At 43.5% G+C, this 129,261-nt stretch overlaps 8 protein-coding genes across 19 annotated transcripts; 5 read left to right on the forward strand and 3 right to left on the reverse strand.

The window, feature by feature from the left end:
- Positions 1-294: 294 nt before the first annotated feature.
- Positions 295-46,691, reverse strand: LIMD2 (LIM domain containing 2). Of its 6 annotated transcripts, XM_075846982.1 has the most exons (7): positions 16,825-16,945; positions 4,743-4,821; positions 4,157-4,186; positions 3,544-3,588; positions 3,227-3,366; positions 2,191-2,355; positions 295-458 (listed from the first exon to the last, which is right to left on the reverse strand). In XM_075846982.1, the coding sequence occupies exons 2-6, from the start codon at positions 4,782-4,784 to the stop codon at positions 2,193-2,195; spliced, it is 420 nt and encodes a 139-aa protein (XP_075703097.1). In that variant the 5' UTR covers positions 4,785-4,821; positions 16,825-16,945; the 3' UTR covers positions 295-458; positions 2,191-2,192. The 6 variants fall into 6 exon arrangements, with proteins under 6 accessions (XP_075703097.1, XP_075703101.1, XP_075703098.1 ...); XM_075846986.1 differs by lacking the exon at positions 16,825-16,945 and adding an exon at positions 46,616-46,691 and having other exon boundaries at positions 295-2,355; XM_075846983.1 differs by lacking the exon at positions 16,825-16,945 and adding an exon at positions 31,312-31,613 and having other exon boundaries at positions 295-2,355.
- RNF113A (ring finger protein 113A) lies at positions 31,415-40,281 on the forward strand. The gene is made up of 10 exons (XM_075846972.1): positions 31,415-31,597; positions 32,640-32,725; positions 33,260-33,361; positions 34,194-34,301; positions 34,637-34,746; positions 35,878-35,984; positions 36,495-36,584; positions 37,875-37,968; positions 38,298-38,404; positions 40,135-40,281. Exons 1-10 carry the CDS (start codon positions 31,447-31,449, stop codon positions 40,206-40,208), a joined length of 1,029 nt encoding a protein of 342 aa, XP_075703087.1. The 5' UTR covers positions 31,415-31,446; the 3' UTR covers positions 40,209-40,281.
- On the reverse strand, positions 43,411-58,953 carry STRADA (STE20 related adaptor alpha). Of its 4 annotated transcripts, none has more exons than XM_075846967.1 (13): positions 58,889-58,953; positions 58,215-58,274; positions 55,932-55,989; positions 55,131-55,159; positions 48,330-48,435; positions 47,939-48,060; positions 47,162-47,270; positions 46,616-46,739; positions 45,844-46,015; positions 45,634-45,738; positions 45,300-45,532; positions 44,546-44,588; positions 43,411-44,023 (listed from the first exon to the last, which is right to left on the reverse strand). In XM_075846967.1, the coding sequence occupies exons 2-13, from the start codon at positions 58,224-58,226 to the stop codon at positions 43,871-43,873; spliced, it is 1,266 nt and encodes a 421-aa protein (XP_075703082.1). In that variant the 5' UTR covers positions 58,227-58,274; positions 58,889-58,953; the 3' UTR covers positions 43,411-43,870. The 4 variants fall into 4 exon arrangements, with proteins under 4 accessions (XP_075703082.1, XP_075703083.1, XP_075703084.1 ...); XM_075846968.1 differs by lacking the exon at positions 58,889-58,953 and adding an exon at positions 58,768-58,873; XM_075846969.1 differs by lacking the exons at positions 55,131-55,159; positions 58,215-58,274; positions 58,889-58,953.
- A 23-nt stretch (positions 58,954-58,976) lies between these two features.
- CCDC47 (coiled-coil domain containing 47) lies at positions 58,977-70,764 on the forward strand. Of its 3 annotated transcripts, none has more exons than XM_075846964.1 (13): positions 58,977-59,035; positions 61,750-62,038; positions 62,947-63,057; positions 63,253-63,427; positions 64,321-64,442; positions 65,115-65,180; positions 66,851-66,952; positions 67,037-67,147; positions 67,230-67,315; positions 68,196-68,254; positions 68,340-68,449; positions 68,561-68,728; positions 69,543-70,764. In XM_075846964.1, exons 2-13 carry the CDS (start codon positions 61,763-61,765, stop codon positions 69,621-69,623), a joined length of 1,467 nt encoding a protein of 488 aa, XP_075703079.1. In that variant the 5' UTR covers positions 58,977-59,035; positions 61,750-61,762; the 3' UTR covers positions 69,624-70,764. The 3 variants fall into 3 exon arrangements, with proteins under 3 accessions (XP_075703079.1, XP_075703080.1, XP_075703081.1); XM_075846965.1 differs by having other exon boundaries at positions 59,001-59,058; XM_075846966.1 differs by having other exon boundaries at positions 59,002-59,022.
- A 5,410-nt stretch (positions 70,765-76,174) lies between these two features.
- DDX42 (DEAD-box helicase 42) lies at positions 76,175-90,683 on the forward strand. Of its 2 annotated transcripts, none has more exons than XM_075846960.1 (18): positions 76,175-76,262; positions 78,214-78,435; positions 78,808-78,955; positions 79,900-79,961; positions 80,668-80,704; positions 83,586-83,738; positions 83,820-83,924; positions 84,020-84,139; positions 84,219-84,395; positions 84,548-84,676; positions 86,286-86,385; positions 87,303-87,350; positions 87,507-87,604; positions 87,716-87,992; positions 88,353-88,579; positions 88,670-88,780; positions 89,203-89,304; positions 89,385-90,683. In XM_075846960.1, the coding sequence occupies exons 2-18, from the start codon at positions 78,221-78,223 to the stop codon at positions 90,237-90,239; spliced, it is 2,964 nt and encodes a 987-aa protein (XP_075703075.1). In that variant the 5' UTR covers positions 76,175-76,262; positions 78,214-78,220; the 3' UTR covers positions 90,240-90,683. The 2 variants fall into 2 exon arrangements, with proteins under 2 accessions (XP_075703075.1, XP_075703074.1); XM_075846959.1 differs by having other exon boundaries at positions 76,255-76,276.
- A 3,153-nt stretch (positions 90,684-93,836) lies between these two features.
- Positions 93,837-103,123, reverse strand: LOC142666780 (parathyroid hormone/parathyroid hormone-related peptide receptor-like). Its single transcript, XM_075846963.1, has 13 exons — positions 102,850-103,123; positions 99,290-99,410; positions 98,502-98,612; positions 98,224-98,348; positions 97,904-97,998; positions 97,344-97,515; positions 96,999-97,152; positions 96,768-96,828; positions 96,149-96,215; positions 95,770-95,864; positions 95,381-95,522; positions 95,083-95,124; positions 93,837-94,533 (listed from the first exon to the last, which is right to left on the reverse strand). Exons 1-13 carry the CDS (start codon positions 102,910-102,912, stop codon positions 94,258-94,260), a joined length of 1,524 nt encoding a protein of 507 aa, XP_075703078.1. The 5' UTR covers positions 102,913-103,123; the 3' UTR covers positions 93,837-94,257.
- Positions 103,124-106,260: 3,137 nt separating this feature from the next.
- On the forward strand, positions 106,261-107,823 carry LOC142666254 (E3 ubiquitin/ISG15 ligase TRIM25-like). The gene has a single exon (XM_075846245.1). It carries the CDS (start codon positions 106,261-106,263, stop codon positions 107,821-107,823), a length of 1,563 nt encoding a protein of 520 aa, XP_075702360.1.
- Positions 107,824-117,914: 10,091 nt separating this feature from the next.
- Positions 117,915-125,667, forward strand: MYL4 (myosin light chain 4). Its single transcript, XM_075846611.1, has 7 exons — positions 117,915-118,077; positions 120,934-120,961; positions 122,419-122,568; positions 124,252-124,425; positions 124,563-124,640; positions 125,141-125,179; positions 125,508-125,667. Exons 1-6 carry the CDS (start codon positions 117,964-117,966, stop codon positions 125,167-125,169), a joined length of 573 nt encoding a protein of 190 aa, XP_075702726.1. The 5' UTR covers positions 117,915-117,963; the 3' UTR covers positions 125,170-125,179; positions 125,508-125,667.
- Positions 125,668-129,261: the final 3,594 nt, after the last annotated feature.

A 129,261-nucleotide genomic window follows, 5' to 3' on the forward strand; every position in this document is an offset into this window, starting at 1 on the left:
GTAAGGTAGACCGGGCTTTAGGGGGCCCCGCATCTATCTGACATATCCTGTGGATATGTCATAAATGTTTCTGATCTCTCCTTTAAGGGAAGAAAACATTTTTTGTAGCATAACTAATACACAGACATAGGAATAAATTCACTCCCACCGAGTGTCCAAACACGAGGAGATACAAGTGTCCCATCCACCACACAAGACAAGGACTGTGATCCCAGCAGAGGGAGTCAGGGACCATTTGATGGCAATACATTCAGGACACCCACTGATCAAGAATCAGACAGAAACACAGAACACTAAAGAAACGGAGGAAAGATTTTATGTAATTACCCTGTATTACAGAACAGTCACATTCTGGAGTGATCCTTGAGTTTGGGGTGATTGAATGCGTCGGGGGTGTTCCGTACCCTCAGAAGTAAGATGAAGGCCATTGGGTGCAGGACAGGGCAGAGGAAGAGATGCTGCAAGGTTATAACAGATGTGAAGCAGATACTGAGCCCTGAGATTATAAAGCTGCTGAAACTGGGGCGGACACGGAACCATAAGACATATATACGGTTGCGGGGGGGTTGCACACTATGGAGGTCTTCAGATGTTGGCAGTAACTTTGCACCACTGGCCACGTGCTCTGATGATGAAGGCAACAACAAGCATTAGGCCTATTGTCTAATTCTGGTCAATCTGTCGTTAGAATAAAAAAAAACCTAATGGGGTTTGTTCCGGTTTTTGGCAAGTGGTATACAGAATAAATCTGCATTCAGATCACTGTATCAGCAAAGGCTTTTCCCAGATGGGATCTGCTCCCTCTTTGGAAAGAAATATTCAGCATTACACAGACTATCGACAAGGACCTCCTGTGAAGCCGCCTAACATTGCAAGGTCTGTGGTAAGCCAAGTGCTGACCTAAATCTCCCCGTATCTGGCCAAATGGATCAAATACCCTGTGCTTAACCCACCTAGACAATTCTGAGGACTTTAAAGAAAGCACAGAAGTCGCCAATATTCATACACACTATTATATGGCATCCTTGTCCTTTAACTGCAACTTTGGAGACCCCCCCCCCCCCCCCTAAGGTATTCAACAATAAAGTGGAAAATAAAACACCACAAGTCAACGAGACACAGCAAAACGTACTACAACAGGAACAGACCTACTAAAGCCATCACAATAGTCCTACGTGGGGGCGTCTCCTTCTACGTCATAAAAACTACAGAGATCTGATCATTGCTGTAACTTGTTATTGAGGACCCAGTTGGACCCTAGTTCAGGATAGGAGTGCAGCAGAAGGTTGCAGTGCATCACTACAAACACAAGAGGGCGCAGGAGATCCTACAGAGGCTTTTATTGTACAATCAAGGCTCAGGGATATGTTAAAAACAGTCTGTAAACAAAACCTAATCCCAGTGCAGAGTATTGGTAACTCTTCACTCGCCAGAGTCAAACATCCTTGGCCGGCAGTGAAAGAGTTAAGGAATGTTGCAGGTTCTCTTTCCAGCAAAAAGAGAAAGTGGTGAAGGTTTTTTTTTTGAAAGGTCTGAGGGAGGTTAATGATCGGGATCGCCAGGTGCCACTCTGACATTGGGAGCATATCCCCTGAGGTTGCAGAGCAGAAAAAAATGAGAGGGCAGAGCTGTCGTGATCATATGCGCCCTATCACTGGCAATGCCAAGTCTTCATACCAACCTGTCCTAGCAAAGCTGGATCCCTGGGGAATAAATAATCAATGGTCTTGCTGTGCGATGGGTACCACTTAGCTCCCAGCTAGCCCCCTGAGATTTGCAAATTAAAAAAGGCAGCAGCTGTTAGGGGACCCCCTAACCACTGAAACATGCCCATGCAATAACCTAGCACTTGCTGCTGTGGATAATGTTGTTACTATCAATTTGCATACCCGCCCTCACCCACCAGACACATTTAAGAAGCCACCTGAGCCTAGAATTTAAAGGGACGACTTGTCCACTCAATGGGATTAAGTACGGCTATCCTATTAAGAAATTCATGGCCCAGATGGTGTCTTTACCATCTTGCAGTTACACTCTCCCACCACTAGGAGGGAATAACTGCTCAAAGTGATCATATAGAAAGTGCCTTTATCTGCAATGACCCCCCCCCCCACTGAGGCACATCAAGACTCCACCCCAAGTGCATTGTGGGTAAAAAGCTAAGCCCCTAGTGAGATAAATATTCCGCACCCTCAAGGCGCCTTGTCTCCAGGAGCTTCGTGTTCTTTGTGGGTCCACAAATCCTTATGAGGTCGACGTCCAAAGCCTTCATCGTAGTTCCCTTTGCTTTTAAAGAGTTGCTGGAAGTGAGGCTTGCAGTAAAACTCTCCATGAAGGGCGGCATAGGAGCCCAGGCTATGGGAGAAAGAGGCGGCGTTATAAAGATTCCTCAGGAGTATCTTAGTGCTCTGCTATTTCACAACCAGGTATTAAATCTTGGACAGCCCCTTGAAGTACAATGTGGGCGGCCATTTTATTTGCTCGGAGGCTTTTTATCAGGGACTAGTGCCTTATAGGTATGTAGTCTAGGTATCTTCAGAAGTCTTTGGACAGAAAGGTTTGACTTTAGTTACCCTCCAATATCCCCCTCCTCACCTGTCATACTCACTGAGATCCAGGATGCTGAGATATGAGGAGCTGTTTGATGGGGACATCACACTGGAGATGTGCTTTAGCTGTCCCTGTCAGTAGTTTTCTTTCCTTGATCAACATTAAACAAGTAATCCCCAACCTTAGCTCTCCAGTACAACTCTCGGCCCGTTGGGAGTCGTAGTTTCACAACCACTGTAGAGCCACTGTTTTAAATATTCGGATTCATGAAATAAATTCACTGGTGACTACCGAATTCCCTTCATGTAATGCCTCATATGCACACGAACGTTGTGCCACTCGGGCCGTTTTTGACGGCACCCGTTCACTTTAAAGGGTCAGTGAAAAATGGTCCGAGTCTCCGATCCGAGGAAAGATAGAATATGTCCTATCTAGACTGGGACGGCACACTCTGTCATGTGCATGAGGCTTAAGAGGTACTCGCTGCTGAAGCAGCTCGACCGCATAAGGATGCTACCAGACAGCACCCCATATCTCAGCTTTCTGGATGACTCGCATTGGATCAAGCCTGAACCTTAAAAAGTTCTACATTGAACCCCACTGTAAATCAGTCATAGACGAGGCTGCCATCAAGGTGTAAACGTCGTGACCTCCAGCCAGAATACCGCGTACCCACCTCAGTTTGGTGCTGCAGTGTTTACAGCAAAAGCATCGGTTGTGGAAGATGTGTTTGTCGGCAACCAACCTCTCCATGGGATAAACGGTCGTCTGGCAGGATGAGCAGATTTCTTTAGCCGCAGGCTTCATACTAAAAGACTGAGGAGACGCGACATTTATTACTATTGACGGAATGGACGTCCCAATGATACACAGCTCAGCTACGCTGATGATGAGATTTCTAGCTCTGGGGGTCGTATCCCTCTTCTTTACTTTTACACTCCCACTACAAACATATATAGAACATATGAGAGAAAAGGGGAAACTTTTGCTCACCTTTGACCTTTGTACGACGCTTGCGGCCGGGCTGCAGGCAGAATCCTAAAAGAAAAGAGATGAAACACAACAGAAGCAGTGGATTAGATGACACGTACTTCACACACATCCTGTTTCCTGCTTATTTTGCATCGGTTAAGAATTGTTCAACTTTTGAAAAACTTTTCTTAAAGTGAGTGTCCACCTTTTAACACTATGTTATTTTCAGGTCCAAATTTGGGTGGCGATTCCATTCTTAAAATAATTTTATAGTGGTCAGTTACATTTTTCTGATCTGGAACTCCATATCCCTGAACTAGAAATAGAGCTAATTGATACAATTCTCATTGCCTGCAGCCGCCACTAGGGGGAGCTTTCTGTATGCGGTTTTATTACTGTTCAATGTATAAGCCTCATAAAGTAAGCTCCCCCTAGTGGTGGCAAAGGACAGCCCGAATTTTCTCATTTAGCTCTACTTCTAGGCTAGAGATTTGGATCTCTGTATTATTTTAAAACTATATTTTAGACTTTTATAGAAAAAAAAAATAGTGATTAAATGGTGGACAGTCACTTTCAAGGTGACAATGGACCTAAAAACAGAAGAGAAAGAACAGAAATAAAGAAAATACTTAACTGGTTGCCAGTCTGCAAGACTTTGTGCAAGCTGCTGAAACAAACAAACAGTCTTATAGAAAGCCAGCAGAAGAAACAGGGGTCCGTCTCCTCCTGATTCCCCTCCATCTTTGGTTGGGGATCAGGATAGGTAGTGGGGCTTAGCTAAAGAGGAACGGGTTTTCCTTGCTTGGTCACTATTGCAGACAGACAATGGGGGAACGTTTCGGCTTCCAGTCAGAGACAACGCAGCCTTAGCCCCCACCCTTTGTCCCAAAATTGCTTGACATGCACTAGCACTGGCTGGGGGGCATAATCCCACCTTGGATACAGATAGTCATTTTTTTTCGTCACCCGTTGGATTATGATTTGGGGAATGACACGATCTAGGAACAGGAGGGTAATATGATTGATCTGAAAGGATTTCTTACGCTGCCCTATACAACATTGTGACATTTGAGTTTTCTGCAGCCGGATCAGCAGTTCTCATCTGTAATTTAGGTCTAAACTTTACAAAACAAAAGGTCATTTCCGAGCGGTATATAAAGTCACTGAACAATAATGTCTTGGTCAGCGGCGGCTCCAGTGAATGGACGGACTGTACTTACATGGCCTGTGGCTGCTGTGGTGGAAATTTTAGCTTGAAACATCTGTCTGGATTTCTGCTCCGCTTTATTTAATTCTCATCTATAAATAAAAGGTCAAAAAAAAAAACGTTAAACCCGGCAGCTTGTAAGAAGCCATTTTGTAAAGTGTCATCAGGTGTCCCCAGAAAGCCACTGTACCCTCACTAGGCAATTCAAGGCGCCACGTTCATGGCCGCCCCCCAGTGGTCTACACAGGATACACGTCCTCTGCTGTCTCATGCGTTCCAGAGAAAATTCTCTACCACTCTGTCTCAGGGAAGTAGTTCTGGCCAGAAGAGCATGAAGGGGTTAATGCAGCTCGTCAAAGTCACCTCTGTCATTTCCCGTCACCCTGTGGCTTTTGCGATTTCCTGACAGATTGCACCATTCTCATAAACATACATTCTATACAACAGACCTGTATTACATCTGTGCCCTCCTCACCCCAGATTGGTATTTAAAGAGCAATTCCATCCTACATTGAAATTCACCCTGGTTGGTGCGCAATTCTGTCACTGGAGATAAAATGTCTTCCCCGCTCGTGAAGTGACAACCACTCAGGGCACCGGTTTGGAGGAGTCCAGGGTAGTCACTTCACTCCCACCACACAAAAGGAGACTTGCAAGACATGAGACCCACCCAAGCTGGGATATGGATGTCACTTCCTTTCATAGACACATTTGAGGTGGACTTGCCCTTTAAGGCAGTAAATAACCATAATCGTACATGCCCGATATCCACCTCCAAGGCATATTATATTTAAATGTAACTTATTTTCAGATTCTTCTTCATCATGTGCAGTGTGATATGAAGACGCGACTGTATCAATACACACTATGACGTGAATATACACACCGTTTGGTTGTCCTTGATTACAGTCCTATGCAGAAGTGAATGCCGCCCATGTCCTTACATGTGATGGGAGTGGCTGGGCTGATTAGAGACGGTGGACAACATATGTGATTACACTAATTATTTTCCCAATTATGTATTAGGACATCTATGCGGCAGTGAACATACATTTGATATATTTAACCCCAAAGTGGCAGCTTTTAGTTTGCAATTTCATGGCCGAGCAGATCTTTGAGATGCCCAATGTCTGGAGGATGCGCATGGACGTTCATTCGACCCGCTGCTTACATTAAAGTCTAAATACAATGCTAAATAGACATGTATGTGTAATCTGGCACCAATCAGGTCCCATTATGGGATTTTAACTGCATATGGTTCAACAACTGAGAACCATGTACCCAAGAGCTAGCAATCTAAATGCTAACCAGACAGATGTACTGCCTGCCTCTGCTGCCATGCTTCCCTAGACAGCACCCACAGAACTGCCATCCTCTCTGGAGATCCCTGTGTGCCCAGATGGCATATTCTTTTCACATATAAAAATAGCTTGTGGTGTGCCCAGAACTCGACCACCCACCGACTGAAAGTGCCAGACACGGGAGAAATGGGAAAAGCAGCGGATGATAATAAGCAGGGGGTGCAGGGAAAGGGGGAGGATAGTTAGTGCTGTGACCCAATGAAAGATATAAAGAGAAGAACTCACTGCTGCAGGGCTCCCGGCTGAAGAGCAGCTCTCCTGACACTGAGGTTCGAGAATTTGGAGAGAGGATGTTTCTCCACCCCCTGGTACATCTGTGTGTACGTCGCCTCCCTTGGGGCACACACAGGATGTACACATCAGACACAACAGAACTTCCTGGAACCGCTGTGTGCACACAATTCAGTGCAAAGAGACAATATCACAGCAATGACAAAAATGCGGCCCCTTTGTAGGTGCTGCTTGACACCACCACACATCTAACCATCCGTGACAGGAGGTCCTGGTGTCCCAATACCCTTTACATTTTGAAGCGACCACATCCCTCTACAGGTTCCAGCCACCCATTAAAATGTGGACAAGATCATCCCGGAGTTGGCCCCCTCTCTCCAGGGTCGTTATAGTAGCTACATGGACTGCCGCTATGGTTCGTACACACAAACAAAATGACAAATAATTAAAAAGAAAATGGAAATCAACCCGAGTTAGTTGTCGGCAGCCATTACTCGGCACCTGCCTTCTGGGATTTTCCAGCGCTCACGGTTTTCTGGTAAATGCCAAAAGGCTCTGTTCAGTTTTGCATCGTGGCTTTATGTTGCCAGATCCATCACCTGACCGACCCCATAGTCTTATAAGGGGATCGGTCGGTGGTTTCCATTGTTTTGACGGCAAGAATAGTGCGCTGTATGCTGGGCTATCCTTACTGTCAAAAGTGACTGAGCAGAGCCTAAAGCCGACAATGTTTAATTCTGAGATTTCTACATAAACAAAAGCCAAAAATAAAACGAGTGTAGATTCATCCACTACCATCTCAGGCCTCGTTTACATCTGCGTTGGAGGCTCTGTTAGGGGCCTCCATCGGATATTTGGCGGACAATAGCAGAAACAATAGCGCAGCATCTTATGTTGTTGTTTCCAGTAAAACCACGGACACCCCGACAGTAACCCAACGGTACCCATTAATGTCAATGGGTTTCGTCCGTCGGTCGGTCTTGCAATGGAACCGGCATTTCCATTGTACTGCTCCTCTGACAAGGACAACGGCCGTCACACGGACTCATATATTTCAATGGAGCGTGTGAAGGGTCCGTGAAAAAATAGGACATATCCTATTTTACTGTGTGACGCTTCCCACCATAGACTCTAATCTATGGGGGATCCGTGACGACGCTTCCCGCATGGGAGCACCTCGGACGTGAAAAACTTTAGTTTTTCACGTCCAAGGTTGCCGACGCTCTTCTGAACGTAGCCTTAGGGCCTGTTCACATCACTGTTCGCTTTCCGTTCCGGGGTTCCGTCGGAGGTTTCCGTCGGGTGAACCCCGCAACGGAAAGTGAAACCACAGCTTCCGTTTCAGTCACCATTGATATCAATGGTGACGGAAACATCGCTAATGGTTTCCGTTCGTCACCATTCCGGCAGGTTTCCTGTTTTCCAACGGAATCAATAGCGCAGTCGACTACGCTATTGATTCCGTTGTTAAAACGGAAACCATTAGCGATGTTTCCGTCACCATTGATATCAATTGTGACTGAAACAGAAGCTGTGGTTTCAGTTTGACTTTCCGTTGCGGGGTTCACCCGACAGAACCCCGGTACGGAAGGGCAACGCTGATGTGAACAGGCCCTTAGTCTGTTTTATGATAACTTAAAAGGGAAACTTCACAGCAATACTTCTAGGGAGAAGGCACTTCATATCAGTCATCACATTGAAGAACAGTGTTATCTTATCTGTATATGCAGTGCAGTATAAGTGCCCCTTTAGTAAAGTGCTCAGCATTGGTATGGATAGCAGTCAGTCACCCTGCAGCTGCAACACAGATACAGAAGCGATGAACGAGCAGCTCCTCCATGTGCGCCTACTTTGCCTTGTCTTTACCCCTCAAATCAAGCCATCCCGCTTTTACCACTCATCATTTCAGCCAATCATCATCCCTGATTTTCAGGCATTAACGCGGCAGAAGCTAGAAGAATGCTGTTCTGGCATTCATAAGGGCACCTATAGGGGTAACTCTGGCTGGCACTTATAAGGGCCCTGGTTGTCTTGTAAGGGGGCACTGTGGTTTACGTTTTAGTGCCCGTCGTTTATATCATAATGATAGAATAGGGAATTCCTTACATCTTCTATTCTGCAATTTTACTTTTTCTTTTTTTTAGGCAAGCTGGGTGACAACCACCATAGCCACCATTACAGCTACCCCAGCAGTGGTCACCCAGCTTACCAAGATTCCTGAATAACAAACAGTGCCGCGATACAAGCTCAGGGAATGCATCGCTATAGGAAGATGGGTCATTCAGGAGCGACAACCAATGTTACACGGCCTAATGAGTGTGGAAGAAGAAAAGGAATGAAGAAGGAGCATTAGATGAACAGAGAACAATCTTAGGGGGATTCTCTTTCTTCTAAGGTGCAGCAGACTGGGCCCCATCTGACTCCTTTAATTGAAGGCTTTGTGGTTCCCCCACAAAAGCTCATTTCTGCATGCACTATATTAAAACAAGAGCGAATCGCTGCTGCCCCCTCCCCCCTCCCGCAGCCACATATTTGTAAAGATCCGCATCTTGTCTGCATGTGTTCTTCCAAGACTTGTTTGTTTTCTGATGACCCAATGTCTCCTCATCAAAAAGGGATTTACAAACATCTGACTTCACAGCAGTCCAGCCTAAATACTAAACACTTTATGGTCATTTATCAATGCAGGTTCGCGACCTGATACGAAGGGGGAACCTTCATTAAAAATTTACCAACAGTTCCTGTTATAAAATTTCTTATAATGCCGCAAAATGGGGCGACTGACATGCCCCAAATGTACAAAATGACAACGCTTCCAACCAGAAACACCCCTTTTCATGCAAATTTACATAAGCCCCGCCTCTGACTGTTGCCACGTATGCATAGCTAGCCCACATTTGACAATATTCCTTGTTCCTGCCCTTTCCCCATTGTCTTGAATATTTTCTATCCTGAAGTTGCGTGCGTAAACCTTTGTTTACTGGCGCCCAGACGTAAAAACGAGCCTGTGGTACAACCGGATATAGGAAATGGAACTTTCAATAACTATTTTAATTAATGGAGCTGCAAGTACTGAAGTAGTGGTCACCTAGACAGTAAGTCAAGTGGTTGCTAGGCAACTTAAAGCACTACAGCCTGCAGAATACATTAGAGGCGGCCTGAAAAAAGCCAAACCGGTTTCTACTAAAGATATAGAATACTAATTATGCGATATATATGTATGCAGCTACTGTGGTGGATCTTTATAATATAATATACTGGATAATTTCACAGTGGTGTAGACGGTATGCCACCTGTACCACAAACATGGCCCCGGAATAGGACGTCAAGTATAATGTGATCCACATCGTGTTTCTACAGGGTTGTTCTTATGATGAATTATTTAGAAGTATCTCTTCCCATCACCGGAGATCTGCTTAGGCTTCAGATCACCAGTACATCACATTAGAGACTGGACAAGACCTCCGAAAACCTCTTATAAAAATAGGGCAGATGCCAAGCCTATTCCCCAGGGCAATCATGGTGAAGTAACGTCTTCCTGAAGCCATGCTCCGATATTACTGGAATGTCTCGTTTGCTAAAGCGGAAATCTAGATCTTTTCTTCTGGCTGGCTGCATCGCCGGTCGTCTCCCCGGCCGTATGTCTCTTTTTCGGCTTGTTAATCTGCTTCTCCTGACCAGCCGACCTTGTAAAAAATGTGTTCCTAGAATTCCTCGTCTCTTTGGCTTCCTCATAAAGAAAACAAGCCTGAAAGACTCCACGAAGCTTTGTCTAGAATGGGCAGAAATTATTTGACCAGGACAACCCCACTAAGACAGTGGGGAGAATTACAGCCATTAGCACCTTTATATACGGCCCAGGTGACAAATCGACTCGACGCACCCAATATGGATTTTTTTTATGTAGTCTGGAGCAAACCAGCACTAGTCTGTATGGGTTATCATCATTAGACCACCCCTCTCCATATAAACCTCAGCCGGACCCCTGGTGTACATGCCTTAGACGGATAACCATCAATGCGGAGGGAAAATGATCAGTCCCTGCAGCCATACCCTTCTGATCAGTTAGTTGCAGGGTCCCTACTTAGGGGTTGTCCACTGTGATTCCCTATGCTATACATACCTCTCCACCTATGGATGATGTAGGTCACCCAAAAGATTCCTCCGTGATAGTTTTATAAGGATCTGGGGAGATGATCGGCTGCAAACACCTCAGGAACCGCTTACTTTTTCCCGCGATTCCACCATAAACATGTCTGTTGCGGTCAGCTAAATGAACATGTTATTATGGTGGGGCTTTGATAAGTGGCAAGCTGACACTTCTGCCGCCACTTATCCTGGGGAAACAAACTCTCCAATCACCTTTGAACGGGCGCCGGTAAACGATCTGCCAGTCACCGTAATAGATAGGAGATGGTTACTGGCTTTACATATGTGTTCGGAGATCCAGCCAATTTTGGTGCAATCCAGATTGTCAGCAGATTTTATGGAAATCGACTGTATCTGACAGCAGACCACAGATTAGGATCAGGCTTACGGACAGAGATTTGTTGTTGAATCTCGATGAGATCCAACAACAGTCTCATGTCTATGGGGACAGACATCTCCAGTTATGGGAATAAGAGATTCAACAGTTTGGATTTTAACCAACTGGTTCCTATTGTATTCCTCGAGAGAAGTGGTGCCTGGCAGCTGCTTATCTCCCTTCTTAAATAACATGCAGGCTCAGTTGAGCAGTTTATGGGAGAAATAGCTGTAATTCTGACGATTGATGGTCATCTTAACCATCGTTACGTCATACTCTCCCTGGACAGAACCTTATTTTTTTTCCCCCCTATCCAGATGTTCATGACATCTCCCATGTCCATTACCCTTCATAATCCCTTCCTACGATTCCCTGATAGGTAATAAATCTCTAAACTAATTTCAATAAGTAATGTGAGACGCTCCCAATCTGTGACTTCAGCGAAGAGAAGAACGTTACACCGCACGATATAGTAAGTTTATAAATGAGTTTCCCCTTTAATAAACGCTATGTAAGACATCACTCCCATGAGACGATGACCTGAGAGGCTCCAGCTGCCTTATTACACGGCGAGAACAACATCGTGACTTACAGGAAAAACATGCTGGTCCTCGTGCCTAAACAGTGCAGACATAAAATGGAGACGTTGTCCATAGCAGCCAATCAGATTCCAGCTTTCATTGTTACAGAGCTGCTTAGGAAATGAAAGCTGTGATGTGATTGGTTGCTATGGGCAACTGTTCCATTTTAAATCTGCACTGGTTTTTAGATATGAGGCCTACTTTTATTTTCTCTGTATCGTAAACCTTGCTGTAAAATTTTGTTTAGGAACTATATGTATGCTGGTTGACATCTATCTTTTCCATACTCCTGAACAGTAAATCTCTGCAGAAATAATAGGATGCATCACTATATAACTAAGCAGATAGCATCCCTTGTGAGAGTGGCAATGGCGGCCATGACAGTTGTCACCCAGCTTTTCCAGGAATAGATATAACTAATAAACAGCAAACAATAAAATGTTTGCGGCTTTACGGATAAGGACGACTCATGGCCTTGAGTTGAAGAGTTGCTATTTATATTTTAGGGGAAGATTCCCTATGGGAGGTCCTCAAACCGTCTATTATGTGCACAGACTGTGGTTTCCTGTAGGTTCGGCAGCGCTCGCTGCTTATCTTATTAGAGGGCGACTGGAAATTCACAAGAAATATCAATATTGATCACTACTGCGGGATCCAGTTACAAGAGCGCTGTACTATAATAAGGGTGCGCGGGCCGAGCACTGGTGACAGTAGCAAATAAAGAGATATCGGACTCTGTTACATGTTTAGAAGGTCGGAGGATAAAGACGTATAAACAAAATAACGATCCTAGTCACTAGAATACAAAATTCCACAAATATCAATGGCCTATGGCCAAAATAAAGTCCTGATGCCTGTCTTAAAGTGATCCACACATCAATAAAACACAGATAGAATAGCCATATATACAGATTTGTGACCCACCAAAAATGTTACGTGTGTAGGGCCAATATCCCTCTCTCCGGTATCTCCCATTGGATGAAATTGGGTCAGACAGATTGTATTTTATCCTTTATAGTGTTTTTAACTCGTGGGATAAGCGGCATGAGATATGACACATAAGCTCACCCAAGCTGAACATGAATGTTTATGGGGTAGTTTGGTGGACATAGCGGGTGATCTGCTATAATATGGGTATAGGAAACTATTCTAAAAACAGCGTAGTGTTTAAAGGCAATAATTAAACATTATGAGAGCTGCCATTTTGTAGGGTGGGCAAGTGACATCATTGAGGAAACGACGATCACAGATTTATTAAAAGGGAAAAAAGTCCTTGAATCGTCCCCTGCTGTCAAATTAATTTAAAATCAATTCATTTCGTTTCTGGGTCGTCTCAGCTTTCCCAGGCTCCTGAATGTCAAATCTACAAAGTTAGACACCGATACTTCTCCTGCCATGTAACTACAATTTTTTTTAAATTAAGAAACCTGGGTGATAACCCAGGTAAGAGCTGTAATAACGGCCATGCAGGTTGTCACCCAGCTTTCCTAGAAACAGATATCATCAAGGAATGGCTGAATAGCCGCATCTCTGCATAGGGAAAGAGCGGGACTTCCCCACCACTGCTCTATCGGACATACCTGCATAGGGATTAACCATGGGAGACCAAACAGGTGACTGCAAGCGTGCGGCTGTAGGTCTGGTTACGAAGGAACCTCTGTCCCATTATAAACTATTGGCCAATATATATCGATTTGGGATTTTAAAGGGCCGGATTCACTAAAGCGTACGTAACTTTCCCACCTCTCGCAGGAGCTCAGGTTCAGTGTATACATTACACTCGTACCGTTTCTATATTTATGCTCCAGACCGAGCAGCCGGAGATTCAACGTCATTATCATAGAGCTTGAAAAAAATGGGATTACGTCTGCAGTAATGAATCTGAAGATTAGGAATATATTACACACACACAAGCCCATATAATCATATACACATATATATATATATATATATATATAATCTCATAGCAACATATACAACAGCACTGTCCAATCATAAAGACTCTTAACCGTCGCATGTAACAAGGCAAGAGCGCAAAGTAAAGGACCCTGGATGTCATTCAAAATGAATGTGAGGGTGTAGCAGCGCACATCTGCCGGCACGCTATATCTGTACACGTGTCGCTTATTACCATCTGTGTTGTCAAGGGTAAAAAAAATAAAAAAAATACCACAATGACGTATATATGCAAACACAATACAAACTGTGCCGATGACTTGGCTCTACAATCTTGTCTACTTGATGTAGCAGGAGCCAGTTTGTCAGATGCAGCAGAGACGAATATGTCAAATATAGTAGAGCCTAATACAGTTGTAGTCATAAGTTTACATACACCTTAGTCGCAGTCAATAAAGGGGTTATTCAGGCGTTTTCAAATTTTTCAGGAGGGCAGGGGAGAGTACAAAATAATTAACGAACAAGTACTCCCCCGTTCAGACGCCCCCGCTACTACGCTGACATCCTTGTTCGGTGCAGTCCCGGTCCCAGAATCTTCGAGTGCTGAGGCCAGTGATTGGCTGCAGTGACATGTGTCAGCTCCTCGAGCTTCTGGTACCAGAGCGGCGGCGAACAGGGTGTCAGCGTTGGAGCGGAGGGGGGGGGGGGCATTTAAAAGGGTGAGTACCTGATAGTTTATTTTTTTTACCCTCCCCTCTAAAGGGGTTCGTCCCAGAATAAGAAAAATGTCAACTCTCCACGTTAAGTGATAATTTTCTGGATTGCTGGGACCCCCACCGATCGCGATAACGAGGGTACCGATCCCTTGTTCCTTCTCACCACTCAACCACAAAAAGTAGAAAATTGAATAGAGCGGCATTCCAGCGCTGCCGCTCCATTTAAAACTTATGGGACTGAGTCAAGTACAGCGCTCGACTGTTTCCATCATTCTCACAGACAATGAAGAAAGTGGTGGGCGCATGCTCGACCACAGCTGCTCGAATTAAGCTCCTCCTTACTGCGGCGGGTGCAGCGAGGATAATCTAGGGGTTCGGTAACCCCCGTATCGATCGGTGGGGGTCCCAGGAATGAGAAAATCACCTATTTTGTGGATAGGATATTTTTTTTCTTTCTGGGACAACCCCGGACATTTAATCCTCGCACACAGTCCCTCTCTCAGGTCAGTTAGGATGACTACTAGATTTCCAGAACGTGAAACGTCACGATAATCCTAGAGACGATGATTCATTTCAGCTTTTCTTTCCTCACATTCCCAGTGGCTCATAAGTTTACATACACGTGGTTAGTATTCGGTAGCGTTGCCTTCACATTGTAGAACTTGGGTCAGACGTTTCTGGATTTTGGTCCATTCCTCGAGACAGAACCGGTGTAGCCGAGTCAGGTTTGTCGGCCTCCTCGCTCGCACGCGCTTTTTCAGTTTTGCCCATAAATGTTCTATAGGATTGAGGTCTGGGCTTCGTGATGGCCACTCCATTACGTTCACTTTGTTGTCCTCCAGCCATTCGGCCACGACTTTAGAAGTATACTTGGGGTCATTGTCCATTTTGAAGACCCAATTGCACCCAAGCTGCAACTTCCCGGCTGATGTCTTTAGATGTTGCTTCAATATCGCGACATAATTTTCATTTCTCATAATGCTATCTATTTCATGAAGTGCGCCAGTCCCTCTTGCAGCAAAGCACCCCCACAACATGATGCTGCCACCCCCGTGCTTCACGGTTGGGATGGTGTTCTTTGGATCCCCCTTTTTCCTCCATCCATTATGGCCAAAAAGATACATTTTTGTTTCATCAGACCAGAGGACATTTCTCCAAAAAGTAAGACCTTTGTTCCCATGTGCAGTAGCAAACTGTAACCTGGCTTTTTTTATGGCGGTTTTGGAGCAGCGGCTTCTTCCTTGCCAAGCGGCCTTTCAGGTCATGTCCATATAGGAAACGTTTTACTGTGGATATAGATACTTTTATACCTTTTTCCTCCAGCATCTCCAGGTGGTCGTTTGCGGTTATTCTTGGATTCATTTCTATTTTTCGCACCAAAGTACGTTCATCTCTAGGTGACAGAACGCTTCTCCGCCCCGACCGCTATGACGGCTGCGTGGTCCCGTGGTGTTTAAACTTGCATATTATCGTTTGGACAGATGAACGTGGGACCTTCAGGCATTTGGAAATGACTCCTAAGGATTTACCAGACTTGCGGAGGTCCACAATGCTTTTTCTGACATCTGGGCTGATTTCTTTTGATTTTCCCATTATGTCGAGCAAAGAGGCAAGTAGAACTTGAAGATCGGCCTTCAAAATACTGCTACGGGTACACCTCCAAATAACTCAAATGGTGTCAATGAGCCTATCAGAAGCTATTTAAAGCCACAGTCAACTTGGTGTATGTAAACTTCTCAGCCACTTTCTGTGATGAAAGAAATAAAAGCTGAAAGAAATAATTGTCTCTTATTATTCTGACATTTCGCATTCTTGAAATATAGTAGTGATCCTAACGGACTGAATGTGTACTAGTATTAAATGTCAGGAATTGTGAATGTGTATGTAGATTTCTGACTTCAACTGTAGGTCAGATATAGGTAAAGGGGATGTTCAGTTTAGAAAACCCATTTTCATACACCCCATTAGTGAATTCTCAGTTAATAGAGGGGGGTCCTCGGTCCAGAATCCTCATCTCTTGGCCAGAGTGTAGAGCGGTTATAAAGAGCGTCTCTCGCTCTGGAGGACCTGTCCTGTCCTGCATTACACAGACATCCCATTGATATGAATGGACACTGTGTAATGCTTGATTTCTCCTGTGGTGGCGCTGCAGGGAGATTCAACACTTACTGCCAGGTTTCCCCACAGATAACAGCTGATCACTGGGGGTCCCAGCAGGGGGATAGGGTGATCAGCTTATTGTCAAGTGACCTTTCTAACAAGTTGGGATTGTCCATAAGCAAAGTTAATCGGGTATAGAACAACAGTTAAAACCTCAACTCGGTGATATATCCCCATGGGAGTTAAAAGACCAATTCAGCCCTGCTACATCTGTCACTGGCTAGATACATAGATCTGCTATAAGTACAGTTTGTCATAGTAGTATTACGGATACAATTTTTTTTAGCTTCCTTATAGACATTATTGCGGTTTATGTATAGTTGCTGGTCAGATCATGTTTTATCACATATGCGTATTGTATTTTGCTTTGCATTTTGTCCTATAGCTTTGCATGTTGGACTGCTTTAGGTGGTCCTGCTTTGCATGTTGGACTGCTTTAGGTGGTCCTGCTTTGCATCGGAGGATACTCTCTCCATTATCCCATTGTTTGCTTTGCTATGATGTTTGGTCTCTTATTGTATTGGTCTGTATATGGCTGCTCTCTCTACCGGTACATTCCCTGTATTTTTTGGATACATGACTGCATATTCCTTACTGCTGTGCATGCAATGCTCATTGCACTCACCTCATTCCTGGCCACCCTGGCTCTGAGATGCCGCTTTCTGCCCGGCTTGATTTTCCTCTCTCTTTCACAACCCTGGTCCTTTGTGTGCTTGTTTCATGCTACAGCCTTCCCCCCTCCCCCTCTTATCTCGCTCACTCCATCCCCAGCCACCCTCCCCCATTGCTTTTTCTCAATACTCCTTCTCCTCTTCTATTGGACCCTCTGAGCCTTGTCCTCCTCCCCTCCATATTCTCCCTGTCCGGTTTATCTATCCCTTCTGTCTCCTTATCCAAAAATAAGGCTCTGACATCCTGGAGGTTTCCGATCCCTCCGTATGGTGAAAAGAATCACTTTAAATGCCATTTTATATTCTATATCATCCATTTATGTTATAATATATATTTTTGTAAGGCAAGATGAAGCCATTGTGTAACATTTTGAACCATAGATTAGTCGTACAATGCGTGGAGTTGAAGGCATCTGCAATGATACAACTATCCAGTGCTAGAATGGGATGGTTAGGCAGAGTAGGTAACTGCCTAGGGTACCATTTAGAGAGGGGGCACAATGTATGAAGACAATCGGACACTTTCTAAGCGGACAGACACAACATGTTCAGCAGAGCCAAACGGGCGGGCAGGTTACTGGATGAATCAGGATTGACCGCCCATTTGACAGCTGGTATACTAAACTTTAGAGGCCGAGGATGGGAGATGAACTCTGAAACCACTACCTCGGGCACCAAGACAGAAAAGGGGTCTTTGGCCCTTTCACAGGTACCAGGGCGAGTACGTCGGCTCCCCCTTTAGCTCCACCACTGTACAGTACTTTTTCTTCACTTACATCCCCTTACACACGCTCATGTAACACATCAACCTCACTTCATTGCTCAATTTCCATCCTGTCCTGCAATACCGCGCGCTCGGTGCCATTTCATTATCTGCAAAGAGCTTGCAATCTATAGGAAAACCGCAATTGTACAGCACACAGGCAACACAGAGAGGACTATAAACTAATGAATGGTAGAAACGCTGTCGTCTGGCTGCTCTATGTACAGAAGGGGCAGCAAATGCTTTGGTTTCCATGGAGATCAAATAGATGCTCCCATTATCCGGAGACCGTTACCATGGAAACTGAGGGTGGCGCTTCCTAGACAGGTGTATGGATGAGAACGGAAATAAGGGCACCAGGTGACTGGCGATGATTCACGTTAGAGCAGACGTGCGGCAGCGCTGACTGTGCACCCCAGGCAGGACTACAAGTCCCAGCGTACAATATGTGATGGGAATCGGGGGTTACCGGCAGTTTCCTCACAATGCTTCCCCTTAAGTACAGTATATATGTGCCAATTACCTGATAATCTTCACTAGTGGTTAAGTTGCTTGTAATTTATAATAATTCTATCTTTAGATCAGAGCTGCAGTGTAAAGCATGAAGGGACACCCTGTTAGAGACTTTGCATTGGGGCCCAGGTACTCCATAGGGCGACAGCGAACATCCACTTGCCACCAGGATCACAGCATGCAGGCTATGAATAGATGAACTACAAGACTATGTAAGGCATCTTTGTAAGGTTTGCTTAGTGGGAAGAACATTAAAGGAAGGTCAAATGATTCGTTTATCAATCCGACACGCTCAAAAACCACAAATATAATCCACCGATTTTGCGCTCCCCAAACAAGATGTCTATGAAACGGTGAAGTCCACCAACGTCTGACATATATTGAAATATACATGTACCGTCACTTTAAAGAAGGAAATTTGGTAATTGATCTATGATGAAATAAAATTTAGCGCCTTTGAACTTAGGTTTACCCAGTTGCTTGTGGTCACTCCCACTGTAACCCGCGCCTCCTCATACCCACTGCAATATCTACCAACCCTTCCTCTTCAGCCCTCCTTTTCTTCACTTCTGCTTTGCACAGCTCCTTACAAGACACATGCAGACACAGTGTGAATTCTTTTTTTTTTAGAAAAGGGGAACTATTCAACAGACTGCAAGAAAGTTTTCCCAGCCCAAAAAATTTAAAAAAAGCCATTCTCCACCTAAATTTACGTTCTCAGAAAAATGGTTAAATGATTGTCCAGGATTAGAAAAACATCTCTGCTTTCTTTCAAAAACAGCGCCACTCGTGTCCATGGGTATTGTCTGCAATACCAGACACAACCCATAGACAGGTGTGGCGCCGTATTTTTGATGAAGGCAAACAAGTTTTTCTAATCCTGCTATACGTGCCGTCAAGCCTCCGTGCCCATAACTCAGTATCTTTAGAGATAATTTTGGTAAAGACTTTAGAACTATGAAACCAACTGGCTGCTTGGGCTGTGCTGCCTGGCAAACACACTGAAAGGCTTTGGTTGTTAAGCAGTGTATCCCTAGCAACCAGCCTGTCAGACATGTCACACACTCCTTTAGCACATATCGGTCTTACACGCAGCCGACAAAATTCTCTTATTTGGGGTATCAATACATGTTTATATCTGCGCTGCTACAGACAAGCCTCAGTCGCATGGGAGACTGGATCGATGCTGCCTCAATGGCGCCAGGTAACCCTGCTGTGCACTGGGATAATCCAGGTCAACTGCATCACGTCTCTGCTTCACTGTGCGGCACATGGTTAGTGAATGGGCAACAATCGGTGCAATGAGGACCAATATCTTATAATGCTACGGCCCTTTTACATCGGCGAACGCTCGTTCCCGATCATTGCACTGTGTAAACAGCGATCAGCAACGCATACATTCAGACGATTGCTCCGTTTGAATGGAGCAGACGAGCGCCAATCGAAAGGCTGGACCGTTAATCAGCGCTCGTTACCGTCCAGGAAACCTGGCCGTGTAAAAGGAGCCTAAGGGGAATTCTCATATGGCCTTATTTAGGGTCTGCGTTACATCTGAATATTTCTTGCTGAAGTAGATCCCATCAGTGGACAGCCCTACATTTTCTACTTTCCTCTAATGGGATCAGCTCAGGTTCTGTCAAGAAATATAAAGATGTAATGATGGGCGCAAATATAGCCGATCGAATGGTGCAAATAACTGAGAAGATAAATCAGGCCTTGGTAATGCTATAGTAAAGTAAGATCAATAAAGCCAGGGTCCCACAGCACGAAAAACAAAACGTAGACGCCGTAATCTGCCATGTGCACGGAGACGAAGGCAAAATAAAGCGGTTTTAACAGACGTGTGAACCCAGCCTAAGGCCACTTTGCACACGGCCATGCCCGTGAGCACGGCTGGCCGCCGACTGCCGTGGGCCACATTTTCGTGCCGTGCTCCCGTACAAAGTATGGGGGCACGGCCCGTAAGGATCGAAAAGTAGGACATGCTCCATAATTCCTGGTGACAGACTCCCTTTAAATACAGAGCACAGCAGACAGGATAGTCTTATCCAAGAACAATATGGGCAGCACAGCAGAACAAAAACCTCCAGCGTATCAGGGTGCAGGGATCAGACTTGTAAATACCCAAACGGAAACAAAAAAATGGAAAAAGAGACAGCACTCCAAAGATCGTATCAAATTAGATTAATTTATTCACCCATCAGTGCAAAACGATTAAAGTATCTAAGCCGATCATGCGATACTCTCTGTTGGTCCCTGTATCTAAGCCTATCATGCGATACTCTCTGCTGGTCCCTGTATCTAAGCCTATCATGTGATTCATTTATTCACCCATCAGTGCAGTAGGCTGCAACGTTTCAGCTGCTCAATGCGGCCTTTGCCCAGCAATATAACGCAGACGGTCAGTGCATTTATACAGCCCACAATGAGGAGTGATCATCAAAATTTACATCTGGTAAAAGTTAAAGTTTAAGTGAACAATCGACTGATCCTACATAATCCATAGTGTCCGTGTCCTAATATTTGTAAACGTATATATACACGTGAGAATGTAAAAAAGAAAGTGACAAAAAAAAACAACCTCACGATTCTCTAAATCATAATCCATATTATATAAGAGCTGTAGACTTCATGTGTATGGAAGTAACGCAACTCATATGTAATCACCGACACTCACCCGAAACGAAGGAACATAGCGCTCGCGGGTATAATGCGTCACACGAACAACTCGGCGTCTATGAAACCTGAATGCGCATGCCTAGTAATTGGTCATGTGATAAAGGTATCACATGATTGGCTGTCAAAACAGCCCAGTGTTAGCGTCTATCGGGACCACTAGCAACCCAATGTAAAATAGGCCGCGCGTGCGTAAACGAGAGCCGTAGGTAAGTGAAGACACTAGAGGAAAGCACAAGGAGATGAGCGGATGGTCATATCGTATTCTAAGTCCATCACCATCATCGGATTTCATTGACTCGACATTCAATGCCCAACTAAGGCGCAAGTCTAATATCCTAGCAAGATACAGCGATGAGAAACTCGCGCTATAAAACTTATGCCGAGATCATAAAGGGTTCTACTGATCCGAAAGAGAAAGGTGGACAAATCCAAACAGATCTAATAATATCACACGTGCAGCCCCATAATAACCTGATGAAAACGGGATGATAATCAACATATAGGTCCGTAAATATAACCCTCAACTCAAATGTATCCCTCGGCTTGGGCCAGTGTTCAGCGAAGTAATCCAATTCCAATTAGATGTAGACAAACCTACAGAATAAAAAATAATAAAAATTAATAAAAAAGAATAAGTAATCAAAAAAGGCGTAAGGTCTTAAAAAGATACCATATAAAAAGTCCAAGCCAGTGTACATAAACCCCTAATAAAAAGTACAATAAACCTTACTACTTAAGGGGACAATGTAGAATAATGTCAATGAATGGTAATCCGGAGAGTAACTACATCCCCCGTCCGCCAAGAAAAAACATCCTACAAAAACGCTTTCAAATTATACTCAAAATTGAGTCCATTGGGTTGTAACGTATTGAGTTTACTAATCCACTCAGCCTCCCTTCTCTTGAGCAATTTCTCCCTATCGCCACCTCTCCGGAGTGGGGGTATATGGTCAATAATCCAGAAAAGAGGCTGATTAACCCTATGGTGGGCTTCACAGAAGTGTCTGGGAATCGGTAGTTCGATCTTATTTGTATTAATGGTAGATTTATGTGTATTGAGCCTAATCCTACATTCAGTGGTCGTCTCCCCAACGTATACAAGTTTACACGGGCACATAAGAATATAAATAACAAAATCCAATCTACAGGTCAAGTAATGCCTAATCCTATAGGTCCTACCAGTAGTTGGATGTGTAAAGGAATCTCCCTTACACATCAAGCCACAGTTGGCACAGCCCAAACAAGGATAACATCCACTACGGGCGATAAAATCCTGCCTATCGGACCTACCACTGCCCTTCGGGCCTATATCAGTCTTCACCAATCTGTCCTTCAAATTAGATGATCTCCTATAAGAGAATACGGGGGATTTTAAATGAAGGAATATCATAGAAATTTCCCAGCATGGGCCAATGTCTACATATAACTTGCATAATTTGTGGGCTATATACATCATAAGTGGTGACACAAGGAATACGCTTTTCCTTATTAGAACATGTGGTGTCCCTTATCCTGTCCTTCAATATTCCTTACTCTGGCAATGTGAGATCTAATTAGTTTATCGGGATAACCCCTAAACCGGAATTTCTCTCCCATATCGTTCAACCGATCAGTCATCGTGGACTCGTCATCGACAATCCTTTTAATTCTCAACATTTGACTAAATGGAAGAGATTTAACCATTCTTCTTGGATGTTGGCTCGCATACCTTAATAGACTATTACGATCTGTACTTTTTATGAAGAGATCTGTCACTAGACGGTCATTTTTAACAAAAACAGTAGTATCTAGGAATTGTATGGACTCAGTAGAGCTAACCATAGTGAATTTAATATCATGGTCCATTCTATTCAGATCCACGAAAAAATCTTGTAGAAAATCCTGTGTCAGTCCAAACGAGGAATATGTTGTCTATCGCCACCATCCCAATACATTAGAAAAATGGTGGGGCACAAGAGACGACAGATTCCTCAAGGTCCGCCATATAAATGTTGGCATAAGTGGGGGCCATGTTAGACTCCATGGCGGTTCCTTTTAATTGAACAAAAAAATGATCCCCAAATAAAAAGTAATTGCAAGTAAGAATAGTTTCCATAGACCCAGAGCAAATTCCTTACAATCGGGAGAGTAATCTGTGGTATCCAAGGCTTTTTTGACACTCAATAACCCCCTCCCATGATTAATGGAGGTATATAATGAAGTCATATCAAATGAAACTAAAATGGCTCCCTTCGGTATAATTGAGTCATGAATTTTAGATAAAAAATCAGCTGCGTCCCTAACAGAAGACTTGGCTATCGTGGCTGAATTCCTTAGGAGTTTATCCGAAAAAATTGCTGAAGGACTGAATATAGAATTTCTTCCTGATACAATCGGACGCCCTGGTGGATTATGCAAATCCTTGTGTATCTTCGGGAGGCAGTATATAAGGGGGGTAACTGGATGTTTAGGTAATAAGAAATCATGTAACTCTTTATCTACCAGGTCAAGTGCATAAGCGTTATCGACTTAATATTTAAAGTCTAGCTAAACGTTTGACAAACTTCTGACATGCCCTGGTGACATGTCAGAAGTTTGGATTGGTGGGAGTCCGAGCATTGAGACCCCCACCAATCACTAGAACGAAGCAGCTGAAGCACTCGTGTGAGCGCTCAGCCACTTCGTGTCTATTCAGCTCTTTCCGGAAAGCCGATGTATCGGAGTACGGGCTAATAGACGTTCTATTGAGTCTGTACACGATACATTTATTTCCGGAAACAGCCGAACAGACACGAAGCGGCGGAGCGCTCACACGAGCACTTCAGGTGCTTCGTTCTAGCGATTGGTAGGGGTCTCAGTGCTGGGACCCACACAAATCCAAACTTCTGGCATGTCACTAGGACATGTCAGAAGTTTGTCAAACGTCTTGCTACACTTTAAGCTTCCTCATGAACTCAAATTTCGGGTCTCCATTAACTTTCCTGTAAAGTTCAGGATCATACAGCTGTTTCTGCAATTCATCAACATATAACTGACGGTCCATAACGACGATCCCACCGCCTTGATCAGCGGGTTTGATAACAAGATGGTCGTTATGGACCAGCTCCTGCAATGCCGCAATCTGTTCTCGTGTTAAATAAGGGCGAAACAAAGGTTCAACATCGTTAAACGCGCTTGTCTTTAATGTGCAAATATCTTTTTTGACAGAAGAGATAAAACCGTCTAATACATCAGAATTAACCACAGGTGTAAAATCGCTCTTATTAAAGAGCCCACATTTCTTTAATCAGAGTTCAGGTGTTGGTGAAAACACTAGATTCGAAGGTTGTTGTTTCTCAGAAAACCACAATTTGAGTTTAATCGACCTAAAAAAACAAGTGTAAGTCAATGTCAAGTTGACACCAGTCCGTGACGGACACTGCACAAAAGGAAAGTCCTTTACCCAATAGGGTCATTTGTGTAGGGGATAAAGTGCGCAAAGATATATTTACCACCAATGATCGCATCTATTTCTTCTGTGCTCCCACATATTTCATGGACCTTCCGCTTCTGGTTTTCTGACTTTCGGCGGTGGCGTCTCCTGCCCCTTCTGGTACGGCGTTTCTCTCTGACATAACCGCCATTGGTACGTCTAAAAAATCAACGGTTGTTGACTGATTAATCTTCTTATTTCTAGTAGATCTTTTATTGCCATCGTTATTTGTTTTCACATTTTTATTATCGTTGGCCTGCCAGTTGTAAACATGTCCAGAGTTATAATCCTCATGGTCACGGCACCATTTATGTCTTTTGGCCTCTTCCTGTCCAGATAGAAATTTGGCCATCTGTTGTGTTACTCGATCTTTATAACCGAGTAATTCACTCGGTTTCATAACTGACGTTTGCTTCTGTTCACACTGGTTGAGTTTAAGAGCAGTAAGCCCAATCTTCTTCTGTAGAAACTCAACATTTAAAAGTATTATGTCCAAGGCGAATTTGTTAGATAGACCTTCAAAACTAAAACAAAAATCTGATTTTTGTTCTCGTTTTGAAGGTCTATCTAACAAATACGCCTTGGACATAATACTTTTAAATGTTGAGTTTCTACAGAAGATTGGGCTTACCGCTCTTAAGGCTCTGTCACCAGATTATAAATGCCCTGTCTCCTACATAATCTGATCGGCGCTGTAATGTAGATAATAACAGTGGTTTTTATTTTGAAAAACGATCATTTTTGAGCAAGTTATGAGCAATTTTAGATTTATGCTAATTAGTTTCTTAATAGACAACTGGGCGTGTTTTTTACTTTTTACCAACTGGGCGTTATACAGAGGAGTGTATGAGGCTGACCAATCAGTGACCAATCAGCGTCATACACTTCTCATTGTAACAATGGGCTGGAACAATGAGAAGTGTATGACGCTGATTGGTCACTGATTGGTCAGCCTCATACACTCCTCTGTACAACACCCAGTTGGTAAAAAGTAAAAAACACGCCCAGTTGTCTATTAAGAAACTAATTAGCATAAATCTAAAATTGCTCATAACTTGCTCAAAAATGATCGTTTTTCAAAATAAAAACCACTGTTATCTACATTACAGCGCCGATCAGATTATGTAGGAGACAGGGCATTTATAATCTGGTGACAGAGCCTCATTACACTCAACCAGTGTGAACAGAAGCAAACGTCAGTTATGGAACCGAGTGAATTACTCGGTTATAAAGATCGAGTAACACAACAGATGGCCAAATTTCAATCTGGACAGGAAGAGGCCAAAAGACATAAATGGCGCCGTGACCATGAGGATTATAACTCTGGACATGTTTACAGCTGGCAGGTCAACGATAATAAAAATGTAAAAACAAATAGCGATGGAATTAAAGATCTACTAGAAATAAGATTAATCAGTCAACAACCGTTGATTTTTTAGACGTACCAATGACTGTAACGTCAGAGAGAAACGCCGTACCAGAAGGGGCAGGAGACGCCACCGCCGAAAGTCAGAAAACAAGGAGCGGAAGGTCCATGAAATATGTGGGAGCACAGAAGAAATAGATGCGATCATTGGTGGTAAATATATCTTTGCGCACTTTATCCCCTACACAAATGACCCTATTGGGTAAAGGACTTTCCTTTTGTGCAGTGTCCGTCACGGACTGGTGTCAACTTGACATTGACTTACACTTTTTTTTTTAGGTCGATTAAACTCAAATTGTGGTTTTCTGAGAAACAACAACCTTCGAATCTAGTGTTTTCACCAACACCTGAACTCTGTTTAAAGAAATGTGGGCTCTTTAATAAGAGCGATTTTATACCTGTGGTTAATTCTGATGTATTAGACGTTTTTATCTCTTCTGTCCAAAAAGATATTTGCACATTAAAGACAAGCGCGTTTAACGATGGTGAACCTTTGAATCGCCCTTATTTGACACGAGAACAGATTGTGGCATTGCAGGAGCTGGTCCATAACGACCATCTTGTTATCAAACATGCTGATAAAGGCGGTGGGATCGTCGTTATGGACCGTCAGTTATATGTTGATGAATTGCAGAAACAGCTGTATGATCCTGAGCTTTACAGGAAAGTTAATGGAGACCCAAAATTTGAGTTCATGAGGAAGCGTAAATATTAAGTCGATAACGCTTATGCACTTGACCAGGTAGATAAAGAGTTACATGATTTCTTATTGCCTAAACATCCAGTTACCCCCCTTATATACTGCCTCCCGAAGATACACAAGGATTTGCATAATCCACCAGGACGTCCGATTGTATCAGGAAGAAATTCTATATTCAGTCCTTCAGCAATTTTTTCGGATAAACTCCTAAGGAATTCAGCCACGATAGCCAAGTCTTGTGTTAGGGACACAGCTGATTTTTTTATCTAAATTTCATGACTCAATTATACCGAAGGGAGCATTTTGGTTTCATTTGATGTGACTTCATTATATACCTCCATTAATCATGGGAGGGGGTTATTGAGTGTCAAAAAAGCCTTGGATACCACAGATTACTCTCCCGATTGTAAGGAATTTGCTCTGGGTCTATGGAAACTATTCTTACTTGCAATTACTTTTTATTTGGGGATCATTTTTCTGTTCAATTAAAAGGTACCGCCATGGGGTCGAACATGGCCCCCACTTATGCCAACATTTATATGGCGGACCTTGAGGAATCTGTCGTCTCTGTGTCCCACCATTTTTCTAATGTATTGGGATGGTGGCGATAGACGACATATTCCTCATTTGGACTGACACAGGATTCTCTACAAGATTTTTTTGTGGATCTTAATTGAATGGACCATGATATTAAATTCACTATGGTTAGCTCTACTGAGTCCATACAATTCCTAGATACTACTGTTTTTGTTAAAAATGACCGTCTAGTGACAGATCTCTTCATAAAAAGTACAGATCGTAATAGTCTATTAAGGTATGCGAGCCAACATCCAAGAAGAATGGTTAGATCTCTTCCATTTAGTCAAATGTTGAGAATTTAAAGGATTGTCGATGACGAGTCCACGATGACTGATCGGTTGAACGATATGGGAGAGAAATTCCGGTTTAGGGGTTATCCCAATAAACTAATTAGATCTCACATTGCCAGAGTAAGGAATATTGAAGGACAGGATAAGGGACACCACATGTTCTAATAAGGAAAAGCGTATTCCTTGTGTCACCACTTATGATGTACATAGCTCACAAATTATGCAAGTTATATGTAGACATTGGCCCATGCTGGGAAATTTCTATGATATTCCTTCATTTAAAATCCCCCCTATTCTCTTATAGGAGATCATCTAATTTGAAGGACAGATTGGTGAAGACTGATATAGGCCCTAAGGGCAGTGATAGGTCCGATAGGCAGGATTTTATCGCCAGTAGTGGTTGTTATCCTTGTTTGGGCTGTGCCAACTGTGGCTTGATGTGTAAGGGAGATTCCTTTACACATCCAACTACTGGTAGGACCTATAGGATTAGGCATTACTTGACCTGTAGATCGGATTTTGTTATTTATATTCTTATGTGCCCGTGTAAACTTGTATACGTTGGGGAGACGACCACTGAATGTAGGATTAGGCTCAATACACATAAATCTACCATTAATACAAATAAGATCGAACTACCGATTCCCAGACACTTCTGTGAAGCCCACCATAGGGTTAATCAGCTTCTTTTCTGGATTATTGACCATATACCCCCACTCCGGAGAGGTGGCGATAGGGAGAAATTGCTCAAGAGAAGGGAGGCTGAGTGGATTAGTAAACTCAATACGTTCCAACCCAATGGACTCAATTTTGAGTATAATCTTAAAGCGTTTTTGTAAGATGTTTTTTCTTGGTGGACGGGGGATGTAGTTACTCTCCGGATTACCATTCATTGACATTATTCTACATTGTCCCCTTAAGTAGTAAGGTTTATTGTACTTTTTATTAGGGGTTTATGTACACTTGTTTGGACTTTTTATATGGTATCTTTTTAAGACCTTACGCCTTTTTTGATTACTTATTCTTTTTTATTATTTAATTTTTATTATTATTTTTTATTCTGTAGGTTTGTCTACATCTAATTGGAATTGGATTACTTCGCTGAACACTGGCCCAAGCCGAGGGATACATTTGAGTTGAGGGTTATATTTACGGACCTATATGTTGATTATCATCCCGTTTTCATCAGGTTATTATGGGGCTGCACGTGTGATATTATTAGATCTGTTTGGATTTGTCCACCTTTCTCTTTCGGATCAGTAGAACCCTTTATGATCTCAGCATAAGTTTTATAGCGCGAGTTTCTCATCGCTGTATCTTGCTAGGATATTAGACTTTCGCCTTAATTGGGCACTGAATGTCGAGTCAATGAAATCCGATGATGGTGATGATGGACCATCCGCTCATCTCCTTGTGCTTTCCTCTAGTGTCTTCACTTACCTACGGCTCTCGTTTACCCACGCGCGGCCTATTTTACATTGGGTTGCTAGTCATCTCGATAGACGCCAACACTGGGCTGTTTAGATAGCCAATCATGTGATACCTTTATCACATGACCAATTACTAGGCATGCGCATTCAGGTTTCATAGACGCCGGAGTTGTTCGTGTGACGCATTATACCCGCGAGCGCTAAGTTCCTTCGTTTCGGGTGAGTGTCAGTGATTATATAGGAGTTGCGTTACTTCCATACACATGAAGTCTACAGCTCTTATAGAACATGGATTATGATTTAGAGAATCGTGAGGTTGTTTTTGTTGTCACTTTCTTTATTACATTCTCACGTGTATATATAATGTTTACCAATATTAGGACACGGACACTATGGATTATGTAGGATCAGTCGATTGTTCACTTAAACTTTAACTTTTATCAGATGTCAATTTTGATGATCACTCCTCATTGTGGGCTGTATAAATGCACTGCCCGTCTGCGTTATATTGCTGGACAAAGGCCGCATTGAGCAGCTGAAACGTTGCATCCTACTGCACTGATGGGTGAATAAATGAATCACATGATAGGCTTAGATACAGGGACCAGCAGAGAGTATCGCATGATAGGCTTAGATACAGGGACCAACAGAGAGTATCGCATGACGGGCTTAGATACAGGGACCAGAGGAGAGTATCGCATGACGGGCTTAGATACAGGGACCAGCAGAGAATATCGCATGATGGGCTTAGATACAAGGCCCAGCGCACAGTATCACGCATGATAGGCTTAGATACAGGGCCCAGCAGACAGTATCACACATGATAGGATTAGATACAGGGCCCAGCAGACAGTATCACACATGATAGGATTAGATACAGGGCCCAGCAGACAGTATCACACATGATAGGATTAGATACAGGGCCCAGCAGACAGTATCACACATGATAGGATTAGATACAGGGCCCAGCAGACAGTATCACACATGATTAGCTTAAATACAGGGCCCAGCAGACAGTATCGCACATGATAGGATTGGATACAGGGCCCAGCAGACAGTATAGCACATGATAAGCTTAGATACCATGCCCAGCAGACAGTATCACACATGATTAGCTTAAATACAGGGCCTAGCAGACAGTATCACACATAAGCTTAGATACAGGGCCCAGCAGACAGTATCACACATGATAAGCTTAGATATCAGGCCCAGCAGACCGTATCACACATGATTAGCTTAGATACAGGGCCCAGCAGACAGTATCACACATGATTAGCTTAAATACAGGGCCCAGCAGACAGTATCACACATGATTAGCTTAGATACATGGCCCAGCAGACAGTATCACACATGATAAGCTTAGATATCAGACCCAGCAGACAGTATCACACAAGCTTAGATACAGGACCCAGCAGACAGTATCACACATGATAGGCTTAGATACTTATCCTCCTCGCTGCTGAGCCAGGTCCTCTTCATCACCGGGCGCAGCGCGAGTCCTGAAGTCTTTCTTTATTACGACGTTGTGCGCGGCACACATAACGTCATGATGATGATAAGCGTCTGGACCCGCGCTGCGCCCGGACCGGATTCAGGAGCAAGGTGGGTAAGTATACTGATACTGGAGTAAGGGCGGATACGCTGTGTACTTTTACGCAGTGTATCCGCCCTGTGTGAACAGAGCTATAGGGTCCGATGGAACAGGCCACAATTTTTTTAGTACGAAATCCTTGCATTCTAAACCGGAGCTACGGAGAAGGCGTCCTGCACCACTGTGGAAGCTCTATGGTCACGTTTTCTTATATTTGAATCAGTGTAAAAAATAAACACCCCAAATCTGTCATTAATTTCTATGGAAATCAGAGGCATTTTCTCTCAGGACAGATTTTTCGGCTCGCTGAAAACAAAAACCGTCCTGATCTCTATGGGGCAGATTCTGCTCTTGAACCAATTAGGCTATGTTCACACGGACTATTTTGCAGGCGGAATTTCCTCTCCCTGCGCGCTGATTTTCGCTGCGTTTTTCACCCGCGGCCATTGGGCGCTGCGGGCATAAAACACCGCGAAATACGCTTTCTCTGCCTCCCATTGAAGTCAATGGGAGGTCAGAGGTGGAAACGCCCGAAGATAGGGCATGTCGCTTCTTTCTCCCGCGAGCGGTAAAACCGCCCCCGCCTCCCATTGAAATTGACGGGAGGCATTTTCGGGCCGTTTTTGACGAGCTTTTTGGCACGGTTTCCGCGTCAAAAAACTCCGTGTGAACTTAGCCTAAAAAAAAAACAACAAACGCTAGCAGATTTTGCAGATTAATTTAAAAAAAAAAAAATACCTCAAAAGCAGCCTCCAAAATCATGAAGGGAATTTGGAGGCAAATGTTTCCTGTTTGATGAAAGCCAACATACAGCTTTGTAAAAAACGGAGCCATAATACGGCCGTGTTCATGAGTCATTGAATATGGGACTATACAAAAAAATAAATAAATAATGTGACAAAGTAAATAAGCAAAAACTATTCTGCTGATAATATTTTTACTATATAACTGGTACACAGTAACCTCTTCCTCAGTCATAAATAAATACATATAGAAAAACGCCGTCCATGCAGCTCTACCTGCGTTTGTCCATGCTTTGCTTCTTCCAGGTTGTTGCAATACTAGCAGCCTGCAGATGTCGACATTCTGATTTCAGTCTCCTCCACTCACTCTATCCACCTGCTGCTCTATGGTCCCGTGACGTCACTAAATCCATGGTAGACACACCAGACGGTGCTAGAAACGTAAAGATGGCTGACCCGGGCTCCCCGGTAACGGAGGATTCTAAGACCCCGGTGTGCAGTTTTGTGTTTAAGAAAACGACTAGAAAATTCGCCGGACGGAAGCGGAGAGACGAGGATAGGGGTGAGAGTAACGGCTGGAAACCTGTGTCAAGGGATTCTGGGAAAATACAGGAAGGGGGCGCGCGCGCGCCCGGCCTGGTTTTAAAGGGACCTAGAAATCCTTGATTTGTGATCTTGTCAGGCTGTGATTCTATACGGTGTGTCATTTCTATCCGTTTCTTGGAAAGCTGGGTGATAAACAATATGGCTGCCATTGTGGGTCACACAGTAGTTGTCACCCAGGTTTCAAACAACTCCGAATGGCAAATTTTTCTATGACTTTGCATCTTCCTATTTCTTTATTGTTTCAATGTGCAGATCTAATCCAGGGGTCATGAAACTACAGCTCCCAGCATGCACTTCGAGCCAAAGGCTTTATTATACCCGCGAAAGACTGTCAGGGCATGCTGGGAATTGTAGTTTTACAACAGCTGGAGTGCCGAAGGTGGTTGACCCCTGCCTAATACTCTGACAACTGAGGGTTTGCTTCAATTGTATCCAGTCTGGGCCTCATGCCCACTTCAGTTTTATTCGTCAGGGTGCTATCCGTTTTTTCAACGGATAGCACCCTGACACATTCATTTCAATGGGGCCATGCAAACTTCCGTTGTTTTAACGGAACCGTGTGACCGTTCCGTCAAAAACAGCTCCATATTTTGAGACGTTGTTTTTATTTTGTGTGTGCACATACCCTTAGGTACCTCTAACGGAACCGCTTAGCGGAAACGAATGGTGATGTGAACAGGCCCTTAGTCTCCTGTCCAGCTTGTTACAATGTGTCAGGCATAATGTATCAATCTGAAGACTAGGTTGTTTTGCTTAGCCTGGATGCAATTGTAACAAAGGCTCAGCAGTTAGAAATATGAGGTCGGGATGTAAAGGTTACCGTTCACTGACTGCAAGCAGAAATGTTGAAAATGGTAAGGAACTGGGATTTTCCTTTGTTCTATATATATATATTCTGGAAACCCCTTTTTGTGCTACATATATGACCCTCTTGCTTGTCCTACACGCTGTCGCTTATATCCGTGCTGTATCTGACTATTTTACCATTGTCTCTGCAGAGAGCAGCGAAGAAGAAAAACATAAGGAGGAAGCGTCTGTGATCAGGAGGAAGAAGCGGGAGATAGTCAATCCAATGGTGCAGAAGGTAGCGGGACCCCCTGTTATCCGCTTATTTGACCTGGGACCCTTCTAACAAAAAACGAATTGCTCTAAGCATACAACACATTTTATATATAAGCCCAAAAAAGGAAACCTTTTTAATAGCTTACTCCTGTGCCGAGTGACTTTACATGGCTAACCTGCAGTTGAAGTACTGCTAAGTCATCATGGCAACACTACCTGTCATGTGGTTATTTTGTGGCTCTAAATCACCATCTACATCAATGTATACACATAACTGCTCTATTCAAGCCAGTTAGGGCGTGGACATTGATGTGGATGGTGATTTGAATCTACACAATTTTCCTATGACAAGGCCAAAACAGGAAGTGTTGTCGTGAGGACCTTGTAGTCGTTCAATTGCAGACCTGCCGCATGGAGCAAAGATTACTCATTGCAGCAGTAAGCTATTAAAACACTCCGGTTTTAAACGTGAACAGGCAGCAGGATGGTAAAAAGCGTGGCCGGTTTAGCACTTTCATTGTTTTGTAGTATTAATTACATCTCCTTCTTTTTCCAGACAAAGCAAAGAGTGAAGGAGGCGGATTCAAAGGCGAGCAGCAGCGATGAGGAGAAGTCCTCCAGCTCCATAAGTGTGACTTATAAATCGACACGGTCCGCGGTAAGATCATCCTCACTCCTATACACGGTCTATTCTACCCTGATATCTCACCTAGTAACATTCTCATCCTGCCCACATCTGACCATTTAAAGGGAAACTGTCAGTAGGTTTGGAGCCACTAAACTATCAGCATGTTATACAGCTGGGTTTTACCCTTCCAAACATGCTGCATCAATACTGTCAGTTTCGGCAATAGTTAAAGCACTAAGGCCTCATGCACATGGCCGTGCCCGTAATCACGGTCCGCGATTATGGGCACGGCTGGCCGCGGGCAGCCAACCGCATTTTCTGCCCATGCTCCCATAGAACGGTCCGTAAAAAGCAAAAAATAGGACGCGTTCTATCTTTTGCAGGGGCCTTCTACGGCCCGAACACCTTCCCGTAAATATATGGGAAGATGTCCGTGGTCAATAGAAGTGAATTGATCCGTAATTACGTTCTGCAATTACGGACAAATTCTACAATCTGGTGCATGTGGCCTTACAAATTAGCAAGAGGAGTTCAGGAGATGAGCTCCCCCTAGTGGTGGTTACAGGCAGACAGAATTTTATCATATAACTGAATGACTGTGTGAAGAGGATCTCGAACAGAAAAACTCAGTAACAACCCCGTAAAAACATTTATTATGATTGTATTTGGTATATATTTTTATTGTGCCTCTTGATTGATTTAAAGGTACAGTGATTTTAATATGGTCTTCCACCTCATCTCTTATTCTCTGGTATAAAGTGGCACTTTGGCTGATGTCCTTTGCTGACATGTATGTGAGATTACTATTGAGTGCATGTACGAATATGTTTCATTAAACTATTTTTCTCTGTTTCTATTGAAGAAACCTGTAGGTCCAGATGACATGGGAGCAACAGCCATCTATGAGCTGGACACCGAGAAAGACAAGGATGCACAGGCCATATTTGAAAGGAGCCAGAAAGTACAGGAGGTGAGTCGAAGCGCTTGCCAATGCAAGTGAAGCTATGCTGCCTGTGCCTTACTAGGTAGGTGGAACTACAAACCTCAGCATGACCGGACAGTGTTCATCTGGTGTCCTTTGTTATCAGATCATGCTTTAACTTGTAGTTCATTGCAGCTGGGGAACTGCTGCTTGGACAAGGCATTCAATGAATATGTATCTGTCTATTGATGTCAATGGCCAGCAATATTTGGAGAAATGTGTGGATATGGAAAACATTTCCTCTGATCATCTTATCTATACGTTAGCTGGAGCTGTTACTATTTATTACTTCTGTCATTCATTCATTTATTTTCTCACTTTAGGAAATTAAGGGAAAGGAAGACGATAAGATCTATCGTGGTCTGCACAATTACCAGAAGTTCATTAAACCTAAAGACACATCATTAGGGAACGCATCTTCCGGCATGGTCAGGTACCAATGTTCATGATGTTTCACCTGCTGAATGATACATCTAAAGTACTGGGGCGAGTTTTCGTAGTGGTCACTATTAAGATATCCCTCAGAACCCTATTCTCACTATTGGGCAGTGCACTGCTGTCTCCGACCAACTACCTAGTTATAGTTAAAGGGGCTTTTCCAACAATAACATTTATTGCTAATCCACAGGAGATGTTAGATAAATGGAGGTCTGACTGCTGGAACCGTGTTCTTACTCCCATAGGGAGTAGTATGGAGTAATGGCCAAGCACACACGCACGCAGTCCGCTACATGTAGGTCTATAGGATATAAGGAGACGGGCAATGGGGCGCTTGCTTTGCTGTTTCCATATCTCCCATAGACCTGTATGAAGCGGCAGCATACGTGATTGGCCACAGCTTCATACAAGATCTCCTCACTGCAACTGTCCTAGTGAGGAAAGACAGGGACCCTTATTATAACCATTGGCGGGGGTCCCAGCAATCAGACCTTTATCGATCTAACATTTATTGTTGACAAAACCCTTAAAGGGGTTTTCCAGTTTCTGACAACTGATGACCTATCCACCGGATAAGTGATCAGTACATGATCTGTGGGGGTCTGACACCGGGGCCCCGCAAAGATCAGCTGGTGTGGTGCCACCGTGCACCGGATGTACAAGCCGGAAGCAGTTCGCTCCGGCCACGGAATAGCGGCCGAGCTACAGTACTACAGCTCTGCTCCTATTCAAGTGAATAAGAGCAGACCTACAGTTCTGCAGCACGGCCGCTATGCTATGTACAGAGCCAACTGCTTCCGGGCTCCGTACATAGCATTATGTGCCACAACATCCGGTGCCCGCAGGTCACCGGAGCGGCTTATCGGTGCGTGGTCGGCTTGTCAGACCTGCACCGATGACATACTGATGACCTATCCGGTGGATAGGTCATCAGTTGTCAGAAGGTGGACAACCCCTTTAAATCATTAGTAGTTCTTAATGCATGATAAAGGGATCAATGAACACCAAATAGAGAATCCCTGAGTCATGCAGCTTCCCCCTCAAGCCCTGCCCTAGGCATAACACAGTGGATAGGTTTTGACCGGGGCGTTCATTTAAAGGTTTACAAATGTTATTTTCAACACAGGAAAGGGCCGATCAGGGCCCCTGAACATCTCAGAGCCACAGTGCGATGGGACTACCAGCCAGATATTTGCAAAGATTACAAGGAAACTGGATTTTGTGGCTTTGGAGGTGAGTGCCGGCAGCTGATGGTCTTCAGTTCTGAGTCTCATGGTTTACATTTATTGCTTTACTGTATTCAAAAATATACAGTAAATTTCCTTTAATCTGGCATTCAATTTATATAGAAAATCTGATAATCTGGATCTTGTTTTCAGCATACACCTGTAATATAATGTGTAAATCTCCCGAGACTGAGCAGCAAGAACCAATTAAGAAATTCCTGATTTAAAAAACAAAGCTACAGCAGATTTTGTGACAACATTTTGTCTTTCTAAAGGTGCTTATCTTTTTTTCATTCTTTTCTATGATGTGCTTATCGCACATCATGTCTAATAATTCAGTCATTTTGGTCCCTTTGATGCCAGGTTAAAGGAATTTTTCTCTTTGAAATGTCCAGTATCTTCACATTTTTATAAAATATCACCACCTAGAGGGTGGATCAGGTAATGCAGCTAAATAACATTACAGAGATTGCTCTGACAATCAATTATAGTGTCTTTTACTTTTTTTTTCTTTCAGACAGCTGTAAGTTTCTTCACGACCGATCTGACTACAAACATGGCTGGCAGCTAGAGCGAGAGCTGGAGGAGGGACGGTATGGTGCCAATGGTAAGTGGTGACTTCACTACACACACTTATAATATTGTACATTTTACACACACCCTTTCCATGCCCATTTTAAGTAAATAAAGGGGAGATGAATTGACCCCCTAACAGCATGGAGATGACGAACAAAATTAGAGAATCTGAAAGACCCCAAATAGTATAATTACTGCAGAAAACGGATGTCTTCTTTTAAAGGGGTTGTGTAGTTTAGGAAACTCTTTCATATACCCTATTAGGATACTCCGAGTTAATCTAGGGGATCCAGAGTGGAGAGTGATTACAAAGAGCATCTATCTCTCGGACCTGTCCTGTATTACACAGACAACCCATTGATATGAATGGGCACTGTGTAATGCTTAATGTCCCCAGTGGTGGCGCTGCAGGAAAATTAAACCGTTTCAGACAGGTTTCCCCAGAGATTACATCTGATCCCTGGTGGTTACAGCAGGGGGACACTTCTAACAAATGGAGATTGTCAAAAGTGGAGTACCCCTTCAACTGATTTTAGGCCAATCTGTCTGTGCCGCTGTAAAGATGTCATATTCTGTATTTTTCTGGGCCATATACGTAACATAGCTGTAGGTCAAACTAGCCATCTCCCCTGTCTCCACCAAACCAGCCATCTCCCCTGTCTCCACCAAACCAGCCATCTCCCCTGTCTCCACCAAACCAGCCATCTCCCCTGCCTCCACCGTAATGTTATCTCTATGAGGGAAGAAAGTAAGTGGCTGACAGAAAATTGCTTCTGCTTATCCTGGGGAAATAAATAGGATCATATGGTTTAAACTGCAACCCGTCCATTCCCTGTCTCCGGCCATAGTGGATGACATGCATATGCTGCCAGAAAAACTTCATGTCTGTTCTAGGCAATAACCATTTTCATCAAAGGGGTTTCCAGAAGGCGTAGGACCTGCGCCAGCGCAGATAAAGGCTTAGTAATAAGAGGAGCTCATATCCTGACTAGCACAGGTCCTGGATGTCCAGATAACTATCGCTTACACAGTGTGTTTCATTGGATGGGTCACATCACATGACCCTCCATCTCCGGCCATTTTCTGGATGGGAATGGCTTGCTGTCAGGGGAGAAAAGCTTTGCTAACCAGGAAACGTGGCTTCACAGCGTTAATAAACCGCGCAGAACTTCTAAAGAGTATAGATTAGTAAGTTGTTGGGTTTCCCACACATTTGAAAAGATTATACATAAAGCGGACAACCCCTTTAAAAAGTACTACAATGGCTTTCTACTGGATGTGTTAACCTCAGAGCTGTATTGCATTGTGGATTATTTTTCAGATGAGGAGAATTATGAAGTGAGCAGCGGTGATGAAGACCTGCCCTTTAAATGTTTCATCTGCAGAGATTCCTTCAAGAACCCCATTGTTACAAAGTAAGCGACATAGGAGAACCCTGTATGTACAGTCCAGGGCCGTCTTCTAGAATAGTCCAGTATGAGAACAAAAAGGATCAGGGGGGCTCTACGGGCTCCCCAGGACTTTAACCTACTCCCCTCCCATGACGTTGATCGTTTTTACATTCTCTCTTTACGCTGGGAGTTGTAGTCTCACAACAGCTGGAGTGCTGCAGGTTGGACACTACTGTATTATATAATAAAATCTGTAGCTGATATTTCCTCATACCACTCTAATATAAAGGGTAATCTATTATATGGATTTGGCTCATTTCCTATGAATTAATCATGATTCTTTACCTTTCCAGGTGTAAACATTATTTCTGTGAGGGTTGTGCCCTGCAGCATTATCGCAAATCCCAACGTTGCTATGTGTGTAACACGCAAACAAATGGAGTGTTCAACCCAGCTAAAGGTATGTGCGCCTGATAATAGAATATGTACAAGAAATCCATGGCTGAATAGCATTCTCTTTACATAGTAGAACATAGTTTAGGCAACATTGTAATCTACTGGGCACCATGCAATCCTTCTTGTCTCCTGTGGTGGTGCTGCACTGTGAATTTAAACACTTGCTGCCAGATTCTCCCAGAGATCAAAGCTGATCACTGGGAGCTCCAGCAGGTCGGCAACCCTTCACAGAAAAAAAAAAAAGAGGTTGTCCAAAGCAGGGAATAGTGTCAGGTTCACCACTGCAGTCCGTACAATGGAGTGATGCTTACTCACTATTTACTTTCCTCGGCGTTGGCTGCACACAGATAGGATTAGTGACTCCAACATAGTTGCATTGTTTTGTTGGAGTCTGAAATCCATCTCCTGTGTCATTAGTGGCTCATTCTCCCAAAGCTGACACTCCACTCTTGCCGGCCAACGGTCTTTTGCCACTGATTTTGGCAATTAACCCCTTAAATGCGGTGATCTGCGCATTTTAAGAGTTTCTAGCACATCGGCAGACCCCGCTCTGAAATCACAGGGTTTGCCCATGGTTAGCATGGCAACCGGAGGCAAAACAAGGGCATCCGTGTCTGCCATGGACGAAAGCTTAGCACACTTCCTGTCCCGATGCACTGTCCCCGACAGCTGACACTCCACTGTTGCCAATCAGCGGCTGATTTCGGCAATTAAACCTTCAAATGCAGCTATTGATTGTGATCGCCGCATTTAAGGGGTTTGTAGCACATCGGCAGTCCCCATGCAATCGTGGGGGTTGCTATGGCAACCGGAGGCCAGACAACGGCCTCCGGGTCTACCATGTATGGAAGCCTATGAGGACCAGCCTCTGGCTGGTCCTTGTAGACTTACTGTCAGTGTGACTGACGTCACACTAACAGTTGGAATACATTGCCCTACTAGGTAGTCTAATGTATTCTAGCAGCGATCAAAGCTGCAGGTAAAAAAAAAAATAATCTTATTATAGGAAAAAAAATTAAACCATTAAAAATAAGTACACATATTTGGTATCCCCGCGTTCGCAACGACCCAAACTATAATAATATTTTTCCATCACAGTGAACACTGAATAAAAATGAAAAACTATGGCAGCATCGCTATTTTTTGGTCACCACCCCTCCCAAGATAGAATGAAAAGTGATTAAAAAGTCGCATTTACCCTAAATTAGTACCAATAAAAACTAACACCCGCCCCGCAAAAACAAGCCCTTACACAGCTTTTTTGACTGAAAAATAAATAAGTTATGTCTCTCAGAATATGGGGACACAAAAAATTGCAGCTAAAGTTCTAAGTCTTGTAACGTCCTAGAAAAATAAAAGGAAGTGAAAAAAAACGATGCCAAACTAAAGTAGACATATGGGGGATGTAAACTAGTAACTACTTTGTGTGATATTACTATCGGTTTTACAAGTAGATACGTTAAAATTTTAGAGAAAATTTGCAAAAATTAGCATTTTTCTAAATTTAACGTATTTCACAAATAAATATTGAATTTATCGAGCTAATTTTTTCACTAACATAAAGTACAATATGTCACAAGAAAATATTCTCAGAATCGCTTGGATAGGTAAAAGCATTAAGCGAAATCTCAGATTTGGAAAAAATCATCTGTGTCCACGAGGCCAAAACAGGCTGCGTCCTAAAGGGGTTAAAAACGTAGTTACCCTTTTAATAAACAACATGTTTGTTTTTAGAATTGATTGTAAAGATGGAGAAGCACAAAGCCGAGCAAGAAGACAGTGACACCCCTGAAGAAAAACAGGGTTAGCAAGAAGATTTTCCAGCCCGCTTTTTTTTTTTTTTTTTTTTTTAATTCAATAAACTTTATATACAAATCTAAATGTTGTCTTTTTTTGTAGTGTTAAAAAAATAAATTAAAAAAAAATCACTTAATATATATAGAATTCCTATAGGACAGGGGTCAACAACCTTCGGCACTCCAGCTGTTGTGAAACTACAACTCCCAGCATCCAAAGGCCTTATTATTCAAACCAAAGGCTGTCAGGGCATGCTGGTATTTGTTGCGTCACAACAGCTGGAGTGCGAAGGCTGCGGACTCCTGCTCTAGGATATTGATTGAGCTATAAATATAAGGTGTAGGAGGGTGGTCAGACTTCCAAGGACTTTATGCCAACACACACAACAGTATTTCAAAGCCAAAAAAGAGGTGCAAACCTTTCCATTATACCTTTTCTCTGTGTAGGTTGCACTGCTGCTTTTGGCTTCCAAATACTGATTGAAAATACGGACAACTGACCAATACTAATTCTCAAGTACTGAATGGCACCGGGAGCCAATACTGCTCATGTTTTGCAATGTGGTGTTTGGCCAGAGAGCTTGTACTGGTTGAAACCATCAGTTTTACTTGTACAAGCCGTGCCGTCAAAAACTGCATTGGCAAAGGCACGTGACATACTACCCATGCCATTCGACAGGAGACTGAAACCACAAGCGGAAGCAAACAATTAACCATACCTCACTAAACCGGCCATGCTGCAGCAGCCAATGAAAGTTCTGATCACACCGATCACTATGCACCACCTGCACCTTAGCGAGTGATACTGCGGATCCAAATCTAGTGGAGGGATCTGTTGCTAGGTAATCGCCTGAATTGATTTGGATGTCCCCTACCTAGCACAGAGGAGTTAGCAAAAATGATTCAGCAGGAAAAGTTTTTAACACTTTTTTACCCTTTAAAGTGGTATTCCCATCTCAGACATTTATAGTATATCTTATGCCTGATAGATCTGGGACCCACAATCATCTGGAGAGTAGGGGTCCCTGCCTAGTGAGCTGGTCGGTGTTCCAGAAGCAGTTGAGCTACACTGTTTCCGTAAAGCCCATAGAAGTAACTGATGCTTACAGAAACAGTGTAGCACAGCGATTCTCCGCCTTGATGCGGCGGCCATCTCACCAGATGGGGTCGGTGGACCCCCAATCCATACATGCTGGTCCCAGAGCCAATCTATCAGATATTTATGGCATAGTCTATAGCTATACATATCGGAGATGGGACTACCCCACATCTTGCAGCAAAGTCACTATGCTTCCCAGTGACAATGCCTCACCAGTAAGGGGTTAGGTAAGTAACAGACATTGTTTCGGTTCACTCCATACATTATATGTTACTTTCCTCTAGTGAAGGTACCTGAGGCATGACAAACGCCTGCTGGTCCCGGAGAACCCCCAGTGAGTCAAATGCTTTGGCGTAGGGGGATCACAGTCATCGGAATATTCAAGGGACTTCTTACGAGACAGAGCAGTGCACGCTGCATCCAGACTAGTCCTGCCCAGACAGATGTGCGCTGTACTATACTCCGAGCTCGACAAACGTAACAGCTGTGGATTGTACTCAGGACATCAGAACGCATTATGTGAAATAGTTGAATTTATTCAGTTTGGCAACAAAGTGCATGTAACACAATACCTCCCGCTCGTCATGTCATACACCGGACTATACGTGTTTGTGCACTACCTGTACAGGTCAGAACTAGTCAACCCAAGTTAAAATCGTAGACGTCTCCTGGTGCTGCTGTTTTTTTTTTTAAAGGGGTTGTATGACTTTTTCAGAAATGGCACCATTGTTTTCCACAGGCTGTGTGTGGTACTGCAGCTCACCTGAATAAGGCCGAGCTGTAGTACCACACTTGGCCCATAGGCGGATGATGTTGCAAATGTCTAATATATATATATATATATATATATATATATATATATAATTAGTGCAGACATAGAAAATGTGTAAAGGAAATCCAACAAGCCCACCTCTTGTTATGTCATGTACAAAATCTAAAATCTGGGGAAGGACTTTCTCCTTGGAATGGACTAGAGCTATTTGCAATATGACTGATCAACTAATGAATGACATCAAATGTAGCTAAATACAAGAAATATCCTGCTTTATATGAAAACAAAAGATTCTTCTGCAAAAAAAACCCCACCACATAGAATATAGGCAATGTTACAATTCACTCAGCGCTTGGATCATGTCCTTGTATATATGCTACAGGAGGAAGGATACCAGGACGATGCTATGCAAAAGATGAACAAACGCTTTAAAGGATTTAAGATTAAAAAAAATTGGCTAAGCTGCAATACTGGACACAGCCCATGGACAAGAATAGCGCTATTTATATTATACATTATTGTAATAGTATTAAGAGAAATATCCTAATACACGTCTTATTTTAATTGCTCTCTTAAGAGACCTTTCCCACTATAAAAAGTATCGCTTGGATCTGATAAGTGGGGAACGGACTGCAGAAACCCCACCGATCCTCAAAATGGTGTATTAACCAGTGCTGCGGCTCCTTCACAGGTTTTACCTGTGCCATGATGCAGCCACCCAAACTGTATCATAGTGCCATTCACTTCCCTACCCATCAGTAATGATATGAGGTTGGACCCCCCACTGATGATGCCATAACATTTAGGATGGGAATACCCCTTTAAGAAGTGATTCTATTCAGCAGATTCCAGCTGTCAGCAACACCTGTATTCTGCTGATAGTGCCTGGCAGAGCAGCAGTCCTCCTCTTATACTAGATGTGACTAATAGTAATAATAAATAATGGCTCATAAGGCAACTCTCTAATACACCAGTTGTGGCAAGTTTTAGAGGGTCATAACATGGGTTCCAAGACCTGGACCCCTGCGGTTATACTAAACCAAACTTACTACACCATAGATCCCTATAATAATCCAAGTTTGGTCCAGTGAAACCACTGGAAGATCAACATACACTAATCCACTATTTCATTAACTCTTTTCCTATAAACGTCATTGTGTCATCCTGCTATGGTGCAATCACACAGGGTTGTGAGGTCAACCTATTGGTTATTTCAGGTGGGAAAGCTATAAAAATTAAAAAAAAAAAAAAAAAAAATCACATGTATATCACCTTAAAAACCACACAAGTATTACTGCTCCCATCGAGTGCTATTATAAGACAATGATTGTGTCACAAGAAAATTGTGGAAATAAACAGGATTTATCAAAATATTACAGGAGCTTACTAGCCATGAAGAGGCTTCCCAGGCGTATTTGCCATATTCTCAAGCCGAGGACTGTGACACCTGAGCTAAACCGGGGTGGTCTGTGCCCCCAATGTCCAGTCATTGCAGTTCTAGAAAAAGAGTGGCTGGATCCCGACAGGTAAATAAACAGTGATGGGTTAAATCTGTACAGTGCTGACCAGGTTAACTAAGCATTGATAGTACAGCTTCCAGCATAGTGCGCCGGCCGCCATGAAAAGAAACACATTAACGTGAGAGGAGAACGACGCCAACACCAGTGCCAGCGTCTACACTCTTTTTGGTGGTAGGTTTCCTCATGCACCTACAATAAGTGAGACCCCCAAATGGGGCCCATGCTGTGTAAACATTAACAGGATTTGTATCCTCCCCATCCCGCGCCCAGTCCTATTTTCGCCTTAAAAGTCCCAATCGTCCACATCCAAGTGCTCCAGATCAGAAGCCAATTCCATTACACCCTGGAGATCAGAGTTCCTCGCTCCCTCAAAATTGGTGATCGGTGACACAGGACGGAGTAGCTCAGGGAGGGCTTCTGACGCTCTGCGCTTTATCTGGGAGAGATTGGAAAACTTTTATTAAAAAGGACAAACTTTGTATAACATTTTTAAATCTTACATTTGAAATATATCTCCTCTTAAAGGGGTTTTCTTCTTTGGGTAATCACTTCGTGTTAGAAGCGCGCCCCCCCCCCATAAGCCAATTACAGAGTGTCCCTTTGCCGAGACCCCAAGCGATCAACTGTAATCTGCGCAGAAACCCAGCAACAAGTGTTCAATTTCCCTGCAGCGCCACCACAGGGGAAATTAAGCATTGCACAGTTCTCATTGAAATAAATGACGTCTGTGTAAAGCTGGTTATACACTTTCGATAGCTATCAGGCAAACAATGTTCCTCTCGACTCCCCGCATACTCTCTTCGGCCGAGCGTGCATGTGTTTTCAATAGGGAGAGATCCAATGCCAGACTCTTAAGTTATTTCTAAGCTAATACAGTGCCCTTAAGTGTATATTTGGCTTGTGCAGGTGTCTGAATACTTCACATACGTTGTGCCCATAGGCAGCGCCAGGCTATTACCTGTTTGAAGAAGGAATGATTGAGCAGTGTGCCAGCATTCGGCCTGCAATAGAGAAAGATGAGGTCATGGCACCAGTTTAAGAAGTAAAAATTTAACCCCATCCTTCCATCCAACATCATTGCTGGCACATGAATCTCTAGCTAAAAGACCACTATCTCATGACAGCAGCACTTTTAACCCTATACAAGTCCAGTGGGCGGTCCTGCTCAGTGATTGGCACCCTTCTCTGTGCATGAGCGTGCTGTCAATCACAAAGTAAAACCACCCACTGGACTCATAAGTGCTGAATGAGAAAGGATTTAAAGGGGCATTCCAGTGATAAACATTTATTAACTAGGTGATACATTTTAGATTGGCTAGGATCCCCACCGATCGCTAGAACTGCACTTCCGTTCAGCCGTTTTCGTTATTGTCATAAAGTTTCGATGGAGCGCCAGCTCACATGCTCGACCGCCGCACTGGTGTCTCCCTTTCTAGCGATCGGACCACCACCTAGCTAAACTGTATCACCTATGCAGTGGATAAGTGGTAAATTTTAATGGTAGGAATACCCCTTTAAAATCAATAAATTCCAAGTTCTACTGAATCTTTCCCAGGAACTATACATCAATCTGCTCAGCTCCTCCTGATCTATAACACAGGGCAGCATGTTCAAATCGACAGGTTCCCTTTCGCTCTTGATCGGTTACTTGTAAATAAACCCTATGATCTATGCATGTAATACTGATATAAGATGTGGCTTCCCCTACTGACCTCAGTTCAGGGTTCCTCTGCAGACACAGCTCCACTAAGTTGTGGAAATGAGGAGAGAAGCTGCGATTGTAGGGGTGCATACTTGGCTCCCCATTGGACGGGCGACAGGAAATCCCTTCTCCAATGCCGGAGTCCGCTCCTGAGCGGGAGGTCATCATGGTGAGTTCAGAGGCCGGGATTGTAGCGGTGTCAAGCAGGCAGGGTACTGTGCCATTCAATTTCTCCAGGAGCATCTAGGGGAAAGAGAAAGGACCCGTGAGGAGACATTAAAGGAGTTGCCCTGATCCTGGACAGCCCCTTTAATTCTGATTTCTAAGCCCTTTTCCTTCCTTACCTGTGTCGCTGGCATGTCCTTAAATGGCACATGACCATTAGCCAATTCACACGCTGTGATTCCTACACTGTAGATGTCAGACTTGGCATCATATCCCTGTAAGTTCTTGGATATAAAAAATATATATATAGATGAATAAAAATCGAAACATATCAATGCACAATAAGATAGGAAAATAGGCCACCTGATAAAAATGTGCTATCCGCTTACCTGCTGCAAGACCTCTGGGCTAAGCCATGGGAGGACCCTGGAGCTGTGCTTGGGAAAGTCGTGCACAACTTTAACACGCTGCCCGTGGTTTATCATACTAAGAATGCTGCGCAGACCTGAAAGATAAACTTTACCATCCACAGAGATCAGGATGTGACTGGCCTTCACACTCCTAAGGGGAAGAGGTTCAACAATGAATTCTGAGAATTTACAGCAGACCAAACAACTCAAGGCAAGAAGCATGCAAGCAACCCGCTGTAGTCATGTAGTCAGTTAACCTCTTCAGGACTCAGCCTTGTTTTGGCCTTGTGGACACAGATGATTTTTTTCAAATCTGACATGTGTCACTTTATGTGGCAAAAATTTGCATTTTTCTAAATGTAAATGTATCTAGTTGTAAAAGATAGTAATACCACACAAAATAGTTACCATTTCAAATATCCCACATCTGCTTTATGTTTGCATCGTTTTTTTTCACGTCCTTATTTTTCTAGGACGTTACAAGGCTTAGAACTTTAGCTGCAATTTCTGACATTTTCAAGAAAATTTCAAAAGGCGATTTTTTTCAGGGACCAGTTCAGTTCTGAAGTGGCTTTGAGGGCCTTATATATTAGGAACCCCCAATAAGTCACCCCATTTTAAAAACTTTTCTTTTTACACTTTTATAAAACATTTTAACGGCCCATCATCGGTCAGCATGTTATCACCTATCCTGGGGTTAGGGAATAACATTTAATCTTGGGACAACCCCTTTAAGGTTTTCTAAAAATACCTGTGCACATATCCCATGTGATGAATATAATCCAGGGCTTTCAGCACTCCCAGCAGGATGTAAGCGATTGCCAGCTCACTCATGCCGTCCGTGAAGTGTGTGCAGATCAGATCTTTGGCCGATCCTGTAAGAAAATCAATAACCGGCATAGTCAGAAACTTGTAGCAATGAATACTCCTCCACCTGTACCGGTAATGATTTAGGGCATGTTAATCCCTCCACAAATCCGCCAGTTTTAAATTTCTTGCATCCATTTTTCAAAATCCATTTTCAGACTTTCTAAATCATTTCAACGTCCCCTTCTGATTGACAGTGATGTAAGTAACAGGGGTGCGGCTGTGACCACCTCTTTTATACCACTGTCTAATACAGTCCTTCTATGAAGTCCATATGCATTAATGGGTCATATGAAAAGAGGCTGTCCTGAGTGGGCAACCCCTTTAGCAGGCAAAATAAACCCTGACATTACAGGAGCGGACTGGTCCTCATGAATGAACCTCATGGCTGCTTCATTGCGCCGTCACATTTGCGTCTCATTCTACTCACCATAAGCCATAAACGGGGTGACCACCCACAGCTCGTTATCAGAAATGAATGTAGCTCTGGAAGGGAGGATGTTGGGGTGATTGAACAGCTTGGACACGTGGAGTTCAGTCTGCGAAGAAGAGACAAGGTTAATGGACGGAGAAATTTACCGGTAATCCACAGCTATGGGATTAGGCTGTCCGCACATACAGGTTGACAAGAGCTTCGCATCACTGCTCATTTACTTTGGTCTCTATGTGACCTCCCACTTGCCCAAATTCACTTTTTCAGATCCATAACACTGTTCCAATGTCACACGCAGCCCTGTCCTTTCTACCAATCAAATCTTGAACCGTTTTCTACAACAACAAAAAATTCTGTATGTATCCGCTTAAATACTCTGTTCTGCCATGGACACTGCTTCTCCCAGCGCTCTCACTTGTCACCATTCTATTTCTCACATGATGACACTGCCACATATAGCCATGTCCTAGCTATCAATTACCTCTGGAGCTCGTCCTACATCACTATTGGTGTGCTGAAATACTCTGTGCTGCTGAGGACAATTCTTCCATTGCTCACTAACTTGTCACCATTCCATTTCTCACATCATGGCACTGCCACATGTAGCCCTGTCCTAGCTATCATTTACCCCTGGAGCTCCAGCTTAATCACTAATTATCTGCTAAAATACTCTGTGCTGTTAGGAACCCTGCTTCTTTCACTTGAGTCCTCGCGCTTGTCACCATCCTACCCGTCACGTAAATCCCTGTCTACACTAACGTGTGTACACCTTACCTGCAGGAAAGCAACCATGTCATTGGTGCAGGACTCCATATTAACCCTTCTGATACAAACATATTCTCCAGATGGCTTATAACGCGCTAAATTGACTGTCATCAGGTCCTCAAAGCCTTTTCCTAAAATTATAAAAAAAATAAAATAAAAGTAAACACCAATAAACAAATGAATATAAAAGTAGACTTTCTGGATTATCAGATGCCAGATTAAAGGAATTTAGATATGATTAATGACCTTTTTTGATTGGTCTATTCTCCTTTTTAACCAGCAACATAATCAAATAAGAAAAAAGAGAAATATTCTGATAAACAAATCCTAGTATTAGTTTATGGGATATAAAGTGAAAAGCAAGAACCGTCAGTACCCTCCCCCGCCCTGCCCATCTTACCTATGACAGTGAGCAAATCATAGCAATTATTGTCCGGTGTATATATCCCCATGGTGTCCGGACCGCGACAGGAGGCTATAGACTCGACGCTGGCTGCTTCATCCGTCTGGTGGTGAAGCACAAAGAACATGAGGCCATTAGACTCGTGGGATGTAAATGGCTGGAGACGTATGATGTCAGGCAGGTGAGGATGTATGACATAGTTATTAACTACATGAGAACGACTTAAAAAATGTAAATATTATCAGTTCTGAGAAAAAAAAAAATATATAAAAATGTCAACGACAATATGATATTCCATGAATTAAGATGCCGTAATAATGGAATGAGGATTAAAACGTGTCCATGGATTAGAAGATGCGTTTTGCTGTAGCTCAGGATGGGCAACATGTAGTTAATGGGAGCGACATGTACAGTCTGTGTTATAGCCCTGAGCTGCATACATAATTCTGCAAGATTCAGAGCTCAACTGTTCCAGCATCTCCTGCTTGTTCAGCGTCTTGTTCTGGTGATTTACATTATGGGAAGTGGCATCTTTACACCAGGCACTCTACAATGATAAAACGTAGCAAGAGCCAACCCTCCCCCTGCATCATAGGAGCGGAGCCAAGTTATTAAGGGGTGTCCTCACAGAATCCTAAATTCTGTTTCCAGCAGAATAGAGAGCGCAGCTCTGGAGTATAATACAAGCTGTAACTTAGGATCAGTACGAGATAAGAAATGTAATGTATTCATGTAGATTATATCTATTTAAAAACTGTAAAATGGTCCTGGAAGGTAGATATACCCTTACAAGTCCTATATACCCAAACACAAAAACAGGGACCAATACACATGCTTTAAACCAAACGCAACCAATCAGAATCGGTAGCCATAAGAAGGTATACAAGACTCACCCCGTAAAGTAATGCTCCTGAAAATATGTGTCACTTCTATATAGGATGTTTTATGTTTACAATCTTACGGAGAACCGACCACGTAAGAAACGGGTCGCGAGGATACACATGCAGTAAATCAAAGAAGGTACACAACCCACCTCCTATCAGTTCACCACGCAGACATGCAAGACTCACAGAGCTCCCAGAATCCATGTCCCTGCTTTCTACAAAGCAACATTCTTGAACAACTCCTTCCTACAAAAATCAGTATTCATCTGCTGAAATGCTCTGTGCTGCTGAAGGGAGCTCTCACTTTTCACCATCCTTTGTCACGTCACAATAGAGCCCTGTCATAGTTACGCATTCCCTGTGCCACTCCTTTATATAACATCAGTATTTATCTGCTGAAATACTCTGCACTGTTAGAAACGCTGCTTCTTCCAATTAAGCCCTCTTGCCTTCCTCACATAACAGGGGTAGTTTGTCCAAAATGGATAACAAACTATGATATCCTTAGCCAAAAAGAAGAAAGAAAAAGGATCTGTAATCTAACTGCATTTATTGTAAAGTGATAAATAAATTCTCCTACATGGAAACCGACAGCAAGATGCTGTTGACTGATCTGTTTTTCTTATTTTGTGTCTAGTTCAGTGTTTCCTAACCAGGGATCTGTTCAACCTAGTTAGGGTTTCCCAGGAAGACAATAAGGGTCTGTTCACACGGCGGATCCTGCCGCAAAATCGGCCACGGAATTATTCCTGCCATCGGCAGGAACATTCCTCCTCCCAACATCATCAATGGGAGGTTCGGGCGGAATCCGCCCAAAGATCAGGCAGGACGATTCTTTTCCACGCTAGCTGAAAAAAAAAAAATCAGCTAGCGGGAAAAAGTAGCGTCCGGCTCCCACTGAAATGAATGGGAAGTGGAATTTTGCGGCGGAATCCACCACAAAATATCCGCCGTGTGGAAAGGGCCTAAGAGTGTCACTTTACACTATGAATGGTGGTAGGAGCAGCGAGTATTACTGCTGTACTTAGTACTTTGAGTGCTCAGGGGTGTTCTGTTGTGTACAGGCTGATTCCATTATGGCCAACAATATCATATACCCTCACCCGTTACACCATCATTATTGGTAATTACTATATACTTAGATCTTAGGCCCCTGACTACAGGTACTGTCGGCCGCTGGCAGCTACCCGCATCTGCGGACCATGCTCCCATATAGTATAGGAGCACGGTCCATAAAACGTAAAAAATAGGACATGTCCTATCTTTTGCTGAGCCTTTCTAAGGCACGGATACCCTCCCGTAAATATACGGGAAGGTGTCCGTGGTCAAAAGAAGTGAACGGGTCTGTAATTACAGACCATAATTACGGATGAATTCTACGGTCATAATTACAATTCGTGATTATGGGCGCGGCCGGCCGCGGACAGCCATCCACATTTGCGGGTCGAGCTCCCAATATAAAGTATGGGAGCACGGTCCATAAAATAAAAAAATAGGACATGTCCTATTGTTTACGGAAGGCGTCCGTCGGCCATAAAAATGAATGGGTCCGTAATTACGGACGAGATTTACGATCGTGTGCATGGGGCCTTAGGCCTCATTTACACGAGCGTATGCGTTTTGCGCGCGCAAAAAACGCTGCGTTTTGCGCGCGTATGCATGGCGTATGCACTGCGTATACGCAGCCTTGTTGCGTTTTAAACGCGCAAAAGGCATTTGACAGCTCCGTGTGTCATGATGCGCGGCTGCGTGATTTTCACGCAGCCGCCATCATAGAGATGAGGTAGTCGAGGCCCGTCACTGTCCAAGGTGCTGAAAGAGCTAACTGATCGGCAGTAACTCTTTCAGCACCCTCGACAGTGAATGCCGAACACAATATACACCAACCTGTGAAAATAAAAAGACTTTCATACTTACCAAGAACTTCCTGCTTCCCCCAGTCCGGGCTCCCGGCCGTTGCCTTGGTGACGCGTCCCTCTCTTGCCATCCGGCCCCACCTCCCAGGATGACGCCGCAGTCCATGAGACCGCTGCAGCCTGTGATTGGCTGCAGCCTGTGCTTGGCCTGTGATTGGCTGCAGCTGTCATTTGGACTGAACTGTCATCCCGGGAGGTCGGACCGGAGTTATCGGTAAGTCAGAACGTCTTTTTTTTTTTACAGGTTCATGGATTTTCGGAGCGGAAGTCACTGTCCATGGTGCTGAACCAGTTTAACGCTTTCAGCACCGTGGACAGTGACTGTCTCCTGACGTCGCGTACCCGAACATTTTTTACCGGTTTCGGTCAAAACGAGTTTGGCCGAACCCGGTGAAGTTCGGTGCGCTCATCTCGAATTTGACACTCCGTTTGGATGTTTGTAACCAGAAAAGCACGTGGTGCTTTTCTGTTTACATTCAGGAGTTTGACAGCTCTTGCGTGATTTTCGCGCATGCAACGCAGGACCGTCAGTGTGGCATGCGTTGTTTTCACGCACCCATTGAAGTCAATGGGTGCGTGTTGCGTGAAAAACGCAAGAATATAGAACATGTCGTGAGTTTTACGCAACGCACTCACGCAGCGCAAAATTCACGCATCGTCTAAACAGCCCCATAGACTATTATAGGTGCGTACGACACGCGTGAAAAGCACGCGCGTCGCACGCGCGTATAATACGCTCGTGTAAATGAGGCCTTAGGGTGAGGTATACACACAAACACCCCCACATTAGCCAATCTATTACGTTTCATTAAAATAATCTGGAACGTTTTTCCTAAAAATCCATTAACCCCATTTTTGCCTAAAAAGACTGCGCTGCAATACATGCTTCACACACGTATACAGAAACACGCACACAATTCCTTTATATGGTTCCATATTATTGTGTCATGTACAAGCAGAGCTGCAGTGTAAAGCACGGTGGAGAGCGGCAGGCCGAGAATATCAGAAAACACCCTTATACGCGCTGGAGTCACTTTGCATTAATGGAGAAGATAAAATGTAGCCGGAGTCAGACTACTAAAGAAAATGAATAGCAGGTAAGCACCATCCACAGGATAGACTATATCATTTTAAAAATCTTGTTCTTTTTTTACTATCCCTTTTTGTTACCAGGGACCCCCAATTATAAGCTGATCACAGGGGATCCCACTGCTGGAATCCCTAGCGATCAGCTGTACTCAATAGAGGAACCTGGTTGCAAGTGTTCAATTCCCCTGCAGCGCCACCACAGGTGAAATTACACATTACACTGTTCCACTGAAATCAAAGATCTGTCCGTGTAACAGAGACCTGTCGTGTATTGCAAGAAGCTCTGGCTTATAAATAAGGATCCCAAACAGGGGACCCCTCTATTAACCTAGAATCCCCTAATAGGGTACATGAAAATTGGTTTTCTAACTTAGAGCCTCCCTTTAGCCTGAATCAATAAGATTTATTGGAAATACAAGTTAGGGCATGGCCACACGTGGCGGATTTCCTCCGCAACTGTCCGCATCAATGCCGCACCTAATCCGGGTTGCGGATTACGGCTGCGGATCTGCCCAAAATGTGCAGAAAATTGATGCGGACTAGCTGCTGCGGACTAGTGCAGGATAGAGAGAAGGGACAGCACTTTCCCTAGTGAAAGTAAACGAATTTCATACTTACCGGCCGTTGTCTTGGTGACGCGTCCCTCTTTCGGCATCCAGCCCGACCTCCCTGGATGACGCGCCAGTCCATGTGACCGCTGCAGCCTGTGCTTGGCCTGTGATTGGCTGCAGCCGTCACTTAGACTGAAACGTCATCCTGGGAGGCCGGACTGGAGACAGAAGCAGGGAGTTCTCGGTAAGTATGAACTTATATTTTTTTACAGGTTGCTGTATATTGGGATCGGTAGTCACTGTCCCGGGTGCAGAAACAGTTACTGCCGATCGCTTAACTCTTTCAGCACCCTGGACAGTGACTATTTACAGACGTCTCCTAGCAACGCTCCCGTCATTACGGGAGCCCCATTGACTTCCTCAGTCTGGCTGTAGACCTAGAAATACATAGGTCCAGCCAGAATGAAGAAATGTCAAGTTAAAAAAGCAAGACGCATCCGCAGCACACATAACATGTGCATGACAGCTGCGGACTTCATTGCGGAACTTAGAATCTCCATTGAAGTCAATGGAGAAATTCCGCCATGAGTCCGCCACTGCTCCGCAACAGACAGAGCATGCTGCGGACACCAAATTCCGCTCCGCAGCCTATGCTCCGCAGCGGAATTTTACGCATCGTCTAAACGAACACTGCTAAATTAAAGTGGAAGTCAATGGACAAACGGCTCCGCTGCGGATTAACGCTGCGGAGTGTCCGCAGCGGAATTTAAGTGAAATTCCGCCACGTGTGAACCCAGCCTAAAAGGGACTTTGCCCCCCTGTACTTTAACACAACTCTCATACCAGTCTGAGGCTTCGCTCAAGTACTAAACCAAAGCGCAAGTGTTACACAACTTTAAAGGAGTCGTCCAGGATTAGAAAAACATGGCTACTTTCTTTCAAAAACAGCGCCACACTTGGATTGTGCCTGGTATTGCAGCTCAGCGGAATTCACTTCAATGGAGCAAAGCTGCAATACCACACACACCCTGTAGACAGGTGTAGCGCTGTTTTTGGAAGAAAGCAGCCATGGTGTGTTTTTTTTATAACCCTAGACGACTCCTTGTGGGTATAGGTGGCCAAAAATAATCTAACCCCGTGTCCTAAGGAAACCTTTCCCACCCTGGAAGGACATGTGAGCGCTAGATGAAGACATCGATACCCGAGAGATCGGAGATGCTGAATGTGATCATGATAATGAAATGCCAGACGTCATAACACTACAGTACAGGCAGAACTTGTGTGAGCGCCATAGTCTCATCCCAGCAGCTTGGTCTATGGCAAACCTTACAAGGGACCCGCCGTGGATCATTAAACAGGCGTTCCATTCTTTCTCATATCAACATTGAATTTTCTATTAACTCATTATATCCCGCAGTTCACCTGAGCTCCAGGAGTCAGATTTAATGTTCCCAGAATTCAGGACTCCACCCAAAGTCAACAATAAATCAACTCCGCCTTACAATATAAAGACATTGCTGAAAGGACAGTAAAGTAAAAAACAAAGACAATCAATTCAATGATATGTACAAGGTACGAGATGGAAAATAAACAGTCCCTTTAACAGGAAAAAAAAATAATTATATATATATATATATATATATCTCTCGAGAACCCTTTCTAATTGGTCTTCATTAAAAGGGCCGTCCTATTAGGTCAATCCCTGTCTTAGGGTATATGAACTACATAGAAGACAACCCCCATATAAGACACACCTTAGGGGCTTGTCTGCTTTTGAGAATTCTTTTTTGTGAGAAGGTTCTCCTAAAAACAACATGATGTTCTGCTACTGAGGCGATGAGCTAAAATCAGCAGGGAACCTGACAGCAAATGTGCTCTTCCCCTGCAGCACCCCCAGAGGGAAAAATAAGCATTACACAGTGGCCATTAAAATCAATGGAAGTTCCTTGTAATGCATGGACAGGATTGGTCCTCCAGAATGAGAGGCAGCGTTTGCATTCTGCATTCTGATCCAGGTAATTGATGGCGGTCCCGATTGAGGACCACCCTCTATTATCTCCGAAATCCCTAATGGGGATGTTTTTCTAAACCAGACGACCCCTGTAATAAAGTCCGGTTATAACAATCAAAAAGAAAAAAATATATATTTTCTGTTTCGGACTCACGGACATCGTAAGGAAATAGTAAGAGCTATGAAGACTGCGGAGAGACCGTACATTGTACATATCATCAACTTGATCATACAGAATGACACTTGTAAGGTTTAGGCCTTGAGCTCGACCAGGGTGCTGGGGATAAAACTCTGCCTCGCGTCATAATGCCTCCATGCAGCACAGACAGACAGGACGTCTCACTTACTTTCCTTCGAGAGTCCCCTAAGTGCGAGTCTGGGGGGGAAGAGGAGGATCCGCTCAGCTTATAACAGCACAAGAATAGGACACAACTGCCGAGTTAAAGGAAAACTCCTCCTGTACAACATTGTAAATGCATTCCCATACTTTGCAATGATTTTGACCTATAGGTCATTTTCTTCTCCATTCACACCCAAAGTGAAAAGTTAAAATTCATCTGATTTCACCTGGACGCCTGCATGCAGTTTATCAGCGCTCCACAGACAGTCATGTGACGCAACAGCTGACCTCTAATTGTATTTTGTCCCCCGAGCTCCCACAATCCACTGCTCTCTGGTCACAGGAACCCAGTGGAATTTTTAAAACAGGTTTGTGTGTGAACAGAGAATAAAACTTGATAACCGAGAAACTGAAGATAGATAAGTAAAAGGAAAGTATTTGCAGAATTATTCAACATTTCAACTAGATTTATTGATGTAAATATTGTAGAAAAGTGGAGTTTTCCTTTAAATGCCCGCTTCCTTGGTAGAACTGCTCAAATGAGAGCGATATTGTAAATATAGTATTATACTGTATCTTTAAATGGGTTAAAGCAATATTCCGGGCAAAACAGATACACTGTGTTATGACTAGTGCAACGCTGAGGGGGCGGAGCATGACACAGGTATTCAAAGAAAATCAAAGACTCATGCCCCGCCTCCTTCGGCCCTGCACCTTACATGACAGTGCATTAGCTTTGCATGGAGTATAGTGGCTACAATAGTAAAAGGGGAATATTCTACGTATAGTAGCGATAAACCTGACGTACCTCCGAAAAACTCCAACTCCCTCAAACCATCAACCAGGATCCTGTCTGAAACCCAACGCTGTGGAGATAAAGAAAAAAAGAATGTCCGAAATTAACAAGAGATAAGGTGCCCGGGCCGATGCAGTGACGTGATTATATGACATGACCAAACGGGCGTCACATGCAGCCGGAGTTTAAAGGGGTTGCATGATATTAGAAAAACATGACTGCTTTCTTACAGAAACAGCGCCAGTTGAAAATAAATTCTGGCAGACCCCCAGTTGTGAGAAGTATTAGGTCTGTCAGTCATTCTAAACCAGAACATTTACAATGACAGCAAGCAGAGATTTTAAAATTAGGAACTCAATCTTAAAGGGAAGGTGTCAGGATTTTATTTAATTTTTTTTAATTATATTGCTTTTAATATAATATTAACAAAAATTTTATTTATTTGTGTTCTCATTTTTTACTGTATTCTTACTTTTACTTCTCTATGGGGGCTGCCATTTTTTTTTTTCATCTCTGTATGTGTCGATTAACGACACATACAGAGATGCTATACGGAACATACAACCCCATATAGAATGCGAACGGGAGCCGTTCCATTCTCAGAAGCATGCGCCGCTCCCACACAGACCAAAACGAAGCTCGTTCGTAGAGCGAAATCCGGCGCCATTTTCATGTGGACCGGAAACCGCTGACGGACAGTAAGATGACAAATTCCGGCCGCGGCTTCAGGCTATATGTTCAACGAAGCGAAGGCGCAAGGAAGAGGAGAGACATTCAAACCCCTCCTTCTCCTGGCACTAGCCAGAAGAAGGGAGGGGGGATTGTGTGAGGACGCTAGAGGAGAGTGTGTCCACCCCAAATTTGCAACATAAAATCAATGAGTTTGCTTTACCGCAGTGACCATGCTGCAGTTTTGGGAACTGCTCCCTCTAGTGGCCAGCACATTGAAATAGAATCTAATTTATAATATTTCCTGACTTGTGAATAAATTAAAAAACAATGTGTAAATCACTTATATACTAACTGTTTAACTGAAAAAAAAATTAAAAAAATTCTAGCGATACATTCCCTTTAAAGTAAATTAGTAAGTTGCAGAATTTATCAAAATACAGTGATACAATTGTGGTTGACAACAGCCACCACTAGGGGGAGCTTGCCATTGAACACAATATTAACAGTATGCAGTAAACACTCAAGCTCCCTCTAGTGGTGGCTGCAGGTAGCAAGAACTTTAACGTTTATGCTTATGCTTATACAGGGGATTTGGAGCTTGGAAAAACGGAACTCCGACCTTTATAAAGATATATTAAGAAATTAATCAGCACAGAAAGTTCAGACCAAAAATAACATGACGTTAAAACGCGAAGATTCACTTTAAAGGCGTTGTCCGGGATTATTATTTTTTTTGGTCTTTAGGGTGCAGTCACACGCAGCAAATTTTGTTGCAGAAATTTTCTGCGACTGAAATCAGTTCCATTAATCTGAATGGGGCTGTTTCCGCAGCAGGTGCATGGATTTCTGCCAGTTCCATTTCTATGAATGGAATTTCTAGTTGCAGAAAGTTTCTACAACAAAATCTGCCGCGTGCGACTTCACCCGTAAGGGCTCGTTCACACATAACGGAATTGCTGCAGAAAATTGACCTGCGGTGCGGAACATAATCCTGCAGTATGTCAATTTATGCTACGTTTTTGTTGATTCCCTGTTGCGGGTTTTCCCCATCGAATTCAATGTGGATGCAACGCCTGCAACAGAAAGCCAAGTTTTGCGACTTTTGCGGCGTAATCACATCGATAAAATCGCAACTAGGGAAGAAAACAAAAATCATACTTACCCAGAACGCCCTCCTTCTTCCTGCAGTCCGGCCTCCTGGGACGATGTGGCGCGACTTTCAGACGGAATGCACTGCCGGTTCCAGGTTGGACACGCTGCGTGATTTTTACGCACCGCGTCCGACCCGTGGGAGCCCGGCGCTATTCATTAAGAACAAGTGGGCTTCGCAATTATAGGTTTTAAAAAAAAATCTCTCCACTTCCCTCCCAAGGGTGCTCGCTGACATCGGCGCGCAGGTCAGCAGTTCACTGAGGAGGGAAGTGGAGAGATTTCTGAAAAAACACATAATTGCGAAGCCCACTTGTTATTAATGGATCTGGAGGCAAAAAATACAAAAAACCTCCTGAACAAACTTTAAGAAACAGTAAATAAAAATGTCTTGTGTTTCTTTCTATTTGGTTTCCCTCGTGAAATGCTGCAACGATCGCTCCCTGAACACGCACCGTGTATGGACGTACTTACGAGAAAAGACATGGGGTCCTCTGTATGGTAAAAGATTTGTCAGATGCCATAAACTAGAACCTGCAAAATATAAAATATCTGACTTTACATTACATCTCAATATAGAGAGAGAGAGAGAGACACACATATGAGAGAGACACACACGAGAGATAGAGAGACACACACACGAGAGAGAGAGACACACATACGAGAGAGAGACACACATATGAGAGAGAGAGAGAGAGAGAGAGAGAGACATATGAGAGAGAGAGACACACATATGAGAGAGAGAGAGAGAGAGACATATGAGAGAGAGAGACACACATATGAGAGAGAGAGAGAGAGAGACACATATGAGAGAGAGACATATGAGAGAGAGAGAGACATATGAGAGAGAGAGACATATGAGAGAGAGAGAGAGACATATGAGAGAGAGAGAGACATATGAGAGAGACACATATGAGAGAGACAGACTAGAGAGATAGATAGACCCCCTCCATTCAGTGCTACTCGGGGAACTGTAAGTCCCAGTCCCATAACACTATCTATATGAGCATGCTGTGACTTTCAGTACCTCAGCTGGGGAAGGGGGCCAGCGGTTCCATGTAGCTAGTCGTATACACAATAACCACACACACGCGGCAGTGACTGGACCAGTGACAACACATATACACATTGACTGACACAATACACACCCCCTGTTCCTCAGCCTGTCTGGATCGCGGTTACTTCCGTTTTGTCCCGGAAGTGACGTAAGTATGGGCTGTATGCTCACCCGGGCTATCCCAGCCTACGTCACTTCCGCCGCGGCCTACACTTAGCAGGAGAGGTGAGAAGTGGAGGTACGGATACCCGGAGAAGTCTGGTATGGTTCTGGGGGGGTTTGCATAGGATGTCGGGAGGACATTTGTGGGTTATCGGGAAGCCCCATTCTCCTTGTGTTGATGTATCAGGACTAGTTATTGGTTTGTGACAGTCATAATGTTATTTTAATACATAAATCTGCAAGCTGTGGCCGTCCACTATTGTAAAACTACAACTGACAGCTGCAGGCTGTCAGGGCATGCTGGGACTTGTAGTTTAACAACCACTTGCTATCTACTGTATTGTATCTGTGTCCAGTTTCAACACAGAATTATACTATATCTGTCCTATAAGTGATTTTTTTCCTATTGGTGACGGTAAACAATAATATCTATATGTGTGAGGTTCTTGATCAATCTGATTAAGTCCTTTAAACTTATTTTATAGATGATCTAAATGATGAAAGTTCTTATTGCTGGCCATGTAAGAGTTAAAATAACTCGGGGAGTCTTCTAACTGGCTGATCTACAGCATAGTCCCTGCAATATAGTCCCTTGCAGCATAGTCCCTGCCATATTCTAATCCAAGGTCTGATGACATAGATCAAAGGTCTCCGACCTGTGGCTCTGCAGTGAAACTACAACTCCCGACATGCTTTGACAGCTGCATGCTGGGAGTTGTAGTTGCTAAGCCACAAGTCGGAGATCTCTGAAATAGATGATAAAGTATCTATCAAGAGATGAAGGCAACCCCTTTTTATATAGAAGCCGGCCTCGGTTGTCCTCACTGGGGCAAACTGTGTCTGGCCATTCATTGAATGGTTAACCATGTAATACATGGATGGGCCTGGTCCGCCAGAGCCGCTCTTAGTAACGCATAGAGGGGATCTAAAGGAGTGGAAAGCGTCATTGGTATGAGAATTTATTCTGTATCTGCCGGTTAGTAGGTCATTACGCTTGTATATAGGACTAGTAATCGGGAGTATGGAGCGGCACGGATACGTATTAAATATGGGTCATGTACTGGTACCACCTGTCTCCTGTCAGTCATTCAGCTGGACAGCTACTCTCCTGTTTTGGTCACTGACCCCTTTTATGTGAGATCTAACACCGGGAACCAGTTCCACTGCCTCCCTTACCCAACACCATTTCTTCACCCGGTTTATGTCCTAATGAACTCGCCCCGCACTCACCCTAACCGAACCCCTGGGTGCAGTCATAGTGTCAGCCTGGCGCTCACTGAAAACATAGAAAAGCTCCCGTCCCCCTTTCTTTTACAATCTTGCTCCACGGACTCAAATCATTGCACCAACCCCCCCCCCCCCCCCCCCCCCCCCCGCTGTCATTTGACTTGTTTATGACCTATACAGATTAGATTACAGGTAGGGCATATCGCTAGATATTCCATCGCTGTCTGATCTCCTTATAATCCTGAGTATAAGGAGTTTGCAGCGATAAGGAGATTAGAAGACAAATGCTGTATATTGAACATTAACCTGCTCTGCACGGATTCTTCCAAATTTTTGACCTTGGCAACGTTCTTGAGGAACACGCCCGGGTGCACAGATCATTATTAGTAATGCAAGAATGTTCGGATTATGTAAAACCACTAATCTCCAACTGCGGCTGTCAGGGCATGCTGGGAGTTGTAGTTTTGACACAGGTTGGTGACCACTGAGATGATCAGACGTGTTCCTTACGTGCAGCCGTTTCTGCTGTGTTTCTCATATAGTCGTGATTTAATTTGCGTATTCTTTGTTCTGAACTGTCAGTCTTTTGCTGAAAAACGTGCGTTAGGTCGGGATTTACTGCGTCCTCCTTCCTTTACCGCTAATAATACAAGAATAATCTAGTAATCTGACGTCCTCCCAATACGATGGATGAGAACCTCTCTAGATCCCTGTATATAAACAATGATGTATGGGAGTTATGTAGGACACTGCGAGACACAAAAGGATTTTCTCATAAACCGATTATAGTGCAGCGAGGGATTAACACTTTGTCTCCTTGTTTCTTAAAGAGGCCTTTCCCCTTTTTTTTTTTTTATATTAAAGCCGGCCTGGCCATCCGCTGGTATCCCTGAGACGCTGCAGGGGAAATGTATTATAAGGTGCCGACCATATAATACATGACCGGGCAGACCTAAACCGTGCATGTTTTACATGGATGTCCATTTATCTGAATGGCTTCCATGTAATACTACATTTCCCCTGCAGTAGGCGCTGCAGGAGAAATGTCTGGTTGGCTGAGGCTTACCCCCAAAATTATCTGTTTGCTTTTGGATATCGGGAGTCGAACTTGCGCTGAACAACTGATCACTGCACCAACTCCGTAAGGGGTTGTCCTCAATGAGACAACCCCCTTAAATCTAGCCGGGGTGGGGGTATGGAATTGACAAGTACTGTATGAAATTCGAAATGACCCTTTTTAATGCTTCTATGTATACATTGAAAAGTTCTGCATCTTATATAGTGTGCATCAGTTTCTCACCGGTTTCAGGATCCCTGCATTCTGTCAGTGAATGGACTTTTTTTTACAAGAGAGCTCTGATATGCTGTAATAAGCCATAGTTGGACATGCTCATTACATTTTCGGCCTTTTGATATAAACAATGTTGATATTCACCAACAGCAAGCAGTGATCTTGAAAATGGTAAGGAATTGATTCACAAAGTGTATTAGAAAGTTGCATAACTTTTTGGTTTTCTTTACTGGGCGTATTTAATGATCTGGTCCTGTTCTTTCCGTTCAAAGTGATTTAGAGAAGATGTTGCCCTCTCCTCGCCTGCTGGTCACTCTCCTCCTCGTCCTGATCGCCAGCTGCAGTGCCAAGTTCCAGGAGTTTGATGATGGCGATGATGTGACTGAATATGATGACAATGACTTTGCAGAGTTTGAAGATACAGCGGAGGAGGCCACCACAGAACACCCTCCTCACCAGCACCTTCAACACCCGCCTGATGAGGAAGAGGAGGAGGATGACGAGGAAGCCACAGTGGAGGTGGAGGGACAGGAGGAGTTTGAACTGGACACTGAAGGACAAGTAAGGGCTCATGGCCGTATTGCTTGCTCCCCTATACAGGTCTCAAAGCGGTACCATCTGAACTAGGAAGATCTGGATGAACATTGCTATAGCTCTCTTTAATGCTAGATAGCCTGCCGTTTCTGGAATTGCAGGGGAGACAGACATTTTCATTTAAAAGAGGCCTTATACCTATGTTTATTTGTACAAGAATCGTATTAATAAGGCAAAGGCAGATAGATAAGGGCCGTGTTGTGTCCAACTAGGCCTCGTGAGACTCTACTGCACTCCTTGTGCTGAAGTAATACGACCTAAACCTGTTGCTACGAGCATATTGCCTGACAACACCAGTAAGTAAACAGTGGTTGTTAGGCAGAATATGCCTAGCAACCAAATTGTCAGACATAACTCTGTTGATTTCAAACCTGGATTGTCCCTTGGCGGACAGCAGACAAGGGGAAAAGCAGCTTGGCAGCAAACGCTCCATGACATTGCCCATTTCAGGTATTAATCAGATTTTTCTAAAAGTAGATTTAGGTGGAGATTTTTTTAAGGGGTTTTATGAGATTAGAAAAAAGCTGCCTCTTATTTTATTTTTTTGGGCTGTACCTGATGTTGTAGCTCAGCCATAATTACTTGAATGCAGCTGAGCTGCAATACCAGACGCTGCCTATCGGCAAGAGTAGCGCTGTTTCTGGGGGGAAAAAAACAAAAACGGAGAGAGACTCTTTTTCATTACTATGATTAGTAATCCGTGCTAAATCTTAGACCTGCTGAAATGCCTCATCAGCAGGAATTTTTAGGATTTATCTGACCCGTACCGCAGCCCTTCTATGTCCATTAAAAAATAGCATTCCCTAATGCTGCCTGACTGCTTTCTAATTCCGCCCTGTTGTGAGAAGTGCTGATCTCTTCCTTCTTTCCCACAGGAGAGTGACAATGATAATGAGCCATATGATGATGAAGAGTTTGAAGGTTACGAAGACAAAATAGACTCCGGAAGCACCATCAAAAACAAGGACCCCATTACCATTGTAGATGTAAGTTCTGCACCAGCACCTCCTCTGATATAGCTGAGTCCTCACAATCATGGGATTACTGCTATGCGATTGTCACAAAATATCCGGCCCCATTGGATTTTTTTCAACCAGTCGCAAGGGCATCCTCCGCCACGTATATAGGCGGCGTTGTCATTTTTCCTTAACTTCATGCTATATTTGATCACTCTGTTCCAGGTCCCTGCCCATCTACAGAACAGCTGGGAGAGTTATTACATGGAGATTCTCATGGTGACCGGGCTCCTGGCATACATCATGAACTACATTATTGGGAAGAATAAGAACAGCCGCCTGGCACATGCCTGGTTCAACTCTCACCGTGAACTGTTGGAAAGTAACTTCTCACTTGTGGGTAAGTGTCACACTTTAAAGGGGTTATGCTATCAGCTCAGGACCTCTCTGTATGCCCTATTGAGCGTATGAAGGTCATTGGGGGGTGTGGCGGAACGGGTGACGGTTACAGGCATTGTACCCAGATAAAGGTTAAGCCTGCCGCAAACCGTCGCACTCCCGCCATCCGGGTGCCATAGCTTAGATGGCGCCCGGTGCTAGATGGGGATATGTCCCCTAAAACTGCATTACGTTATGTTTGATAACCAGTTGTTTTATATTATATTGTATTCAGTGCTGCTTCACTGTCCTCCCTCTCTAGGGTTAAACTTATACTGAAGGAGAATGAGTCACAGGCTGAGAGAGGGAACATGTGTAATGTAAATAAGAAAAAGGAGGGGTCCTGTTTCCTGAGTGAGGGATATAGCTGTGCTGGAGGAGAACTGAGTGAGTTGCTGCCCAGGAGAGGATGAGATAGCAGTGTGAGCTGCAGGCAGGGGCTGTCTACCTCAGAGATGGTACCTGACCTAGGGACAGTAACAGAGGACAAGTGCTGGAGTCCCATCTAACTAAGGAGGATCTGGAGACACCCCAAAGGATGAAAGGTACAGTGGAGAGACCCCATAGTGAGGTAGCCTGTCCCATCCAGCCCAGAGGGGAGAAGCAGCGATGCATTGGTTCTGTGTGTGTCTGTCCCTGTTAATAAACGCGCCGCTGTGGCTTGTCCCCTGTTAATCTGTGTCGCCTGAATCTATCGCCCACATTCTCTTGGCTTAAACCGACCCCCACTGACCCGGTTTCGCCACAGGGGGTGTTCAGGACCACCTGGTATTAGCCAGGCCCACCATGTATTACCTGATGACTTCAAAGTCTAGCTTTTGATAAACTAGCATAATGTTCGCTGTCTTATTGCAGGGGATGACGGGACAAGTAAGGACGCTGTGAGCACTGGGAAGCTGAACCAGGAGAACGAACACATCTACAACCTCTGGTGCTCGGGACGTCTGTGCTGCGAGGGCATGCTCATTCAACTCAAGGTGCGATCAATACCCAGAAGATATTCATTTGAAAAGAAGTGGGTGGTGTCTGGCGGCCACTTATCATCTGATCAGCGCATGCATGTTTATAGGGGAGTCTGTCAGTTAGCTTAGTTAGGTGCCCCTATTTAAAGAGGAGCTGTCACTAGGTCATATAAGTTGAACTGGTTAACTGACCTAAATAGCGCGGTCTCCCTGTTTCCAGCGCTGTTTTTCTTTTTCTCCTAGACCCCTCCACTCCAGAGATATGGCCCACTGTTGTGTTGGCTCCCTCTATGCTAATTTGATGAAATTAGCCAACAGGGTGGCGCTAGCTTCACTGCTTCTGATGTTGACCAATCAGCGCGAGGCAGCTTGAGGGTAGTTCACTCCCTGTTGGGTAATCACAGAAAAATATCCTATAGGGAGCCAACACAACAGTGGGCCATATCTCTGAAACGCGGGGGTCCAGGAAAAAAAGAAAAACCGTGCTGGAATCAGCGAGACAGCGCTATTCCGGTCAGTAAACCCGTTCAACTTATGGCAGTGACCGGTTCGGTGCTTATAAGTCACTGTCTCTCTAATTTCCTCTTCTCCTGTATGCGGCTGTAAGACTGACCCCTCACTTTGTGTTCGCTATGTTATCTCCTCATACATGAGGGTTTTAACAGTTCTTTATTTTTACATTTCCAGTTTTTGAAACGCCAGGATTTGCTGAATGTCTTGGCACGTATGATGCGTCCGACTTGTGACCAAGTGGTAAGTGAACAATAGCAAAAGTACATTAGCTGAGGGCATGGATCCGATGGGTGGCTCTGCTAATGTGCAATTATTTAAGGTGTATTAGTACATTTATCAATTACAATTTCCATATGTTGATCTACGTCAGATGTCGTGTAGTTCACCAGCATATTTTAAGCCACAGCTTTGAGCATTCCCTAGAGATCGTGCACAGGTTGTCTGGGCATGTTGGGAGTTGTAGTTTTACAACCGCCACAGAAGCACCGATTCCAAGGGCTCATGCAAACATCTGTTAAATTCTTCAGTGTGCTATTAGGTGTTTTTTGTTTTTTTTAACGGATAGCGCACTGGACCACTTATTTCTGATGGGCCATGCACACGTCCGTATTTTTGGCGCATCTGTGTGCCCTATCCGCAATATTCAGAGCAGGTCCTATCCCTGTCAGTTTTTGTGGATCTGTCTCGCCCATTCTGTTAAAAAAAATGGACCGCAAAAGCCATTCGTGTTCCGTTTGTTTTTTGCGGCCATATAAAAGGACAAGGATGTGTGCATGAGGCCTGAGCCACAGTGGAGGTCTGACTGCTGGGACACCCCACCATGCCTGGTGCCCACTCTCTATAGAGAATTGACTGTCTTGCTTGGTCACTCTCTATTAATAAGACTGAGATACGGCAAGATCCGAGGGACTGCTGTGGTTACCGCTACTTCTCTATTGGAGGCCTGGACTGGAAACCTATCAGACATCTGACCTATCTAGTTCATATCAAAGTCTATGGCGGTGAAGCCCCTATAGCCCCTATCCGCACCACAACGTACTATTGTGGTGGGGAGGTGATGATTGGAGCGTGCTCACCCGCTGAGCCCGCTCCATATGAAGCGAGTGCCAGCTGTGTATTACAGCTGACACCCCGGGACTAATGGCCAGGAACAGCGATCGCTGTTCCTCGCCATTTAACTACTTACATGCTACGATCAATCACGATCGTAGCATCTAAGACGTTAAAAAGAGGGGGGCACCCCCCCTCTGACAGCTCACAACGTGATTAAGGGTGTGCCGATGGTTGTCATGGCAGCCCAGGGGCCTAATGAAGGCCCTAGGACTGCCTTTCTTCATCCCCTGGGCTGTAAAAATGACAATATACTGCAATAAAAAAGTTTAATAACTTTTTTTTTTAGCAGTGTAAAAAAAATCAAAAAACGTCCCATTTATTTCTCTAAAGTAATGTAACAAAATAGGTATCGCCGCGTCCGTAAAAGTCCAAACTGTTACAATATACCATTATTTAACCCGCACGTTGAACGCCATGAAAAATGAATGATCAAAAAGTCTCACGTAGCTCAAAATGATACCAATAGAAACTACAGCTCGTCCTGCAAAAAAAAATAAGCCCTCATACCGCTCAATCGATGGAAAAATAAAAACGTTTTGGCTCTCCGAATGTGGCGACAAAACACATTTTATTTTTAACAATCCGTTTCTTCCTTGTAAAACATAATAAAAAACAACATAATTTTGGTATCGCTGTAATCGTATTTACCGGTAGAATAAAGTTAACATGTCATTTTTACTGTATGGTGAAAGCCGTAAAAACGGTTAAGTAATTTGAAGCTTGTTCCGTCCGAGTTCCTTTATCCATACAAATCCTGACTCTTTCCCTCTGTCACTACTCTACACGTCTTCTTGCAGCAAATAAAAGTGACAATGAATGAGGAGGACATGGACACGTATGTGTTTGCTGTGGGGACTCGGAAGACCCTGGCTCGGCTGCAGAAAGAGATGCAGGACTTGGTAAGTGGGTCAAGAGACGTAGCCTGGACTTCTGCTTCTAGGTATTGAACGATTCATCTTTTCGTGTCTGTTTCCTGTGTGCAGAGCGAGTTTTGCAGTGACAAACCCAAGTCTGCGGCCAAGCTAGGTCTCCCGGAGTCCCTGGCCATCCTGTCGGAGATGGGGGAGGTGACAGATGGTGTCTTGGACACCAAGGTAAGGCCGTTCTACATCCAATGATCGTCCCTGTTGAGCTGCGTCTGCTGAATCCTCATCGTCTGTCATCTCTTCTCTGCAGATGGTTCATTACCTAACACATTATGCTGATAAGATTGAATCCATCCAATTCTCGGACCAATTTTCTGGTCCAAAGGTTATGCAAGAGTAAGTATTCCACGCTGAATAAATGCACTGGTTCCCTGTTCTACAAAATCAAAACCATTTTTTAAATTCCTTCTCATTTTGAAGATCTCTGCTTGCTGTCATTAGAATAGGTATACACTGACAGCAAGCAGAGATCTTAAAAATGAGAAGGAATTTAAAAAGGTTTTTATGTTGTAGAGCATCCTGAGGCTGAAAAAACGGTACACGCCGAATAACTTCTCACAGCTGAGAGTTTGCTTCAGTTGTATCCAGTCTAGACAATCCTCTGTGAACTAAGCAGCCGTGACCCCTGGTGAATTCATTTTACCTACGCTAATACATTGTAGCAAGCTATCAGGACGGGAGAGAGTTCTGAGACTACCAGAGGATTGCCTAGACTGGATACAAGTGCAGCAAACTCTCAGCTGTGTGAAGCATTAGTTCTGTATGGGTTTTGGAGCTTCTGCGTGTAAAAAAAAAAAGAATGTTTTCATTCACAAACCGTAAGCAGAGATCTTGAAAACGGTGAGGAATTGAAACACAAAGTATATTAGAAAGTTGCAGAACTTTTTATTATGCTTTGATTATGCGATACCCCTTTAACCCGTTAATGACCACCAATTCGCCTTTTTTGCTGCGGTCTAGTCTAAGTCCTGCACAGGTGTCCAGCGTGGGCTGGAGCGGGTGCCTTATGATTGCCAGGATCCTGCACTAACAGTCGCTATCAAAGTTTCCTTCCATCGCAACAGTTTAACCCCTTAGATGCCACGGTCAATAGCGACCACAGCTTCTAAGCGGTTTACCGAGGGAGGGGGCTACCTCTGTCACCAATCTGCGGCACGCAAATGCGATCAGGAGCCTTTATATTTAGTTATTTTCTTATTCCATTTGTCTTTTTCAGGGAGGGTCAGCCCCTCAAACTGCCGGACACCAAGAAGACTCTTCTGTTTACATTTAATGGTAAGTATAACGTGTGCTAAACAAGTAAGAGAGTGGTAGAAATCTTAGGGGGAAGCACCTGATCTTTTCCATCTCCACATCTTAGTGCCTGGAGCAGGAAACGCATCAGTAAAGGATATGGAAGCTCTTCTGTCGCTGATGAACATGGTGATTTACAGCATCGACAAAGTAAAGAAGTTCCGTCTGAACAGAGAGGTGGGTTTATTCCAGGTTTAGTTTTCTTCTGAAACTCCTTCCATGTTATGTACCACCCTGCTTTCCCCATGACGTACTTGATTTTAACGCCCTGTCCCCCTTAAATTTCAGGGGAAGCAAAAAGCTGATAAGAACCGCGCCCGCGTTGAGGAGAACTTCCTGAAGCTTACACATGTGCAGCGCCAAGAAGCCGCGCAGACCCGACGCGAGGAGAAGAAGAGAGCCGAGAAAGAGCGCATCATGAATGAGGAGGATCCTGACAAGCAGCGCCGGCTGGAGGTTCGTTGTGAGGGTTAAACATCTTTTTCTAAAGTTCTACCAGTCCCTATGCACTTAAAGGGTTATTCCCATCTTAGGCCTCATGTGCATGACCGTAGTGTTTTTTTACTGTCCGCAAATACGGATCCGTAGTCATCCGCATATCCGGCACGCTGTCCCAAATACGATTCGTAGTATTTACAGATCGCAAAAAGGGAGGCTACAAATGTCACCAACATGTCCCAACCCCTTGAAAAGGTCACATGATCGCTCAGGCGCCACTTTTTTGGGAAATCCTCTCGTTGCAAGAAAACGCTTCCGCAATTACGGATATTCTGGATAAAAACTATGGTCGTGTGCATGTGGCCTTAGACATTTATCCACGGCATATGCCATAAATATCTGATAGATGCCGGTCACGGGGAGAGGTGTTGCACGACCCCCATCCTGCCTGTTGAGGACGGCTGCCTCATCCATGCGTGGGGTGAATGGAGTACACGGCGTACTTGGCTGTTTCCGTAACTCCCATAGGAATCGATAGAAAGAGTGCGCAGCCACTTCTCCATTCATTCCCTGTTGGATTTGGTTACCCGTTCTCGGAAGGTGTGGATTGCAGGGCTGGGACCCTATCAGACATCTGTAAATATCCTGTTATCCACCAAAAATTCTATATACTGAACAATAGTGAATGCTGCATTTCAAAAGTGATATTTCAGACCCGGCCACACGGGGGTGCTCTTCATTAATCCTCTTTTACATCTATGGGGTGATTGTTGTTAAAGCGCAGGCTACAGTAAACCCTTCAATACATTCCCCTTTTCTCTTTCTCATTTAGGAAGCCGCTCAGCGCCGAGACCAGAAGAAGATGGAGAAAAAGCAAATGAAAATGAAGCAGATAAAAGTGAAGGCCATGTAACCGCCAAGCCAATCCAGATCCCATACACCTCCTTAACTTCGGTCAGGATAGCAAGGGGGGAAACTGAAACCTCAATTAGGAACAGTATATCATTGGCTGATGAACCGGTTTATTGTCTTCCCATATACGGCTTTATGTAAGAGTTACCTGTAGCGAGGGCCTGGTGACATGGTGCCCTACACCTTTTCCCATGGAACCTTGGTATGGGTAGCTTTGGCCAGAGACTGTTTAGTTGTAGAGATAACCTGCTGGAAATATAGGAGAAATGTACCAAATTACTATATTTTAGTAAATCCGCCATCCGCTCGTCTCGTGAACTCACTAATACTATGAGGAACATGGACCCTATTGAATTGGTACCAGTCCTACAATATATTCCGCAGTCTATGGATGCCAGGTCCATGTGAAAAATCTCCTCCATCGTCCAGAGAGCCTCTGCAAACCATGGGACAGAGTTCTTCCATCTATGACTTGAAATTTTACTCTCAAGTAATGACGATTAGAATTATTTGACAGTATTTTAATGACCGTTCTCGATGTTTATCAGACAGCACTTCATTTGGTTACCGCAGGCAAGTAAGCGCATAGACATTAAGCAACTACCAGCCCTGACTCTACCTATAACATGCATTTTCAGCTTGGTCTGAATCGTATGATAATTCAGTTGAGCTGGGATAAGTGGCGCCAAAAGGGCCTGGCAGCCGCTTATCTCCATAAGTTCCAGCCTATCCAGTCCATGTTTCCCCCAGATGTCAGTCCTTAGGGCGATGGTCTGCCAGATGCCATAAACACTAGATTGTGGATCTCGCTGATAAATATCATCTAATGCAGGAGTCAGAAATATTCTGCACACTAAAACTACAACTCCCAGCATGCCTTGACAGCCAAATGCTTGATTATTCCAGCCAAATGTTGTCGGGATGCTGGGAAATGTAGTTTCACAACAGCTGGAGTGCAGAAGGTTGCGGACTACTGATCTAATGTCTATGGGCAGTTTTGTTCTGCAGACCAGTGGACTGGGCTATGCTGTTCTGATCGTGGTGGTCTTCTTTGTCCCCAATTACATTTCAATTTGGTTTCAATTACATTGGTTAGTTTTTCATATAACATGTCCATAGATATAAAAACATAGTTAACCCGGCATCTGATTGATTGGATTGATATGATGTCTTCCTAGATGAGATTGTCACAGTACCCACTACCCGGCTCTACCCCGGCTGCGGCTATTACCCAAGATAAAATGCTGCTGTCAACGTTTCATATGTGCCGACATATCCGATAATAACTCAGCCTTTGATTTTAGGTTTTCGCTTCTTTAAGTTTAACCTCTTCTCCCGATATTTTATAAATCTAATATAAAAAAAAACCAAAGTATTTAAGTTATTGCAAAATATTCTTTACAACAAAATAGTGGTGTTATTCATAGTGTCCACCTGCAGGGGGCAGTAGTCAGCTTGTGTGCGTGGGTTATATATATATATTACAGTGTTGTCACATCCTGGTCGGCAACTCAATGAAGGTGTGCATTGTTACCTGCATTGTTTATTTGCCTCTCAGGATCTTTGCATTACGGGGTGACCATGGCATATTGCAGAGTATAGTGAGAGAGAAAGTGTATGGAAGAGGTCCTCCAGCTCACCTGACACTTGATGTGTGTGTCGTGGTCATCGCACGGGCTCTCGTGTCGGCACACGTTGGGTATAGGCAGGTAGAGGCAAAGGGCTGAGTCCAGCGATGAGAAGATAAAATGGAAACTAATTCCAAGTTTACTAAGGTTTCAAATATAAAAAGGTCCAATAGTTAGGAGTCCTAGGTGTGCAAAAGTAGAAGGAATATGACGGTCCAGTCTTGAGGCCTACGCGTTTCAGACGCTGAGCACGTCCTTAATCATGGCTGTTCAGCCATGATTAAGGACGTGCTCAGCGTCTGAAACGCGTAGGCCTCAAGACTGGACCGTCATATTCCTTCTACTTTTGCACACCTAGGACTCCTAACTATTGGACCTTTTTATATTTGAAACCTTAGTAAACTTGGAATTAGTTTCCATTTTATCTTCTCATCGCTGGACTCAGCCCTTTGCCTCTACCTGCAGAGTATAGTGCTCGACTACCTCCAGCATAGCAAATGAATGGAGAGGCAGTGCACATGCGCGATCGTCGCTCTGTTCGTTTAGGGGACTCAGGACCCCCATTCTCTTGATCGGTGAGGGTCCCATCGACGGGACCCCCAGCGATCAAACATTAGACAAACCCTGCAGATGGGTAATAAGTTGATGTGGTGAGAACCCCTTTAAAAGGGGAGAAGTGTCTTTTTAAACAAAGAAACAGAGACACTCTTGTCCGTGTGGCCGTGTGTGGTATTGCAGCTCAGCTCCATTCACTTGAATATGGATTAGCTGCAAGTGAATGGAGCTGAGCTGCAATACCACACACATCCAACTGACAAGAGTAGCGCTGTTTCTCCCAAAAAAAAAAGCAGACCTTTTTCTTCTGGACAAACCCTTTAAATAGGAACTTGGTGGGGGTCTCTGCTAGTAGGTCATTGTCTGTTTGTACAGTAACCCATTCACACCAGTGCTGCGCTCAGTCTGCAGATCTTGTTATAATCTAAGCTAATATCTGGTCTCAGTGAGACCACTACTATTTATTTTACACCCCGGGGTCTTCCCTCATCAAGGCTGAGAGTTCTATATAGGAAATATAAAATACCAGGATTAACCCTTTACAAATCAGAAACTATGCAAAACTAAAACCAATACATATTGCAAAAAGACTTAACTGGATTAGTCTCATCAGTTTAATTCGATTTCCATAGTTGCTCATTTTCTGCCATTTTTCTATATCTGTTCCTGGGAAAGTTGGGTGACTACCCATGAGAGTGCTGTAATAGCTGCTATATTGGTTGTCACCCAGCTTTCCCACAACCAGATTATACCTCTATGCAGCCATTTCTAATTATATCTGTCTCTGGGACAACTGGGTGACAACCAATATACTGTAGCCTTCTCATGGGTTGTGACTCTGCTTTACCAGAAATGGATATAGCTAAGAAATCGCTTATAGATGTATTTACTGCATACAGGAGAGGACTTGGGCTTATTTGCTGGTAATTAGGAAATGTCTAGAAACAGAAACGGTGATGTCTGGTATTGCAGATGAGCTCTATTCAAGTGAATGTGGCTGAGCTGCAATACCAGATGCAGCCTATGGACAAGGGTGGCGCTGTTTCTGGAAAATTCAGGCTTTTTTTCCCCCTAATCCTTAACTCCTTTAATGTTGTTGTTTTTTTTGTCCTGAGATGACTGATGTTAACTGGCACATACCTGTGCATTTACAAATTGTCCACCCACTCAATTGTGGGAAGTCCTAGAAAACCCAATACAGGCCAATTAATGATTTAATTGATAGCGGAGCTCCCCTTAAATCCACATGACTATATATTACATGAATATACTAGAGCAGTGGTCTCCAACTGTTGTAAAACTACAACTGACAGCTGTCGCCAGTCAGAGCATGCTGGATGTTGTAGTTTTTCAACAGCTGGAAAGCCAGAGGTTGGTGACCACTGCACTAGAGTTCCTGATAAGGTGACTGCTGCATGATGGGAGACCAGAGCTCCGTTCACGCTAGGCTTGAATGTGTCCATTATCCTTGATCGCCAGCACGTTGCGTAGGATTGTGATTGACATGATTGGTTTATATTAGTATAATTATGTCTAGCAATAAAGGACAGGTAATCAGAGTTAGATACTCAGGAACTCAATATCCAGTTGCTGCTTTCATACACAGATGATTGTGAATGGAATGACTGCAACATTTTATTTCCTTCCCCCGCCCTGGTCCGCGGTTACGTGTCCTCTTGTGGATGCACGGCAGCTATTACCCACCAAAATGGTTTTTACATGGCAAGTGAACATTAAAATGGATGTAATAAAGTAAAAAGTTGTTTTGTGCTTTTCTTATGATACATGGGTTTTATTAAAGAAAAAAAATATTTTTTGAATTTTTTTATTATTGGCTAGAATTTAATTTTACCTATTTTACAATATATAAGGATGTAATTTACATGGGCGGTTGAGTAACCTTATAAATATAGAACAGTATTTATCTTGTCCTTGTGTATTATACTCCAGAGCTGCAATCTTAATTCTGCTGGTTCTTTTTGGAAACCGTCAGTATGCTTGTCAACACTCCCAATACATTAGCTGGCCTCCTATAATGCAGGGGGTAGGCAGTTAGTTTTTCTTGCATTTGATTAATTTAAAGTTCTTGGTAAAATATTACACTTCCCAGAATGCAAATCACCAGTGCAAGCTCTTCGCAAATGAATGTTGGGAGATTTCAGCTCTAAAGGTGGCAGAATTTTGACTGTAGCTCTGCAGAATAAGGGTATGTTCACATGCGGCAGAATTGTTGCAGAAATAATTATTTTAAACTGCAATGAATTGGTAGGGTGCTGTACATATGATGGGGGTCGTATGCACATTGAAATGTATTAACACCATATTCAAAGTCTGTGTGATGAAGATTCCAAATTTACATACCTCTCAACAATCGTGAAGAGAGACAAGCCATGGGATGTGCTGTGGCCATTTTTCTTTAACGTTAAGCCATGCTTCTAGCCCCCCAATCCCTGTCCATGCACACCCAGTTCCCCTTGTGCCGCCGCACAGTAACCGTGTCCTTTTTGTATGGCAAAACTTTTTCACTGCGTGTTTGTCACATGTGTCACAGGATTTTTGGATGTGGTGCCCTTTTGGGACCCTTCCAAGGTCTAGGGGGAAAATGTGTGGTCTTCTGGTTCCTTTCTACCTTGCAACCTGGCCTCCCTTCTTCGGAAGGGAGGCGCAACCAGATACAAAAGGTGGACACTGGGGTGGCAGCCCAGGTAGAAGCCTTGGGGTGTTGTTGGCTTCGGCAAGGGGGGATCATTTATCCTCCATCCTCTTGGCCTATGGTTTGGAGGGTCGGGGAACGGTTATGCGAGGCCTCTCTCCTTTAGGAGTAGGGCTGCGATAGACCGCATCCTTTGTGCGGCACCTCTGCACTTTTTTTTTTGCACTTTGGGTGACAGAAAGCAGTGTCCTTTTTGTATGGCACATAGTAATAGTATGCCCACACAGTGATGAATACCTCCTTAGTGCCTCCACACAGTATAATGCCCCAAAATGTTAAAAATCTGTTTCAAAAATGCCTCAAGAAGTGACATGACTTCTTTTTCACGTGTGCATATTTTACGCAGCGTTTTTGAAACCGCGGTGAAAAATGATGCCTTGTATGAACTACACAGCTTTTTAGCATTGAAACCAACAGCGGCAGCCATTTTAGAGGTGTATCTAAGGCGACCTTTTCAGGCTTTTGAAAATAAGTTGTGTGAAAATGCCCTAAAAGTTTACATTTCTACAGGCAGGATACGCTGCAGAATTCTGTGCGGAAATTCTGCCGCATTTTAGGTAGCAGCAAATCTCCGCCACATGCTGTGGGAAAAAAAAACACACAGAAAAGTAGTGCAGAGCCTGTTCTACGGCGTGACCTTCAAATCTGCAGCGTGTCAATTTATGCTGCGGAGACGGCACGTTTTTATCTCCTGGACTTGAATGTGAAGCAAAAAACTCTGCACTAAAATACACAAGCTGAGTCTTGTAGAACGTTTACGCAGCGGAAATGCTGGAGCTCCCAAGGTGCAGATCAAGTTTGCTATAAGTTTGCTTGACACAATGCATAGGAAAAACCGCGGCGTATTTGCAGCAAAAAAAACTATTTGCTGCGGATTTTTGTGACTGAATTTCTTGCGGATTTTTGAGGTTTCGCTGCAGCTTTTCCGTCTCCTGCCTGTGGGAACATGCCCTGAGGTCTCCTGCACACGCTGCAGATTTTGTTGTAGGTTTTATGCCCCAAAACCCACATACGGATGAATGGAACTAATTTTCAGTCACAGAAATTTCTGCAACAAAATCTGCCGCATGTGACTGCGCCCCTACTGGACTGATATTTGCCGAATCTCCTGGAGACTCCCAGAAAAGCAGGTGTCCTGCCTACTCTAAAATATCTTCACCGCCGCACTCCCAGGTCGCCGCTGCAGACAACGTCCTGATACATCTGTTTCGAGCTGTTTTTCAAGGGGTCTGGTTTCTATATTTTGGGGGTCTGGGGCCTGTTATATTTAGGGGGCCTATGTTTAGGGTGTATGTATTTAAGAGGTTTGGGGTTTGTATTGGTTTAGGGGGTTTGTAGCTAGGGGGTCTGTATTGTTGGCTTGATGATAGGGTGCACTAATATCATACGTTCTACTTGATGTCCTTTTTAAAAGTTTTTACGCCTACGTCATTACGACATTTTATACGCAGTTATGAAGTGTTGCCAAAATGACCTGTATGGCAATGCACAATTCTCTGACATCCAAAAATATCCTTTATTTGTAATCACTGGTACCTATTAGATATTCATTAGTGTCCATTTCATTACAGGCAAAAGTCTACAACAAAATGTCTCCTGTCCTGAGGACTGGGAGGGGGCGGGGCGCAGCGTACGTAGTGAGCATAGTGCTGACGCAGTGACATCATCACAACGCGCCGGCCACTACTTGATGACGTGTTCAGGCGGCGCTGAGGTCCGGTCTGCAGCGCGGAGTACGGAGCAGGTAGAGGCTGATAGGTGACAGGAATGTGGGGACTATGGATGGAGGGAGGGGGCTGACACTGCACGGGGATATTCCTGGTATGTCTGTGTACACGGATATATATGACGTTTATGGCCGTCAGCTTGTAAACAAACGCAAGGAGCCTCTGCTCCAGGTGAGGGGCATAACGAGGGCTGTGCATCTCCTCAGGCCCAGCGGATAGGACGTGTTATTAGCTTATTATTCAGATGAGCCTACATTTATATATAAGGGAATTGCATGTATAGCAATTCCCTAATTTTCTAAATCTATGAAGCTGTGAAGGGGTTAAATCTTAAAGGGGTATACCAATCTTAAGTAATGGTATATCGGTAGAATGTGTCATCACTTTATGATCGGTGGGGGTGCCCGCTCTGGGACCGAACCTGAGATTGAAGGGGCGGCAGCACTAATTAAGCGCTGCGTCCCCTTCACTGTTTCTGCCTGCGCAGCGGCGCCCTGGTCATCTGAGTTGCAGCACGGCCCAGTAAAGCCAATGGGGACCGGCTGCAGTTCTGTGTTCAGCCTGGTGGTCGTGAGTGCCGCTATGGAGGGAAAACATAGACAATGTAGTGCTAAATTAAGATCTGCAGCAATTTACAGTACAATACAAGTGGATGCGGTTTTTAAAACCCGATCCACACATAGCGGAAAATCTACGCACAGGTTTCAGAGCCTGCTCATTCTGTTCCGGATGTTCACCGCGGAAATCTGCAGTGAACCAGGTGCAAAATCCACGTTTAACGCCTGCAGATTTCCTGCAAAAATCTACAACAAATCCACAACCTGTGCGAGGTTTTACCGCCATACGAAATTAATTAGATTGGTCACTAATATCTAAAGGAGGGGGCTGACTTTTGGAGATGGCGCCAAGGCTTGAAAAATCGCTTGAACGATAGTGTGAACGGAGCCGTAATGGGGTTGTCCATGTTGGTCATCCCTCAAGTTATGTAAAACCTCCCCTGTCTGTGCTGATTGTGGGGGTCCTGATTCCAGAGGACTTGATTTCCCTTGTTCTCCTTTACCTAAAGGGGGAGAGAGATCGATAATAGAACTACATCCGGGAATTGGTATATGTGTTATTTCCTCACCTACACCTGTAGGTTCACCTTTCACTCCAAAAACCATAATTTTTTTATTTTTTTTTCAACATTGCCGTGTGAGGGATTGTTTTTTTTTTTTTTTTTTAATGTTACCATATAATGTAGGGAAAAGCTTAAAAAATAAATAAATTGGGGAAGTGGAATTGAAAAAAATACAGTAATTTTTCCATTGTTTTTTGGGTTTCATTTTTACAGCATTCTCTGTGCTGTAAAATCTGCATGGTAAGGCTGTGTTCACATCACCGCCGCTTTCCGCTGAAGGGTTCCGTCTCCGTCGGTTTAACCTTTCAACGGAAAGTCGACTGCGCTATTGATTCCATCCAAACCTCGGAACCCTGTTACAACGGTGACAGATGAAAACCATTGGCTACGTTTCCGTTACCATTGAGTTTAATGGTGAGGGAAACGGAAGCTGAGGTTTCTGTTTGCCTTTCCTCAATAGGCAGACCCAGAGGCCTACAGCTACAATGTCAACCGATCAGCACCCCTCGATTTCGTCGCAGGGGGGCCAATCGGGGAAAAGAGGATCGCCTCCCTCGGTCTAACCTCTCAGACTCCATGGTCGCTATTGACCGAGGGCTAAACACGGGATCGGTGTTCTCTTCGATCCTGGCCATTGCAAGCAGGTGTCAGCCGTATGAAAGGGCTGGGTATGGCGCCATATTGTGACGGATGTGTTGATGTTGCCCCTTTAACGCCAGTTTTCTCCCTGCTTTCTTGTGTGACGTGTACATTTCTTCAAGGTCTTACCATGTGTGCACTAAGTTTGTCACACAGGAACACACAGATTTTTTTCCCTTATAACAACTCTGCCATTTCTGTCTTTTTAGTGCAACTATGAACTGGAATAAAGGGGGTCAGAGTGGCAAACGTGGCTTTGGTTTTGGGGGATTTGCCATCTCTACAGGAAAAAAGGAGGAACCAAAGCTCCCGCAGACGTCCCATAGCGCTTTCCGCTCTTCTACTTCTGGATTTGGCTCTGCCAACAGCTCCCAGCTGCCCTCGTTTTACAAGATTGGATCTAAGAGGGCAAACTTTGATGAGGAGAATGCGTAAGTACAAATCGGAGAGGAAGGGGAAATTGTGGTTATTAATGTTAACCCCTGCACTACTGCATTCGCCACAGAGGTGCAGATCAGTCATGTATCAAAATCATATAACCATGACTCCATAGATTGACTGCCACTTCTCTCCATTGGATGAGGGGGGAGGGGCAGCAGCAGCCTGAGCTATAGACTTTGCTGCTATCTGTTTCTATACATTAACTAACTGAATCTAATAAGTGGGGCGAGTAATGATATGCATTGCATATCAATGCATTTATTCATTCAATTTTATTTTTTGCAAGTGGATCTGAAGGTAGGGAGGGGTTTTAAGTCTAGGTTGTCTTGTGCAGTAACAAGTTATTACTTCCCGGTCTACAGATACTTTGACGATGAGGAAGAAGACTCCAGTAATGTGGACCTGCCGTACATCCCAGCAGAGAATTCTCCAACCAGACAGCAGATTCGCACCAAAACTGAATCTGACAGTGAAGAAGATCCTCTTGAGGCATTCATGGCAGAAGTAGAGGTGATTCCTTGTTACTCTCAATACTAATATTTCTATTGAAAAGGAGTTTACAATGATAGCGTTTATCTCTTCATTAGGGGAGGGGGCACATCGGGGCCACAAATATTTCTTGATGTCCATGCTTATGACTTTTAACCTCATGACCTCTACACAGCTTACTTAGATGTTAGAACAAAGGAGCTGCGGTGATAGATTTTCATAGGTGAAGCTAATGGGATATGATGACCCTATTGATATTAATAGGAGGGCTGTCACCTTCACTTAAAGGGGTTGTCCCAGAATCAAAACTTATCACCTATCCACAAGTGGGTCACTGGGAGCCCCACCGAGCCTGAACCTCCCACAGTGAGGAGGAGCTTGAATGAAGCGGCTGTGGCTCATACGCCCGCCACTCCATTTAATGTTTATGGAAAAAAAACAGCCGAGCGTTGTACTCTGCTGTTTCCATCATTCCCATAGACTTGGACTGGAGCGGCGTTGGGCATTCTTGACCGCTGCTTCGTTCAATGTCCCTCTCACTGCGGTCAAGCAGAGAGGAGGAACAGGGGTTTTGGGACCTTTGTTCTCACAATCCGTGGGGGTCCAGTATTTTTGATACTGGGACAAGCCCTTTAAAATACCGAACCCCACAATAACTTCTTCTGACACGCTTCGAGATGTTTAAAGTGGTATTCCCATCATGGATCTTTATGGCATATCCAGTGGATGTTTCATTAGTGTCTATAATGGAAATACCCCTTTACAGATGAACGTTCCCCCTAACAGATAAACTGCAAACAAAATAAGGTGATTTGTAGTTCTAAAAGCGCACTAGAGGATTCTGGGCATTGAGTTAAATGGCAAACTCTCCTCCTGCCATGTGTTTATATAGTGAAGAGCTTCGTGATATTTATAATGGCTGCACAATATTTCTGTAAGACACTGGTCATTTTTCTCGTGTTCAGGATCAGGCTGCCCGGGACATGCGAAAACTCGAGGAAAAAGACAAGGAGAAGAAGAATGCAAGGTATGCGGTGGCTGCTGTTTAAGCATAGGTCCTATTCACACCTCATGGTCAACGTGTCAAGACTCTCCCCAACCCTGGCGAGCATCTGTGACATGGATTGATCTAGACTTGTCACACATGTAACACACTGACTAGCCTTCACCTTGTACAAGCTGTACGCACCAGAGCATGTGATACTAAAGGAGCACTCCAGGAATAACTGATGCGGTGTTATGCCTAGTGCAGGGCCTGAATGGGCGGTGTATGATTTCCCTCTCTTGTGTTTATTGAATATGAGATCTCTACCGTCCCTTTTAGGCTCTGCATTAGGCATAACAAATAGTATGAGTTTGTTTTTTTCCTGGAGCGTTCCAGCGAGAGGGATTATATAGTAACATGGTGCAAAGGCCAGTGATGTGATGTAACCTGCACCAACCTATCAGACATTCTCTATTGGCTTTCTGATGCATAATGAAAGCTCGTGTTTGATAACTTTGGGTTACGTCACATGATGTATCAGTCCTGTTTTTTTATTTTTGTTACATTCCTAGCCCATATGAAGGCTTACCTGTACATTTACAACATTCGGGGGCCTCCTTCAGGCACCCCCCCCCCCCCCCCACACACAACCCCATTAATGTATACACCACAGTATTTCTAAGGCTGTTACGTGGCTGGTATCCGAACTGAGTGCAGGGAAGTTTGTTTTTCCTCTTCTTTCTTGCAGGGGTATCAGGGATGACATTGAGGAAGAAGATGACCAGGTAAGTTTGTAGTTTTGCTTTTGTGTTATCCAAAGTAGTTATTGGAACTTGTAGTTCTGTTACAGCTGGGCAACGCAGGTTGTCTGGCCCTTTAATAAAATAAACTGCTGTAGTGAAGTCATTCGCCTGTTTCTAGGGAGAAGATACCAGCTTATAGCTCAGAGGAGAACTGACTTAACAATTATAACATGTCACTCATAGTAACATGCATTGTCTGTCTGCACCGCACAGATTAGAGGCTCATTTACATCATGTAAATATCATTCCAGTACAGACTATATTGAGCGATCATAATGATTCTCGACCCATATAAATAAAACAATAAAAATGTCTGCAATTGCTGCTAGGTAGTTTAGTGAAATGGATGCAAGACTTCGGACAGCGGTTTAGTGCTAGGCTGAACAAAAATATTTGGCGTGTTGAAATCCAACATGCCCAGTCCCCTCCATCACCTTGATGACCTGACGTGACGCTTCTGGATTTCAGACTACCTGCTACCTCGTCTCTGGGTTACTGAAATCCAGAAACCCTAATAGTGCATATCGATACACATCACTATTTCTTCACTAGTACATCCATGAGTGTTGGGGTACAGATCTGTCACCTAAGATAGGCCATCAATGTTTAATTTGTCTGACCCCATGATCGCTGCCAATCAACAGATTGTTAGAGAGCTACAGCGCCATGCATACAAGTGTGGCAGTGCATGATACTGCAGCTCAGTCCCATTCACTTGAATGGAACTGACCTGCAGTACCAATCACAGCCTCACATATAGACAAGCTGGTAAGCCTGTGTACACAATAACAAGGACTCGGTGTTCACTGGAGACCCAAAGCCCCTTTTTGTTCTGCTGTTCGTGGGGGTCTTGGGGATCGGTGACCTATCCTAGGGATGGGCCATTAAGTCTTAGCAATCAGCATAGACTCAAACAATATTCATTAGTGTGTCTGACTGTCTCTCTAATGAATAATAACTATGGAAAACTGATGTCGTTGTTCATCCTAAGGCCTTATTTACACGAGCGTAATATACGCGCGTGCTTTTCACGCGTGTCGTACGCACCTATGTTACTCTATGGGGGCATGCAGACAGTCCATGAGTTTTGCTCAGCGTGAGTGCGCTGAAAAAAACTCACGACATGTTCTATAAATCTGCGTTTTTCGCGCATCACGCACCCATTGAAGTCAATGGGTGCGTGAAAACCACGAAGGTCGCACGGAAGCGCTTCCGTGCGAACTGCGTGATTCGCGCAAGAGCTGTCAAACAATGTATACAGAAAAGCACCACGTGCTTTTCTGTTTACAAACATCCGAACGGAGTGTCTTACAGATGACCGAACCGAACTTTACCGGGTTCGGCCGAACTCGTTTTGACCGAACCCGGCAGGAGACAGTCACTGTGCAGGGTGCTGAAAGAGTTAAACTGTTTCAGCACCATGGACAGTGACTTCCGATTCCAATATACGTGAACGTGTAAAAAAAAAAAAAAAGTTCTGACTTACCAATAACTCCCGGCTTCTTCCTCCAGTCTGACCTCCCGGGATGACAATTCAGTCCAAGTGACAGCTGCAGCCAAGCACAGGCTGCAGCAGTCACATGGACTGCCGCGTCATCCAGGGAGGTGGGGCCAGATGTCAAGAGAGGCGCATCACCAAGGACGCGTCACCAAGGCAACGGCCGGGAAGTTCTCGGTAAGTACGAACCTCTTTTTTTTTTAAACAGGTTACTCGATATGGTGATCGGAATGCACTGTCGAGGGTGCTGAAAGAGTTACTGCCGATCAGTTAACTCTTTCAGCACCATGGACAGTGACTGACGTCGGCTAGCCTCATCTCTATGATGGCGGCTGCGCGAAAATCACGCAGCCGCACATCATACACGGATGACACACGGAGCTGTCAAGTGCCTTTTGCGCACGCAAAACGCTGCGTTTTTTACGCGCGCAAAACGCACACGCTCGTGTAAATGAGGCCTTAAGCACAGACACCAATCTATATAAAGTAAGATGGTTTCTGCGCGCTTCGCTCCGCTGGTTTACTGCATCACAACCAATGTTGGATTTTATTGCATACACAACTTCTTTAAATTGATATCTTTTAACCCCCTTATTTTTCTACTGCTTCTTGACTAATTCTTCCCTTTGTGCATCCCATTTGGTGGTTTGAGGTATTACATCTATATACGTTTTTAGGACACCTGTTTGTCTGTGAAGGCGGCTTTCTAGAGGCCCTGAATTAGCCCCGCTTGTGTCCTTTAATGGAACGATCATGACTTCCATGTGTGGAAATGCATTCTTTTAGTATTTTCCCTATTTGATACTCTAGGATAGGGTTTGGTATGTTGTCACATTGGACTTAAAGGGATCGCCTCCTATAAGAAAACAGCTGTTTTTCCAGAAACGGAGCGACTCTTTGTTTACTATGCGCTGTCTGGTATTTTAGCCCCATTCACTTCAATCGGGATGAGTTGTAATACCAGACACAGCCCATGGACAAGAGGGGACACTGTTGGACAAAAAGTAGACTTTTTTTATTTTTTTTCTAAACCTGGAAAACTTTAAGGCTTTACAGTTCAGTATTACGGAGACAAAGGTGCTATTTGTGCCGCCGTATGGTGCCTCTGCATGGAACTATATCCCCCCCTAAAAGCAATGCAGGGCCCATAGACTTCTATAGGCACTGTATTACGGATCTATAAAGCGGCCGTGTCCATGCAGTCTAAAAATGTTTTAATTAATTGACATAAGATTACACCTAGCAGGTTGTAGTTATATCTCTCTTCTCCAACCCCAGACCATAGATTGAATGGGATTCTTTTAATACCAGAAAACATGCAGAATATTTGTTTCTTTTTCTGCTGAGTCTCTCTATTTCCTATAGGAAGCATATTTCCGGTACATGGCAGAGAACCCAACAGCTGGGCTTCAACCTGAAGAGGAGGAAGACAATCTGGAGTATGACAGTGATGGTAACCCTATCGCTCCAACCACCAAGCGCATTATAGATCCCCTTCCCCTAGTAGACCATTCAGAGGTAAGGGAAAAATGACTGCGTCCTTGGATACCTCTTCCTTTAAATTCATTCATCTCATACGCAGAGCTCTTCTTTTTGCAGATAGAGTATGCGCCCTTTGAGAAGAATTTCTATGAAGAACATGAGGAAATCACCGCTCTGACCCCTCAGCAGATTGTAGAGCTGAGAAATAAATTGAACTTGCGGGTGAGATCATGCTATGACTATTAGGTGGATCCATTTGCTTATGTACTTTGATGTTTCGTCGTGATTAGACGTGTAAATCTGTTTTCTGAATGCAGGTATCTGGGGCAGCTCCACCTCGTCCAGCCAGCAGCTTTGCTCACTTTGGATTTGATGAACAGCTTATGCACCAGATTAGGAAGTCCGAATACACCCAGCCCACACCTATCCAGTGTCAGGTAGAGGCCGCGCTACTGTCTGCACCTCATATCTTATAAATCCTCTCCTTTTACCTAATCTTGTCCTGCTCTCTTCCAGGGTATTCCAGTGGCGCTCAGCGGTCGAGACATGATTGGCATTGCCAAAACTGGGAGTGGTAAAACGGCAGCATTTATCTGGCCTATCCTAGTACACATTATGGACCAGAAGGAGCTACAACCAGGAGATGGGCCCATTGCCGTCATAGTCTGTCCCACACGCGAGTTGTGTCAGCAGGTACTGCTTAGTCCTTTGCAAAACTATTTGATAATGGATGATGATTTTTTTTTAATATTTTTTTTATACACCATTCATCTAGCTCATAGGCTGTTGTAACAATTCTTGCTGCGTGTACTGCCGATCAAGCTTGTTTTTTGTTTTGTTTTTAGATTCACAATGAATGTAAGCGGTTTGGCAAGGCGTACAACCTGCGTTCTGTGGCAGTGTATGGAGGAGGCAGCATGTGGGAACAGGCAAAGGCTCTGCAAGAAGGAGCAGAGATAGTCGTTTGTACACCGGTGAGTTATTTGGTTGCTTAACACCTGCTGTAGTGTAACCACGAGGCAGAGAAGCGAGGCTGCTATCGGAACTTTTTTAGCAGGCGCTTTCTTAAGGCTTCATTCAAATGACTGTGTGAACCATTTATGGGAGAGCTGCATGCTTTGGGCCAGAAAACAGATTAAATCGAATCGGAGGAAAAGCTTTTCTATGGCAAAAGCCTCCCTGCCTTCCATTAGCCAGATTCAAACCTGGCAGAAAGCACGTCGCTGTCTTATGGACCCTTTATACAACCATGTGAATAAAACCTGTGATTTTTCTCATTATCTACATACAAACAAGCATATATATATACTTAGACGCACACACATAGACCATCAATATTAGATCGGTGGGTCTCCGAGACTCATCGCCCCTGCCAACCAGCTGCTTTAAAGGGCTTCGGCGAGCGCCCCGGCCCTTTCGTTGTTTACATAGTTGCCTACTTTTAGCGCTGGCTATGCCTGGTATTACAGCTCAGTCCCATTCAATTGAATGGTACGAAGCTGTAGCGAATTGTAAGACCAGGCACAGCTGGTGTTTAAACGACGAGTGTCGCGGAAATTTATTTTTTTTATATATATCAATTTGCTTTTAGTGTTTTATTAAAAAAAAAAATATTTTTGTGTGTTTGTGTTTTACTTTCTTTATTTTTTCACTTTTTCTTGTCTATGGGGGGCTGGCGTTTTTTTTTCCATCTCTGTATGTGTCGATTAACGACACATACAGACATGGAATACGGCACATACAACCCCATAGTGAATGCGAACGGGGCCCGTTCCATCCACTATGCTGTACGCCGTCTGTGTGGGAACGGCGCATGCGCCGCTCCCACACAGTCCAAATTGAAGGTCTTCGGCCGAGCGACGTCCAGCGCCATTTTCTTGTGGACCGTAAGCCGCGGCTGGACAGTAAGATTACTACTTCCGGTCGCGGCTGCCAGACTTGTGCACTTGGAGTGGACGGACCGGAGGCGGCAGGAGCAGGTAAGTGATTTCTGTGTATGTACGTGTTTTAGTGTGTGATTACTACTGTATGTAAACCTACTACACTGTGTGTTAGCTCAAAAAATGGCGACACACAGTGTAGGAGGTTTGACTGTTCAATCCCCTCATTTCTCCCGGCACTAGCCAGGATAAAGCAGGGGGGATTCTGTGAGCTCACTAGAGCGAGTGAGTTTTCTCAAATTTTGCAGCATAAAGCAATGTGGTTGCTTTACCACATGCCAATGCTGCAATTTTGGGAATTGCTCCATCTAGTGACCAGCGCTGGGAAATGTTATAAATTAGATTCTAATTTATAATATTTCCTGACTCGTGAAAAAATTAGAACAATGTTTAATCATTTATACACTAACTGTTTAACTAAAAAAAATAAATATATATTTTTCTAGCGACACATTCCCTTTAAAAGTTCAGAGCTGTGCCTGGTAAACAATGAAGGGACCTGGTGCTCCTTGGAGCGATCTGGTCCTTCAAACCGCTGATTGACAGGGGTGAAGTTAGTCGGACCGCCGCAAATATAATATTGCCTATGCTAATATATCACTGTAGGTTTAACACCACAGCAATTATAATTCTACTTTTATAGGGACGTCTCATTGACCATGTGAAGAAAAAGGCAACCAATCTACAGAGGGTCACCTACCTTGTATTCGATGAAGCTGATCGCATGTTTGATATGGGTTTTGGTAAGCTCACAGAGTATCTCACAGTATACTGTGTCTGAGTAATGTGTTCATACTGTGAGTCTTAAAGAGGCTCTGTCACCAGATTTTGCAACCCCTATCTGCTATTGCAGCAGATCGGCGCTGCAATGTAGATTACAGTAACGTTTTTATTTTTAAAAAACGAGCATTTTTGGCCAAGTTATGACCATTTTTGTAGTTATGCAAATGAGGCTTGCAAAAGTACAACTGGGCGTGTATTATGTGCGTACATCGGGGCGTTTTTAATACTTTTACTAGCTGGGTGTTGTGTGTAGAAGTATCATCCACTTCTCTTCACAACGCCCAGCTTCTGCCTGATCACGCTGTGACGTCACTCACAGGTCCTGCATCGTGTCGGCACCAGAGGCTACAGTTGATTCTGCAGCAGCATCAGCGTTTGCAGGTAAGTAGCTACATCGACTTATCTGCTAACGCCGATGCTGCTGCAGAATCAACTGTAGCCTCTGGTGCCGATGTGTCCGACACGATGCAGGACCTGGGGCAGGAAGTGACGTCACAGCGTGATCTCTCGAGAACACGGCTGTGTCTGCACTGCCAGAAGCTGGGCGTTCTGAAGAGAAGTGGATGATACTTCTCATCAGAGCGCACAGCTAGTAAAAGTAGTAAACACGCCCCGATGTACGCACATAATACACGCCCACTTGGACTTTTACTTTTAAACACGCCCAGTTGGACTTTTGCAAGCCTCATTATACATAACTACAAAAATGGTCATAACTTGGCCGAAAATGCTCGTTTTTTAAAAATAAAAACGTTACTGTAATCTACATTGCAGCGCCGATCTACTGCAATACGAGATAGGGGTTGCAAAATCTGGTGACAGAGCCTCTTTAATCCTGTTCTGTCTAAGCTCATGTAAAATGTGCTCTTACTTTCAGAATACCAAGTACGATCTGTCGCTAATCATGTCAGACCGGACAGGCAGAGTAAGTGAATTTTAATGTCTTGATCATGTTTGATGGTAGTAAAGTTTTTCATTACATGCTCTACAGATTTTACATCCCTCCTTTGCGGTGATCTTAGAGCAATGGGTTTTTTTTCTTCCTCTTTTTGACAAAACTGCTATTGCGTTTCCTACCCAGCCTTGCTGTTCAGTGCCACATTCCGGAAAAAGATTGAAAAGCTGGCCAGAGATATTTTGATTGATCCCATCCGTGTTGTCCAGGGTGATATTGGAGAGGTGAGACTCTCTCGTTTTTCTCATCCTTTATAATTCTGTGCAGCAGAGATGCTATAATTTTCTGTATATACAATTTCCATCTTTTGCTTACATCTGTTTTTTAATCTCCAGGCTAATGAGGACATCACTCAGGTGGTGGAGATAATCCTCTCTGCTCCAGATAAGTGGAACTGGCTGACTCGCAGACTAGTGGAGTTCACATCCTCGGGAAGTGTCATTTTGTTTGTCACCAAAAAAGCTAATGCTGAAGAACTTGCCAACAACTTGCGCATGGAGGATCATCCATTAGGTCTTCTTCATGGAGACATGGACCAGAGTGAAAGGAACAAGGTCATAACTGACTTCAAGAAGAAGAATATCCCCATTCTAGTGGCTACAGATGTGGCTGGTAAGTACCCTACGACACCAATGCTCACATAGAAGTTTGTCTCTACTGGCTAAATAGATTATCACTTCAGCATTGCTGTGCTATTCCTTATGCTGGTAGAAAGACACCTTCATAGGTTTTAATTGATTATTAATTCCATGTACTCATCCATAAGCAGCAGCGTTCCTAGACCATTAGTAAAGGAAGGCGCTCATGTCCACATAAAGAATGGTTTTTCCCCTACATAAAAGCCATGTGTGGTTGGGCCTTTCCTTCACCGACACAGTGTAACGGGTTGTAAGGTGAAAAACCTGATTATTCAGTACATGAAAGTTTGTTTCATTGACCTCCGTCTAATCAATATTTCCTTTTTGTTGACAGCCAGAGGTCTGGATATTCCTTCAATCAAAACCGTAATCAACTATGACGTAGCACGCGATATCGACACTCACACTCACCGTATTGGTCGTACGGGCAGAGCGGGTGAAAAGGGTGTGGCCTATACGCTTTTAACACCAAAAGACAGCAATTTTGCTGGGGATCTAGTGAGGAATATGGAAGGAGCCAATCAATATGTATCTAAGGAACTGCTGGATCTGGCTATGCAGGTAATGTCTACAGATTTCTTCTCCTAGCCTGTAAATTTTAGCAAATCATATTTGGGGAATAACTGTTTGCTCTTTTTTTTGCCTTCATAGAATTCTTGGTTTCGGAAGTCCCGATTCAAGGCTGGGAAAGGCAAGAAGCTGAATATAGGCGGCGGTGGACTTGGCTACCGTGAACGTCCTGGGCTTGGAGCGGAACCCTCTGTAAGTGCGGGCGTCCTATAAATACATACTACTGTAGGTTTACATGCTAAACGTATAGCACACTGATACGCTTTGTAGATGTCTCTAGGATCAATACTCTGCATAGAGATTTTTTTTTTTTTTTTTTTTTTGCTACATCTGAAAACTGAGACTGTCCAGTCTGAGGTCTTTTTCTGGGCTCCTCAATCCGTTTTGAGTAAAGGTGGTTGAAGCTGAATATATTCAGCACCGACATCATATGGAAAGTGACCGTCTGATTCAATTTATTACAATATTCGATTGAATGCAGTATATATGCTACTTATGCCTCCTGTACTACCAACATTAATCCTGTATCTTGCTCCGTTCACCTTCACGATTTATCTATGCTTTACGTACGGAGACATAATTCTCTAACTATGGACTGTGTGGCCCTCTTTCAGGATCGTGCAATTAGCAGCAATGTGATGAGCAACTATGAGGCCTTTAAACCTACAGGAGGAGCGATGGGAGATCGGCTATCTGCTATGAAGGCTGCGTTTCAGGTGCATTGTGGGAATAGTGTACGAGTTGGAAGATGTCAATATCTTTGAAGTACTAACTGGCCTTTTCGTTTCCTTTGCAGTCTCAGTACAAAAATCATTTTGTCGCTGCAAGCTTGAGCACGCAGAAAACTGGAACGTCCTCCATCAACTCCGGAGCTTGGACAAGTGCAGGCAGCTTAAGTTCTATTCCCAATTGTTCACCACAGCCCTCATCGCCACCATCCGAATTAGCTCCACTCGTCCCCAGAGTGATGCCTGGCTTTACCAGCAGTGGTACACTTAGCAGTATTCCAACAGCTTATCCACCCATGGGTATTGCTGGCAACCCTGCAGCCAGTCAGTATGGTAATAAAGAGGGGTCTAGTAGCAGTAGTAGCAGCAGCAGTAGCCGAGAAGGCAGCGTCAGCCGGGATAAATACAGTGAAGGAAGGGGGAGACATGGGGATAGCCAGCGTCATGGAGAAGGACATCGCCATAGTGACAGAGATGGACATCGCCACGGAGATCGGCATTCCAGCAGTAGCCGACATGGTGAGAGCCGTAATGGGGGAGAAGGGAGAAGAGATAGTGATGGGAAGAAGGAGAGTTCCCGTGATAGTGATGGGAAGAAGGAGAGTTCCCGTGATAGTGATGGGAAGAAGGAGAGTTCCCGTGATAGTGATGGGAAGAAGGAGAGTACCCGTGATAGTGATGGGAAGAAGGAGAGTTCCCGTGATAGTGAAGGAAGAAGAGAAAGCTCCCGGGACAAGGAAGACAGCCGGAGAGACAGCGTTGGAGACAGTCGAAGAGAGAGCTCCCGAGATGGAGGAGAAAGCCGAAGGGAGAGCTCCCGTGACGGAGAAAGTCGCAAGGAGGGGTCCCGAGACGACGGGAAGGGGGAAACGTTTGCTGTACCGGATCCACCCAAACGTAAGAAGAGCAGGTGGGACAGTTAAGTTTCCCTCGACAGGAATTAGCTGGTATCGCTAGAGCTGCGTGTCTTTGTTCTTGTTTCTTGCTTGCTTTTGGAGGACGTGAAGTCCCAAACTGAATGTTGGTCAAATACATCTTTTCCCTCTGGAATTGTGAGAAGATGTGAATTTGCATAGTAACAGCCCTTACAAAGCCCACAAGAGGATGTCCCGTATCCCTACGCTTCTTTGTGTAGCAATATACGCTGAAATTCCCAGTTGTATCCCATTCTTCGTACAATACACCAAACTGGAGCATCTCAAGTGACGGCCATCTTCATCCAGAACTCTTCAGTCTCCAAACTGTATGTGTTTAGAACGTGTTTTCCTTTTTTCTGTACATAGCCGGTTTTATTTTTTTTCTTTTCATGTATCGAGTTGTTTTCACTTCACAAACAATGAATAAACTAAAATCATCCTTTGTTTTAATATTGTCCCTGTGCCTCCCTCTGTGCGACAGACGTCTGTGTGGAGAACCCATCTAACCTTTCTACTCTCCTAGTAAAGGTGGGTCAATTTAGTGGGATTGGATATCCCTTCCTTAGTTTAACGTCTCTAATGCCATACGTTTTTAGTAGATCGGGTTCCCACTTATCAAGAGAACGGATATGCCTTAAATGTCTAGGGGGAAAACCAACCTTTTTTATTTTTTACTTTCCTCCTCAAGTCTCAATCTTTGGTAAGCGGTTTTATATACTTTTCTATGATCTGATTCAAGATAGCTGATAATCCAGCACCTACGCAGTGCCATTTGTGGCATATTAAAGGAATAGTATGGTAGATTGTAAACTGTTCTCTGTAGACTGTTCTCTGAAATGAAAGGGGTGCAATAGATGTCTCATTCTGTTAATATTTCTCTATCCAGCTCTATTAATATCATGTCACATAGTTACATAGTTAGTACGGCTGAAAAAAGACACATGTCCAAGTTCAACCAAGGGACGGGAAAAGGGAAGGAAAAATTTCTACACATAGGAGCTAATATTTTTTTGTTCTAGGAAATTATCTAACCCTTTTTTAAAGCCATCTACTGTCCCTGCTGTGACAGCTCCTGCGGTAGACTATTCCATAGATTCGCAGTTCTCACTGTAAAGAAGCCTTGTCGCCTCTGCAGCTTGAACCTTTTTTTCTCCAGACGGAGGGAGCGCCCCCTTGTTTTTTGAGGGGGTTTTACAAGGAACAGGATTTCACCATACTTTTTGTATGTGCCATTAATATATTTATATAAGTTAATAATGTCCCCCCTTAGTCGTCTTTATTCAAGGCTAAATAGGTTTAATTCTTTCAATCTTTCCTCATAACTTAAATTCTCCATGCCCCTAATTAGCTTCGTTGCTCTTCTTTGTATTTTTTCCAACTCCAGGGCATCCTTTCTATGAACTGGAGCCCAGAACTGAACTGCATATTCTAGATGAGGCCTCACTAATGCTTTGTAAAGTGGCATTATTACATCCCTGTCCCACGAGTCCATGCCTCTTTTAATACACGACAATATCCTGCGGGCCTTTGAAGCAGCTGATTGACACTGCATGCTGTTATTGAGTTTATGATTTACTAGTACACCCAGATCCTTCTCAACAAGTGAATCCGCCAGTGTAGCGCCCCCTAGGACATATGATGCTTGCAGGTTGTTGGTACCCAGATGCATAACTTTACATTTATCTACATTAAACTTCATCTGCCAACTGGACGCCCAAACACTTAGTTTGTTTAAATCTGCCTGTAATTCATGAACATCTTCCATAGTCTGAACTATATTACATAGCTTGGTGTCATCTGCAAAAATAGAAATCGTGCTATTAATCCCATCCTCTATATCATTAATAAATAAGTTGAATAATAGTGGTCCCAGCACTGAACCCTGGGGTACACCACTTATTACCGGGGACCATTCAGAGTAGGAATCATTGACCACAACTCTCTGGATACGGTCCTTGAGCCAATTCTCAATCCAATTACAAACTATATTTTCTAAACCTATAGTCCTTAATTTACCCATTAGGCGTCTATGGGGGACAGTGTCAAATGCCTTTGCAAAGTCCAAAAACACTAAATCCACAGCGGCCCCTCTGTCTAGACTTCTGCTCACCTCCTCATAAAAACAGATTAGGTTAGTTTGACAACTTCTGTCCTTAGTAAAACCGTGCTGGCTGTCACTTATAATGCTATTTATTGTCACATAATCCTGTATATAGTCCCTCAATAGCCCCTCAAACATTTTCCCCACGATGGATGTTAAGCTTACTGGTCTATAATTACCCGGGGAAGACCTAGAGCCCTTTTTGAAAATAGGCACCACATTTGTGCTGCGCCAGTCCCTTGGCACTATACCAGTCACTAGAGATTCTCTGAATATTATGAAAAGGGGGACAGAAATAACTGGACTAAGCTCTTTAAGAATTCTAGGGTGTAACCCATCTGGTCCCGGAGCCTTGTGCACATTTATTTTATTTAATTTAGCTTGGACCATATCTACATGATACATTGTAAGAATTTATTTTTTTTATATAGTGGCAGCTGTAGATGGTATATACATAAATACAAAATATCTCAAGCAATAAGCAGTCATGTAGCACATACAGAAGCTTTTCAAGAACAGCTTTGAATTATATATTCATTGCATTATCCTTAGTTCCATATTCAGAGCCTTCCAGATTTTAACCGTATAGAGCAAAAATATTTACGTGAAGTTTTTTCACTATAACCTTGTTCAACTATAATGTTGATTTGAGATGAGTAAGGTACATCCTTAAACCTGTAGAATTCATTTTAAAAAGGTCCCATGACGATAAGCGTTTTGCAGCTGGGACCCCCAGTGATCACCTGTAACCTGTGGGTGAACATGGCATCATGCCTGCAGCACCTCCAGAGGTGAATTTAAAGAGGCTCTGTCACCCGATTTTGCAACCCCTATCTGCTATTGCAGCAGATCGGCGCTGCAATGTAGATTACAGTAACGTTTTTATTTTTAAAAAACAAGCATTTTTGGCCAAGTTATGACCATTTTCGTATTTATGCAAATGAGGCTTGCAAAAGTACAACTGGGCGTGTTGAAAAGTAAAAGTACAACGGGGCGTGTATTATGTGCGTACATCGGGGCGTGTTTACTACTTTTACTAGCTGGGCGTTCTGATGAGATGTATCATCCACTTCTCTTCACAACGCCCAGCTTCTGGCAGTGCAGATCTGTGACGTCACTCACAGGTCCTGCATCGTGTCGGCACCAGAGGCTACAGATGATTCTGCAGCAGCATCAGCATTTGCAGGTAAGTAGCTACATCGACTTACCTGCAAACGCCGATGCTGCTGCAGAATCATCTGTAGCCTCTGGTGCCGATGTGGCCGACACGATGCAGGACCTGTGAGTGACGTCACAGCGTGATCTGGCAGAAGCTGGGCGTTCTGAAGATAAGTGGATGATACTTCTCATCAGAACGCCCAGCTAGTAAAAGTAGTAAACACGCCCCGATGTACGCACATAATAATGGTCATAACTTGGCCAAAAATGCTCGTTTTTTAAAAATAAAAACGTTACTGTAATCTACATTGCAGCGCCGATCTGCTGCAATAGGAGATAGGGGTTGCAAAATCTGGTGACAGAGCCTCTTTAAGCATTACACAGTTGTCGTCTTAAATGAATGGACTGCCTATGTAATGAACAAATTTGTCAAGTCCCCCGGAGTCAGACTCTATTTGTAGCTGGTTGATAAATGAGGGTCCTGATCTTTCTTCACTCCCAAGTTTCCTAATGGGGTATTTGATATCACGCTGTTTAAATAGGTTGTCCTTATAAAATTCTGAAGTAAGATCATTGGAAGAGCCTTGAATTATCAAAACGCTGTCTTTAAAGTCAGCGGGCAATGTTTAGAGATGCCAGAAGCCACATCCAGTATAATAGCGTTGAAGAGTGCTCATTGCTTCCTCTGCTGGGACATGAAACCATAAGTGCTAAAGGTAAGGTTATTCTCTCATTGTAGCCACAATGGGATTACTGGGCATAGACCTATGAGAGTCCACAAGTCTGTTCAGTGCTCCCGTGAATTGCATAGTTGTCGGAGGGTGATATACTTGAGAAATATCCCGGCAAGTAGGAGGTAGACTGCACAGGTGCCGGCAGCTGCTTTCCTCTGGCTGCCATACTTAGACAGACGCTGTTTGTGGTATGGGACAAGACCCCTCCATAGTGACAGCTGCCTCCGGTACTGGTCACGCGAGATTTCTGCTTGAGGTCCAGAGATAAGCTCCGACGGAGCCAGAACTTCCGCACTTCAGCCTGCACCTAGAGAGAAGGCATTGTGAGAGGTAGGAAAGGCTATAAATCTATACAAAATGCAAACCTAAAGCCTTTGTTACTTTGACCCAGGTTTTGGTGAAGCTCTCCTAACTAATCTGGTCTATAATGGATTTTAAAGGGTATGTTCACCTTTTTGTAATCCTTTTTTAATCTAAAAATAAAGCAACCTTGTAAATAGTGTTGATTAAAAAGGTTACTGTTGTGTGTATACAGCTCTTATGCAGACCTATGAGTCTCCATGGTTACAGACTACAAACTGTGTAGTCTTATCCTGAAATTATGTGCCTCCGCTCTCTTGCTAACCTACAGACTGGTTTGGTTTATAGCCTTCAATCCATGCATGGGCCTTGTAGGTTAGGGGCCCCACTGCCGCCTTAAAAGAAAAATAGAAGCACTACCTACTGTCAGATTGCATGTCGGGACCTGAGCTAATGAAATTCATAGCTCGTAATTGCTGTTCGGACTCGTATAAAGTTAAGTAACCTTCCCAGATATAAGTAAGAGGTCTTGTAGAATGTTTAAATGTTTTATTACCTCTCCATTGCAGAAACAGTAGAGAATTGCCACAAAGAATCCCTAAGGAAAAGAAGGCAATTTTGAGTTCTTTAAAGTGTATGCGCCATAACCCATCCCCCTTCGTTATTGCAGATCAATAGGACTCATAAATACATGCGGTTTCCCCCATAGACTGCGTTGCCCTAGGCATGTGCCTTGTTTGTCTATATGGGACAGATTGCCTTGTTCCCAGCAGATTTTTATCCATCTGTATTCTGACCCTCTGCAATAAATGCTGGAACTATACTGACTGTAGAGGCGCAATGCAAAAAGTTACCTGAGAGGAGTTAAAAAACATCTCATAATGCATCTGTATCTGCCACAGCAGCCCGGTCACCTCTGTGTAAGGCGTTGCCATGAAAATGACATAATGCACCCCAAAGAGTGGCATCAGGACCAATGTTGACTTGAGGAGTTTCCTGCAGGGAGAGACATGAACATTTTGTAACACATTCTGGGTCATAAAGGAGTTGTGTGAGATAACTGCCATTTTTTTCGTGCTTTAGCTGTGTCTGGTATAGCATTCACTTAAATGTGTAATACCTGACACAACCAATAGACAAGAGTGGTGCTGTTTCTGAAATAAAGCAATCAGTTTCTGAAACAAAAAAATAAATCGATCAACGTATATTTGTGAAGACTCATACCTGTGTCACTGTTACCCACCCATATTGCTGTCGGGGGTCTAACTTTCCTGTGTTGGTTTCCCACAGTTTAGAGGCCAGAACTCTGACAATGTTCAGAAACAAGACGAAATTGACCTAGAATGAAAGAGACGTCTAGGTAATGTGCAGGGACGGGACAAAGAGTAGGTAATTGCCTAGGGCACCATTGGGATTGGGCGCCACATTTGGATTTAAAGAAAAACCATGGGTGAGACCCGCGTCTAGCAGACATGGCATATTCTGTGGCTATGCCATAAAATGTATACGAGTTTAAGTTCTCGATGTTCACAGTAGGCATGACCAGTATGACCTGTATGGATCATAGGGACGATTGGTTCATCCTGGCCGTAGCTTGTATATGGAAAAAATATTCAACGTACCAATGTGCCTGCCAGAATCGGAGTTTGATATATCCACTTCATATGCCCAGCACTGAGGTCCCAGCACCTAGATGGAAAGAGGATGAAGAGGAGTGCAGCTCATCTCCAGTTGGAACAAGACAAGAATAGGCAAACTACACGAGCCTAAGCCAAACTGCTTTTCATACCCATTGACAACACAGCTTTTTTTCTGGTATTAAATGTGGCTTTAAAAGACATCATGGGGACAGGACTTTTCTGGCACCTGATTGGCACGTATGGTAGGCCTTTTGGTAGGTACAAGTTTGCCCAGTAGTTCCGAATTATTGGGTCAACTGTAAGACCAGGTTCACACAAAGCGTAAATGAAATATCACCATAGCTACGGGTAAGTGAAACTTTTTTTATTATTATTTACGTGCAGTTTTCCGTAGTGGACATTTCGGCAGAAAAAACGTCACCACAATTTGGTTCCGAAATTCCTTGCGGTGACCAGGGCGGATATGCTGTGTGCTTTTACGCAGTGTTTCCACCCTGTGTGAACATGGCCTAAATGTGTCAGATCCATGGTCGACATTATTACACTGATTTATGCTCAAGATTGTAAAAGGAAATAGTAATGAGTCTTATTTAGTACATACTGCGTATCTGCTAGAGACACCCGGACACTCGCCCACACAGACACAAACACGGCTGGGAGTCCTGAAAAGATAGGGGAAAAAATGACTAAAAGAAATAGAAAACATTCTCCATGTGAACACCGGTCACGTCAATCCTTATGATGATCACAATGACCATTAAAGATCTGGTCCTCGTCCAACTTTCACCCGTGGCCTTGAATAACAAAAACGATATCCATCTGGCAATCTCACCCCAACCAATGATGGTCAGTGCCCAGAAGTAGCTACGATCAGACAGGTATGCCATGAAGATGAGACTGTGCAGGTAGAGACCTTCTACCAGGATCCAGTAGTGATTAGAAGCCAGGAAATATAGGAACACGGTGACGGCCACTTTACATCCAACCTACGACAGATGAAGAACATCCTCAGGGATCCGCTCTGCTGATACAACGTAAGTCATGCCTAGATGTTATCATATAGAATATGAGGTTGTGCGAAAGAATATCTGGCACCTAATGTATCTTCTGAACATTTCTTGACTTGCAGATGACCAACTGCTTTCATCATGGTTGGCATGGTGCCTACAAGACTTACCCAGTGGAACTCTGTTTCCCTTGAAGTCCCAATCTCTCCTGGTTCATCCTCTAGTATCCCTTCATCCTCTCTTGAATACAATACCGCGTCTTTAAGAAATATACTTCCGGCCCGGCATATGAAGGAAGTGAAGAGGTGAATATGGATGTAATTTCGGGTACAGTGCAGCCGCCTGTAGGAGTGGAGGCAACAATAATGAACCAATGCGGAATACGAAATCCAAGATGGCTCTTATGTAAGTGAAGTCAATTTTTTAAGCCTATTGGACTTTTCGACTGTAAAGACAGAGCATGAAACATCTTCACCTCTTGTTGAAAATGTTTTGGTAATTCCCAAGTCTAGTGACAACGCGGCGGAGCATTTTCCGCACGCGAATCGCAGCATCCTGCGGATTAATAATATAGGAGGGTGGCACGTCCCAGTTTTGCTGAATATTTTTTTGCCTAAAAATTGCAACAAATCCGCTACATGTGTGGGTACCCTTAGAAGAATACATGGTAATGGGTAGTAACTGGTATAACAGTCTGCTACCTTGTTATTGTACAATTTTAGGATCTTACTTGAAGTAACATAGGATGCAGAGGGCAATAAGGAGCGTCGCCAAAGAAACCGAATACCCTACAGTGTAAATCAGCCACAGACGTTCAAACACCTCCTGTAGAGAGAAAGCATTACTACTACTTATCCATAATAATCAAACACTCCAGATCCAGTATGAAAGATCTAGATCCGTGGTCTCCAGCTTCTTGGAAAAAGACAACTCCTAGTATGTCTACAGCAGCTGTCAGGACATGCTAGGAGTTGTAGTTTCTCAAGAGCTGGAGAGCCACAGGTTGGAGACCACTGATCTAGATCTTGAATCTAGTACTGTGTCCCGTACCTTCTCTTGGATCCTTTCCCCTGGGCTGACCAAGGTGACACACTCGCTGTAATTGGCCCAGGTCCTGTTGGCGCCTGGCACCTGAAGCCACATGCCCAATGATCCACATCTTCGATGGGCAAATCCTAACAAAATTTAAGGAAAACCGCAACAAGGAGTCTGTAAGATTTAACGTCTTCTGTTTTTTTAACTACCCATTTCCGTCCCTTTATAGATATACTTTGTAGATGGGTTCAGGAGCTATGGATCTTAAAGGATTGATGGATGAAAGTAATTACCTTGGTGATTGAAGTCATAGATGTATTCTGGGCAGGGAACCGATACCAACTGGTTGTGTGATCCCTGTGGCCAACATATTATCCCATCCCACTGTGGAGGGCAAACGGATCCTAGAAGCGAGGATAAATTGCAATTTCCTCTAAAAAAACTGAATGCTACTTCCAAACTAGAGTTTAGTTGTACCCAATAAGCCCACCTTTGCAACCAATATAATGTCTTGCTCCAATGCATCTAAAATAAAATAAAAATGTAAGCAAGTTTGTAACTAGTAATGATTAGAAATTCCTTGCTCTCTTGTGTACACAGCTCCAATACAGGCCTATGTGACTCCATGGTTACAGACTACAAACAAACCATGTGTAGTCAGATTCCGCTGTCATACTACATGTATATGTTCTTCCAACTCTTGCTAACCTACTGAATATATTTGAATGTGAAAGAGTACATGACAACTACTTTTGGAATTGTAGCCGGCCTGGTGATCAGCTGGTCATCCTGCAACCGACTATTATTGTTAGAGAACGTTTCGGCCAGCCATAAATTTCCCCTTCAGCCGCCAAATGGTTTGCCAGGTCCACCAGTTATTACATGGATGGCCAGGTCAACCAGAAGAGGTGCCCCTAATACTTGGCACTTGCCACCAGTGGCTTAAGCACTGCACCCTATAGTGGCTAATATGACTGCTAAAGCTGTTGTTACACCCCCTGCTTCAGGGTACTAGGTTTATATTTCTTTGATTTGCTGCTTAAAGACCTTGGGAAACGCTACTACGTAAAAAACTGTTTACCATTCGAAGGTTCTTGCTTCCATTTGGTCTTGTGAGCCACAGTCTCGGTCGGACAGCGACGCATGGCTTGTGACAGCAGAAATATCTGTTCATCTCTGGTAATTACATCATCAGTATCCACCTATAGAAATGGAAGAAGGTTTTATCACATACAGGAATGCAATCCTTATTAGGGTGCATGTCACATTCGGCAGATTTTGCTGCATACATTTCCGTGATTGAAAATTAGTTCTATTCATCTGATTGTGGTTGTTTCTGTAAGACGTGTTTGGATTTCTGCAAGTTCAGATGAATGGAACTAATTTGCTGTTGCAGACATTTCTGCAACAAAATCTGCCGCATGTGATTCACCCTTAGTGTAAGTTTGCACAGGCCGGATACGCTGCGTAAATATGTACCCAGCGTATCCTCCCTGGTGGCTGCAGGGAACCAAATTGTGGCGCAGTTTTTCAGCCGGAATGTCCACTGCAGAAAACAGAAGGGGAAAAAACGCCCATACCTACCCTCCGCTGGCCTGGACGAAGAAGCACAGAATTCTGGGTAAGTATAAGATTTTTTTTCTGAGTTGCGATTTTTGCGGCGGAATCGCAGCTTTTCCGCTGCAAAAATCACAACATTTGCTATTTGTTGCGAGTTTTACCTACCATTGATTTCAATTGTGAAAACCCGCAACAAAAAAGCAGCAATTAAGCAAATACAATTGACATGCTGCGGATTAAAATAAACGCACCGCAGGTCAATTTATGAACGGTTTTTCCGCTGATCATTTACGCAGCATGTGGAGGAGATTTGTTCAAGTCTCAGCCACTCTGCTGCAACTGTATTAGGCTGTGGATTTTCCACAACAAAATCGGTTGCAGAAAATCGGCAGTATTTACACTACGTGTGAACACGGCCTTACTGGGTCTCTGGACTCATATCTTTCTTCTCCTGAAAAGAACTGAAACCTACCACATTGAATCTACATAGAAGCATACAGATCCAGCATAGTCACTTTCTCTGGTGGTTGGCCATCCAGTTAATCTCATATGCGAATTTCTAATTCTTGTACCCTATAATATACATTTAGTTTGAGGGTACGGGGGGAGTGACATAATGCAATATAAAGATCATACTGTGATGCCATATATTTGTCTGGGACTTGTGAAATGAATAGGCTCCATGTTTGCACATTATTGCCTGTTTATGGAGACCATTCATTGAACACAAGTGTAAGGCTACATTCACACGAGCGTATCCGATTTACGCATGTGAATCTGGTCCGTGTGCGATGCGTTATGCATCAGTGTGCTTTGTGAGTGGCATGCATTTTTCACGCACTCGCAAAGCTTTTTTTTTTTTTTTTTTTTTTAAATCTTATTAATGTGCAAAACATGCACCGCACATGGAGGTGCATCCGTGTGCGGTGCGTGGTTTTTACGCTCCCATTGACTGCATTGGGCGCTTAGGTGCGTGAAAACGAACCAATATAGGACATGCAATGAGTTTCATGCTGTGGACTCTCGCTGCATGAAAACTCACGCATTTGTGAACAGCTCCATTGAAATCAATGGGTCCGTGTGCTGTGCGTGATTTCCATGCACAGCACATGGACATTATTTACGCTCGTGTGAATGGGGCCTAACTGTGTGGACCCCATGTAGTGAGGTAGGCGGCAGCTGACAGTGTAGTGACCCTTTTATTGACCTTATTAGCCTGGGCCCCTGACTACAGTACTATGTGTTTCACCCAGAAATTAGTTGGCATCATTATGACTACATGACTGGTAGTTTTACATCTACTATATCTGCAGATATTTGTTGTATGTGTGTGGTTTGCCCTCAGAAGTCCACGCGCAGGGTAACCCACCCGGCTCTAGATTCACTCGCTCACACCGCAGACAGTCTGTGTTCTGCAGGTACATGACATATTTCACATCGCAATGTTAGTGACATCCCTTCTCGACCGGAATGCGACTTGGAACAATACAGCAGTGATCTCTAGACCAGCAGAGACTGAGACAGGCAATGGAGCAACACAGTGCAAACCAGTCCATCGTGCCCTTACCAAGCCTCAGCATAGTGCAAACCAGTCCATCGTGCCCTTACCAAGCCCCAGCATAGTGCAAACCAGTCCATCGTGCCCTTACCAAGCCCCAGCATAGTGCAAACCAGTCCATCGTGCCCTTACCAAGCCCCAGAATAGTGCAAACCAGTCCATCTTGCCCTTACCAAGCCCCAGCATAGTGCAAACCAGTCCACTGTGCCCTTATCAAGCCCATCATAGGGCAAACCAGTCCATTGTGCCCTTCCCAAGCCCCAGCATAGTGCAAACCAGTCCATCGTGCCCTTACCAAGCCCCAGCATGATCAATCAACAACAGGTTTAGGAACTGTACAGCTCTGCTATATACGCCTGCAAGTTTCACTATGGCGTTAATTCACTATGTATGAGTTGCTGGGGGATGTATTATTGAGGATTGCCATTCAGGAGTCTGGAAAAGCCGGGTGAAAGCAACTGTGGGAAGCTGTATTGACAGCCATATTAGTTATCACCCAGTTTCCCCAGGCTCTTGAATGACAGTAATCTCCCAGATTAACAAAAAAATTCTAAATAGAATTAAATTTTTAAAGTTTAGACAGCTATTCTCTATTCAAATTAATGGCGCTGTGTTGTATTTCCCTGCAAAGCCAGTGGCCTGGAGCACCCCCTTCATTTGGAGGATCAGTGGTTTCCCTACAGTCGGACCCCTACTGATCCATGAGATATAATCAGTTGCTATAGTGAGAAAAATCCTTTAACGAGTTAAAGTGATCAATACAGTCATTGGGTAACAATTATTCCTCTGCAGCGCCACCACAGGTCAGACCAAGCATTGCATGGTGCCTGTTCAAATCGATGGGACAGCCGTAAAACACTTGGACGTATCGGGTCCTCCAGAGACAGACACTCTTTCTAGCTGCTCTCCGCTCTGGTTAATTGATGACAGTCTTCATTTCCTAATAACGTTTTCTACGCCAGACGAATGAAGGTCATGTTTATAAGGAAAATGGTTGTTACTGTCTTTCTACAGGATAACCATTTACTATTTAGCATTAGAGTCATCATACAATAATTTGCTAGGAGTCATTGGTCATTCTGAGGTATGAGGCACCAAGTGCCTCCATGTCGTGCCCCCCCCTCCTCCTCCTGCAGTAATGCTAATTGATAGATGAAGAAAAACAAGAAACCCTATGATGTGAGTTAAAGTAGCCGACATCCTAAACCAGAATCATCTATGAATACCACGATGGGGGTCTTGTACCTATATGTATAGGTTCGTCGCGTCAAGGTTGCTGAACAATCCATCCTACTTGTGCAAAATGTCCCTTTCTAACAACAACAAAAACGGCGCATGTTATGGGCGCCAATATTTCCGCCATAGTCATGCCATTCCCTGGAGGCTGGTATGTGCCCTATTGTATGTGGCAATGTAATGACTGGACAGGACAACTACTTGGATCAAACTTCTTATATGACATATCTACAGTCCTGTCATCACCATCCCAGTCCCATGCCATCTGAGGGATTGCTGGTACTCACCGCTGCCCAGGTGGTGGAGAAGAAGACAACTGATAGAGTCACAAGTTTCGCTATTGCCTCCATGCTGAGATATGGGATGAATGTGCCCAGGACAGTCCCAGGTTCAGAGTGTTGACTGTGAGCCGGACCCTCCCTGTCTACATCTCCCCCAGCAACACGTCATTTCTGAGATGTCTGCAAAGTGCAAGAAACTTTTAGAAGTTTTACAACCAATCGAGAGCAAGAGGGAGGCGATGGCTACAACTAACTATTTAACTACAGTCAGCGATCTGCATCCTGCCGCTCTCCAGTTATTGTGAAACTACAACTCCCGTCATAACGGCCCTGAAATTCAATCAAAATTGTTACTCAAATTTGCAGAAATGTGCTAAAGTCCATGACCATAAAAATATGTTTCTCCATGTAATGGGAAACGACAATTGTTACTGGAGTGTCCCCTTAACATTCCAATTAAAGTCAAATAGAAAAACTCCTATGAAATCGAAGTCCCGCTGTTCCGCATCTGTCACCATAGTCTCTGACCTGTGTGGTCCGTCCGCAAAGGTTCACTTATTGCTATTAGATATGTTCATATGCAGGGGGGGGTAACAATAGCGGGTGCCAGGGGAGCATTTGTACCCAGGCCCTGGAGCATGAGGGGGTCTATCTGCATCATAAGAAGACACCAGTATTATAAACTACACACGGCAGATGGAGGGTTCCGATTTTGCATTAAGGCTCAGGAGTTCAAGTTATGCCTCTGTGCACATGGTAATAAATGGGTTAATACCGGGAGCATGGCGGAAGAAGGACAAAGATCACATTCCATGAGGCTACTCCCTGGATGTCAGTGACACATATCTGTCAGTACTAAGCCCATCATTAGGACACGTCACGTTTGTTTGTCCTACACCAACACTTATTCTTTTTCCCTTTTTGCATAATGAAGAATAAATGCTAATCCGAGGCGAAAACCTAAAAAAATACATTATATTCAATGCGTTCAGAAAGGCTTCAGACACTTTTTCCATTTTTTCATGTTTTTTTTTACGTTGAGACATTGTGCTAAAATACAAAAACTTCACGTTTTTCCCCATTATTCTGCCCTCAATACCCCATAATGACAAAGTGAAAACCGAATGGTAGTAATTTTTGCTAATTTATTGAAAAGGAAAAACTAAAATATTACATAGACATAATAAGTATTCAGACCCTTTACTCAGGACTTGGGTGAAGCACCTTTGGCAGTGATAACAGCCGCCAGTCGTCTTGGGTATGATGCCACAAGCTTTGCACACCTGGAATTGGGGATTTTTTGCCACGCAGAGTAATGGGGAAAAAACTTGACATTTTATTTTAGCACAAGGCCTCATTACAAAATGTGAAAAAAATGAAAGGGTTTGAAGACTTTCTGAATGCACTGTATATATATGTATGTATGTATATATATTCTATATTATCCCCTTAATCGTTATAACTCGTACAATACATTTTTTAAATAATTTAAAGTATTCGAAGGACTATGGGGAAAAAAAAACACAAATTTTTTTTTTTGTACCAAAAAGATATACTTGAAAAGCAGAAAAAAAAAACCTCACATAGCAACGCTAGTGAAGAAATAAAGTTATCGCTCTAAGTGAGGTAAAAATAGAACAATAAACTGCGTTCTTAACCCCTTCAAGACCCAGCCATTTTTATTTTTTTTTAATTTTCCTTTTTTCCTCCCCGTCTTCCAAAAGCCATAACTTTTACATTTTTCCATCTATATAGCCATATGAGGGCTTGTTTTTTTGCGGGACCAGTTGTAGTTTTTAGCAGCATCATTTGTTGTAACGTATTGGGAAACTGGGGAAAAATTCTTTTTGGGATGGAATAGGAAAAAAACAGCAATTTCCCAATATTTTGAGGGGTTCCAATTTTACGGCTTTCACCATACGGTAAAAATGGCATGTTAACTTTATTCTACCGATCAATACGATTACGGCGATGCCAAATTGATATCGTTTTATTATGTTTTACCACTTTCACAAGGAACAAACTAATTGTTAAAAATGTAATTTGTGCTTTGTTGCCACATTCTGAGAGCCATAAAGTTTTTTTATTTTTCAATCGATTCTAGCGTTATTAGGGCTTATATTTTTGCGGGGTGAGCTGTACTTTCTATTGTTACTATTTTGGGCTACATGAGAATTTTTAATCACTTTTTATTTATTTTTTTGTGACATATGAAGTGACAAAATCAGCGATTCTGGCGTTTTTTATAATTTTTTCTTTTTACGGCATTCACCGTGCACATTAAATAATGCTATGGTGTAAAAAGTTCGGACGTTTACGGATACAACGATACCAATTTTGTATATATATTATTTTTTTTTTACGTTACTTCAGAGGAAAAATGTTTTGTTTTTTTTTTAGCTTTTAATTTTTATTATTTTTACACTGCTAAAAACTTTATTTAACTTTTTTTGACACATTTTACTTGTCCCCTAGGGGACTTGAACCAGCTATCGTTAGATCGATAGTACAATACACTGCAATACTATTGTATTGCAGTATATTGTTATTTTTACAGGTTCCTGTTAAGCCCTGCCTGAGACACGGCTTATCTGGAGATGAAGAAGGGCTGCCATGACAACCATTGGCGCACCCCAATCGATTTGCGGGGGTGGGTTGATGAGCTGTCAGAGGGGGGTGCCCCCCGGTTTGTAACATCTTAGATGATGCGATCGTGCTTGATCGAAGCATCTAAGGGGTTAAAAAGCCAGGAACAGCATGATTGCTGTTCCTGGCTGTTAGTACCGGGTGTCAGCTGTAAAACACAGCTGACACCCGCTGCGTACAGAGCGGGTGAGCCCGCTGCGAACGTTACCGCCCACCCCACGACGCAATAGTAGACCGTGGCACAGGAAGAGGTTAAGGAATTAATAAGAATCTGTAGCGTGCTTGCTCCCTAAGGCCCTTTTACAGATTTTCTGCCTGTGGACTATACAGCAAGTCGATCGGTGTTTGTTTTCTCCATTTAAACAGACCAGTGATTGGAATGTATGGGGACGAACGCTTGCTAATATGATCATTCATCCCCATACATTTGCATCTTGTCTGCAACACATCCCCTGTTTACACGAGGAGATGTGCCGCCGACAAGCCACCATTTTTGGGTCGCATAAAAGAACCGATCAGCCGACAAACGAGTATCTGCTCATTGGTCGGCTGATCGCTGCCCTATTTACACAGGGCAACAAGGGAGAACGAGCGTTCGTACAAGCGCCCAAGTAAAAGGGTCTTTAGTCTTAGTAAATGCGCACGTAGAGGCATAAACAGGACCATAAACTCAGCCTCACCCTTGATAGAAGTGAAACGCACCCACACAGGGTGTGTCTTACGTGACTGCTGGAGTTTCGTTTCTTATTTCTGAACGTCTACTCTGGAGAAATGGCGTCTGCTAATCTGAGGGATGAGCTGAGCTGCTCCATTTGTCTCAACATTTATAAAGATCCTGTGACACTTAAGTGTGGACACAACTTCTGTATGGACTGTATTACCTGCGTGCTGGACACCCAAGAAGGATCTGGAGTGTATGACTGCCCTCAATGCAGAGCACAGTTCAAGAAACGTTCTGCATTGAAGAAGAATATAACTCTATGCAACATTGTGGAGAGTCTTCATACTACTCAATCAGATGAAGACGAGACTGGGATCTGCTGTACTTACTGTATCCATTCACATGTACCAGCAGCTAAATGCTGTCTACTTTGTGAAGCTTTCCTTTGCCCCAACCATGTGAAAGTCCACAACAAGTCAGCAGAACATGTCTTGAAGGAACCCACCACAGTCCTTCAGAAAAGAAAGTGTCTTCTGCATACGAAGGTCCTTGAGTATTACTGTATGGACGATGTAACCTGTATCTGTGTTTACTGCTCAGCTGGAGAACATCGGGGACATCATGTGATGAAGCTGGAAGAAGCTGCTGAGATAAAAAAGGAGGAACTTAGACGTGTCCTTCATAAACTGAACGTGAAGAGAAAAGAGACAGAGAATAGAATCTGGAAGCTACAGGAGCTCAGGAGAGAAGAACAGAAGAAAGCTGCTGATAAAATGGAGAGAGTTGCTGCCTTGATCCGAGACATCAAGAGACAACTGGAAGACCTAGAGAATAGAGTTATGGATGTGATCTCTAGCCAGGAAGAGCAGGTGTCACTCTCAGTCTTTGAACGGATACAAGAGCTGGAAATAAAGAAGGATGAGCTGTCTAGCAATATACATGAAATCGAGGATCTCTGTTGGATGACTGATCCAGTATTTGTCCTGGAGGAATCCGATATCAATGACTTTTGTAATGGTGAGGCGGGAGATGATCAGGACAGTGAGGGATCTGTGATTGATGTGGGTGATCCGGATGAGGGTCTGATCTCAGAAATGTTAAACAGAGAGTTATCTATTATAACGTGTATGATTAAAAGAATCGATGTGCAGGAAGCTACAGAGATATTACTAGATGTCAACTCTGCTGCTAATACCATACATGTATCAGGTGACCTAAAAACGGCAACATGGTCAGAAATAATGCAGAATCGGCCAATATCGCCTGGAAGATTTGGAGGATATAAGGTTCTAAGCACAGTGAGTTTTACCTCAGGACAACTTTGGGATGTGGAGGCCAGTAAATCGGGAGGGTGGGTGATAGGAGTGTGTTATCCTAGTATAGACAGGACAGGAGAGAAGTCATACATTGGAAATAATAAGAAGTCCTGGGGTTTGCGCTGTCGATATAATAGTCATCAATATTCAGTGATACATGACAAGAAGGAAATCACATTACCTGAAAATGTGTCCTGTGATAAAGTCAGAATATGTTTCAATTATGAGTCTGGACAGGTTTCCTTTTACGAGCTGTGTGACCCAAAAAGACACATATACACCTTCTATACAACTTTCACTGAACCCCTTCATGCTGTATTTGATGTATTTAAGGGTTTCATAAAGATACTTAAATGAAATTTGCCCATATAAATCTGCCATTAAGATCTCAAATAAAGCCGCCATAATGTGCCCCAGAAAATTAACAAAAAATCAATGTTATATACTTACACACAGTCACTAGGTAGTCATCACATATATGCACAAACTCTTAAAGGGTAAATAAACTTTCAACAAAATTCTGACATGTCATAGTGACATGTCAGAAGTTTTGTTAGGTGGGGGTCCGAGCACTGAGACCCCCACCGATCTCTAAAACGAATTCTGTTTTCACTGTTATTCCTGTAAACAATTAACCCTATAGATTGTTAGCTCCTGTTCTACAAAATATTTCTCTGTATACGAAAAAAGTGATTTTCCAATACAAAAATTAAGTTGTTTGGTTGTCACATAGTTTGTTTTATGCCTTAACTATTTTTATATTTTATTATTTTATTGTCACCTGAAATGTCAATTTTGTGCTTTTAGCTTATAGCGATTTTGCTGACACCTAGTGAAAATTGTGCAGAACGTCCTAGAATGGGTAAACTGAAAACATTTCTGTCCACCTGATTGTGAAAATGACCACTGGGAAAAATCACAGCTGTCCGCTTCTGAGTGAAATTCCTAAAAGGCCAATAATAATTATAATCCACTTGATTATCAGCAGTGCTCAATAATAAAAAAAAAAATGCAGTAAGCTCCCTCTAGTGGTGGCTGCAGGCAGTTCAACGCAGGGAATTTGGAGCTCTGTATCGGAAGAACGGCACTCGGATAACTATAAAGTTATATTCAAAAATTAACCGCACAGAATTGATATTCCAAAAATGTTTGCATTGGGAAAATTATTCAGCAATCTTGGTGATCTTGGCATTAAGTGGGTTTTGAGGAGATTGTGTCGTTTAGAAAACCCATACCCCATAGGGAATTCTGAGTTAATAAAGGGGTCCCTGTTCAGGGTGCTCACCTCTCGGCAGAGTGGAGAGCGGTTACAAAGAGCGTCTCTCGCTCTGGAGGACCTGTCCTGTATTACACAGACAACCTATTGATATGAATGGGCACAAGTGTAATGCTTAATATCCCCTGTGGTGGCGCTGCAGGGAAACTAGACACTTCCTGCCAGGTTTCCCCACAGATTACAGCTGATTGTTAAGGTTCATATTTAATATCTATCTCTCTCATATCTATTTATATATCTATCATTTATCTCATATCTATCTATCTATGCCATCAAATCACCTTGACAAATCGCATGTAAAATACGTCGCATGACAAATACAGATCATTCAGCTCATCTTGTCACTGTCCTTGTTAATGCAAAAAAAATAAAATTCATGTGGAATGGAATTGGTCCAGTTGATTTACTGACGAAGGCCTAATTTCTGTGTTTCAAATACAATTTCAGTCTGAGAAACCTATGGATATATCAGATAAGTTGTTTGGACAAGAGGATCCTGTACATCGTCGGCAACCTGTGGTTTTCCAGCTGTTTTGAAACCTCAATTATAGAGAATAACCTGTACTAGAGGGTTTGTTTATGGACATTTTTGGTATGGCATTAGGTCTTTGATCAGGGATGGCCTTTGGGTGTGCGACCTGTGCCATCGCACAGGGCGCATCGCTCGAGCAGGTGGAAGGGGGTGCAGTGCTGGCTCACTTCCCCTGCTTGTGTTTCCGAAGCACCCGGTTACAGCGATTCTGCAGCTGCCTTTCCGCTCGGGCACACCTTCTCTGCTCAGAGGCATAACTACTGCTGTAGCAGCCATAGTGGCTGCTACGAGGCCCGTAGCATGAGGGGGATCGTGCCGCCCATGACGGGGCCTGTGCCGACGCAAATACTATTCAACACTATGCCAGAGCAGGGAGGTATCTCCCTGCTCTGCTATTTACTAGGCTACAGGCTGGTTGGCCTGCAGCCTATCAGGCGCAGGGACCGGATTCCTGCGCAGTCTGGCGTGATGACATCACTGGATCACGCCAGCCTATGCAAGGATTCCGTTGGCATTGTGGGAACGGGTCAAGATGAGTATAATTTTTTTGTTCTATTTGTTTGGAGGGCATGGTCTACAAGAGGGAGGTGGGGACTGTATGGCACTGTCTACAAGGGGGAGGTGGGGGCTATATGGCACTGTCTACAAGGAGGAGGTGGGGGCTGTATGGCACACTCTACAGTGGGGCACTATCTACAAGGGGGTTGTGTATGGCATCCAGGCGAGGGGAGGGGGACATTATACTGTGTAGAGGCACTACAGGGGGCAATATGCTGTGTGTGGACCTTAGGGGGCATTATACCTTGTGGGCACACTTAGAGGACAAAATACAGTGTCCTTAAAGGGGTTATAATATATTATATTAAAAATTATTATTATACTGTATGGGCCAGCTATGGGGGCATTATACTGTGTGGGGTGCACTAAAGGGGGAATTATACGTTGTGGGGCACTATAAAGGGCATTATACTATGTGGGGGCACTAAAAATGGAATTATACAGTGGGGGGGCATTATACTTTTTTTATGGGGCATTTTTTTTTATGATGGGTTGGAGCGTCGAAAGAAAATTTTGCACGCGGCGCCATCTACCCTAAGGCCGGCCTTGGTCTTGGCAATCCAGTTTGATCAGTATTTTGTCTTAGTAAACAGGAAAAACAAGGAGAGACCCGTTCCTGAAGACGTCCGTAGACATGACTATCTGAATACCCCCAATAATATGATTGCGTAGTAGATCAACACACATACGCTGCCGCTTATCTCTATGTGTTGTCGGCATATGTCCATTTTTTCATTTTGTATAATACTATTGACTATTTAGAAGTTGTTCCTGCTTTAGAGAAAGCTGGGTGACAACCTATATAGAAGTCCTACATGGCAAACTTTCCGACATGTGAAGTAATGAGAGGTTCAGGACTCCGGGAAAGCTGACAACCCCTGTGGGAACGATAATGGCGGACATATTAGTTGTCACCCAGCTTTCCTAGAAAGAGAAATAACTTATTTTAGGTGGAAATGCTCTTTACGTATTCCACTGCCAGAAGTGTAACGCTACCTGTGACCTTCACGCTGTCTAAAAGTAAGAAATGGAGACCCTTCATCCACCCTAGGGGATCTGGTTTCTACTTTCTCGTGACAGAGCTCTGAAGGTAGCTCAGGAAGGGGTGGGTGGTGCAAGACATTCTGGAGAGCCTCCTGACACGCCGGGTGTGAATTCTTGGGAGGTCGAACTAAGGGGAAATTAGTCTGTCCTCCAGAGATGAAGCTGCAAAATTCACTGACACAATGAGCTGTACACGGCCAAAACAGCAGAGACATATTACATTCAGGGATCAAACCAGATGAAGTAGAGAGAGGACACCTTCTACTGGAGACGACGGTCACTGATCCAGGGCTGGATATACTCATTACTCAGTCTGCAACGTTCCATGACCTAACTTGGCCACTAGGACTTTCTATTTTGTTAAAGGGACTTGACGTAAAAATGGTTTACAACATTTAAACAGGACCTGTCGCCTCTCCTGACATGTCTATTTTATTAAATACTTGCATTTCCCATGAAATAACAATTCTGGAAAATCTTTTCTTACAACTCTGCATTGTGCCGTACCTCTGTTATTCCTCCTACAAATGTATGAATAAGTTGACAACAAGGTGCTACCATTCCCCTTGTCAAATAGGTGTGTCATTTTGGAGATGCTCTGACCCCGTTATCTATTAGTGTGGGCCCCGTCAGTGTAGGATCCAGTGTTAGTGCACACTTCCTCAGTCCAGAACCTGATACCAGTGTGAAGTGTACCTGAATACAGAACCAAGTACTAGTAAAAGTCCCTTTCAGCAGAAAACTTCCGTAATAGTGTTGACCCCATTATTGCAAATCCCAGTAACAATTGGACCCCATCAGAACCCAACAAGGAAGGGATCCAAATATAAAACCCACTTTGTCCTACCAGCAGCACAATAATGGGGTATTTCTGCCCCTGTGTAATAGTAGGACAGATGGATTTTTTAATTTAATCGAATTAAACACTTATTAACATTTTATTTAATTTTAATTTACCTGGCGTCTATCCCATTGGTTCTTCTCTCTCGGTTGCCTTGTTCTCGGTCCCCGTTTTCTTCAATCCATCATGGCCGCCACTGTCTCAGACTTGGACAGGGAGCGCAGACTTCATGTCTGAGACACGCCCCCTCCTCCTTCCCGATGGACCAGCGTTGACGTCGTCATCGCTGGTCCATTAGAGGGCAGTGAAAGAGGAGTCTCGTACATGAAGTCTGCGCTCCCTGTGTAAGTCTGAGACAGTGGCGGCGATGATGGAAGACAACGGGGTCTGAGAACGAGGCAACGGAGAGAGAAGGACCAGAGGAATGGACACCAGGTAAGGTAAAATTCATTCTAATATCGTTAGTTTTTTTGTTGTTGTGGGGACTGGAGGGTCACTTTAAAATACACGAATCCTACGCTGGGTATATGGAGTATAGAGGCCAGTAGACTGGCTTACATTGTTAGGAAGCTGATCCACATTATTTTCTAGAGCCCACTCCACCAGACCAGTGGCCACCTCTTCGGCTGGATCAGATTTGTTGTGCAGCTCGGAGCTCGCACTTTTTCAAACATTATAAGCTGAATTTTTGGTTCTCCAAGGAGACGACACTTGAGCGTACAAATTTGAGGGCCCTGCCTATGGGGTTACTTCTTGCTTAATCCCTATTATTGTGCTGGTGGTTAGGGCTAAGGGAAAACAGAGTAAAGGGGTTTTACAGGGACATTTTTTTTCTCAGGCCGTGCAGCGCAGGAGCACTGAGGAGTTTTACTAATAAGAGGCAAATGGGGCGGGCATTGATGCGTAATCAAAGAGGCAGGCATTGAGGAGACTGTGAACCAATAGGATGCCTCAAACCCGGTCTCCTCAATGTCCGCTCCCCTCATTGTTTGCTTGTCCTTTAATAGCAGCACGATTATTTTTATATATATATATATATATATATATATATATATATAGATATAGTTACATATGAATGCTGTACATATATTATATTATGATGGGGATCACATTAGATATGAGGTGTGGTCACAGTATTCTGTGACCGCACCTCAGATAAAGCAGGTGGGCGGGATAAACTCAAGGGGAAAGGAGAACTAGTGGGGGGCCAATAGTCACAGAGGGGGCGGAATAACTAGTAAAGAACAGGCCTGTGTCGTTACGTAGGTCAGCAATGTATCGATACAGGGCTGTCTGTATACTAACACTCGTGCACAAGCCGGTGACGAGAGAAAAAAAAAGAGTCAAATGAAAATCAGAACTTCCGGCAGGGCAGAAAGTAAAGTCTTCAGATTTAATACAGACAATATATTAGCAACTTTATTAAATAGTTACATAGAATATTAGGTCAAACATGTTGTGCCCCTGGAAAACCCCTTTAACGTTAGAAATCTACACTTGTCTGACTTGAAAGTCACGGCAAAATCTCCTGGTATCTGTCCTTGAAAACTCTTTGCCAAGGTAAATAGGTTAATGGAACATGAAACAAGTAAATTCACATTCACTGCAAGATTTTTGAGGCCAAACTGCGGCCGAAGAAAATCCAAGTGCAAATATTAATCTGTGCAGTTTTTACAATTCAAAATAAGTTGCTCAAGCTTCGGTGGGATCGGCCAAGGATCACACGGGCTGCCGACTGTCCCTTGAGGGCAGACATGGGGGAGAGGGATCGGCCATGTTGAATTTCTACATGCCCGATCCTTTTTTCCTGCGGGAGATTAGGCTAAATCTGTTCTAAATAAAACATGTTTATGGGGTAGTCGAGAAGGATAGCTGTTGGTCGAATGAATGTTGTCTAGTGTATGGCCACCCATTGATCACATTGGCAAAAAAAAATTAAAAATTACCATGATGAAACTGATGAAGACTAAGGTAGAACACAAATGAAAAGTATTTTCAGTTTTCCTTTGCTAGAACGCAATGCTGACTTTGGTTAAAAATACAGAAGGAAATATGGTCCCCAAAAACACTCACATTGAGGGGGATAAAATAGGGACTGTAGAGCCAAGACGAAAAAGCAAGGAAAGTAGTCGCTGCGCTAAGGAGATGACAGAAACATCCCTCAGCTGTGCACTCCAGGCAGAGGTCAAACTAACCGAGAAATAGCTCAGTGTAGAGTCGGGTGTCTGAACCTCATACCCAGGGACCCCCTCTGTTACCACTCTTTTTTTGTGTTTGCAGCCAGTCGTCCTCTTCTGTTAACTTCTATCAAAGTTCTTACAGTTAGTTTTATCTGTTTATGAGAAATCTTAGTGACAACAAACTTGGCTGCCATTGTTATCACCCCCTAGCATCCTGAATACTAAATGAGGTGCTTTAAATAAGGGTATATCCAAGATTTCCATGAACAATTAAAGTAGTGGGCACACAGAGCCGCTGCTGTACAGCCCCCAAACCACTTAAGCATTGATTTAAGAAGAGATGTTGAGTGACAAGGATATCGTCTAGAAACTCCACCATTAGGGTATGTGCACACGTAGTGACCAAAAACATCTGAAAATCCAGAGCTGTTTTCAAGCGAAAACAGACCCTGCTTTTCAGACGTTTTTTGACCAACTCGCGTTTATATATATAAATTTATTTGAATGTAAAAGACTACATGACAGCTACTTTTGGAATTGTAGCCGGCCTGGTGATCAAATGATCATCCTGCGACCGGCTAATATTGTTAGAGAAAGTTTCGGCCAGCCATGAATTTCCCCTTCAGCTGCCAAATGGTTTGCCAGGTCCACCAGTTATTACATGGATGGTCAGGTCAACCAGAAGAGGTGCCCCGAATACTTAGCACTTGCCACTAGTGGCTTAAGCACTGCGCCCTATAGTGGCTAATATGACTGCTAAAGCTGTTGTTACACCCCCTGCTTCAGGGTACTAGGTTTATATTTCTTTGATTTGCTGCTTAAAGACCTTGGGAAACGCTACTACGTAAAACACTGTTTACCATTCGAAGGTTGTTGCTTCCATTTGGTCTTGTGAGCCACAGTCTCGGTCGGACAGCGACGCATGGCTTGTGACAGCAGAAATATCTGTTCATCTCTGGTGATTACATCATCAGTATCCACCTATAGAAATGGAAGAAGGTTTTATCACATACAGGAATGCAATCCTTATTAGGGTATGTGCACACGTAGTGACCAAAAACGTCTGAAAATACAGAGCTGTTTTCAAGGGAAAACAGCCCCTGCTTTTCAGACGTTTTTTGAGCAACTCGGGTTTTTCGCTGCATTTTTCGCTGCGTTTTTGCGGCGTTTTTTACGTCCGTTTTTGGAGCTGTTTTCATTGGAGTCTATGAGAAAACAGCTCCAAAAACTTCCAAAGAAGTGTCCTGCACTTCTTTTGACGAGGCTGTATTTTTACGCGTCGTCGTTTGAGGGTATGTTCACACGAGGGCGTCCGTTACGGCTGAAATTACGAGGATGTTTCAGCCTGAAAACATCCCCGTAATTTCAGCCGTACCGGCATGTGCAGGCGCTTGAACGCCGCGTCAATTACGGGCGTAATCAGCGCTGCTATTCATTGGAGTCAATGAATAACGGCTCTAATTACGGCCAAAGAAGTGACAGGTCACTTCTTTGACGCGGGCGTCTATTTACGCTCCGTCTTTTGACAGCGGCGCGTAATTATACGCCTCGTGTGAACAGACAAACGTCTGCCCATTGCTTTCAATGGGCAGATGTTTGTCAGCGCTATTGAGGCGCTATTTTCGGGCGTAATTCGGGGCAAAAACGCCCGATTTACGTCCGTAAATAGGCCGTGTGAACATACCCTGACAGCTGTCAAACGACGACGCGTAAATAACAGGTCGTCTGCACAGTACGTCGGCAAACCCATTCAAATGAATGGGCAGATGTTTGCCGACGTATTGGAGCCGTATTTTCAGACGTAAAACGAGGCATAATACGTCTCGTTTACGTCTGAAAATAGGTCGTGTGAACCCAGCCTTATAGTCCTTTTAAGACAGACTGCAAAAGTGACGTTCACCGGTTTGGGGGTCTGTCCATTGGCATACTATTGCCTACTCTTCTGGATTATCCAGTATCCCCGGGAAATCTCCCGCACTCCCTACAGAACAGGCAAGTCTCCGCAAAGGCTACTGGCTGCCGCCACTAGGGGCAGCTTGCTGCTGCATATCTATTTATGACTTGAAGAGGAGCGAGGCAGGCACTGAGCCCCCTCTTGTGGTGGCTGCAGGCAACCATAATTTTATAATTTAATTATTTGACTGCGTGAAGACGTATGCTGGCATTGTTTATTAGGGGGCACCGTTTATGTGGGGCACTTTGCTGAATGTGCACGCCATGTCTATGGAGGCAAGAGGCATGAGTGGTCTCTGGACACCTCCGAGGAGAGTAAAAGTAATCAGCCCATAAAAATCCAACATGGCCAGTCTTCTTTTGTCCCTTGAGAGAATAGCATCTATCCTTATTATACTGCTGGCAATGGGGACGGCCAGCAAAATTCTAATGGGCAACTTAAAATTTGTCACTGGCTTTTACTATTTCTTCTCCCAAATAACTAGAACATAAAGCTCCTCCACAAGATCTGAGCGCGTTTAATCTTTAGTCATTTGTCACCTAAGTGGTACCTGCTTTGTCACATTGTCACACAGAACTGGACGACGTGTCCCCCTCCCTTTAGTGAGTGATATGTCAGTTTAAGGAGGGGGGGTGTATGGCACTTAAGCTTAACATGCCTATGCATTTATAATAATTGCTTTACATCCCACCTCTAATAATAGACACAGGACTGTACGACTAACCCCCTCCTAGCCAGTGCCCAGCTCCGCACCGCCACCCTGCCTGCACAAATATGTAATGCTGCACTAATATTATATTTATATAAGCTCACGGACGCAGCTGTTCATACTGTATGACCTTGGGAGTCTGACAATGCCACCCTGCCAACAGACAGCTGTGCCCCCCTTTTCTCTGCATCCCCGAAGGATGTCGGGCTCTACTATCATATCTGTAGAATAGTAGAATCCAGCATGCATGCACTTGTAGTTCGGCAACAGCTGCAATGCCACAAGTGGAGCTGATAGGCCTAGATTCATACGCCATTGTTTCTTAGTTATATCTGGTAAAGCTGGGTGACAACCAATATGGCCACCATTACAGCTCTCACCCAGCTCACCCAGACCCTGAGTGAACATTCTTCCTTGTTACCTATTGATTCAACCCTCCCTTCTATAACCTATGATTTTCAGGACACTAGGAAAGCTGGGTGACAACCAACACGGGCACCGTTACAGCTTCCACAAGGGTTTAAACCCAGCTCTCCCAAACCCTGATGAACATTGTGCTTAGCTATGCATTGATTCATCCCTCACTTCGATAACCGCTATGATGTTCAGGACTCTAGTAAAGCTGGGTGACAACCAATATGGGCAGCACTACATCACCTATAGGGGTTTTTACCCATTTTTTTTTTAATTTTTTTTTTTAAAGGGTAACTAAATTTTTTAAAAAGTTTCTGACATGTCATACTGACATGCCAGAAGTCTTGATCGGTGGAGGTCCGAGCACTGAGATCTCCAGAGAAAAAACGATCAGAAATGAAGCGGCTTCTGCAGCTTCGTTTTAACGATCAGTGGGGACCTCAGTGCTCGGACCCCCCCCCCCCCCCCCCCGCAGATCGAAACTTCTGACATGTCACTATGACATGTCAAAAACTTTTTTTAAAGTTTAGTTACCCTTTAACAACTTGACGGAAGAGGACGACTCAAGGACTGGATGCTTTTATATAAAGTGGGATAAATATATAATTTTCCTATACATGGCGCTCACGGCCAAAGAAGCGGTAATAAATTCCAATATTTGTCAGTGCACTTCTTGAACTTTTGTTCTGGATGAGCCCAAAACTTAAGACAATAGAACTTTGGAAGATAAGTAGTAAGTGCGTCTTCTCCTGACCGTCCAGCAGGAGCTCTGCGATTTGGCAGAGGAAGTGTTAATATCTCAGGGTAGGTCGGGGCTGATAACAATGATGAATATTTGTCATGTGGGACATCTCTGTCTGTCACTCTTCCTTTTATAGTAGCACAGCTCCCTCTCCCTGGATATAAGAGGGGGCTTAGTGACCACCCTGGCTCTGTCATTCCTCCCATCTCATTCATTGCATCCCAAGAAGCCATTACTGTCACACATCATGGCCCCCAAGAAGCCAGAACCTAAGAAGGAGGCCCCCAAACCTGCTGCTGCGCCAGCACCTGCCGCTCCAGAGCCCCCAAAGGAGATTCCATTTGATCCAAAAAGTGTCACAGTAAGTATTCAATAACCTGCGGGAGTACATAGCATGCCTGAGGTTGTCAATATCTCTGCTTGCCGTCACTGAATGAAAGTATTTTTGTTTACCTACAGAGGCTGAAATTTCTTATAGACCTAATTTTTAACTTATTTTTGTTCCAATCTAGACAATCCTTTGTGAGACAAATCTCTCTCCCGTCCTGACAGTTTGCTGCAGTGTATCAGTGTAGTTAACATGTATGTATCAACCTGTAGTCCAGACAGTTTTGGCCGGTGCAACGAGCGCCAAACAACGAGACATCGTTGATCGGCGCTCGTTTGCTCCTGTCACACGGAGCTATGGATGGGGATGAGCGGTCGTTACTCCCATCGCTCGTCCTCATACATTATTATCATGTCAGCAGAACGAAGAAGTCGTGTGAGCGCTCCGCCGCTTCGCGTCTGTTCGGCTTTTTCCGGAAATAAATGAATCGTGTACGGACTCAATAGAAAGTCTATGAGCTCGTACTCCGGTACATCGGCTTTCCGGAAAAAACCGAACATACCAGAAGCGCCTGAGCGCTCACACGACTTCTTCGGCTGCTTCGTTCTAGCAATTGTTGGGGGGTCTCAGTGCTCGGACCCCCACCAATAAACTTCTGACATGTCTCTATGACATGTCAGAAGTTTGTCAAATGTTTAGCTACACTTTAAAGATCACTCAGTAGCTTTACTTGCAGTCCTATGTAAGACTATAGATAACCGATCATGTTATCACAATATAAACGGCTTCCTATGACTAATAACGCTGCGTTAGACGCTTCAACAATACAAACGATTCTGCGATCTCTCGTTTGCACGACTATTCTCTACTGGTCTTGAAAATAATTGACAGACGCGTGCCTATACATGGCGATTCCTCGATATTTCAATGAAATTGTAATCGGTGTCAAATGGTGGAAAGGCGGGCACCAAAGTCTAGATGGGTGGTATAATTGCCAGCCCATCTATTTGTGGATGTCACAATCAATATTTTAATATACCTGAAGATCTGTGATTGCCATTTAGACCATAAAAGTGGTTGCCGGCGAGTATTTATCCGCCGAGACGATTGTAAGCGATGATCTAAATTATTTTAATAATATACATTGTCGAAGGCGTTCTTTATCTATATGTGGCATCTTGCGACGGATATTTAAAAAACGGGCAAGAAGACATACATTGACCTGAATACTGCTCCGCCATACTTGACACCATGTAAAAATTAACACATTAAAGTTGCATGACGGTGTAAAGGGCTGGTAAATGACATGATCAGTGTAGAAAGCAGTAGTTTTGTCTATGGAATGACTAATTGTGACATTGTGACCCATCATATGGGAAATATCTATTCACACGAGTCCATTTCCCGATGGATTGGGGGTAAGAATAATAATATCAGTCTTATATGTGTGTGGTATATCTGTACTATTATATCCGTAATTGATTTAATATGATCATATAAGAGATGGGATCAGTCCTGCAGTAGCTGAAATTCTATATTCGCCTTACCAGTTATGATACTGGTGTTTTTTCAGGGATGACATAATAATTCATTACCGTGCCACATGATAATTTGCCAAGAAATGTTCTGGCCTCCTGTACGAGATATGACAACAAGTAGATGGGAATTCTATCACATAGAGACATTAAATAACACTCAGAAGAACAGGATGACAAGTGACCATTAAGTACGTAACCTTCTGTCTGCACCTTGTAGAATTAATGGGGCGTCCCGGGATTTCAAGCACAGATTTAGGATCCCTACTGAAGCGGATCCCAGCATAGACCATGATATCATTGAGTATATGAATATACATGGCTGGACGATGGATATCGCTTGTCTTTAGGGTGGTGAAAATACAAGAGCATAGGCTTATTCCCCAGACATGATGTCTCTCCCACTCCCTAGAAGTCTTTTTGCTCCCACCATTTTCCATGTTCTCAAGACAGGGGGTTCTTAACTGACACTGCAGCCTCGAGGGTGAACTGACCATTTGGCAGTCCGGGGGGCCGATGGCCAGACAGTGTCCTTAAAGTGACCCTCCGGTCACTGGACAACATTTTAATTATGATGGTGTATATGAAGTAATATTACCTGGTGCCCTCCAATTGTGCCCCTCTGCCATGGATACAGCGTTTTAGGGTCCTCTCTGTGCATGGCCGCTGCACTATGAGTCTGAGAACGCCCACTGTTCCCAGATTGGCCAGAGCTGCTCATATGAGCAGTTCCGTCCAATCCGTGGATGGAGGGGAGTGTCTTAAACTCGGTCTGAGAAGCACTGCAGCCATTTTTCAGAGGGGACCCTAAAACGGCGGATCCACGATGGCGTGGCGCAACTGGAGGGTACCAGGTAATATTACTCTATATATATACCATCACATTTATAATTTAGGCCTGAGACCGGAAGGTCGCTTTGACCCCTCAATTCTCAAATGCAATGTGTTGACATCCATGACTACAATGGGTAGTGGTCCATGCACAGGTAGAATTAAATAGACCTCTCTTTGTTGTATCCTTCCTTCTCCTCTTTCCATGTGTCTGTCACTCTTGTGTATGTTACTCCCATGATCAAAACCCTGCGCCTACTTGTATTTGCACAAAATGAAGTATGGATGGCCGCATGACAGCCCACATGCACTCTGGAAGCTTGGAATACAAACTTTGAAGTTTCCAGTCATTTCAATGGAGGGTATAGTCTAGCACTTTTTTCCTCTAAATACCAGACTTCTTGTTACAAAACCCAATGATGAATTTGTTTTTACTCTTACTGTCCGGTATGGGATCAGCTGCAGGGTTGTTTTCATCCATTTTTAACTGGAAATGATAATATATATGTCCCTTTGTCTACAGATTGAATACAGCGCTGATCAGATTGAAGGTAAATGTTTGTATTCTATTTCATTGCAGCATATTAATGATAAGTGAATTAAAGGCACAGACACATCTAAGATTTCCATTGATAAAAAGATTAAGGCGCTTTCTTACTCATAATACAGTCGCATTTTAATATCCTAATTATGACCCCAATATCCGAGCCCTCGCCACTCTACTGAACTTAACTTCTCTTATATCACCATAGGGTTCTAGGGTGATCTACATTCGGTTCAGTAAAAAGTATCTCGGCTGGAAACTGTCAGCAGATTTCTCTTTCTTTTCCTTATTGCGTTGACTGTGGGAACAGAGGAGCAAAGGGAATGTGCTTTATGGCTGCTGCAGTGAATGGGGGATAACAAGACTAAAAGCAGCACAGTCTCCAGGAAGAGGAGATCAGGAGTTACTTTGCCACTCCGTAAAATAGAGAATGTGTATAGTTTAGTCTCCAACAGTACAATACACCTTCTGTTCAGTAGTTATTACACGTCCTCTAATTATAATGGTAGGTTCTTCATTATAATCTAGTCTTCACAGCACAGCTGAAAAGGGAGATGTCCAAAAGCAGGAAGTGTTTACTTATTGTGTGCCCTCTAGTGGCCATTGTGAAAACATTTCAATTTCAACCTTCCCTTTATATGGATGGTTATGAGGAAAACAAACAAATATTGGTTGAAAAATGGGGGAATCTTACATCAAAATTGTCTGGAAAAGTTTTTTGTCCGAGAAGCATTTCATGTCTATGGCTGGTTTTAAGCATAGAGATATTAGAAAAGCTGGAAAGATAATGAAATTCTTAGAAGGACAAAGCCTTGAGCATTGTCAGGGGATTAGACTGCCAAGAAAAGGATCTGGAATGAAGGGAATGTCCAATGGAATGGACAGAGAAATAGTTGTAGCTTAGATCCAACATATATAATGGAAACCTGATCCCCTAAAAGCCTAATTGTCGTGGTAAGTTATATTGTTCAGCTGCTTCTGATATTCTACTGAGGGCACACTGTTGAAACACTGGATAATGGTACTTTATTTGCTTGGCCAGAGTCTCTGATAGATTTAGTAACAGGGACTCTTGAGATAAAAAGGGGCTTTTTTTGTTTTTCCAGAAATAGTGCCACCCTTGTCTATTGGCTATTTCTTGTATTGCAATCACTTAAATGGGAAATTGTAATACCAAACAAAGCCTGTGGACATGAGTGGTGGTGTTACATATTTGACCCATTTTCTCATTGCTCTAAAACAGAATATTTTAGGAAAAAAGTGTGAGTCAATGCTCTTTGTTGTCACGAGTGTTTCATGTGCCAAGACGAAATAGGGGGAACATTTGTCTAGTGCTCCTTCTGGTCATATAGCCAAGCGTTGGTATAGAAGAATACTGTTTTTGGAATAACTTTTTGTTTTATATAATACTAATAATTAAGTAGTTAGATTATTTCTTCTTATGTATTCCTTATGTATTCCTAGAATTCAAAGAGGCCTTCCAGCTGTTTGACCGTACCCCAGGTGGGGAGATGAAGATTACATTTGGGCAGTGTGGAGATGTTTTGAGAGCTTTGGGACAGAATCCTACCAATTCAGAAGTATTGAAAGTCCTAGGAAGACCCAAACCAGAAGGTAAGAGCAAAATGTTTCAAAAAATTCTTGCAAATGTAAGTAAATTGAATCATGGCTACCTTTGCTTCGATTCATATATTTACATAGTAGTAGGTTAGTTGAGGGGTATGTGTCTGTGCTAGGGCTATGCATTTGTTAACCACATAGATCTGTATGAACTATTATCAGCCAAACAGGGCTGTTCCCAATGGTTCCGAATCCCAATAGTGGTGAATTTGAAACTCCTTTTAGCCCTGGATATATGGGATAACTACCTAGATAGCGGGCATAACTGATTCTATGGGGCCCAAAGGCTGAAAAGACTCACTCTAATCTAAAAGGACTTGTGGAGGGAAGGGATGATCAATAATGGGACGTAGAGAAATGAACTCACTACGGATGGTGTTCATGGTGAAATGGGGCCTCAATCCATGTCTTTTGGCCATAGTAAGGGTTGCTCTTTGTGGAGGCCGACTATCAAATCTGTCCTGACTCTCCCCAATGAAAGATTGGGCATGTTGGATTTTAATATGCTAGATCATTTGTTCCTGTGGGAGATAGGCGACTGGCAGTGGGGTCTGGCAGCAGCTTATGTCCATCTTCCCAAACACGTAAAGCCAAGCAAGCATGTGTATGGTCAAGTCGGGCAGAATAGCTATCGGCCAAACGAACAAAGTCTATGGGCAGCTTACAAGTCCATTGGCCATTACAATACAATGGCCAATGTAAGACGATGACCACATATCTCTATTAAGTAGTATTGACTATAGAAGAAGAATGTCAAGACTCCAAATATGCGACAAACAGCCAGAATAAGACAATCCCTCTTATAAATAGTATTGCTTTGGTAAACTGATATGCGCGTCCCAAGATTTTCTGGCTCTATGTGACATACCTTTCACTTGGTTCAAACACACGGCCCCCTCACACCTGGCATCATGTCTTGTTCTATTTCTGTATGAGGGATTAAACCCCCTCAAGTTGTGTGCTTTGAAAAGAGGTGGGCGGAAGCATAAAGGCTATAGTCGGTTTAGAAGGATTGTAACTATTTCACCCGCTCTATTTGTGGGGAATCTGATCATTTAATTCCTAGTATGAAAAGGACAAACAAGGTCATTTATACTCATGCCCATGCCATTAGCAGTCCAGATGCCAACGTTGAACATCATATTTCTACTTCTGACCCATGGGAGGGCCATTGACATTTCACTAAGCAGTGGCATGTCTGTTGTTAACTATTATATGCAGTCAATGCCAGAGTACAGAAAATCTCTGAAGCTGGTCATCGTAAAGACATCAGACTTGGTGACTTAATACCCAAAGCCTGCCAGCTGCCTGGATCTAGATCCATTAAATACATGGTATTCTTCAGAATATATAGAATACAATGCAGCTTATGTCACACATGTATATATTGCCTTTGGGATTAGTGTGTAATGATAGGGGTATTAGGGTTTGGAAATGGTTAAAAGGCAAAGTGACTAAGACAACTACCTAGGACATAAAGTTCTAAAAGTAATTATTTTAAGTAACAATAAGTTTATAAAAGGACGATTCATTCATGCAATCTCAGTGGTGTAGCAATTGTGGACCCCATGGCGGTTCCCTAATCATTTGATAATGTTGCTGTGATTGTGGTCTGCACTTTCATTTAAGGTATGTGCCTGGACACATGACTGTAATGTAATATTTACCTTGTTTCAGAACTAAATACCAAACTCATTGACTTTGAGACCTTCCTTCCGATGCTTCAGCACATCTCCAAAAATAAGGACCAGGGTTCCTTTGAGGACTTTGTAGAAGGACTTCGCGTTTTTGACAAAGAAAGCAATGGCACTGTGATGGGAGCTGAATTGCGTCATGTCTTGGCCACCTTAGGTGAATAACACTGTTGTATAGGAATAAATTGGTGTTGCCCACCCTCTAAGACAAACAAGACAGAGGAATAGTCTTCTGGAGTACAAAAAAATAAGGTGTAGAACTTGTTACTCACAATCTGTCTCTACCACATACAGGTGAGAAGCTGCAAGAAAGTGAAGTGGAACAGCTGCTGGCAGGACAAGAAGATGCCAATGGATGCATTAACTATGAAGGTATCACAATGGCCATGGGTCATACTAATTTCCTCAGGTTGGAGGAGCTAGGACAGGAAATATTATGTAAACATGCAAAGTAATTTATTTAAAAATTTTTTAGTCTGTTTCTAATGTAAAGCATTCTACTTAAATGAAAATTACATTAATGAAAGTTATTTTCAAAGACAGTATTCCATAGTCATAAAATAAGAAGCAAATTGGTTAGTAACAATTCAAGCCAACTAGATAGATTTGGATAATGAATTTTTGTTGGAAGAGTCCCCCAATGATAAACTGATCACTGGGTATCCTGCTGCTGGAAGTGGGACCCTAACGATCAGCTACTAATCTAAAATGAACCTGGCAGCAAGTGTTTTATCCCCATGCAGTGCCTCCGAAGGAGAGATGAAGTATTACATGGCACCCACCGAAAATAATGAGCTGGTAGATTTGTTAAAATCATGTCTGTTAAAATGTATTTGTGATTGTCATCCTATTGAGATCTTTCTCTTCCTCAGCTTTTATCAAGCACATTATGGCTGGCTGAAGATAATGTGGTACGTGTTTGGTAATTTTACTCTCTCCTTTTTATATAAGCATGTACATGTGATAAACCTATTAATATTTTTTTTTAATGGATTCATCATTTTAGATGGTCATAAACATACAAATATTTAAATCCATTTGATGACCAAGTAAAAATACATCCAATAATTATCCCTCCACAGACCTGTTTTGAGGAACCATCCCCCTGTTTGAATAGGTAGTCCTCAGTCCACTACTTTCCACTCCATCTGATCTTCCGCTCCCTCGTCCATATGTTTTCGTATATTAAGGATGGACAACTAAAATGTAATTATTTTAATTACTTTCTATTGCTTCTAGACCTCCATGAACTCTCTCTCCGCCAACACCTTATTTGACTTGCTTATGAAGAACCTGACAGATCATCATGGTCCAAAAGCCACCTTTGAAATGTGAATATCTCAGAGTCCTAACACAGACTATTGCCCTCTACTAAAATGCCATGTGCGGTTGTAATTATTGGGGATTTTTTTTTCCCCTGGTGATTTCCACCAAATAAATTTCACAAAAAAAAGAATTGTGTCCTGTATGTATGATTGTAAGTTTTATTACGTCAAGTTTTAGTGTTATGTCTGCCGGCCTAGTCATTCAGAAGATGGGCTGGTGGTAAGTGTTTTTATATGTGCCACCAACATTTTTTGTCCTGGCTACCCAGAAGAAAATGGTGTCTAGGACATCATACAGGGTGGATCTCATAGTTAAGAGAGTTGTGCAGCGCCTCCTTCTCTACCTGATCTAAAATCGGGCGTGCTGGACGGGACCATTGCCAAGGCAGATGTTGGATGCCCGGCAGGTATCATGCATGTGCCCTATTCTAATAAATAGGACATATACATGATACCTGGTGGGCATTGGATGGTTGCCTTGGCAAATGTCTTACCTGGCATGCAGCAGCATCTCTCCACGCCGGTGTCCGATTGGGCGGAAGAGCGAGGCACTGCACAACCCCTTTAAGTATTTATTTTTATGGTGAGGCTTTTTGTCTCCATGTTGAACTTCTTAATGAATTAATTTGAGTCTGGACCTCAAAAAAAAAATAAAAAAAAAATAATAAGAATTTTAGGGCCATAAGTCTCAACCTGTAGCCATATTAATATGAACTAAGGGTCAATGCACGGTAACAGTGTCTTGACCATAAAATAATTTCCCTTTACATTGTGTGCAGAACCCAACATTGGAGAATTTATCCCAGGTTCTCTATTATAGACCTAACACCCAATGTAAAAAAATGTCTCACATTTAATCACCCTTCTTCTTCCCAGAAGATGAGGTATGAAGCAAAAAGACAATCCAAGTCATGGCCATTGCGGAGAAATGGTCGAAGGAGTGAATGACCCGTGGAACCGATACGTAATCCATAAATACATAATACATAATACATAAAACCAGAAAAATTACAAAATTCTAAGGGCTTGGAAGGGAGGGTCTGGACCTGAACATGAGATGAAAACTTTGGTGTTGTCTACACGAGCACAAGGATACTAAGCTTAGTTGTGATACTTTTTTGGGTTGGGATGTCTCACACATGCACAGTACATCACATTGACGTCTGTAGACGGGTTGACATTAAACGCTGGAACTAGTATCCCTAAACGATTGCACTACACAAGGTTTGCTGCTTAGCTTTATCTGGTCATTGACCAAAAATGATCGTCTTCATAACTGGCAAATTTTCATATAAAAATGGAAATGTTCTCGGTGGTCTTAAAGGGTTTATCTGGCTAAGGCCCATTTTCAAATACCCTATTAGATCGGAGAGGGGCTAGAAAGAGTGTAAATTTTTTGTGGTGCTGCAGGAGAAGTAAACACTTGCTGCTGGGTTGCCCTCCAGTTTAGCTGATCACTAGGGATCCCAGCAGCAGGACACCCTACGATCAGCTTATCATTGGGGGAAGTTTCTAACAAAAATGAATTGTCCAAAGTTGACAACCCCTTTAATGTTTGCCTATGATTTCCTAGTTTAAAAGTCAATCATTTACCCATCCTATAAGAGTCTTTTTGTTTTGTTTAATTACCATGACCAGAAAAGTATTGTTGGATTGTCTTTTCTAGAGTAGGTTTTAGTTGGACTTTAAAGGACTTGTACAATTGATAGGGGGTCCTCTGTTCAGGATCCTAGAGAGCGGTTATAAAGAGCGTCCTTCGCTCTGGAGGACCTGTCCTGTCCTGCATTACATAGGCAACCCATTGATATGAATGGACAATGTGTAATGCTTAATTTCCCCTGTGGTGGCGCTGTAGGGAAACTGAACATTTACTGCCAGGTTTCCCCACAGATTACAGCTGATCACCGGGAGTCCCAGCAGGTGGACACTTTGTGATCAGCTTCAAGAGACCCTACTAACAAGTAGGAATTGTCCAAAGCGGAATACACCTTTAAATATGACCATTAAACACACAGTTTCTAGAATTTGTGCTCATTAAAGCCAACTATAAATTTTATATTAGATACGAATTAAACAATAGGATTTATTATCCCTGTTTACTCCCATGTCCTCCATCCTTTGGTTTTTGGAAAATCACCTTCCAGGGCCCCATCAACTTGGTAAAAATAGCTGCTCCTCTTTGAAAAATTTGGAAGCGCATCTCTACTTGTGAGATAAGGGAAACTTTACATACCAAAGAAGGCTCTGTGTCCGCATCGTCCCACCAGACACCGCTGATAACAGCACGGCTTCACGATTAAGCCCCATGCCCAGGGGACAGGTCTGCTCTTCTGAAAATAAAAGGACATTGTCAAAGTGGTCAGATAATTTTAGCTGGAGTCCGAATTCACCAGATTATATATACGGTGTATATATATATATCTTACCATGAAAGAGGAAAATACCATATGTGGGAAGAAGGATCTGCTCTATTTTAGTTTTTTATACCACAAAAAATGGGTCAACAATAAACAGCGCTAATAAAAAGGTGATTGGTCGGATATACAGTGCAGTATAATAGTGTTAAGAAGATTATGAAGACTGTCATGGAGCCTGCCACGTCAAGATGCCATTCAAAACCACTTCCTGGAAATGTGATGGACCACAAGCACCGAGGGCACATGCACAATCATCATCAATGAATGCTCCACGTTCTATGTCGCATCTCCGGCGCCACAATAACGTACCACACAATATCCAAAACCTATATAATAATATATTTTCTGTAACTTATTTCAAGCAGTATGCATAAATTACATATATATTGAAAAGAGTAACCAGACTAATAATTTTATGAACATATTGAGAACAAAGGAAGAGACTTTAAAGATTATTTGGGGTTTTTGCTTATCTTATAGGAGACAGCAAAGATTGCCACAACTCTACTAATGGGAAATGATGTTTTAACCATATACTACTACTCCCATCCTTACTGCGAAATGGTAATATAGTGATGAAGAACTACTGTATCTATGGACAACACTGCCCTCTGCTGGCCATGTACACACAAGCACATGTGCACACGCACTCTTACATAATACCATGAAAAACAGCTCTCCTCTAGAAGAAAACTGTCTCTCCACTGCTACCTATTGGTGACTACCCTGTAAGTCAATGTCTGCCTCTAGTCATCTGCATTAGTCAACCCTTATTCATATGCATTGTTAGTACATAATAGCTGCTAGAAAAGAGCATTATACTGATTGTTTTTTTTTTTTTTTGGGGGGCTGTGATTATGTCAACCGTATGAATTAAGAACTACCTTGATCTTTCTTGGAGTACTGCCACACCTCGTCGATAGTTATGAGGTATTCGATTATTGTGCATGTAGAAAACTCTGGTCCTTTAAAAAAAACAAAAAAAAAAAAACACTCTGGGCAAAACCGGTGTAATGCTGGGGGCAGGGTCTGAGGGGCGGAGCCTGACACAGAAATTCAAACACCAAATAGAGAAAATCAGTGTGTCATGCACCGCCCTCTTAGGTCCCGCGCTGGACATAACACAATGTATCAGTTTTGCCTAGAATGTTCCTCTAAAGAGTGAAAATCGACTTTTCCTATTTACATTCACTGGCCCATATATTATACATTTGAACATTTAAAGCCCCACCTCTAATTCACCAAAAACAT

The sequence above is a fragment of the Rhinoderma darwinii genome, chromosome 13, assembly GCF_050947455.1.
Source record: "Rhinoderma darwinii isolate aRhiDar2 chromosome 13, aRhiDar2.hap1, whole genome shotgun sequence".
NCBI lineage: Eukaryota > Metazoa > Chordata > Amphibia > Anura > Rhinodermatidae > Rhinoderma > Rhinoderma darwinii.

What these genes read in the sequence shown, in the direction of transcription:
- LIMD2 (XM_075846986.1), bottom strand. Translation starts at nt 4,784, where the DNA reads ATGTTTCAAGCTAAAATTTCCACCACAGCAGCCACAGGCCAT. An exon ending in CCACAGCAGCCACAGGCCAT is followed by an intron (nt 4,187 to 4,742) that starts GTAAGTACAGTC and finishes TTGTTTCAGCAG; the next exon opens with CTTGCACAAAGTCTTGCAGA. An exon ending in GTCTTGCAGACTGGCAACCA is followed by an intron (nt 3,589 to 4,156) that starts GTTAAGTATTTT and finishes CTTTTCTTTTAG; the next exon opens with GATTCTGCCTGCAGCCCGGC.
- RNF113A (XM_075846972.1), top strand. Translation starts at nt 31,447, where the DNA reads ATGGTAGACACACCAGACGGTGCTAGAAACGTAAAGATGGCTGACCCG. An exon ending in TCAATCCAATGGTGCAGAAG is followed by an intron (nt 32,726 to 33,259) that starts GTAGCGGGACCC and finishes TTCTTTTTCCAG; the next exon opens with ACAAAGCAAAGAGTGAAGGA. An exon ending in AAGAACCCCATTGTTACAAA is followed by an intron (nt 37,969 to 38,297) that starts GTAAGCGACATA and finishes TTACCTTTCCAG; the next exon opens with GTGTAAACATTATTTCTGTG.
- STRADA (XM_075846967.1), bottom strand. An exon ending in ACATGGTTGCTTTCCTGCAG is followed by an intron (nt 47,271 to 47,938) that starts GTAAGGTGTACA and finishes TCTTCTTCGCAG; the next exon opens with ACTGAACTCCACGTGTCCAA. An exon ending in AGGACATGCCAGCGACACAG is followed by an intron (nt 45,533 to 45,633) that starts GTAAGGAAGGAA and finishes TCTTTCCCCTAG; the next exon opens with ATGCTCCTGGAGAAATTGAA.
- CCDC47 (XM_075846964.1), top strand. Translation starts at nt 61,763, where the DNA reads ATGTTGCCCTCTCCTCGCCTGCTGGTCACTCTCCTCCTCGTCCTGATC. An exon ending in GCATGCTCATTCAACTCAAG is followed by an intron (nt 64,443 to 65,114) that starts GTGCGATCAATA and finishes TTACATTTCCAG; the next exon opens with TTTTTGAAACGCCAGGATTT. An exon ending in ACAAGCAGCGCCGGCTGGAG is followed by an intron (nt 68,729 to 69,542) that starts GTTCGTTGTGAG and finishes TTTCTCATTTAG; the next exon opens with GAAGCCGCTCAGCGCCGAGA.
- DDX42 (XM_075846960.1), top strand. Translation starts at nt 78,221, where the DNA reads ATGAACTGGAATAAAGGGGGTCAGAGTGGCAAACGTGGCTTTGGTTTT. An exon ending in CATTCATGGCAGAAGTAGAG is followed by an intron (nt 78,956 to 79,899) that starts GTGATTCCTTGT and finishes TCTCGTGTTCAG; the next exon opens with GATCAGGCTGCCCGGGACAT. An exon ending in TGTCAGACCGGACAGGCAGA is followed by an intron (nt 87,351 to 87,506) that starts GTAAGTGAATTT and finishes TTTCCTACCCAG; the next exon opens with CCTTGCTGTTCAGTGCCACA.
- LOC142666780 (XM_075846963.1), bottom strand. Translation starts at nt 102,912, where the DNA reads ATGGAGGCAATAGCGAAACTTGTGACTCTATCAGTTGTCTTCTTCTCC. An exon ending in GGGAAACAGAGTTCCACTGG is followed by an intron (nt 97,153 to 97,343) that starts GTAAGTCTTGTA and finishes CATCTGTCGTAG; the next exon opens with GTTGGATGTAAAGTGGCCGT. An exon ending in ACTGACCATCATTGGTTGGG is followed by an intron (nt 96,829 to 96,998) that starts GTGAGATTGCCA and finishes CTATCTTTTCAG; the next exon opens with GACTCCCAGCCGTGTTTGTG.
- LOC142666254 (XM_075846245.1), top strand. Translation starts at nt 106,261, where the DNA reads ATGGCGTCTGCTAATCTGAGGGATGAGCTGAGCTGCTCCATTTGTCTC.
- MYL4 (XM_075846611.1), top strand. Translation starts at nt 117,964, where the DNA reads ATGGCCCCCAAGAAGCCAGAACCTAAGAAGGAGGCCCCCAAACCTGCT. An exon ending in TTGATCCAAAAAGTGTCACA is followed by an intron (nt 118,078 to 120,933) that starts GTAAGTATTCAA and finishes CTTTGTCTACAG; the next exon opens with ATTGAATACAGCGCTGATCA. An exon ending in CAGCGCTGATCAGATTGAAG is followed by an intron (nt 120,962 to 122,418) that starts GTAAATGTTTGT and finishes ATGTATTCCTAG; the next exon opens with AATTCAAAGAGGCCTTCCAG.